The sequence below is a fragment of the Dasypus novemcinctus genome, chromosome 15 (assembly GCF_030445035.2).
Source record: "Dasypus novemcinctus isolate mDasNov1 chromosome 15, mDasNov1.1.hap2, whole genome shotgun sequence".
Taxonomy (NCBI): Eukaryota; Metazoa; Chordata; class Mammalia; order Cingulata; family Dasypodidae; genus Dasypus; species Dasypus novemcinctus.
Window position 1 is genome coordinate 102,880,261 of NC_080687.1, and position 103,302 is coordinate 102,983,562.

A 103,302-nucleotide genomic window follows, 5' to 3' on the forward strand; every position below is an offset into this window, starting at 1 on the left:
GAGGAGGCACCCCTGGGGAGGAGGCGCCCCTGGGGAGGAGGCGCCCCTGGGGAGGAGACGCCCCTTTGGGAGGAGACGCCCCTTGGGGAGGAGGCTCTCCTTGGGGAGAAGGCGCTCCTTGGGGAGGAGGTGCCCCTTGGGGAGGAGGCGCCCCCTGGGGAGGAGGCGCCCCTGGGGAGGAGACGCCCCTTTGGGAGGAGACGCCCCTTGGGGAGGAGGTGCCCCTTGGGGAGGAGGCGCTCCTTGGGGAGGAGGCGCCCCCTGGGGAGGAGGCACCCCTGGGGAGGAGGCGCCCCTGGGGAGGAGGCACCCCTGGGGAGGAGGCGCCCCTGGGGAGGAGGCGCCCCTGGGGAGGAGACGCCCCTTTGGGAGGAGACGCCCCTTGGGGAGGAGGCTCTCCTTGGGGAGGAGGCGCCCCCTGGGGAGGAGGCGCCCCCTGGGGAGAAGGCGCTCCTTGGGAAGGGACACCCCTTGGGGAGGGGAGCTGATGTCCTAGAGCCCACGGGTGGGACCTGTTCCTTGGGGAAGCTGGAGGTCTTCTCCGCCAGTGTCCTAGACAATGGCCAACCGTCCACTCCTCTGTGCTGGGGGCTTCCGTTGCTCCTGCCGCCACCGCAGAGCCTCGCCAGGCTCCGGGATCAGAGCCCACTCTCCTCCTGCCCCAGAGAGTGACCGAGCCGCTGGCCCCAACCATGCTGTGTTCTCAGATGGCCCTAGTAGGTGTTCAGTGGGTGAGAGTCTTCAGACTTGTTGGTAAGAGCACGATTAGGGAGTTGGGTTGATGGATTCAAATGTCATTTCCTTCCATTTTCTGTATTTGCTTTTGCTTCAGGGGTTCGTAGGGAGCAGTGAAACAGAAAAAGCAACCAAGAGGAAAGGGAGTTCATTCATTCACACATCAATTCATTAATTCATTCAGCAAACAGGCATTGAGAGCTAATTATTCTAGGCTGGGGAACACAAGTCTGTACCAGCCATTTGCAGGGTTTGGGGGTGAGCAGGAGAGAATAGACCCAACACAAATTGCAGCAATCCAAAATAGGGGGTAAAGTTCTTCGCAGGTTCAGAGAAAAAACTTATCACTCCCAGTTGGAAGGGGAGTAACAACTAATATTAAGAAAACAATTTCAAAGCGTTGTCACATACATTTCAGAATTTGATTCTTATAACAACAACAACAACAAAAAACCAATTCAGAATCCTCATTTGCAGATAATAGGGTTCAGGAAGAAAGTGACTTGTTTAGGTTTGCCCTGGTGGGAAGTCAGCCCTAGGGACTGAGCTTTCAGATTCTGAAGTTCCCTCCAAGTGCCAAGCAGGAAAGCTTCACGGAGGAGGCGAGCACTTGGGATGGGTATTTAAAGAAGGGTCGACTTTGACAGGCAGATAGAAGGGCAGGGCCTTCTAAGCAAATCATCAAAGCTGGGAAGCTGGAAAGTCAAAGGCATGTTGGGGAAAGGGGGAGACAATCTATTGGCGGAAGCATAAGCTTTGTGTAGGAGAGCCAGAAAAAAGAAAAGTGTACTGCACTGGGGCCACATCACTTTCTACCTTAACCACCAGACTGAGGAGTTTAGAAATGATTTGTCAGATAATGGTAAAGGGGGAGAGGTATATGGATCGGATCAAGGGGAAAAGTCAGAAAATCTGGGGAAGGGATTCCAGCCATTGTGAAGAGGATGGATATTTTAGTTTCCCAGGCTGCTCAAGCAAATACCGACAATGGGAATTTACTGGCACATAGCTTTGAGGCTAGGAGATGTCCAAGATGAAGACTTCATCAAGGTGACGCTCTCTTCCCAAAGACTGGCGTTTTGGTGCTGGTCTTTGGTCCTGGGCGCCTCTGTCACAGGGCAAATCACATGGCGGCCTCTCCTGGGCTCTCCTTCTCTTCTGGGTTCCACTGACGTTCAGCTTCTGGCTTCCTGTGGCTCTTTCTGTCTGTCTGCATTTTGTTCTGCTTGTGGACTTCAGCAGTAGGATTAAGACCCATCCTGATTTAGGTGGGCCACCCCTTAATGGAAGTAACCTCAAAAAGAGTCCTATTTTTAAAAAAAAAGTCCTTCTCGCACTGGGTTCACACCCACAGGAATGGGTTACGTTTGAGAACACGTTCTTCTGGGGTACGTACAGCTTCAAACCGCCACAGTGGAAGAGAAGGGAGCCCGTGGGAGGCATTATGGTAGTCTTACGGGTGGCCAGAGAAGAATTCAGGAAATCCTGAGGGGTGAACGAACACCGTGGCAGGGTGCAGGAATGGAGGTGGGGGCAGGAAGCCAAGATGGTTCCTGACTTTGCGTGGAGGCCCTGCGGGAATGGTCACGCCTTGACGGCATCTGGAAATTTGCAGACAGAAGCTGTCTCGGTGGGAACACAATGAACTCCTTTACCCATCTGTATGTTGCTGCCTGGCAAAATCCCCAACGCCTTGGGAAGGTGGATAATGAGCCAGAGGATGAGGGTTTGACTGGGCCCCCCTTCCTTCCTGCCTCTCTTCTGGTCCCCCCTTCTTCCCCAGTCCCCGCTCCCCTGATGAAGATAACACTTGGCGGATGATGCACACTCAAACAATGTCTGGAAAATAAGACCGTTTACAAGAAGAGTTGCCAGGAGAAGTTTCAAAGCAAGGGCAAAGACCAGAGTGAGGCCAGGGGGTAGCCGATAGTTGCCAGCAATGAGAAGCACCAAATGTGAGTCATGGGAGGTGGTGGTGATTTCCTAGAGATCAAGAGTGCCAAGGTCTGGTGGGTCATAAATGATAGAAACCTAGTGGAGTTAGCATGTGGAGAGAACTGGGGACCAGGGCACCAGACTTGTGGATGTTGGCATGACCAGGGGATAACAGTAAAAGGAAAAATGACCAAGGTGGACCTGGGCAAGAGGGGTTCCAGCTCTGGGCCCTGCCCTTTAGGGGACCTCACTTTCACTATCTTCTGGTGCACCCCTTCACCCCCATCGGGAAAGGTGTCCACAGTGCCAAGGGGTCTTGATCACCAGGACCTGTGCCTCCAGACCATTTGCTCCCAGGGGCATGTCATGCCACTTCTGGGTGCACGCCGAGGTCTAAGCAATGGCCCAGGGCACCTCTTGAGGCCAGTAGGAGGACGCAGATAGAGCATGAGGGTGAGTGGGCAGGACTTGAACGTTCTGGTCCATTCAGTGTGGGACAGATCCAGAACACAGAAGAGAAGAGGAACAAACAGCAAGATGCAGGTGGGGTCCAGCCCTCCTTGAGTTGCCACCTTCTGAAGGCAGAAGTCTGAGAATTCAAGAAATTCAAATTCGATCCCAGACTTCTAAGATTGTTGAGGAGGTACGTTTGTTAGTGTAGGAGGTTGGAATATATTTTATTTAAGTCTGTCAGCTTGATGTATAACTTCTAAATATTTAGACCTATGATTGGTAGACCCCCACTTAAACTCCTGCTCTGAGCGCCTCTAAAGTTAGAGGTCAGGAAGCAGATGTGACTCAAGTGATTGAGCTCCCGCCTGCCTCATGGGAGGTCCCTGCTTCGGTTCCCGGTGCCTCCTGGAGAAGATGAGCAAGACAGCAAGCTGGTGTGACGGGCAGGTGTGGCGAGCTGACGCAACAAGAACAAGGTGATGCAACAAAGGAGACACAAAGGAAAGACAATGCACAACAAAAGTAGGGAGCTGAGGTGGCTCAAACAATTGAGTGCCTCTCTTCCACATGGGAGGCCCCAGGTGTGGTTCCCGGTGCCTCCTAAAGAGAAGATGAACAGACAGCAAGTGTAAACAATGGGGGGGGGGGGGGGGAGGATAAAGAAATCAAATAAATCTTAATTTTTTTTTAAGATTTTATTTATTTCTCTCCCCTTCTCCCCCTTGTCTGTTCTCTGTGCCCATTCGCTGTGTGTTCTTCTGTATCTGCTTGCATTCATGCCATGCAGCACTGGGAAACTGTGTTGCTTTGTTTTGTTGCATCATCTTGCTGTGTAAGCTCTCCATGTGTGAGGCACCACTCCTGGGTGGGCTGTGGTTTTTTCACACAGAGCTGCTCTCCTTGCGGGTCAACTCCGTGTGTGTGGGGCTCCCCTGTGCGGGGGCCACCCCTGTATGGTACGGCACTCCTTGCGTACATCAGTACTGCGTGTGGGCCAGCTCACCACATGGTCAGGAGGTCCTGGGTATCAAACCCTGGACCCTCCATATGGTAGGTGAATGCTCTATCAGGTGAGCCACAACTGCTTCCCTATAAATAAAATAAATCTTAAAAAAAAGTTAGACGTCTTGGGAATGGATGTGGCTCAAGCAGTTGGGTGCCTGCCTCCCACATGGGAGGTCCTGGGTTCAGTTTCCAGTGCCTCCTAAAGAAGACAAGCAGGTGGAACTAGCTGATGCAATGAGCTGATGAACGAGCAGGCACCACGAGAAGGAAGTAAGTGTGTCTCAAGTGGGTCGGCACTCACCTCCCACATGGGAGGTCCCAGATTGTGTTCCTAATGCCTCCTAAGGAAGACAAGTGGACACAACAAGCAATGAGCAGACACAAGGAGCAGACAGATGAGAGAGCCATTTCAGGGAGGGGAAAATGATTTTTTTAGAAAGTTAGGGGTCCCCTGCTGAGGGCTGTGAGCTTCTTTCCCCTTTCTTAATCCCCACCACACTTTTCGAGTGATTATTTCTTCTATTGCCCATCTTCCCTGATAGACATACAGCTGTGTGGGAGCAGGAACCAGGCTGTCTTGTCTACGAGGGAATCCTAGCACTAGTACAATGACTAACACACAGTAAGTGCTGGCCAAACATGCCTAAAACTCCAAAACGAGTGATGAAAGATTTACGCATTTGAAGGCATAAATCTTGATGGTAAAAGGGGATAAGGTGACCTGAAAAAAAAATACCTTGCTTAATTTTAACAGAGATTGAGCAACAGTCTGGAAGTTTCTCTCCCTCCTCTCCCAGGGAGTCAGGAAGAGTGACAAACATGCAGCCTCTCTCTCCTGAAGAACCAGAGTTGAGGTGGCAGGGCGGGCCATCCTGGCCAAGCTCTGGGTCCCCTACGGCAGGGGTGGGGTCAGGAGCCTCGGTCGCGCAGAGCGCTTCAGCCCTCCCTGGGTGGCGCGAGTCGCGAGTCGGGCTGCTCTGCTGTGATTCATCACCTTCGCCTAAAGATGCATCCTGACTTATCTGCACACTTGCACACTGAAGAACACAACGTCTTGATTAACTTGCTGAAGGCACGTCGCAAAAATCACAGCATTCCAAAAATTTTTTGGTCATTGCAATTATCTTGATCGGGAGATGAGAAATGCTTAAAGAATGAATATGTGGCAAAGAGAACCAAGAGCATGGAACACGGCGATGCCGTGTGAAAGAGACTTTTTTTTTTTTTAACTCTGCAGAGGAATCTGAAAAATAAATTATATTTTCACTGCATGCCTTGGCTGAGAGACCTAAAGATTCTTGTTGATAGCTGAAAAATCCCATTCGGTCTCTGTGATACTTTGACTAGACAGTGTGATCCATTTTTGAACCCTGGAATAACACAGGGACCCTAGACTTCCTATCTCTCTCTCCTACTAACAGACCCAACATCTAACATGTTCCTTCCCTTTGTTTTCAGCCAGTTCACCTCTAAGTAACTTATCTCCCTCAATGAAATAATGTATTTTTTAAAAAAGAGCCAGAGTTGAAGCAGTCTGTTCATGCCGAGTCCTCGATTTTTGCTGGTGTTGTTTTGTCTTTCTTTCAAATGGATGGTTGGACCAGAATTAGATGTGACGGACTGGGGGCCTGGTGTTCCAAGGTGACCCGACACTAAAGTACGTGAAGAAAGAAAATCTTTAAAACTGAAGGGAGAAAAAACCCCCAGCTCTTTGGTTTCTCTTGAAAAAGAGACCCTCTGTCAACACTGGGCCACATTTCCGGAGCCTTTAAATGGGGACCCCCGCCCAGAAAACGAGTGCCCTGGACACAGCTGCCAGCCCCATCAGCCCCTGCCCGGCCACTGAAGGCCTGAGCTCCCCGCCTCTTGACCTCCGGCTACGGAGGGCCCCTCGGCGGCCCCTTCTTTGGCTAATGCCTTCGTGGTTATATTTCTACCGAATGACCTCAGCTCGTCTGAGCTGCATGCCCTCTGTCGTCGCAGGCCTGCTTAGAAACGCCAGGCATGCTGAACCTGACTTACTTCACACACCATCAGGTCAACTGAAGCCCGCCCCGCCCCGGAAGGCAGCGTTCGAGGCGCGCCCTCAGCCCAAGTCCTCTCGAGGCGCCCTCGGCTCACCCCAAGAGGAGGTGCAGCGCGGGGGAGCCCGAGCGTGAGACTGGGGTGGGCGCGGGGGCCGGGAGGCCTCAGGGGCTCAGAACTGGGGACTAGCCGCAGAGCGGGGGGGTGGCAGAACGGGATTTGGGAGGAGATGAGGCAGTCCGGGGGCGCTGGAGCGCTCTGGCGTGCTCAAAGAGTAATTACCGAGTGGCCACGGAACGCCAACCCCGTGCCTGCGCCCCTCGAGCTCCGCGCGGGCGCGGGAAGGCAGGTGGCGCACAGATCGACGCACCTGCCGCACTCGTCCCCGCGCCCGCTGCAGGCGGACGGGAGGGCCCCGCACCACGCGAGCACAGCGCGGCGCCGGCGGGCACAGGTGCGGCCCCGGAGGCCAGCACGCGCCGAGGCTCGGGCTCCTCCGCCCGGGAAGCCCCGCCCACCCGGGCCGCAAGGCGCCTCTCGGGGAGGCCCCGCCTCCCGCCCCGCCCACCGCCCCGCCCACAGGCGGCCTCGGGGCGGGGCCTCGCGCCCAGGCGCGCGCAGGCCTCCCGGCATGCCCCTCGTTCTCTCCGGGGCGCTCCCCCCGCCCCCCGCCGCAGCCGGGCATGCCGGGAACTGTAGTTCCCGCTCGGCGCTCGCCCCCGCGGGCCGGGAGAGGCCGCCACGCCCGGCTCCCTCGCTGGCGCGTGCCTCGCAGCCCGCAGGGGTGCCGCGGAGGCCGTGCTGGGGGGTGGGGGGCACCCCGAGCCCGGCCGGGCGCCGCCGCCGTTCCCGCGCCCACACCCCGCCGCCCCTCCCTCCCGGCGCGCGCCGGCCCCGCCCGCCGGCCGCGGCTCCCCCGGCGCTGCTGCCCCCTCGCGCCCGGCGGCGTCGCGGAGCGCGCCCCGCCCCCACCCCGCGCCGCCGCCGCCGCAGGAGGAGCCGCCGCCGGAGCCGCGCGCAGCCATGGCCGAGAACCCGGGCTTGGAGAACCACCGCATCAAGAGCTTCAAGAACAAGGGCCGCGATGTGGAGGTGAGCGCGCCCCGGGCGGCGGCGGCGGCGGGAGGCCCGGGCCGCGGGCGCCCTCGAGCCGCCGGCGGGAGGGCCCGGCGCGCGGGCGCGGGCGCGGCCTGCTGTGGGCGCCGAGGGCCGCGGGCCCGGCGCGGGCGCCTCCCGCCGGCTGCCCGCGGAGGGGGTGGGCCCGCGGGGCGCTGCGGAGGGGGGGGGCGGGAGGCGCCCGCGCCGGGCCGGCCTCCGAGGCTGCGTGCCGGCCGCGGAGGGACAATAGTGCCCGTCCATTGTGCGGAGGCGTGCAGGAGAGGGCGGCTCCCACCTCCCCGGCAGGACCCCTCGCTTGGCCTGTCGGAGCGGGCTGTGCGGACGGGCATGCGTTCTTCAAGCTTTGCTGCAATAAATGGGACGCACAGGTTCGTCCGGCCTGGTGTGCGTCCCTCGCCCTGAGTAGGTAGGCTTTCCAAGTGGTTGCAAAACTGTAAACATTCGTCGTGGTCAGTTCGTTGCTGCTCAGCGCGTTGCCATTGTCTCGTTAAGGTGACATTAGCAGGTGCTATTTGCGAACTCGGCGTGTCGAGCAGCGCTAGAGGTCTCTCTGCAGCTACCGAAGCAGGGAAGTATAATGCACAAACTTCCTGGACTCGGACCTCTCGATTTGCGAGGGCATGAACGGTTTTAAGTGCACAGCCTCTTTTTCTAATACTAGGAGATACGACCTGCAGTTCTGTCATTCGTGGCCACTGTGGTTATGAAGTGTGCATTTCATCCTGGTTGAAAGAGGGAAGATGGTAGGGGAAAATAGACCATTCCATGTTCTGTTTTGTAGAGAAACGTACAAAACCCAGGTCATTTTTTTTTTTTCAGAGCTACAAAATTAAGTATTAATTGGAAAAAACCTAGGGAAATATATGTGGAATTTCCAGTTTGCATGAGACAAGGAAAGGTCATCTGTCTCTGTCCTGGTCGTGATTAAATTTCCTTTGTGAGAAATACATCTGACTGAAAGTGAAATCTGGAACTAGCGACAACACATCGCTTGCTCCTGTTGATCCACTTGATGACCGGAGTTAATTTTGAACTTTTTCTATCAATACTTTTTCTTGGTGCCTACCCCTATTATAAAGCAAAATCCAGTAGTTTGAAAAATACTCACATTGTTTGTACAGAAGAATGACTAATATTCATTCTTGCTTCTCTTTGCTATTGGTAGAGGTTTTACCTTATTATTTGCTTCTTTATTGTGTTCTGGGAGCTTAGTGATACCTAGCTAGGACTCCTGCACATAATAGATGAACAAAAAATATTTGCCAATGATCAGAACGTAGCGAGTGATTTGTAGAAGAATGGTTGACAAGCTCTCTAGCCTGAAAATACTGGTCACAGCAACCTGACATTTCCCAGGATACGTGAGGCATGAAATGGTGGACAGGCACTGTACTAAGAGCTTGATGATGCCTCATTTAATCTTGCAACAACTTTAAAAGTTAGGTATAGTGGTGTCCCCACTTTACACGAGAAAAGTACCGTGGATGGGGAAATGCAGGGTGTTTACAGAAGTGGAGCAGTGGGTCTGAGCATCAGGCCCTGATTGGCACTGGGAGTCCAACCACTTTTCCAGCCAACATGGCACTAGGTCCTGGAGATACAAAATGGGGTGAAATTAGCCAGGACCTTCAAAGAGTTTACAAGTGGGACAGATAGAAAAGTAAACCGGTGATTGTAATGCAGTGTATCAGTAAGTGTTCTGATCTAGGTACAGTGGCAATGCATAAGAAGACCCTGACTTAAAGCTGAAGGGTCAGAGGATCTGTTCCAGTTGATTCCTAAGGCGTGAATCGGAGTGAGCCAGTAATGAAGGATGAAAGAAAGTTGGCCAGGCAGGGCACTGGAAGAGGGGTACAGGAAAGAAAGGGACATTCCAGACTTAGGGAACAGTAGTTGAGGAGTCCAGAGAGAATGTAGGCAGATGGCTAAGGCTTGGGGAGAGAAGGGAGTGCTAGAGATGTGGCTGAAGGATGAACCGGGGTCAAGTCTGATCAAGTGCCAGTATTGTGGATGTTGGCATAATTAAGACTAGACCCACATATCTAGCTTAGTTGCATCCATTAGAAACGGTCTTACCTTAGAAACTTATATTGCAAATTAGCTTCGGGACTGAGCAGTTGTCTGCTTAGGCTGCTGCAGAACAGTGAGAATCACTTTGGTATCATTCCTACACTTTCACCTACAGGATAGACAAAGTATCCAACATTTATAACTAGCTGTTACACATATAAGGTGCTAGGTGCAAGAATTAAAGGAATACTTTCTAATGAAAATAAAAGTACAGAATTGTGCCGGGGGGGGGGGGGGGGGGGGAGGGGCGGATTGTGAGTGGGGAGAGAGTGGAGGAGAAAAATCATTTCATAGTTAGTTCAGAATGACTTCATAGTCAAGAGAGGTCCTTGGAGAAAGGGCCAAGGTTGGTGAATCCACCAGGCACATGAGAAGTTGGTTGATAAAGATCTGGGTGAAAAAGAAGAGATTAGAATAGGGAGTAAAGAGTTGCAGATGGTCTGTGGTGGGCTGAGAAGAATCTGTCTTGTGGCTAAGAGCTGTTTGGAAGCTTTCTCTTGATTGGGAGCTCTGATGGAATTTACTTCAGAGCAGTGTTAGAAGGTATAACATGGTTAGAGCAGTGGAAAAGACCGTCTGGCAGTAAAATCTAGAATTAATTCTTGGAAGACTAGTGCTGTTATCTAGTCTGAAAGGAGGAATTTTCAAAAAAAAACCAGGACTGGAGATGGTTGCTCCTCTTCCTCTTCCTTCTTCTTTAAGTATAAAGCTCACAGAAGACAAAGGGATAAAGTGTATCTAAACGTTTCCAGATTGAGATTGGGGAGGGAGTAATTATCACCAGTAACAATTTGGAGCTTGGGCAGGGGAATGAGTTTTGTAGCTAAAACTAGGCAATATGTAGTGAAAAGGAAACTTAATTTAACCTGTAATGTGTTTCAAAACCTGACCTTTTCAAATAAGGCATTGAATCTGGATCTTTTTTCCTCTGTTAAAAAATATTTAAAAATTTTCAGACATACTTATAGGAAAGTACACAAAACAGAACTGTTCTGTTTACTGAATACCTATAAAGCAGGCATGCAGATAACTGTCACCCAGGGCAGCTTTTCTGTTTTTTGCTCCTGTGTATCTCAAGGATGTGACATTTTCATCAGTAATATAATGGATAATAATTGTTTTTAAAATCTTTACATTTATCGAGTGTTTACAATGTAACAGCATTGAAGTACTTTGGCGGGATGATTTATTTAATCTTCATAACCCTAAGAAGTAGATATATTGTTATTCTGGTTTGCTGCTGAAAAATTTGAGGCTTACAATTAACTCTTAAGTAACTAGTGTTAAGTCGTAGGGTGGTAGGTGGCTAACTCTTAAGTAACTAGCCCTAAGACATAGGGTGATAACTGGCAGAACTGGACTTCAGTGGAAGCAGTATGGCACTAACGCCAGAATTCTTGGTCCAAGTCACCACCAGTGGAGGCTGACTCTTGAAGCAGGTCTGAAAGTTAGTTGATGGGGAGAAATATTTCGGAAATCTTGATTTTATCACAGAAATTCCTAATTCAGTACTTAAAAACCTTGCTATTATGGGGTTGAAGAAAATTTTAATGCTGTTTATGATTTGATATGCTTTTTTTTTTTTTACTTTTTCTTTTACTCTTGCATAGTTTCTTTCTTATTAGCAAGGAGCTAGATGGTTGGTTTTGCCAAATAATGAGAAACCAAACACTCAGGCTTAACAAACTTTCTTCTTTAGTTTCTGACACAAGGGATAATATATACATTCTCTCACTTGAAAATTCAACCAGCATTTCCAAACTTGCTTCTCTCCCTCCGGAAGGTAAGTGGTACTTCCTGATTGTCCAAACTTAAAAAACTTTCTCCTTGACTCCCTTTTCTTCCCTCCCTTTGCCCCTATGTATTGCTCAGTCATCTGAAGATTTGTACCTTTGTCACAGTCTTATTCCCCACTGCTGCTGTTCTTTGCCCTTATCATTCTCACTAGCCTGCGTGGTTTTCCTAACTCCAATATCTTCCCTCCTCATGTTATCTTGGGCATTGATCTTTCTAAAATAGGAATCTTTTCATGTTACTTTTGTGTTTAAGATTCTTTCTCAGGCAGCGGACTTGGCCTAGTGGTTAGGGCGTCCGTCTACCACATGGGAGGCCATGGTTCAAACCCCGGGCCTCCTTGACCCGTGTGGAGCTGGCCCATGCAAAGTGCTGATGCGCTCAAGGAGTGCCGCGCCACGCAGCGGTGTCCCCCGCATAGGGGAGCCCCACGCGCAAGGAGTGCACCCCATAAGGAGAGTCGCCTAGCGCGAAAGAAAGCGCAGCCTGTCCAGGAATGGTGCTGCACACACGGAGAGCTGACACAAGAAGATGACGCAACAAAAAGAAACACAGATTCCCATGCTCCTGACAACAACAGAAACGGAGTAAGAAGACGCAGCAAATAGACACAGAGAACAGACAACCGGGGTGGGGGGGGAGGGGAGAGAAATAAATAAATCTTAAAAAAAATTCTTTCTTATCTTCCCCTTGTCTTCAGGATAAAATTAAAAGTCCTTAGCATGCCTTCCTTAACGCCACGTAAGGCCCCACTTTTTCTACCTCATCTGCCACTTTTCCTTCTGGTCTTCTCTGTGCTAACCGTGATAAAGTCCTTTTGATGGTGAAGTGTTCATCTCCATGCCTTTGTACATGTTAATCTATGTGTCTGGCTTTTTGTTGATTGGGGCTCACTTTGGCAAACTCTTTGCTCAGACTCTTCATATCTCTGGAACACCAAGTTTACAATTCTGCCACTCCATGTCATTCTGGTTCAAAAAAGCCCTTCAAAACGTCCCCGTGCTAGGGACGGATTAGTCAGGACCTTTCCTGACTAATAACATACTTGGTGCTCTCAGTCCCTGCTCTTTTCCTCTTCTCCCTCTGATCCTCTCCTAAGTGAATTTTCCTTCAGCCATCTGGGATAGACAACACGTTCTATGTGTGTGGCTGTTACGGTATATGGGCTTTGTCAGGGAGATCTGTGGGCTGTGACTGGTCATTCAGTGACCAATACGTAACATTTAGTAGGTTCTCTTTCAGAAGAGAGACTAGATAATATATCTGAAAATGCTCAGCCTTTTGGACGTGAAAGGTGTAGTATTATTTTAAGATGTGACTTATTTCTTTGGTGTTGCCTCCACGGCCTTGGTACTGTTGCCTGACCCTCCATGGTGGTCTCCTCTGCAACAGTATAGTTCTGTAATGTGAACTAACTCGTTTGATAAGTAAAGGGTTGATGTTAGCTAATGCAAAATTCACACTGGTTCTTACCTGGTTTTTTACCCTCCATTAGTGTTTTAGCACTCCTGAGCAACAGCCATGGAACACAAACAGAGCAAGCTCAGAGTGCCTGCACATCACCCATACACCCTGTATTCTGTCTGCCTCTTGGCTCAGTTTAGCCATATACTCTACCTTAAATGTGCTTTTTGCCCCAGCCATTTTGGTGTGTTTCTTCCCCCTTCCTCCCTAATTTTACAGAATGTGAAATTTTTCAGGAATTTATGTGACACAAAGTGGAAACACTGTAATGATCTTTTCCTGAATTCACTAACAGGGCATATACTCTTTCTTGGTCCTTCTACCTCATTGATTGCTCTTTCTTAGTCTGTTTTGCCAACCCTTCTTCCTATCTATTGAGTGCACATATGCCTTGGGGTTCTGTCAGTGATTCTCTTTTCTGTAGATGGTTTTTCTGGCCCACATCAATAGCTCCCTTAGTTTTAACCACTGTTTCGGGGTGGGGGACTTAAATCTGTTGGAATCATTTCTGAAAATAATTCACAGGAGCATCCTATCAGCTTTTCAAGTTCAAAGCGTTCAAAACCATGTTCCGCCTTTGTTTTTCTTATTTCTGTTTATGGCATCATCACCCTCGCTGTGACCTGAACTTGAAACTTGAGAGGCTGCTTGGACTCCTTCCTCATCATCTACTTTCGGTCATATGCCAGTCATGTAGCTTGAATCTCTGTGCTGTTTCTGGAATCAGGGCCTACCCCTCTATTCCACCGCCACCAGCCTGCTTTGGCCTTAACGCCTATCACCTCACCGTTTAAAAATTACCCTTAAAGTGGTGTTCACGAGATTTTTCAGTGAGCCTGATGCCTGTTTATTTCTCCAGCTTTACCACCCCCCCACCACATGCCCCTTTAAGCTCTAGCAGCACTGAACTTCTTACACGCTTGTACATAATCTGAAATCCGTCTTCCCTTCCTTGCCAATGCTATTTCTATTCTCAGGGCTACTCTGCTTGTTGCCTGGAATATCCTCCCCTGCCTCCTGTTGCCAGCTGATTACTTCCCCTTTTAAGTACTCCAGTCTGGGTGTAGCTCCTCTGAGGTCTTTCTGAACCCCCCTTGTCCTTTCAGACTGAGCTAGCTAGGTACCTTGCTTGCTCCTGGAAAAATACGAGCGTACCTTCATCACTTCACTTACGTCGGTGTGCTTCATTAGGTTCTGTTTCTCCTCCTAGATAGCGAGTCTTTGAGGTCATGGGCTGTCGATCCCCATTGCCCCCTGCTGTCTACAGTGGCTGGAACTGAGTAAGCACTAGAATGTTCCTTGACTCAGTACTCCCATACCAGGCACCACTGGCACAGTAACGTTCCGAGAGTATATTTTTGATGTAATTCCTTTGTCACCATTACCAGCACATGTCAGATTGGACTAAGGATGAGTGATGAAGTGGTTTGAACCTTAACTTAAATAGAACCTTTCAAAGCAGTGAACTTATTTATTTTTTTAGGAGATACCAGGGCTTGAACCCAGGACCTTCTACATGGGAAGCAGGTGCTCAACCACTGAGCTACTTCTGCTCCCCGAGAGTATATTTTTGAACAGAAGCTCTTAATTTTGTAGGTCCCTTCCTGCTGTTTCCCAGATTAAGTCCAGATTTTTTATTATGACGGATAAAGTTTTGGAAGATTGACATAGGCATAGTAGAATACTTTTTAAAATTTACTTATTTTTTTGTCATGAAACATTTCTAATGTACAGGAATGTAGAGAGAATTATATAATTAACCCCATATTCACATCAATTACATTTAATAACAATTTGCTGTATTTATTTCATCTTTTATTGATCTATATGTAATAGACATCATGGTATTTTACTTTAAGTACTTCAGGCTATGTCTCTAAAAAATGAAAATGCTTTCTTACATAAATATTACAGCACTCTAACCCAGTAATTTCTTAATAACATCTGATACTAATAAACATTTAAATTTCCTCAGTTCCTTAATTTTTTACTTTTTGCATTTTGTTTATTAGATTCATACGTATATAAGGTCCACTGACCACATTCGGTTATTTTTCTTGAGTTTCCTTATTCTAGAACAGGCTCCCCCACCACCACCATTTTTAAAATGCCATTAATTTGTTGAAGAAACCAGGTCATTTTTCATTATGGTAGGGTGACCACATGAAGGTACCATTTTTGCGGGTCAGAAAGCCAAATATCAGCAATTTTATGTGGTTCAATCTAATAGAGTGTCATAATTACTAGAGTTGCCTGATTGCTTTCTTGTGGTGTTGCTTAACTTGTTTCTCCTACTCCATTACTTCCTCTCATCCCATCATCCTCCAACCCCACCATCCTCTGGATTTCCTGCAAAGTGGAAGTCAGATTTATTTTTTATTTTATCTTTTATGAAATTTTTCCTTTTTAAACATTTATAAATTCATTCCCTCCCTTGTTGTTTGTGCTCCCTGTCTGCTCCCTGTGTCCATTCACTGCATGCTCTCTGTGTCTGCTTGTCTTCTCTTTAGGAGGCTCTGGGAACCAAACCTATGTAGGAGAGAGGCGCTCAATCACTTGAGCCACCTCAGCTCCCTGCTTTGTTGTCTCTCATTGTCTTTCCTCTTTGTGTCTCCTTGTTGCGTCAGCTCACTGCACCTGCCCATTTTGCCAACTTGCAGTCTTGCTCATCTTCTCCAGGAGGCACCAGGAACCGAACTGGGGAGCCCAATAGCTTGAGCCATATCCGCTTCCCTGGAAGTTAGATTTAAAGATATGATTAGCTTCAGGTTAAGCACTTTTGATTAAAAATACTTCATTTTCAAGTCTCTGTTCCTTTACCTTGGAGATAAAGGAATACTTAAAGTATAAAGAGATTATGGTTATCCTTTCTTGCAGTTTTACTCTTGAGAAAAATTTTGCCACAGCCTAGGATACTAGCATTAACAGGTGATACATGGTAAAAGAAATCATGACTCTATTTACTTGGTATTAGTCATTCTGAAATTTTGTGTTTCATAGGTTGTGAAGTTTGTTTACATACCAAATTTTCTTTTCTTTGAAATGTCAGTCTATCTGAAAATGTCCTTTATACTTCTCTGCCTTTTTTAAAAAGAATATAATTTCATTATTTCCTTGATTCTTGAAAGTCATCTTATGCATAAGGATATTGGTTCTTGCTTGTAGATAAGTGATTCCTTTTGGTACTTAGATGTCAAATTGTTGCTCTTCATTTTTATGCTTGTGGATTTTCTGCTCTTCATAATTTGTTTTTCTCCTGCCCTCCCCTTGTTTTTAGTCTGTCAGCTTTCTCTTTGATACTGTCAGCATGTTTATCTGTAATAGCCTCTCTTCCCTTTTGATTTGACGCTTCACCAAGACTAGTGATTTGGAAAACAGATTTATTAAATATTTATTTAGCATTTACAACGTACCAGTCAGGCATTGTTGGCAAAGATTTTAAATATGAATTAAATTGTCTCTGCTCTACAGAAGTCCATTCTAGTGGGAGAGACTGACATCTAAGCACACACTTAGTACATAGCATGACAATGTGTGCATAATTTGTGGAGTACCGTGAGAGCAGGAAGAAAGGGAATGCTAACTCTGCCTGGGGAACTCGAGTAAGGTACACTGGTCATCATACTTGAGGTAGGTCTGGAAGGAGGAGTAGGACTTTGCCAAGGCAGAAAGAAGGATGGTGTCAAGGAATCGTAAAGGTGTGGCACGTTCTGGCAGCAGTTGATATGGTAGTTTGATGTCCATTCCCCCTTTTGGAAGCAGCATTCTGATTTGACTGTTGGAACCTACTCTTCTGCTATTGGAGATCTTTTGGTGGGATTTTTAAACTAGGTCCTGCTGCCTTCTTTGGTTAATTATGGTGTCTCTCCCTTTGTTTTCTTTAAGATTTATTTTATTTCTTTCTTTCCCCTTCTCCCCACCCCAGTTGTCTGTTCTCTGCTGCGTGTTCTTGTTTTTGTCGGCTTCTGTTGTCAGTGGCACGGGAATCTGTGTTTCTTTTTGTTGCGTCATCTTGTTGTGTCAGCTCTCTGTGTGTGCAACGCCATTCCTGGGCAGCCTGCACTTTCTTTCGCGCTGGGCGGCTCTCCTTATGGGGCACACTCCTTGTGCGTGGGGCTCCCCTATACGGGGGACACCCCTGCGTGGCAGGGCACTCCTTGCACGCATCAGCACTGCGCATGGACCAGCTCCATACGGGTCAGGGAGGCCTGGGGTTTGAACCGCGGACCTCCCATGTGGTAGACGGACGCCCTAGCCACTGGGCCAAGTCCGCCGCCTCTCCCTTTTCTGATGAACCAAATTAGACTGATCAGATGCTGTCCCTGGAATTTAAATCTTTGGTGAGCTGACACTGGAACCTGATTCAATTATCCTTGCAGCACTGAGGAAACCATCCATTAATTCCTGCTACCTGGATCTGTGGAGTTGTGTTCCTCCCTGTTGTTTTATAGGCCTGGTTCTTCACCTTTTCCTTTGACCCTGTGAACTGCTCTGTATTCATCCAATAAATTTTCTCCCCACACTGTCCCCCTTTTTTTCTTTCATTGATTGGAGTCAATTTCTGTTGTTTGCACCATAACTCTAAGGTTATCACCTATTCTGGTTTGTCCTGGGACTGAGGGAGTTCCCAGGATGGAGGACTGTATTAGTCAGTCAAAGGGGTGCTGATGCAGAATACCAGAACTTTTTTGGCTTTTATAAAGGATATTTATTTGGGGTAGAAGCTTACAGTCACAAGACCCAGAGAGTCCAACTCAAGGTACCGTAAGAGGTACTTTCTCACCCAGAGTCTTTTGCCACGTGTTGACACAAGGTGGTGGACGAGTCTGTAAAGGTTCAGTCTTCCTTCTCCTCCCAAGGCTCCATGGTCCCAGCTTCTTCTATTGTCACCTGCTGTGCTGGCAGGGACAAGTCTTATCTCTCGCCTAGGACTTGTTTCTCTCCAGGCTCAGCTGCTCTGCTCTTTCCACAAGGCCAGCTGTAAACTGTCAGGCAAACAGCTCTCTCTTCCCAGGGCCTCTGCCATGTCTAATGGAGCCTTCTCCCTTTCCTCAAGTATCTGCTTCTCTGTGTGTTTACTTCCCGGGCTCCAGGATCAGAACTAGGCAGCTGTCTCCTCTCCATGTCATTTTCCTGCTGACATGACCCAGTCAAAGCCTTAATCATTGTTTAATCAAAAGTGAAACCTCTGAATGTAATACCATGAAATATGCCCAGAGGAACAGAATAGTTTACAAACACAATCCATTATTTGTTTTTGGAATTCATAAATAATACCAAACTGCTACAAGGGCTTTCAGTGTTCAAACCAGGAAAGTACCAGGCAAACCTTAACAAGTTGGTCTCTCTAACTGAAACAGGTTGGAAGTAAAGATAATGAGTTTTGGCAGCCAACTGTTGTTCACATGGAATTATTCGATACACAGTTGAAAGTGACAGGTATGGAACTAGCTTACTTCAGTTATTTCATTCAGCAGTTCAAATTCTGGACTAAATGTGAGGGATAGACTGATGAAAATAATGATAGCCAACAATTATTGAGCCTTTAGTACATACTAGGCACTCTGCTCATAAGAATAATCCTAAATAATCCTCTCAAAGTTTCCATAATACAGTTGAAGATGAGTTAAGTAATTCACTTAACTAGGAAGGAGCAGAACTGGCATTCAGTCCCAGATTTCCAGCTATAAACCCATTTCCTTAATAATTATTTTGCTTGTACCTCAGGGTCCTTTCTCAAGGAACACATAGATTAGTATGGAGATGATATAAAAGTGAATACTTAGTATGATGGCATTGGTTACATAGGGAGAGAATCCCCTGATTCGGCCTGGATGAGTCAGAGAAGGCTTTGTGAAGATGATTGTGCTTAAGCTGAAACTAGAATAATGAGTTATTTGTAGTAAATCTTTGGTGGGTGTGGAAGTAAGAGGCAGCATGATATATTTTGGGGAACTCAGGTAATTCAGTATTTCTTATGGGTCGAGTGATAGGAAAATTGGATAACATAGGCAGGGGCCAAATTGTGAAAAGCTTTTCCTATGGGAAAAATTTTAGGTAGGGATGTGGGTTTTGTGCATTTAGAACGATTGCTTTGGTAGCACCGTAGAAGATTGATTGGTGAGTGTGAGAAGAGGGTTTTGGAAGAATAGCTAAAAAACTTCCAGTGGTCTCTGAGAGATGAATGGTCTTAAGAGTACTGACATTAGTGTTGAAAGGCAGGAAAGTTATTAGAACTATTCCTGAATTTTGATACAGTTTTATCTTCTATAACATAGGTTGATACGCCTTTTCTGCAAAGGGTCATAGTTTTTTAAAAGCTTATATATTTTAGACTTTGAGGACCATGGGATCTATGTTGCAACTACTCAGTTGGGCTGAGCACCAAAACAGCCATAGACTATTAACTGTAAATTAAGTAATTTGCAATTAAATTTACAAAATCAGGTGTACGGTTGGATTTGATTCACAATCCATAATTTCCTACCCGTTTTAATGTAGCTGGTGGTGAAGATTTGGAAAATAGTTGGAGCAATGATTAAAGTATCTTAGAGGATAATATAGATAAGAGTTTCTACGGATAAGAAAAGATCAGGGGGAAAGAACCCTGAGGAACCACATCATTTAGGGAACTAGGTGAAAGAGCCAATGAAGACTGAATCTGTAGAAGCAAAGTGATATATCAGAACTTTAGTGGGGGCAGAGTTTCCTGAAAGAGGGCCAATAGTTGCACTAGCAAGTGCTCGAGACAGAGAGAAGTGTGATAAGGAACTGAAATAAGCCATTCATTGTATCTGGCAATTAAGGGCCTGTGAGAGTGAAAAATTGGGAGAGTGATTGAGATTGGAAGGTAGATTATGATAGGTTATGGAGTAAGTAGCTGTTGAGAAAGTAGAACAAGTCATTAGGAACTCACTTGAAATTTTTGGTAGTCATGAGGAGAGACCACAGAATAGCTTGTGAAGGAAGTAAGGTTCCTTTTAGGAGGCTTTTTGTTTCTGATTTATTTAGAAGGGTGAGATTGCCTACTCTTGGTGAGGTAAATTGAAAAAAAAAAACTAAAGCGAATGAGGTTTAAGGGCCTGGCTAGCAAAGGAATAAATGACTGAGCCTAGGGTAAGTGGGAAGTTGTTTAGGGAGGTGAAGTAAGAAATGTAAGTTGTAATAAGATTTTGAAGGGATCTCTGCTTGAAAGAACTTGTACAGAAAGAAGTAAGGATGTGCTACAGTAGGGCAGGGAAATTAAAAAAGAATATGCTTGATGAGCTCTGTTTTTTTTAAGAAAGTTATCCCTAGAGAATGAAGGGTCTAAGAGTGGTAATGCTTGAAGAAAAGGTATTAATTTTGGGGGAAATGCAAAATAAGACCTAGGTAGGAGTGAAGGTTCAGTTGAGATAAAATACTCTTGATATTTTAGTAATCGTTGGGACAGAGTTTCAGTTGATTGTATCAGATTCAGCTATAAATGCATTCTGGATTATAGTTAGAATTGTTAGTTAAACCAAATTCAAGGTATAAAAGTCACATTCAATTGAAAGAGTAGAAACATTTGAAATTCTTTAAGTCCAACTCCTCTTTTTCACGGATGTGGAAAGAGAGGGCACAGAGAAATAATGACATTGTCTGCTCACCTGGTGGTTACCTGGTTTTCTAATTCCAGTGCTTGTATAAATTAATACAATATACAAAACAAAAGCTGTGTATTAGAAAATTTCCAGGGGAGCAGTTGTGGCTCAAGCGATTAGGTTCCCACCTACCACATGAGAGGTCCCCGTGGGTGCCTCCTGGAGGAGGCAAGCTGGCACAGCTAGATGGCACAACAAAGAGACACAAAGAGGAAATACAGTAAGATACAGCAAACCACAGAGCCTGAGTGCCTCTCTCCCGCATGGGACATCCCAGGTTCGGTTTCTGGTGCCTCCTAAAGAGAGGAGGAGCAGACACAGAGCAGCACACAGCAAATGGACACAGAGCGCAGACAGCGACTGCAGGCAACAAAGAGGGGGAATAAATAAGTCAAACCTTTTTTTTTTTTTTAAAGAAAACTTTCAAACATAGTACAGTAGTTGAGAGAATAGTACATTGAACTTCTATGTGCCAATCACCTAGTTTAAATTAACCAATTGCAATTTATGGCCAGTCTTGTTTCATGTTATCCTTACTCATTTCTCCCCTTCCCTGAATTTTTAAAAAAATTTTTTATCCCCCCCCATGACTTTTTCATGCTTTCTGCTCTCTGTGTCCATTCACTGTGCGTTCTTCTGTGTCAGTATTTATTTTATTTTATTTTATTTTGTGCCTACTGCTCTTTTTGTTGTTGTTGTTGGGTCACCTTGCTGAGTCAGCTGTCCGCGTTGCTTATGGGCCGTGGTGCTCTACGGCCTCTGCAGGCTGCGCAGCACTCTGCGGTGTGTGGGCGAGCCTGCCTTCACAAGGAGGCCCTGGGACGCAAACCCAGGGCCTCCCATGTGGTAGACGGGAGCCCAACTGACTGAGCCTCAGCCGCTTCCCCCCTGGATTATTTTGTTGCAAATCCTAGATTTTCTGTTCAGCTGTCAATATTTTAGCATGTGTCTCCAAAAGATAAGGGTTTTCAATGGAAAACTTAATCCATAATGCTGTTACCCCACCAGGACAAGACAAAAAACTGAGTCTGTCATTTCATTACATACCCAGTTAGAAACACACTTCTGATAAACACATTTTTAGAGCAAAAATAACCTCATTAGTCAGTTGTTTGGTGTTGGTAGGTGACATAGAAAATTGATAAATGATTTTTAAATATTTTTATTCTTCCAACTAAGAGAGAAAAGAATAATCCTTTCCCTCACTGCTCCTCATAGGTTGATGATAACATGCATTTACTTTTTTAACTCCCAGAGATGGAGTTCACACATTCTTGCAAAATGAGTAGGCTTTGTGGAAATAAAGCCTTCTTTGTATTTGAAATATTTTGGATGACGATTTTTCTCTGAAAAAGTTATCAGATATAGAAGTGTTAGAATGATAAGGGGACAGAGTGGGACAGCAGTGAATTTGTGCTTCTGACCTTTCCTATGCAGTGAATACACCAGCTCTTCTGAATACCTTTGAGATGTTTTCAGAGTGTTAAGGTAGACACTTGCAATTTTTCTTTATTTAGATAATCAAAAAAAGAGACTGAAGGATAGAAAACATGAATATGGAGGAAAATAGCTGAATAAGCATTGAAATCAGTGGTCAGAGGGAAAAGAAAATGTGAATCTGCAAGAAAAAAGTTCAGTTGCCTGAGGAGCATGAGCATGTTGGCTAAATGGGCTGTCGATTGAAGAAATGCTTACATAGATGGTAGAGGAAAAAACTATAAACTAGGTGTGATACAGTAGTTTTTCTTTTTGGTAGACCAATATTGTTTTATTGGATTTTTATTTGTATATTTTATTAGGAGGTCCCAAAGATTGAACCCAACACCCTCGTACATGGGAAACAGGCACTCAACTGCTGAGCTACATCCGCTTCCCAGGATTTTTTTAAAATAAAAAGAATTCTTTATTTTTAAAGAAGCCTTAGATTACATAAATGTTACATTGAAAATATAGGAGATTCACTATACCTTATCCCTCCCTCCAGTGTGATACAGTATTAATCTCAGCTAGCAAGAAGTCATGTTAGTCTAGTCTTTTTGTAAATTTGAACTGATTTTGTAAACTTGAAACTATGCCCTTAAATATCATACATACTTTTCTTGGTTTTGGAATAATATATAATTAGTAACATTTATTATTGTTTTCTTTTTAGGTTGCAAATAAAATTTTTAGTAGCTCTAGCACCTGGTGTTTAAAACATTAAAGTTCTGAAAAAGTGTGTGTAGAAGAATATTTTTTCCTAGACTCTTTTGAGAACGGTGCTTGTATATAACTTAAATTTCTATGCTAACCATTTACTATTATTTAAAAATCCAATAGTTTTAAAGGGATGGAGAAGATGAAAATATAAATTGTGATTCTAAATAGAAAATTTTTCAACATTCTGGTGTATTCATACATTTTAGGATGAAAGCTTCTAAACTGGTAATTCTCAAATAGGGTCATCATACTTTTTAATGACAAAATGCAAATATACTCTTATATAATGAGAATAAGTTCTCATTGGCTGAAATCATTTGGTAGGAGTCAAAATATTTTGAAATGTTTTCCCAATTTCCTTGAGCTAATTATTACAGTTACTATCATGGACTGTGGCCGGTAGCAACATTGTGGTTTTCAGTTATACTTTGGGTTCTTGGAACATTGCTTTTGCTTGAAATAAAGGCTTTGGTAACTAACTGGATGATAAAGTTCTATAGTGGCTGGACATTTTCTTGTGTTTTCTAAATTTTGTAGGTGAGAGGCTAATATAAACATTTTTTGTATATCGCATTGAGCTTTTTAAACTTTGGAAAATTGGGATATTTGAGAGGCCTGGAGCAAAATTTATCCAGTTTTGGAATACTGCTGGATAAAGTACATGAACTATTGATTGTGATTATGTAAACGACATAGTTACTGCATGTGATGCATACCAAGTTCAGATTTAGCAAGCATTTGTGGTGCAAACTAGCTTTTTTTTGATATTGTGGAACAGAGGGAAATAAAAATGAATGAAATAAGATCCCTGCCTTGAAGAGGCAATAAATCTAGTAGAATAAATAATACAGCTACAGACAGAATGATGTAAGAAAGGTGGCTTGGGAACAGAGAGGAGAGAGAGATGAATTCCACCTTTAAAGAATTTTTGAGAAGGCTTCATAATGGAAAGGACATGAACCAAACCATACAAGATTCGTGGTTTGACCAAGGTGTGTACGTTAGCATAGCTGAAATAAACAATTTTTTTCCTTAAGCTGGTTTGTCTGTGATAGTATAGGCCGTGTGGATGAACTTCCCGCTGAAGTTTCTCTCTGTGACCCAGGCAACAAGAGTGTTAGATCGTGTTTCTCATCTGCTGTGCTGTCCCGGGGGTGGGGGCCTGGAAGCCTGGGTGGTGGAGCCCAGACAGCCTGGTTGTGTGTGCCACGATGTTAAAGAGGTTGGGAAGCACTGTTTTAGATTGCTTAATACTTTTCTTCTGTTATTGGGTTCTTTAGTATATTGTTTAGCTTTTGTCAAAGATAGCTAGAGTATTTTCATAATAAGAATGCATTGGGGGAAACGGACTTTGGCCCAGTGGTTAGGGCGTCCGTCTACCACATGGGAGGTCCGCGGTTCAAGCCCCGGGCCTCCTTGACCCGTGTGGAGCTGGCCCATGCGCAGTGCTGATGCGCGCAAGGAGTGCAATGCCACACAGGGGTGTCCCCCGCGTAGGGGAGCCCCACGCGCAAGGAGTGCACCCATAAGGAGAGCTGCCCAGCGCGAAGGAGGGAGCAGCCTGCCGAGGAATGGTGCCGCCCACACTTCCCGTGCCGCTGATGACAACAGAAGCGGACAAAGAAACAAGACGCAGCAAAAAGACACAGAAAACAGACAACCGGAGGAGGGGAGGGGAATTAAATAAATAAAAATAAATCTTTAAAAAAAAAAAAAAAGAATGCATTGGGAAATAGTGTGTTGTTTTAATTACCAGACTCTGGAGTCTTCCAATATAGTGAACATTAGCTCCTCATAGCAGGGTAGGAGGCCCAGCAGGTTTTTTACCTCTCATTTTCAGTTTCTGTGATTGTGAGCATGATGGCATTAAGGGTGGATATAATATGTTTGTGGTCATGGCCAAACTGGATATAATGTGACCATAACATCCCTCCGTCTGCTTTTCTCTTGGTAAACATGGTAGGTACTGGACCTATTTCTGAGAAGCTTTTCAGGCCCCTCCATGTACTCTATTCACAAAAGGGCAACATACTTGGGAGGAAGGGCCGTTAGGCAAATCTGCTTGGGGTAAGGATGGCCTTGAAGGGAGGAAGGTCTAGAGTACCCTTCCTCTAAGGAGCAGGAAAGGAAGAACAAAGCCAAAGAAAAACTTTGTTGTAGGATTCTGAAGCTGCAACCAGAGCTTACATGTTATCGGAGCTCCTTAGTTGTGACTGCTAGCCAGTGTCGAATTCAGGATAGAACTGTAGATTTTGGGGCTGGTGTGGCTTGAAATAAGCTTTTTTTTCATTGATTGTGTTGAAGAGCAGAAATTGGAATCCCACCTGACTTATCTCTGTATCAGGGAAGGGGACTAAGATGACTCTAGGAAGGGGATAGTTTTGGTGCTATCAACTTTCAGAATACGGTTATTCTTTTTCTTCCCGCTTAATTAGTGAGGTAAGAAATAGCTGGTGTCTAGGAATTTTTTAGGGATCTGAAGAAGAGATGTAGCACCTTTTTTTGTTCTCCTTGCTCTTCTTGCTCAATTCCTCTGCCTGACTGACTTGGTAATGTTAGTTTGGCTGTATTACAGAAAGTTACTTTTATATGAACTGCTCACTGTCTATTCCTAGTTATCACTGAAATGTATCATGAACAAGTGCAGCATTAAATAAGTGTCACGTAAACATTATCCTGAGTTTTATTTAGTTAAACACACTGTTGGAAGTTTCTTAGTTACTGACTGCTTCATGAACTTAAAATTAAGTGTAAAGGAATATTTATCAGCTGTCACAGTGTTGATAAGCTCCCTCACTTGCCACCTCCCTTTAAACAAGTACTAACTGCTTTATTTCATTTTTTGAAATTTCAACAGACCTTTCTCATATGTTTTTTGAAAAGGTACTTTTATCATATGCTTTGAAGTACTGAATATGTATATATTTTTAAACAAATCGATTTTATTGATGCATATTAAAGCTTGCATTCATCCAGAGTGTACAATCAATGGTATTTGGTATAATCACATAGTTATGCATTCATCACTTCAATCTTTTTAGAGCATTTTCATTAGTCCAGGAATAATAATAAAAAACAGACAAATTTTTCACCTCTCAATCTCACTCCATTTCCCCTGTTGTACATAGCTATTATTTCTGGCTATTCTTGCACAATTACTTATTTACTAAACAATTTTATTGAGATATATTCACATACCATATGAACTATCTAAAGTGTATAACCAGTGGCTTTTAGTAAAATCACAATGTGCATTCGTCATTACAAAAATTTTTAGAACTATTTCATTACTCCAAAAACAAACTCCACATCCCTTAGCATAAGTGCTTTTTTCATTTAAAAAATTGATTGAAATATCACTCATACATGAACATACATTAACAGTAAGTATATAGTAAAAGTTGTAAACTGACAAAACAAGCACGCATAAGATAATGAAAAGCTCTCATAACTCACCCCACCACCAGTACCTTACATTGTTGTTAAACATTTGTAATAAATTATGAAAGAACATCGTCCAAGTATTTATATTTGGTGTATTTTCCCCCAACCACTCTTAATTTTTTGTTGTTTTTCATAAACCGTACAATTTATCTAAGTGTACAACCGATAGCATATGGTATAATCAGAGTAGTGCATTCACCACTTCAATCAATATTAGAGCATTTTATTACTTAAAAAAAAAAGAAAACAAAAAACAAACCACTATCGTACTCATATGTTTGCACTAAATACAAATCATGTGGTGTGTTTTCATGATTTCTATTCATTTCCAAACATTTCCAAACAATTTTTTACCGTTTCTGCACAGATTAAACCTCAGCTTTCCATTCTCTAACTACATTTTTTCGTTCTCTGGTGACTTATATTCTACCTATTAATTCCATGAATTTGCTCATTATACTTAGTTCATAATAGCAAAATCATACAATATTTGTCCTTTTGTGCCTGGTTTGCTTCACTCAATATAATGTCTTCCAGGTTCATTCAAGTTGTCATATGCTTCACAACTTTATTTCTTCTTATAGCTGAATAATATTCCGTCGTGTGTATGTACCACAGTTTATCCATTCATCAGTTAATGGATACCTGGGTTGTTTCCATCTTTTGGCATTTGTGAATAATGTTGCTATGAACATTGGTGTGCAGATATCTGTATGTGTCACTGCTCTAAGTTTTCTGGATATATACCTAGTAGTGGTATTGCCAGGTCACATGGAAAATCTGTATCTGTAGTAGTTTGCTATAGTTATGAATTCCAGAAATAGATATTGGATTATGTTTATAATCTGGTCTGTACCTGGGTATGATTAAGTTATGATTAGGGCTTTGATTGGGCCATGTCGTTAGGGCGTTGAGTCCCTACCCCTTAGTGGGTGGAGACTCATAAATAAAAGACATGGCAAAGGACAGAGTTGAGGGTTTTTGTTTTTTTTTAAGATTTATTTTATTTATTTCTCTCCCCTTCCCCCCCATTGTCTGCTCTGTGTCCATTTGCTGTGTGTTCTTCTGTGTCTGCTTGCATTATCCGACGCCTGGAAAACTGCATCTCTTTTTTGTTGTGTCATCTTGCTGCATCAGCTCTCCAAGTGTGCGGCACCACTCCTAGGTGGGCTACACTTTTTTCACACGGAGTGGCTCTCCCTGCTGGGGACAGTCCTTGTGCGTGGGACACCCCTACGTGGGGGCGCCCCCCTGTGTCACAGCACTCCTTGCATACGGCAGCCCTGCATGTGGGCCAGCTTACCACATGGATCAGGAGGCCCTGGGAATCGAACCCTGTACTCTCCATATGGTAGACGGACGCTCTATCAGTTGAGCCACATCCACTTCCCAGTTGAGGGTTTTTGATGTTGGAGTCTGATGCTGAGGCCTTAAGCTGGAGCCCCAGGAAGTAAGCTCACTGAGGAAACAAAAGCAAGCCCCAGGAAGAGAGGAACCCTGAGCCCAGGAAGAAGCAAGCCCTGGGAAAAGAGGAACCCTGAACCCAGAGAGAAGCAAGACCCTGGAAGGGAGGAACCCAGGAAGCCTGAACCCTCCCAGGCTTCGGCAGCCATCTTGCTCCAAGAAGTGAAAATAGACCTTGGTGTGTAAGCTCCTACCCCAAATAAATACCCTTTATAAAACCCAGCCAATTTCTGTTTTTTTGCATCAGCACCCCGTTGGCTGACTATTACAATATCCAAATTCCTTAGGAACCGCAAACAGACTTCCACTGTGGGTGTACCATTCTCCATTCACACCAACAGTGGACAAGCATTCCTGTCTGTTCACATTCTTCTCTTTTAAAAAATCGTGCCCATTCTAATTGGTGTGAAATGATACCTCATTATAGTTTTGCTTTGCATTTCCCTAATATCTAGTGATATTAAATATTTTTTCATGTGTTTTTTCTCTATTTGTGTTTCTTTAGAAAAATGTCAATTCAGATCTTTTGCCCATTTTTTCATCGGGTCATTTGTCTTTTTAGTTTTAATTTGTAGCATCTCTTTATATATCATGGATATTAGGCTCTTGTCAGATGTGTGATTTCCAGATATTTTCTCCCATTGCGTAGACTGTCTTTTTACCCTCTTCACAAAGTCCTTTGAGGTGCGGAAGTGTTTAATTTAGTCATTTTTTCTCTTGTTGCTTGTGCATTAGGTGTCAGCTTTAAGAGAACCATACCTACTTTAAGATTTTGTTGAAATTTCCCTGCATTGTCTTCTAGGAGTTTCATGGTCCTGGCTTTTATGTTTAGGTCTTTGAACTATTTTGAGTTGACTCTTGTATCGGGAGTGAGATAGGGGTTCTTTTTCATTCTTTTGGTGATGGATATCCAGTCCTGGTACCATTTGTGGAAGAGACTGTTCTGTCCCAGAAAAGTCCGCTTGGTAGGCTTATCAATTAAAAAAAAAAAAAAAGTGGGCTTGGTAGGCTTATCCTCCCACTTTGCTGAACTCGTTTACTAGCTCTGATACCTTTGTTGTAGATGTTTCAGGATTTTCTAAATATAAGATCATGCCATCTGTGAATAGCAAGAGTTTTACTTGTTCATTTCCAATTTGGATGCCTTTAAGTCTGATTGCTCTAGCTAGAACTTTAGCACAATGTTGAGTAACAGTGGTGACAGTGGGCATCCTTGTCTTGTTCATGATCTTGAAGGGAAAGCTTTCAACCTTTCCCCATTGAGTACATTTTTGACTGGGATTTTCATGTGCCCTTTATTTTGTTGAGGAACCTTTTTTCTGTGCCTGTCTCTTGAAGTGCTTTTATCAAGAATGGATGCTGGATTTTGTCAAATGCCTTTTCTGCATCAATTGAGATAGTTATTTTTTTCCCTTCAGTTTGTTATTGTGTGGTATATTATGTTAATTTTCTTACATTGAATCACCCTTGAATATGAGGAATAAATCCCAGTTGATCATGGTGTATAATTCTTTTAATATGCTGTTGGAATTGATTTGTAAATATTTTGTTCAGAATTTTTGTATCTATGTTCATTAGAAAGATTGGTCTGTAATTTTTTTTTCTTGTATATCTGGCTTTGATATTAGGGTGATGTTGGCTTGATAAAATGTTGCCATATTTTCCCTCCTCTTCAGTTTTTTTTTGAAGAGTTTGAGCAGAATTGATATTAATTCTCTTAGAAATGTTTGGTAGAATTCACCTGTGAAGCCATCTGGTCCTGGACTTTTCTTTGTTAGAAGATTTTGTGTGTTTTTTTTTTTTCTCGTCTGCATCGTTTGTTTTTGCTTGTTGTTTGCGTGTTGTCTGTTAGAAGATTTTTGATGATTGACTTGATCTTTTTATTTGTGATTGGTTTGAGTTCCTGAGTTAGTATAGGTTGTTTGTGTTTCTCTAGGAATTTGTCCATTTCATTTAAGTTGTCTAATTTGTTGGCGTACAGTTTCTCATATATACTCTTATCCTTTTTATTTCTCTGGGGTCAGTTAATGTCCCCCCTCTCATTCCTAATTTTATTTATTTGCATCTTCTCTCTTTTATCCTTTCTTAGTTGAGCTAAGGGTTTCTCAGTTTTGTTGATCGTCTCAAAGAACCAGCTTTGGGTTTTGTTGATTTTGTCTAATTTTTTGTTCTCAAATTCATTTATTTCTGCTCTAATCTTTTGTTATTTCTTTCTGTTTGCTTTAGGATTGGTTTGCTGTTCTTTTTCTGTCTCCCCACTTGTTTGGTTAGTTCTTTGATTTTAGCTCTTTATTCTTTTTTTTTAATATAGGCATTTAGGTCTATAAATTTCCCTCTCAGCACTGCCTTAGCTATATCCCATAAGTTTTCTTAAGTTCTGTTCTTGTTTTCATTCATCTCAAGATATCTACTAATTTTAATTTCTTTTGAAATTTTTTCTTTGACCCATTGATTGTTTAGGAGTGAGTTATTTAACCTCCATGTATTTGTGAATTTTCCCTTTACCACCTGTTATTGATTTCCCTTAAGATCAGAGAAGGTGCGTTTGAATAATTTCAGTCTTCTTAAATTTCTTGAGAGCTGTTTTGTGGCTCAGCATGTGGTCTGTCCTGGAGAAAGATCCATGAACACTTGAGAAGAATGTATAGCCTGCTGATTTGGGATGCAGTGTTCTGTATATGTCTGTCAGATTCCTTGTTTACCTACTATCTAGTTCTGTCTGTTGTGAGTGGCGTGTTAAAGTCTCCAACGACTATGGTAGAGATGTCTCTTTCTTCTTTCAGGTTTGCTAGAGTTTGCTGTATTTATTTTGGGGCACCCTGGTTATGTATGTAGGTATTTATGACTATTATTCCTTTCCACTGAATTGTCCCTTTTATTAGTATACAATGGCCTTCTGCATATCTTATCACTTTTTTTGCATTGAAAGTCTGTTTTTTTCTGATACCATTATAGTTACCCCTGCTCTCTTTTGATTATATTTGCCTAAAATACCTTTTTCCATCCTTTCACTTTCAGCCCATTTGCCTCCTGTATCTAAGGTGAGTCTCCTGCAGACAGCATATGGTTGTTGTATGCTTTCTTATCCATTCTGTCAGCCTATGTCTTTTGATTGAGGAATTTAATCCATTAACATTCAGTGTCATTACTGTAAAGGCAGTACTTACTTCCACCATTTCATACTTTAGCTTTTATATGTCATCTTATTTTGTTCCATCTTTTTACCTTTTTGGTTACTGTTTGAGAGAGTCTTTGTAAAGACTCTCCTCCATGCCTCTCTCCCTTGTCTTTTCTTTTCTGGCTGCAGATTCCCTTCAGTGTTTGTTGCAGAGCTGGATTCTTGTTTACGAACTCTCTAGCTTCTGCTTATCTGTGAATATTTTAAACTCACTGTCATATTTGAAGGACAGTTTTGCCAGCTAAAGAATTCTCAGCTGGCAGTTGTTCTCTTTCAGTACTTTAATTATATTATACCACTGCCTTCTCACCTCCGTGGTTTCCGAAGAGAAATCCATACTAAGTGTTATTTCATGTCTGTTGTATATGATGTTTCTCTTCTCCCTTGCTGCTTTCAGGGTTTTCTCTCTATTTTGGTATTTGGTATTCTGAATATTATGTTTCTTGGGGTGGGTATGTTTGGATTTATTCTACTTGGAGTACATTCTGCTTCCTGGGCATGTATATTAATGTCTTTCATGAGGGTTGGGAAGTTTTCAGCCATTATTTCCTCATATCCTCTTTCTGCCCCCTTTCCCTTCTCTTCTACTGGAACTCCCGGAACACGTGTGTTGATGCACCTTGTGCTATCACTCCCGGAACACGTGTGTTGATGCACTTTGTGCTATCACTCCCGGAACATGTGTGTTGACGCACCTTGTGCTATCACTCAGCTCCTTGAGCCCCTGCTCAATTTTTTCCTTTCTTTTCTCTCTGTTCTTTCTTTTCCTTTTCAGCTGTTTTGTCCTCTCTGTTGCTGATTCTTTCTTCCATGATTTCAAATATGCTGTTGTGTGCCTCTTTTGTATTTCTTATCTCTTTTATTGTGTCTTTCATTCCTTTGAACATTATTATTTTTCTATCCAAGATTTCAAATTTTTCTTTGTGCTCACCCAGTGTCTTCTTAATGTCTTTCATTTCTTTAGTCATATTGTTCTTCAGCTCCTTGATTTGACTTATGAATCTTATTGATTAACTGTTTAAGTCTTGTGTCTCATCTGGAGCTTTGACTTGTTCCTTTGCCTGAGTCATAGCTCCCTTTCTCTTAGTATGACTTGTAATTTTTTGCTGATGTCTGGGCATTTGATTCTGATCCTGAGTTTACTCTGATGTTCAGTTTCTCTTGCTTGATTGAAGAATTACTGATAAGAAGCTGTTTGCTTTCACTGTTCTTTGCTTCAGGTTCAGCTTGTTCTAGATGTTTAGGATTGCACCTGTTTAACTGCTCAAACCAGGGCTAAGGACCCAGTAATGGGATGCTTCCAGATTCCAAGGGTCTTGGAGAAGGGGGCAATAAAGGCATCCAACTGCCTCTTTTATTTATTTATTATTATTTTTCCCTACTTTTTGTGTACTTTTCTGGTCTGCTAGCAGGTAACACTCTTTGACACAATTCTTAGCTCAGACCCCAGATGCTAGGGGGGAATGCATTTAGTGTAACTGCAGAGGCAATGTCCTCAGAGCATGTGAAGCCTCACAAACAGATTTTCTCAGAAGCTGTTCTTCTCCCTTCGTGAGCGGCATTTTCCCTTCCTCTCGTTCCTCAGCAGCCAGCCCAGGCATAAGGCAAGTTATCCTACCTCCAGGCTAGTTCTCAGGGCAAACAGTGTTGCAGCCCCACCTGGCCTGGTCATGTGACAGCCCTCCGAGGCAGCCGACCAAGTTTGCTGGCCAGTCTGAATTTGCTGTAGGCGGTGCCCCTCCGTCCTTTCTTTGGAAGAGGGCCTCTACAACCTCCTCAGCCTGCAGCTTCCTGCCTGGGGCCAGTGGACCCCTGCTGTTTGCTGCAAGGGTGGGGTTGAGCGCCAGGAGCTATTGCTGCAGCTTTACTCACAGGATTTTTCAAGCTGGCAGAGACTCCTTTCCTTTTGCGCCTTTCTCTTCTGGGTGGTATCTAGCATTCTTTTGGTGTCCTTAGCTCCAGAATGATCCTCCAAACAGGCTCCACCTTTCCTCCAACTATTTTCTGGGAGAAAAGTGATTACTCTGCCTCCCTAATCCTCCTGAAGTCAGTATCAACTGCTTTTTTAATTTTGTTTTTTTATGTTACCAATTGCTTTTAATAAACAGATATAATTTACACACAACAAAATACAGCCATTTAAAATGTTTAGTGTGATGCATGTTGACAAATGATTACCCTCCTGTAACCGTCACAGTCAAGATGTAGAAAATTTCCATCCCTCCAGAAAGTTCCCCCGTGTCCCCTTGTAGCGTTCTTCCCTTACCCCAGTCCCTGGCAAATGACTCATCTGCTTTCTCTTGTTAATAGGTTAGTTTGCCTTTTCTGGCATTTCATATAAATGGAATCATGTAATATGTACTCCTTTATTTCTCACTTTAAAAGAAAAGTTATTTAAAAGCAATTTTATTAAGATATTCACGTTCCATATGATCCATCCTTTGTGACTCTCCGTGTAATCACAGTGTTGTGTATTATCACCACAGTCAATTTTAGAACATTTTCACTGCTCCAAAAAGAAAACCCCCCTGTACCTTAGCAGATACCTCTCAGTTCCTCAGTCCTTCCCTGGCCCTCTTTAATCACGAATCTAATTTCTGTCTCTGTAAATTGATTTGTATTTACGTTTTATATAAATGTAATCACACAATATCTAGTACTTTGTGTCTTTCACTTAGTCCAATGTTTTATTTTTAATTATCATTACTTCTGACTTTTTTTTTGTTTAGTATATGTTTAGTATGTTTTGTGTATCCAGAGCTGTTTGTTTTTTTTTAAGAACATTTTCACCATTTCAAACAGAAACTGTACTATTTTTTAAGACTTTATTTATTTATTTATTTATTTCCTCCCTCATTTGCACTTGCTGTCTGCTCTCTGTTCCATGTGTGCTCTCTGTGTCTGCTAATCTTTTGTTTTTAGGAGCACTGGGAACCAACCTGGGACCTTCCATGGGGGAAGGAGGAGCCCAGTCACTTGTGCCACCTCCATTCCCTGCTTATTGTGTCTCATTTTATGTTGCCTCCCTTTTTTCTCTCCATGTGTCATCTTATTGTGTCATCTTGTTGCATCAGCTTACACTGCCAGCCTGTCACATCAGCACTTTCTTGCTAGTCTTTGCCAGGAGGCACCAGGAACCGAATCCTGGACCTCCCATGTGGTAGGTGGGTACCCTTCAGCTTCAGTTACATCTGCTTCCTGAGTTCATTATTAAGTCATATTCCATTATATGAATATATCACAATTTGTTTATCCATGCACCTGTTGTACATTTGAGTTGATTACAGCTTTTGGCAGATATGAGTAAAACAGCTATGAATATTTGTGTATAAGTCTGTATGTTTTCATTGTTTTGGATAAACACTTAAGGGGCCATATGGTAAGTATGTATTTAAATTTATAAGAAACTTTGGAACTCTTTTCCAAAGTGGTTGTACTGTTTAACATTACTAGTGCTCTATATTAGCATTCTTAATTTTTGCCTTTTAGTGATATCTCATTGTGGTTTTAATTTGCATTTTGCTAGTGAATAAGGATTTCTGGCATCTTTTTACATGTTTATTATAGGCCAGTCATCTTGTGTAGTGTCTGTTTAAATCTTATGCCCATTTTAAAACTTGGATTGTTTTCATCTGATTATGTTGTAAGAGTTTTAAAAATGTAATCTAGGGGATCTGGTATAGCTCAGTGGTTGAGCACCTGCTTCCTATGTAAAGGGTCCTGGGTTTCCCTGGTGCCTCCTTAAAAAAAAAACCAAAAAAACAGAATCTAGATACAAGTTCTTTATAAGATATGCATATTGTGGATATTTTCTCTTAGTCTACTTTTTGCCTTTTCGTTTTCATAACGGTGTCCTTTCACGAGCAAAATTTTAAACTTTTGAAGTCCAATTTATCTTTTTCTTTTATGAAAAATGTATTTTATTTAAAAAAATTTACCTACCTCAAGGTTTCTCCTACGTAAAGAATTTTCTCATATGTTTCCTTCTAGTATTTGTTAGTTGCCCCTTTCACATGTCGTTCTCTGCTTCATTTTGAATTAATATTAATATATACCATGAGATAAGAATTGTATTCTCCCAGCACCCTTTGAAAGAACTATCTTCTATTGAACTACTTTGGCACCTTGTTCAAAACCAGTTGATCGTATATGAGAGGGTCTATTTCTGAACTCTTTTCCATCAATCTGTCTATCCTTACCTCACTGTCTTTATTGCTGTAGATTTTTTTTTATTTTATATTTACATTTTATATAAATGGAATCATACAATATGTTACACAGTCTATTTAGTTCATAGTAGTGCAATCATATGATTTTTGTCCTTTTGTAGTCTGCTTGCTTAACTCAGCATAATGGCTTCCAGGTTCATCCAGCTATAGTTTCATAGTAAGTGTTTTGTTTTTTTTTTAAGATTTATTTTTTACTTATTTCTCTCCCCTTCCCCCCATTGTCTGCTTTCTCTGTCCATTCACTGTGTGTTCTTCTGTGTCCGCTTGCATTTTTGTCATGCAGCACCAGGAAACTGTGTCGCCTTTTTTGTTGCATCATCTTGCTGCAGCAGCTCTCCATGTGTGTGGCACCACTCCTGGGCAGGCTGCACTTTTCTCGTGCAGAGTGGCACTCCTTCCACATGGGGCACCCCTACGCAGGGGACACCCCTTTGTGGGGGACACACCTGCGTGGCATGGCACTCCTTGAGTGCAGCAGCACTGTGCATGGGCCAGCTCACCACATGTGTCAGGAGGCCCTGGATATCGAACTCTGGACCCTCCATGTGGTAGGCGGATGCTATTATCAGTTGAGGCTCAATCTCTTGCCTATAGTAAGTCTTGATATCAGCTTAAATAAATCCTCCAAATTTGTTCTTGCTTTTCAAGATTCTTTTGGCTACATAATATTTATCTGTAGAACACCCTACCCAACAACAGCAGAATACACATTCTTCTCAATTGCACATGGAACATTATACAGACTTGACCATAAGAGGCCTTAAAATTTTTTTTAAAGCATTACAATCACACAGACTATTTTCTTCTACTACAATGGAATGAAATTAGAAATTAGTAACAAAGTATTTGGGAAATTCACAAATAATGAGCAAACTAAACAGCATACTTTTAAATAACCAATAGGTCAAATAAGTCACAAAGACCTTAAAATATACCTTAATATTAGAAATGAAAACACAATTTACTGAAACCTACTGGGTGCAGCAAAAGCTGTGCTCATGGAAATTCATAGCTGTAAATATCTACATTTAAAAAGAAGACTTCATATTAGTGACCTAAGAAACCTGTAGAACCTAGGGAAAAAAAGCACAAACTAAACTTAAAGTAAGCACAAGGGAGGATATAATAAAGATTAGATAAGGAAAAATGAAATAGAGAATAGAAAAATAGAGAAAATTATTGAAATTAAAAATTGTTTCTTTGAAAAGATCAACAAAATTGACAAACTGATGGGGGAAAGAAAGAAGACTCAAATTACTAAAATAAAAAATGAAAGACATTGCTACTGATCTTAGAAAAATTAAGTTCCCTTAATGGATTTTAAGGGAAATATATGAAAAATTGTATGCCAACAAATTAGATAACCTAGGTAGAATAGAAAAATTCCAAGAAAAAACTATCAAAACTGACTCAAGAAGAATTAGAAAGTCTGAATGGACTTACCACAAGTAAAGACATTGAATCAGACATTTTAAAAATTAACCACAAAGGAAAACCCAGGACCAGATGGCTTTAGTGGTGAATTCTACCATCATTTGAAGATGAGTTAACACCAGTACTTCACAAAATTGAAGAGAACACTTTCCAACCCATTTTATCAGGCCAGTTTTACCCCGATACCAAAACCAGACTAATGTATCACAAGAAAAGAAATCTCTTATGAGTGTATACTCAGATATCCTCAATAAATTGCTAGCAAACTGAACACAGTAATGTATTAATAGGATTTTATACCATGACCGCTATATTAGTCAGCCAAAGGGGTGCTGATGCAAAGTACCAGAAATCATTTGGTTTTTATAAAGGGTATTTATTTGGGGTAGGAGCTTACAGATACCAGGCCATGAAGCATAAGTTACTTCCCTCACCAAAGTCTTTTGCCATGTGTTGGAGCAAGATGGCTGCCAAAGTCTGCCAGGGTTCTAGCTTCCTGGGTTCCTCTCTTCCCAGGGCTTGCTTCTCTCTGGGCTCAGGGTTCTTCTCTTCCCATTGCTTGCTTCTCTTTCCTCAAAACCAAGCTCCTCTGTGTGCTTATTTCCCAGGGGTCTGGGTCAAGACTCCAGCATCAGAGCTTAAGCATCAAAACTCCATCATCAAACCTCCAACATCAAAACTCCAGAATTGGAAAGTGTATGTGCCTCAAGTGATAAGGCCTCCGCCTACCATATGGAAGGACCTGGGTTTGATCCCTGGGACATCTGGTGAGAAAGAAGAGAAAGCATGCCTGTGTGGTGAGCCAGTGCCCACGCGGTGAGCCAGGTGCCCATGCAAGTGCCCATGCGAGTGCCTGTGTGGTGAGCCAGTGCCCACACAGTGGGCCAGTGCCGGTGTGAGTGAGTCACGCAGCAAGATGGTGATGCAACAGAAGAGACGAAGGGGAGAGTCAAAGCAAAGCACAGCAGAAACCAGGAACTGAGATGGCGCAATTGAGAAGGAACCTCTCTCCACATCAGAGGTCCCCAGGGTCAAATCCCAGTGAATCCTAGATGAGAAATATGAGACGAGAAGACAGAAGAGAAATAGATAACAGAAGATCGCACAGCAAATGGACACAGACAGCAAAAAAAAAGGGGGGGGGGGGAAGGGAGGGGAAAATAAATGTCTTTTAAAAAAACGAAACTAACTCCAGAATCAGCTCCAACTCTGTCCTTTACCATCTTTTTTTTAAAGATTTAGTTTTTACTTATTTCTCTCCTCTTCCCCCCACCCCGCTGTTGTCTGCTCTCTTTGTTCGTTTGCTGTGTGTTCTTCTGTGTCTGCTTCTATTCTTGTCAGCAGCACCAGGAATCTGTGTCTCTTTTTGTTGCATCATCTTGCTGCATCAACTCTCCATGTGTGCTGTCAGCTCTCCGTGTGTACGGTGCTCTTTTTGCACAGGGCAGCTCTCCTTGCAGGGCACACTCCTTGTGCATGGGGCTCCCCTATGTGGGGGATCCCCCTGCATGGCATGGCACTCTTCGCATGCATCAGCACTGTGCATGGGCCAGCTCACCACACAGGTCAGGAGGCCCTGGATTTGAACCGTGGACCTCCCATATGGTAGGCGGACACTCTATCCATTGAGCCAAATCCGCTTCCCCTTTACCATGTCTTTTATCTGTGAATCCCCACCCACCAAGGGGTGGGGACTCAATACCCTAGTAAGGTGGACCAATCAAACCCTAATCATAATTTAATCACGCCCAGGTACAGAACAGTTTACAAACATAATCCAGTATCTATTTTTGGGATTCATAACTCTATCAAATTTTTACACTCCACACTCTGAATTCCAAAAAGACATTACGGTATTTAAAAAAAAAAACTTTGGCAGTGCAAGTATAGATTCACATCACGATTAAAGAAATACAGTTTGTCTTGGGGCAAAATCCCATCTGCTGTAGACTTCTGAAACTTACAAAACAATTTATCTGCTTCCAATACACAAATGGACAAGGGGAAACATTTTCATTACAATAAGAAGAAATTGGGAGGGAAACAAGAGTTATGGGTCCAGAAAGTTCAGTAAACCTGTAGGACATCCTCCATTTGATTTCAAAATCTGAGGGTCACTCTTAAGATGATGGTTTCTTCTCCTTGGGGCCACATGGGGACCCACCCTTTCCATCGGCTTGCCCAATGGCCGTTTTCTTGGTTCCACCCTCATCAAGCATCTGGGTTTTGACCAAGCTCTAGACCTCACCTTCCAAGAACATTGGGGTGATTGCCACACCTCACCCAATCTTTGGGTTACTCTTAGCCCCCCTAGTACAGTGAGGTGAAGATAGTACCTCCCTAACCTTTGACATGCAGGCTCAACCCTCTCAGAGCAACAAGTTGACAACCTGGCCTTCCCTAATCCATGGGGGACAGGCACACCCTTCTCAGACCTATAAGGCGCTGACCTTTACCACCCTAATCCTTGAGGAATGTGTTCTACCCTCCCTGTACCCTGGGGCAGCAGCAACACTGTTCCCAAACATCCCAGTGGGAACATCCACCTACTTCAACCGCTGGTGCAAACTCACCCTCTCTGTACACATGGGTGGGGTTCCTCTCTTGGACAAAGGCATGTCTTAATTCCAGATCTCAGCTTCCGTGGTTTTCCTCTTAAAGCTGTTTCTCCTTCAGTCTCTCCTTTCCATGTCCCTTTAATCCAAGCTGATAGTGGTTTTGTTCATATAGCTCCCTCAAAACACTCGTTGGTTTAGCATGCAAGAAACAGGGGTCCAAGCCCTCAGACGGTAAGACTTTCCGCAAGTCTTTTCCAGATGACTGCATCTTCAATCCTGATTTACAAGTTCCAAGTTTAGTTAAGTCATTAAGTAGGGTACTATCTTCTGGGAGCTTGATTTCCAGAGGCTTGGAATTTCCAGAATCTGATTCTCTTTTCTTTGTCCCCAACAGTTCAGTCCTCAGCATATCTCTCTAGTCTAGCATTTTGCTATAAGCTGCAAGGAGAAGCCAAGCCACATTCTCCAAGTTTACTTTAGAAAGTTCTTCAGCTGAATGCCCAGGCTTGCCATTTTCAAATTGTCCCTTCCATAAAACACCAGGAGTCAATCTTGCTATGTTCTCTGCAACTTAAAACATGGATCGTCTTTTCTCCAGTTTCCAGTAATAGTTTCATCATTTACTTCTAGGGCATCATAAAAAGTCTCTTTAGCATCCGTATTGCTATCAACAGTCTCTTCAAAACGATCTAGGCCTTTTCCATCAAGCATTTCACAATTCCTCCAAAAAATATCCCTTACCCATTTATAAAACTGTTCCAGCATTTCGGTAATTGCAAAAACACTTCCCCATGCCTTGGTACCAAATTCTGTATTAGTCAGCCAAAGGAGTGCTGATACAAAATACCAGAAATTGGTTGGTTTGTATAGAAGGTTTTCATTTGGGGTAGGAGCTTACAGATAACAGGCCATAAAGTATAAGTTACTTCCCTCACCAAAGTTTTCTGCCACGGTTGGAGCAAGAGGGCTGCCAAAGCCTGCCAGGGTTTAGGCTTCCTGGTTTCCTCTCTTCCCAAGGCTCGCTTCTCTTTCCTCAAAACCAAGCTCCTCTGTGTGTTTACTTTCTGGGGCTCCAAGTCAAGGCTCCAGCATCAAGACCCCAGCCTCAAACCTCCAACTCTGTCCTTTGCCATGTCTTTTACCTGTGAGTCCCCACCCGGCAGAGGTCAGGGATTCCACAACACCCTACTAGCATGGCCCAATCAAAGCCTGGTCGTAATTTAATCACACCCAGGTACAGAGCAGTTTACACACATAATCCCGTATCTACTTTTGAAATTCATAACTATGTCAAACTGCTACAACCACGTTTGATTTGTCCCAGGAATGCAAAGTTGTTTCAACATGTGAAAATCAGTCAACATAGTACATTCTGTTAGAATAAAGGACAAAAATTAACATGAACATCTTAATAGACTCAGAAGTAGCATTTTTTTAAATTATATTTTTTATTTATTTTTAAAAGATACTTAGATTACATAAAATGTTGCATTAAAAAAATAAGGAATTCCCATATGCTCGACTCCCCACACCTCCCACTTTTCCCCACATTAACAGCTTCTTTCATTAGTGTGGTATATTCATTGCAATTGATGAACACATTTTGGGGCATTGTCACTAAGCATGGATTATAGTTTACATTGTAGTTTACACTCTCTCCCACTCCATTCTATAGTTTATGGCAGAATATATAATGGCCTGTATCTGTCTTTGTAATGTCATTCAGAACAATTCTAAGTCTTGAAAATGCCCCCGTATTACACCTCTTTTTCCCTCTCCCTGACCGCAGAAGTAGCATTTGACAAAACTCCAACACCCTTTCTTGATAAAAACACTCCAACTAGGACATAGAGGAGAACTTCCTAAATCCTATCTAAGTGTCCATGAAAACATCATGGCTAACATATTAATGATGAAAGACTGAAAATTTTCCCTCCAAGATTAAAAACAAGGCAAAGATGTCCATTTTTTCTATTTCTTATCAACATTGTATTGGATAGTCTAGCCAGAACAATTAGGCAAGACAAATAAGCAATAGGCATCTGTAGCAGTTTGATGTTATTGACGAATTCCAAAAAGAAATAGTGGATTTTATTTGTAAACTAATCTTTTCCTCTGGGCATATTAGGTAATATTGGATTCATAGGTTTACTTGATTCAATAATGATGTAAACCTCTTGGGCCAGTAGTATATTGGGTCCCCATTCTTTGTTGGGTGGCGACTCAGGTAAAAGGCATGGCGAAAGACAGAGTTGAGGGTTTTGATGTTGGAGTTTTGATGTTGGAGTTTGATGCCGAAGCCTTAAGCTGGAGCCCCAGGAAGTAAGCACACAGAGGAAAGAGAAGCAAGCCCCAGGAAGGGAGCAACCCAGGAAACCTGAACCTTCGTGGACGTCGGCAGCTGTCTTGCTCCAACACTTGAAAATAGACCTTGGTGAAGGAAGTAACTTATGCTTTATGGCCTGATATCTGTAAGCCTCTACCCCAAATGAAAACCCTTTATACAAACCAACAAATTTTTGATATTTTGTATCAGCACCCTTTGGCTGACTAATACACCATCCAAATTGGAAAATAAGTTAAACCAAGGAAGTGGACTTTGCTCAATGGATAGAGCATCTGCCTACGACGTGGGAGATCCATGGTTCAAATCCAGGGCCTCCTGATCCGTGTGGAGCTGGCCCATGTGCAGTGCTGATGCACGCAAGAAGTGCCGTGCCACGCAGGGGTATCCCCCGTGTAGGGGAGCCCCATGCACAAGGAGTGCGCCCCATAAGGAGAGCCGCCCAGCGTGAAAGAAAGTGCAGCCTGCCCAAGAATGGCGCCGCACACATGGAGAGCTGACACAACAAAATGACGCTGCAAAAAGAAACACAGATTCCCGGTGTCGCTGACAAGAATGCAGGCAGACACAGAAGAACACACAGCAAATGGACACAGAGAACAGACAACTGGGGTGGCGGGGAAGGGGAGAGAAATAAATAAAAAATAAATCTTAAAAAAAAAATTGTAGTAAGAAAAAAGTTAAACCAAATCTGTTTGCAGATGACTTGATCTTGTATATAGAAAATACTAAGGAACTCACTAAAAAACTAATAGTAAAATGATTCATCAAAGTTGGAAGATAGAAGATCATTATACAAAAATGAGTTTTATTTCTATTTGTACCAATAAAATTTGGAAATGAAATTAAACCAATTCCATTTATATAGTATAAAAATACTTAGGAATAAACTTAACAAAAAAAATTGTGTATGCTTAGAACTACAAAGCATTGTTGACAGGAATTAAAGAAAATCTAAATAAATTGAAGACATCTTATGTTCATGAATTGGAAGACTTAATATCGTAACAGCACATTCCCTATCAAAATCCCAGCTGTGTTGTTTTGGCAGAAACTAACAAGCTGATCCTAAAATTCGTATTCCATTTCAAGAGACCCCAAATAGCCAAAACAATCTTGAAAAAGAGGAATGAAATTGGAGGATTCACACTTCACAATTTCAAAATTTACTACAAAGCTACAGTAATTACGACTTTGTGGTATTGGCATAAGGATAGACATAGAGACCAATGGAATAGAATTGAAAGTCCAGAAACAAACTCTTATCCTTTATGGTTCAGTTAATTTTTTGACGAGGGTACCAAGACAGCTCAACAGGGATAAAATAGTATTTTCAATAAATGGTGCTGGGACAAATGGATATCCACATACAAAAGAATATTGAGCTGTTACCTCACACCATATATAAATATTAACTCAAATAGATCAAAGACCTAAATGTAAGAGTTAAAACTATAAAACTCAGAAGAAATCATAGGTGTTTTTCCTTATAACTTCAAATTAGGGAATAGTTTCTTAGATATGACACAACAAACACAACAGATAACCAAAGAAAATAGAGGTAAATGAAGCGTCACCACAATTAGAAATGTTTTTGTTTCCAAAGACTATCAAGAAAGTGAGAAGCAATCCATAGAATGGGAGAAAATATTTTCAAATCATGTATCTGATAAATATCTAGTATCCAGTAAAGAACTATTTACAACTAAAATAAAAAAGACAATTCAATTAAAAACTGAGCAGAGAATTAAGGGAAATGCAAATCAAAACCACAGTGACTTTCCATTGTTCTTTGAATAACAGATCCTTTATATATGTGGCTTACAAGGTCGTTAAGTCTCTAGGCGCTCCTGTCCCACCCCTTGGTGCTTTTTCTCTCCATTACTGCATTTACTGTCTTTGATTCAGCTGCACTTGCGTCTTTTACTCCTTTGAGCTCCCTGTGGTGCCCCCGCTTGGTACCTTCTCAAGGGTTATGGCTGACTGAGAAGTATGTATGTAGCTCCCCAACCCTACCCCAGAGCCTAGGGTTTAATTTCTGTCCCCAGCGGGAACAGGCAGTTATTTCCATACTTTGAACAACTCTGTGGCTTTCCTTCTTAGGTTTAGTTTTACCAGCTCTTCCCACCCCCTCTCAAATTTTATGAGTTCAAAAAATTTTTTTTTTGTTATAGCCAGGATCCATTTGTAATAGAAGAGATGACCTCTTAGAGTGTGATGTCTTCCAGAAGGGCATATCCTATTTTGGTTATTAAGAAGATGTGTTATTTGAAAGATAAACACAATACCATTATCACACCTCCATCACCAAAAAAAAAAAAAAAAAAGAAAAAAGAATAAGCAAAACACACACAACCCCTAAAATAATTCCTTTTAAACCATCAAATATCCAGCTATCCAAATTTCCAACTGTCTCAAATTTTTATTTTTAAAGTTTCTTAGGATCAGTATCTGTGGTGGCTTGAAGTCAAAGATCCCAGAAAAATATGTTTTTAGTCTTAATCCATTCCTGTGGTTGTGAACCTATTAGAGGACTTATGATGAGGTGACTTAAGTAGGTGTGGCTTACCTGAATCAGGATGGGTCTTTTTTTTTTTTTAAGATTTATTTTATTTATTCCCCCCCCCCCACCAAACTCTCTGTTCTTTGTGTCCATGCGCTGTGCGTTCTTCTGTGTCTGCTTGTATTCTCATTAGGCAGCTCTGGAAACCAATCCTGGGACCTTCCGGAGTGGGAGGTGATCTTTCTCTTTCGCCACCTCAGCTCCCTGTTCTGCTATGTCTTCTCATTGTCTCTCCTCTGTATCTCTTGTTGCGTCATCCTGCCCCGCCAGCTCTCTGCATCAGCCGGCACACCTGTGTGGGGTGGCGCTCCCACGGGGGCCAGCTTGCCTTCATCAGGAGGCCCTGAGCATTGAACCCTGGACCTCCTGTATGTAGACGGGAGCCCTACTGTTAGATCCACATCTGTTTCCCAGGATGGGTCTTAACCCTGTTACTGGAGGCCTGATAGAGAAAGAAGGTCACAGAGACAGAAGCCACAGGAGCAGCTAAAAACTGGGAGTCAGTGGAACCTACAAGTGAGAGAAGACACCTCCATGTACATTGCCATGTGATGAAAAAGTCAACCTTAAAAATTGCTAGGCAGCCAGGAGATACCAACCCCAGGTCAATTGAGTCCCTACTATGTGCATTACTAAAACTTGTAAACTCTTCTTCCACTTCCCCCCATTATCTGATCTGAACTTTTTTTTTCAGTTTTGAAAAATTGAACTTTTAAGGTAGAGATCCATACGTAGTTTTCAACATAATATAGAAAAATCCAGTGTTCCTTCACCCAGTTTCCCCCATTGGCAGCATCTTGCAAAACTATAGTATACTATTCATATTTTATGTAGTTAAGATATACAACATTTCCATTATCACAAAGATCTCTCCTGTTGCCCTTTTGTGGCCATACCCACTTCCCTCTCAGCCCTGGCTTCACGCCCTCCTTAACCTCTGGCAAACCACTGATCTGTTCTGCATTTCTAAAATGTTATTTTAAAATGTTTTGTAAATGGAATCATAGGGTATGCAGGTTTTTTTTTTTTTTTTTTTTTTTTTTTTTAAAGATTTATTTATTTATTTAATTTCCCCCCCTCCCCTGGTTGTCTGTTCTTGGTGTCTGTTTGCTGCGTCTTGTTTCTTTGTCCGCTTCTGTTGTTGTCAGCGGCACGGGAAGTGTGGGCGGCGCCATTCCTGGACAGGCTGCACTTCCTTTTCACGCTGGGCGGCTTTCCTCACGGGCACACTCCTTGCGCGTGGGGCTCCCCCACGCGGGGGACACCCTTGCGTGGCACGGCACTCCTAGCGCGCATCAGCACTGCGCATGGCCAGCTCCACACGGGTCAAGGAGGCCCGGGGTTTGAACCGCGGACCTCCCATATGGTAGACGGACGCCCTAACCACTGGGCCAAAGTCCGTTTCCCGAGGGTATGCAGGTTTTTATGGTTGGATTTTTCACTTATCTTAATTCTTAGGATTAATTCAAGTTATCGATAGTTGTATTGATAGTTCATTCCTTTTTATTGCTAACTAGTATTTCCTGATCTAGATATATGACAGTTTGTTTAAGCATTCATCTATTGAAGGGCATCTGGTCTGTTTCCAAATTTGGGCTGAATATAGCTTAAATAAACACTAGGGTACAGGTTTTGTTTGAACATAAGTTTTTTGTTTCACTGGGATATATTCCCAGGAGTGCAATTGCTGGGTTGTATGGGTTTAGTTTTTTAAGATACTACCAACCTCTTTTCTGGATGGCTCTGCTGTTTCCCACCAGCAATGTATGAACGATTGTTTTTCCATATCCTTGTCAGCATTTGGTGTTGTCATTTTTTAATTTTAACCTTTCTGATAGATGTGATAGCTCATTGTGGTTTAATTTTTGTTGTTGTTGTTTGTTTGTTTTTTAGGTACTGGGGCCAGGATTGAACCTAGGACCTCGTATGTGGTATGCTAGCATTCAGTCATTTGAGCTATACCAGCTCCCATTATTGTGGTTTAATTTTAATTTGCATCTCCCTAATAATTAATGATAGGGAGCTGATGTAGCTCAGTGGCTGAGTGCCTGCTTCCCCATGTACAGGGTCCCAGGTTCAATCCCCATTACCTATCCCCACCCCCCCACCCCCCAAAAAAAGATGTTGGATATCTTTTCATGTGTTTTCACCATCTGTATATATTCTTTGAATATTATATTTCTTTTGCCCATTTTCTAATTGAACTGGGTTTTTTTGTTTACTTTACTGTTGAGCTTTGAGAGTTCTTTGTATTTTTTAGGTACTAGTCCTTTATTGGATATATGGTTTGAAAATGTTTTCTTCTAGTCTCTAGCTTGTCTTTTTTTTGTTAATATTTATTTTATTTATTCTCACCCCCCTCATTGCTTGTGCTCACTGGCTGCTCATCTTCTTTTTAGGAGGCACTGAGAACTTAACCCAGAACCTTCCATATGGCTGGCAGATGCCCAGTCACTTGAGCCACCTCCACTCCCCTCTAGCTTTTCTTTTATCCTCTTTACATGGGTTTTCCCACAGTAAACATTTTTAATTTTGATGAGGTCTAGATTTACCAATTTTCCTTTTATGGTTTTAGTTTTGAGCTTCAAGTGTAAGAACTCTTTGCCTAGCCCTGGGTACTGAAGATCATCCCACTTTTAACAGTCTTACAGGTTTTTGTTTTACATGTAAGTCTATGATTCATTTTGAATTAATTTTTTTGTATAAGGTGTGAGGTTTAAGTCAAGGTTCATATTTTTGTTTATCAGTTTCTATTTGCTACAACACCATTTGTTGAAAAAGTTTCCTTTATTGAATTGCTTTTGCACCTTTGTCAAAATCAATTGAACATATTTGCGTAGATCTGGTTTTGGGTTCTTTTTATTCTATTCCATCGACCTATTTGAATATCTTTCTACCAGTACCACACACTGTTTATTACTGTAGCTGTCTAATAAATCTTGAAAACAAGTAGACTGCTTCCTTCCAATTTTTCTTTAGTTCTTCTAATTCTTTTGGCTTTCCATATAAATTTCAGAATCTTTTTGTATCTACAAAAAAGGTTACTGGGATTTTTAGAGGAATTGCATTAAACCTGTGTATCAAAAAAGTTTGGGGAGAATTCACATCCTTGCCGAGTTGAGTCTGCAAATCCATGAACACAATATGTCTCTCCATTTATTTAGATCTTTGATTTCTTTCATTAGCATTATATAGTGTTCAGTATACAAGTCCTGTATATGTACTGTTAGATTCACGCCTAAGCATTTAGTTTTTTAAAAGATATAAATGCTAGTATATTTTAAATTTTGGTGTCCATGTGGTCAAGGCTAGTAACAGAAATACCATTATTTTTGTAATTTTATCTTGTGTCCTGTGACCTTATTGAACTTATTTATTACATCTAGGAGTTTTTTTAGTGGACTTCTTGGAAATTTCTATGTAGAAATCATGCTACCTGCAAATAGGACAATTTCTTCCTTTCTCATATGTATGCCTTTTGTTTCTTTTTCTTGTCTTATAGCATGGGCAAGAAATAACATTATGTTGAATAAAAGTAGTGAGAAAATACATCCTTGCCTGGTTCCCAGATCTTTGGGGGGGGGGAGGATGGGAAGGAGTGTATTCTGTCTTTGCCCATTAAATTTTATGTTAGCTATAGGTTTTTCATAGGTGTAATTTTCCAGTTGAGGAAGTTCCCCTCTATTCCTAATTTTTCTGAGTTTTTTTTTATCATGAAATGGGTGTTGTATTTTGTCAAATGCTTTTACTGCATCAGTTGATATGATTGTTGATTTTCTTCTTTGGCCATTTAATATGGTGGATTACATTAGTTGCTTTTCAAAAACTGAGTGAGCTTTGCATTCCTGTAATAAAGCCCACACTGTCTGGTATACATTTATTTCTATATTTTGCTGAATTATATTTGATAATATTTTGCTAAGGATTTTTATGTTTATATTCAAGAGGAATATTGGTGTGTAGTTCTTTTTATAAAAACTATCTTTTCTGGTTTGGGTATCAGGGTAATATTAGTTGTCTGAAATGAATTGGAAGCATTCTGCGTGTTTTCTGAAAGAGAGTGAGTAGAATTGGTATTAGGTCTTTAAACATTTGCAGATTCTCCAGTAAAACCATCTGAGCTTGGAGGTTGAGGATACGGAGGGTTAAATTATGAATTAAACTTATTTAATAGTTACAGTGCTATTAAATTTATGTATTTCACAGAGTGTGTTGTAAGTTGTAGTTTGTGCTTTTTAGGAAATTTGCCCATTTTGCCTAAATTATCACAATTGTTTGTAACACTCCCTTATTCTTTTGGTGTCTACAAGATCTGTAATTTCTAGGGTCTTGAACTGGGAGCTTTGATTATTAGTTTAAGAGTTTTTCTTTTCTACTCAGCATTTAGTGTTAGAGATTTCCCTCTCAGCACCGCTTTAACCTCTTCTCTCTGTTCTACGCCCAGTAATAAATGTGAAGTAATACCTTCTATCTCTGGTTAATAGTTATAAGGCATTGAGTATGCTTATTCTATATATTTATATACCGTTCCCATCTCAAGCCCCATTTTTGTATCTATACAGTCAGAGAGCATGTAGCAGTTATGCACCATATTCTGTCCCTTACAATGATCATTCAGTTATCACTTTACACTAATAAATTGAGTGATAACCACCACCTTATATTAATATCTCTCCAAGTCATATTGGTTGGGTGATCCCCATTCTCTTATTAGATTCTTCTGGAAGGGCTCATGGGAGAACAGTAGTCCTTGAGTTCCATTATAATAGTTGGTCTGCCATCTTTACAATCTAAATTTAGTGTTTTGGACCAAATGTAAAAATTTAGGCTCCTATTGTCATCTCTTAGGTAGTTTACACTTTTTGTTCCATTATTTTCTGGCATAAAATGTGCTGTCAGAGTTGATGGCTATATGATTTTCTTTACCTTATAAACCACTAGATTTTTTGCCTTATGTCCAGAGGCATTTTTAATTTTTCTTTTTTCCCTTCCTTTCCTGTCTTCATTTTCCTACTACTTTTCCTTTCTCTTTTCCCCTGTCCTTTTTTTTTTGCAACTGATTAGTTTGACTACTGTATGTTTCATTTTTGGTTTTTCTGTGTTTCCTAGCTACTTTTTGTACTCTTTCAGTATTCTTTTCAAGTCCCCTTATTTTAGGATTTTTTCCTTCTTCAGTTAAATTTTTAGATATTTGTTGTATGTCACTGCTTTGGTTATATTTTTTTAGGACTCCCTATTATATGTGTTTAGGATCTTCTTTGCTTATCTTTATTGTTTCTTTCATGCCGATAGTTTTCACCTTCATTTCTTTTTCATTTAATTTTTGTCTTCACACATTGTTTTTCTTTAAAATTTTCTTTTGTGTTAATTGGTTCTTATGGTGTTTCTTGGTTAGGTTTCTTTCTGAAATAATTTTCCTTTCATTCCTAATTCTTTCCTGATTCCTAACACCTCATTTCTGGGTTTTCTAATTCTGATTTATAATGTTCTTTCACATTTTCCATAGTTTCTAGGATAAAATCCCATCTGTTTTGTGGGTATATCTTTTTGGCAGGCTTTCAGTGTCAACATTCTGCTTCTTATCTCCCATTTCTTATAGCATGACATTCTACCACAGTCCTTTTCTGTTGTTCATTTCATGATAGGTTTTCCTGAACTTTTAAGAAGGTAGCTTTCTAGCGTTACCACTCCAGAGCTCCTTGGGTTGTTTTTGCGGTGATTTTTTTTTTTTTTTAAGCCTGCTGTTTTCTGAGATCTGACTCTGTTTCCCTTCCCCACTTTTATCTTTATCTTCTCTTTCCCTGATTGTGCCTGTCTTGCTTACTTGGATTCCACTCCCACTAATTTATTTTCAGCATAGAGCTTTGTCCAGGAAGAGGACTTCAGCTCCTTGTTTTTGAGTCTAGCACCAACATACTTTATAACCTTGACATGTGCAGAAGATTCCTTCCATTTGCAAAGGTTGTTCTTAAATTGTGTTTCCAGACTCTCCAGTTATTTGTGATTTGGGGGTTTGCCTATTCTCAGGTCCTTCAGTTGTCCTGTTAGACCTGCCCTTCTTTCTTTTTCATACATGCTGATACCAGGAGAGTTTTGTAGTTGGTGTTTTATCCAGACCTTACTTGTATTTGAGGGTTCATGGGGAGACCTTGTCATCAACAACATTCTTGTTGTAGATATGTTGGTGGGGTTCGGTAGCTACTGGTGACTCTTTTGTGGGGCAGGCGATTCTAAGAGATTAAAACATTCTTTGAGATTTTATTCAAGAGAATGACAGACAATACAGGTGTGTATTTACAAGAAAACCCTCTGGCTGCTGTGTGGAAAATTCATCTGGTGGATATTATGAAACTAATTAGGAGGCTGTTGTAGTGGTCTAGGTGAGTGACGGTAGCTAGATCTAGAATAGTGGCAATAGAATTAGGAGGTTTGAACCTATAGATTTGGGTGACTTCATGGATGTTGGGGGGTGAGAGAGTGAGTAGCCATGAGCGATTTCCCAGTATTGGGGCTCTTGCAGCATTTGATGGTTGTACTGTTTCCTATATGGGAAATATTCATGAAAGAATAGATGATGTTTTTGGAAGAATATGGGATAGCTCAGAATGAATAGGAACACTGGAGAACCTAGGATATATAGACTTTACCCACTATCCTGGCCATGTGCATCTTTTGGAATCTAATGTTATTCTTCTGTTTTTATTTTTGTTTTTAGGAGGTACTGAGGATTGAACTCAGAACCTCGTGCATGGGAAGCAGGCACTCACCCACTTGAGCTATATCCACTCCCCATCTAATGTGCTTTTTTCTTTTCTTTCCACCTTGCTCAATTTATTCTGAGTTAAGAGAAAGAGAATTTTCTTCGCATGGTTTGGTTCTCATGTCCTACTATGAGAATGCAAGATGGTAGGAAAGGGGAATGGATCCTATGCAGCTAAGCCACACTTCTAATGTGCCACAAAATTAACCAGTGTATGTTCACTAAAATAGATAGGACTTTTGGCTTTGTTTTAACCTTTATATCATCATTCAAAGTCTAAAACTCATCAGTCCTTAATCCTTAAGATTAAATTTACTTCTAAAAATTTTTTTCAATCTTAAATGCCTGAGAACTTTATTAGAAAAATCAGTGTTTATGCATATATGTAATTTTTCTTTTTCATTTTAGACAATGAGAAGACACAGAAATGAAGTGACAGTTGAACTGCGGAAGGTAAGTGTGATTTTTGCATGTTTAAAAATGTAATTAGAAGTGTAGCTCAGTGGTTGAGCATGCACTTCACATGTACAAGGTCCCAGGTTCAATCCCCAGTACCTCCTTGAAAAAAATGTGAATAAAAATATATTAGAAGGTTTTTTCAGATGTTAAAGTTCTGAAGAACTTGAATAATGAAAATACTATGGCAAATTAGAACTTATCTAAAACCATATGGCATAAAAATACATCATTAAGCAGTTTATAATCATATGTACTCATAATTATAAAAGCCACCATTTATTGAGGTGTTACTAGGCACTGTCTGAAGTACTTTACAAATATTAAGATTTTTGCACCATCTGAGGTTAGATATTCTTTCCTTTTTTTCTTAATATCTTAATATCCTTATTTTTTGGGCTCTGTGCTAGACAGGATTCCTCCCTTCAATCCCATGTAAAAGTTATACATGTTTTAGATATTTTAGAAAAATAAATAAAAGTAGAAAAACCTTATATTTTACCAATTGAATGCAGCTACAATTAAAATTTATTGTATTCCAGTATTTTTGGAGGACTTTAGAGTTATCTTCATCAGATTATGGTTTCATGTGAGCAGATTTTTTTTTATAGAAATATTTAAATTGCCAATCAAGAAAATATACATAATGAATTCTGCCTCAAAATATGCACATTTTAAAAACAGATTTGACTGTAGACTCATTGTGATTATAGTGGAAAAAACTATGTATCACTGATGTGAAGGCAGTGGCCACTGGAGGTTCTGAGGGCAACGAGAGGGAAAAACAGGTATAATACAGGGACGTTTTCAGGACTTGGAAATTGTCCTAAATGACATTGCAGCAACAGATACAGGCTATTATGTGTCTTGTCATAACTTACAAAATTGTGCAGGAAAGAGTGTGAACTACAATGTAAACTGTAATGCATACTTAATGGCAGTGCTCCAAATTGTGTTCAATTGCAGTGGTCGTACCACACTAATGAGGGATGTTTTTAATGTAGGAAAGTGTGGGGAGCAGTACATGTGGGAATCCCTTATATTTTTTATGTAACATTTATGTAATCTAAGTATCTTTTTAAAAAATGAAATAAAAACTAATTAAGATATTGTTTTCACAGTTCATTAAGTGAGTTCTGTTTTAACTTTGACTGTAAGTCAATATAAGTACATAGCAGTGAATAATGCATGTATTTTACAGTTTTCAAAACTAAAAAAAATAGATTTGAAATTTATTTCCAAATCATATTTTTGTTGTAGGAGGTTTTCCCTTATTCCTATGTAATTCATTCTCTGCCTATAGTAAATTCCTTGAAGTTTTATGACTTACCAGTAATGTTTGCCAAAAGCTCATTTTAAATCTGTGCACATGATCTTTGTGAGAAATTTACGTATTTATTTATTCAATTAAGCATCACTATTTGAGCAGCTATCTCGTGGAGTTGGATTATATAAGTATAAATAATCACAACCAAATCTATCTTTACAAGTCATGATTCATGTTATTGAAGAAAAATAGAGAGCTATGAAAGTTAATGAGGTGAGGTGTTTTTTAAGTTGGGGATTCAAAGGTGATTTGTCTGAAGAAATAACGTTCAGTTGAAACTTGAAGGATAAATTGGAATTAGCTTATCTTTTCTAAATACGTTTTGAATTTCTGCCTGACACTGATGTCATGCTCATGGTATAGTATTATAGTTCCTGGAATCCATTCTCCTGTACCCTTACTTTCCAGTTTTTATTAAATTTGAAAAAATACTGGCTAATTCTATTGTCTTTCAACTCTTCATTATTTTTTAAAGATTTATTTTATTTATTCCCCCCTCCTCCTGTTGTCTGCTCTCTCTATCCATTCATTGTGTGTTCCTCTGTGCCTGCTTATATTCTCATTAGGCAGCTCCAGAAACCGATCCTGGGACCTTCCGGAATGGGAGAGAGGCGATTACTCTCTTGCACCACCTCAGCTACCCTGTTCCGCTCTGTCTTCTTCTTTTCCCCCCTCTCTATCTCTTGAGTCATCTTGCCATGCGAGCTCTCTGCGTTGGCTGGCACTCCTGAACACTGTGGCTTTTCCCGCCCGAGGCGGCATTCCCACGCAGGGCAGCTCTCCTATGCAGGGCCACATTCCCACATGGTCAGGCACTCCACGTGGACCAGCTCACTGTGTGGGCCAGTGTGCCCTCACCAGGTGGCCCTGGGCATCGAACCTGGACCTCCTCTATTGAAGCCCGGAGCCCTGCGTAGGAGAGCTGCTGTATCCTTTTGTGTCTGGCTTTTTCTCTTTAGTAGAGGCAACAAGAGTAAACTGGAATTAAGTAATTATTAGTTTACTGTCATTTGTTTATATTACATCATCTATTCCCAGATGTAGGCCTTTGTTCTCTCTTAACAAAGAGATAAACAGAATATATCAAAACTCACTTGGGGTGTGGGGGGGGACTCACTGGGAATGGGGAGTAGCTGTAGCTCAGTGATTGAATGCCTGCTTCCCATGTACGAGGTCCCATGCTAGATCCCCAGTACCTCCTAAAAAAAAGAAAGAAAGTTCAGACAAGGAGAAATAGATATTTGTATCTCCATAGCAAATCAATTAGTTTTTACTGCATAATAAACCACCCAAAACTATGTGACTTAAAACAGTAGCTGTTTTATGGGAAGCAGATGTGGCTCAAGCAATTGGGCTCCTATCTACCATATAAGAAGTCCAGGATTCGATATTCAGGGCCTCCTGGTGAAGGCGAGCTGACCCGTGCAAAGTGCTCACTTGGGCAGAGTACTGCCCCATGCAGGAATGCTGCCCCGCACAGAAGTGCTGGCCGGTGTGGAGAGTTGGCGCAACAAGATGACACAACAAAAAGGCACGAGGAGAGATAAGAAGTGATAATAAGCAGACCAGGCTCAAGAGAGTGATCACTTCTCTCCCACCCCGGAAGGTCCCAGGGTCAGTTCCTGGAGCTGCCTAATGAGAATCCAAGCAGCCACAGAAGAACACACAGCAAATAGACACAGAGAGTAGACAATGGAGGGAGGGGGAAGAAATAAATATATCTTTAAAAAAAAAAAAACAACTAACTCTTATTCACCTCAAAATTCTGTGGGTTGGCGGAGTGGTTCCTCTGGTCTGGACCGTGTCCGCTCATCACCTCTGTGCTCCCTCAGTTATCTCTGGTCAGTGTTCGGTTGGGTAGTGACTGATGATGGTCTTGGGCGGTCTCATTCAAGTTCTGGCTGCTAGTTATTGAACCTGACCTTAGTTGTCCTCCACACAGCCCCACGCTACCTCAGTGTAACTCACATGACGGTTTCAGGATTGCAAGGCCAGCAAGAGAGGGCATGTCCCAGTCTGTAAGCACTTTTTAAAATGTTTGTTTATTTCCCCCCCCCCCTTTGTCTGCTCTCTGTGGCCATTCACTGTGTGTTCCTCTGTGTCCACTTATATTGTCAGCAGCACTGGGAATCTGTGTCTCATTCTTTGTTGCGTCATCTTGCTGCGTCAGCTCTCCATGTGTGCGGCCCCACTCCTGGGCAGGCTGCACTTTGTTTCGTGCAGGGCAGCTCTCCTTACAGGGCGCACTCCTTGCACATGGGGCTCAGGGAACACCCCTGCGTGGCAGGGCACTCCTTGTGCGCATCAGCACTGTGCTTGGGCCAGCTTACCACACAGATCAGGAGGCCCTGGGTTTGAACCCGGTACCTCCCATGTGGTAGATGGACGCTCTAACCATTGAGCTAAATCTGCTTCCCTGTAAGCACTTTTCAAGTCTGCTTGCTTAATGTCCTATTGCCAAAGGAAATCACATAGTCAAGTCTGGAACCAATGTGGGAGGAGAATTATTGCCATTTTTGTAAACAATCTACCACAGTTTGAATGTGAACGACTTTATGCCAATAAATTTGAATCCTTAGATGAAGTGGATGATTTCTTAGGGAAAACATAATTTACCTAGTTCACTCAAGAACAAGTGAAAAACCTGAGTCCCATCTAAAAACTGTTAAGGAAATTATATCAATAGCTAAAAATTCAACCTCTCCTATATCCCTGAAAAAGTAAAGACAATCTTAGAGGTGGAATTCCAGCAAATTTTCAAATAACAGATAATTTCAGCCTTTTTAAATGGTTGAAGAGGACTTAAAGAGAGTCAACTCATTTTATGAGACAAGTAAAACTGTGACACCAAAAACCATTATTGAGTTGTAAAAAGAAATTAAATTCTGATACGGGTAACAGCATAGATGAATTTTGAAGACATCCTGTTGATTGAAATAAGCCAGACACAAAAGGGCAAATATTGTGTAGTTATCAGTGATAGGAAATAATGCAAATAAGCAAATTCAGAGTCAGAAACTAGAATATAGGTTACCAGGGGCAGGGATCGGGAATGGAGAGTTAAGTTATACAGATTTTCTATTTGGCTTGATGGAAAAGTTTTGGTAATTGATGGTGGTGATGGTAGCACAACATTGTGAATGTAATTATCAACACTGGATTATATATTCGAATGTGGTTAAAAGGAGGAAATTTTAGGTTGCATATATACTACTAGAATAAAACAGTTTTTAAAAATGACTCTGCAACATAAACAGGGAACCCTAACGTAAACCATGGATTGTAGTTAGTAGTACTATTACATTAATGTTCTTTAATCAGTTGTAACAGAGATACCACTCAGTTGCAAGGTGTTAATAGTCGGCGGGGGGGGGGGGGGGGGATTGATATATGGGAACTCTGTATTTTCTGCATGATTTTTATGTAAACCTTCAACTTCTAACAACAACAATAATAATAAACAGAATGTAGACTATATGGGAAAACAGCTTATAAAAGCCTGTTTCACCTCTAAACATAGGTGAAAAAAGTCCTAAGTAAAATATTAGTAAATTGAAACCAGTGATGAATTAAAAAATTTTTCCAAGAAGGGTTTATCTGAGGACTTGCAAAGATGGTTTAACTTTAGAAAATCTATTAATTTGCCACATTTACAGCTGGAAGGGGAAACTACATCTATTTCATAGATATAAAAGAAGCACAATTTGATGAAAGTAGGAACCTATTCATGTTTTTAAAAGAAAAGAAGAATAAAAAACACCAATCGTTGTCAGTTTGGAATAAGAATAAAACTTTCCTTATCAGAGTGTGTTGGTCTACCAAAACAGAACAGCAAACATCGATATAATGGTGAAATGCTCTTCTGAAGTACTTGGGGTGAAGAGGAATGGAGAGAGTAAGATTCCCTTAAGAAGCTTGACTGTTCATGTTCTGGAAGAGTTAGGGAGAAACAGTGAAAACAAATTTGGGATCATTGTTAGAGAAATAATTTTTGGTATATATGTCAATAGATAAACTTTGTTGAAACTTTTAAAATTCCAAAAGATTTTAAAAATTACCATATAATGTAATAGATTTAAAAGTTAATAATAATAGCAAACCACAAAGTATAATGTATACATTATTTTAAAATTTGAAATAATCCCTAACTTGTAGAGAAGTTACAAGAATAGTAAAAATATGCTTGCATACCACCTTGACTTAGCACTCAAGCTTCCTCAGTTGTTAGCATTTTTCCATATTTGCCTTTCTAATTTATATGTGTGTGTATCTATATATTTTTTTCCTGGACCAGTTAAGTTGCAGGCGTCATTCCCCATTACCCTTAACACACCATTTTGTATTTGCTAAAAAGACACTTGCCCATGTATATTTGTCAAATTTACATAGATAAAATTCTACTGTCTAAACCATAGACCCAACACACATATGTCCATTTGTTTCCACAAATGTTCTTTGTAGGATCAGGATCATCAGACGTTGCATTTAATTGTCATGTTTCTTTCTTCCTTTGTTTCTTCCTCCCTTCCTTCCCTCCCCTCTACTCTCCTCCCCTCTACTCCCCTTCCCTCCCCTTTCCTCCCCTCTACTCCCCTCCCCTCCACTTCCCTCCCCTCCACTTCCCTCCCCTCCACTCCCCTCCCCTCCCCTCCACTCCCCTTCTCTTCCCCTCCTCCCCCTCCCCATCCCCTTCTCCCTGTCTCTCTCCCTCCCTCCTTTAATCTGGAACAGTCCCTCGGTCTTTCTTTATCTTTCATGACTACATTTTTTGAGGAGTACGGGTCAGTGTTTCTGTAGAATGGTGGACTTAGATTTGTCTTGATTTCCTCAAGTTGTTAGAAATTTGTACAGAAGTGATGTTGTTCCCTCAGTGCATCGGACCAAAAAACAAGCACTTTACTGGTGGTAATAAAATAGCCTTTGTCACTTGATTAAGATGGTGTCTGCCAAGTTTTCCCACTGTAAATTAATAAATATTTTGTGGGGATGCAGGTGACACTAAGTAAATATCAATGCACAGATTTTTAATATTTGTTAGATGCTTTAATTTAAAAGTAATTTAGAATTGATCATTGAATAGTTACACAATAACTAAGTATGCTCTGATAGAAGTTGGTATACTAATGATTAGCATGCATATAAGCATCAGTTTAAACATACTTGTGCATACACAAAAAAACAAATGTCATGCATACAAGCCATTTAGCTTCAGATACAGATATATATCTAGTTTTAAGTTTTCACTTGGCCTGAATTTTAACATCATTAATGACTCCTAAATAACTTTTTGTTAAAATCAAACACTTCTGTAAATATTAAATTGAAGACTAGATAGAATACTCTTTATAATTTCAACTTGAAAAGATTTTATAAATCATTTAACCATTTCTTTGATCTTATTTATTATGATTTAATCCTATATTACATTATAAAGCAAATGAAATTATTTATCGAGTTAAATATTATGTGAAATGGCCATGTTACCATTGAAATTGCATAAAATGTAGAAACATGTTTGTTAGTAGAAAATACTTGTGTTTTTTTTTTTTTCAGATTTCTTTATCTCTCCCCACCCCCTCGTTGTTTGCACTTGCTGTCCGCTGGTCTTCTTGGTTTCTTTAGGAGGCACCGGGACCCGGACCTCCAGTGTGGGAAGGAGGTGCCTCATTGCTTAAGCCACTTCCGCTGTCTGCTGTGTTGTGTCACTTGTTATGTTGTTCCTTTTGTGTCTCTTGTTGCATCGTTGTGTTGCGCCAGCTTTCTGTCCTGCTTGTCCTTTTCTAGGAGGCACCAGGAACCTCTGCTCCCTGCTTTGTTATGTCGCTCATTTTGGATTCTTGTATCTCTTGTTACATCACCTTGTGTCAGCTTGCTGCGCCTGTGTGTTTCCCCAGCTCACTGTCTTCCTTAGGAGGCACCAGGAACCGAACCACAGACTTCCCATATGGTAGGTGGGAGGCAATCACTTGAGTCACATCCACTTCCCAAGAATACTTGTTTTTAAAAGCCAGATGGCGAGAGTTTAAAATCTCACATCCTGCACCAGTGCCCACCCTGCACAAAGAAACACCACACAAACCTTAACATTTGAGCACTGGCTCCCATTAAACTGGCTTCTTAATAACTTGCTTCAGGTAACCATTAGCAATAAGTAGATGAAATATGGAAACATATTTGTTAGACTGACAGTCATATTGTAACCCAAATTAAAATTCTTCACTAAAGAAGGCAATATTGGTCAAAACAGTCTGTGCTTAAAAACTTGTGTGTGTGTATGTGTGTGTTAATTTTGTTACCAAAGCCAGAATGTATCCTTATCATTGCCTTGCAGTATACACAGCTAATTTATATTATTGTTATGTACAGATTCAGTATTTGTTTTACAGTTCTTTTTTATTTATTTATTTATTCACTTACCCCCACCCCCTTGTTGTTTTTGTGCTCAGTCTGCTTTCTCTGTCCATTTGCTGTGTGTTCTGTGTCTGCCTGTATTTCTCTTTAGGCAGCACTGGGAACCAATCCGGGGACATTCCAGAGTAGGAGAGAGGCACTCAATCTCTTGCGCCACTTCAGCTCCCTGGTCTGCTGCGTCTCTTACTGTCTCTCCTCTGTGTTTCTTTTTTTTTGTTGCATCATGTTGCTGCACCAGCTCTCCATGCAGGCCAGCACTCCTGTGAGGGCCAGCACACTGCACGGGTCAGCACACCACATGGGCCAGCTCACCGCATGGGCCAGCTTCTCTTCACCAGGAGGCCCTGGGAGACAAACCCTGGACCTCCTATGTGGAGATGGAAGCCCAATCGCTTGAGACACATCAGCTTCCCTACAGTTACCTTTAATGACTATTTCATTAACAGCTGCTTTCCTGATTTCTTAACCATTCATTGATTGCCTTTCAGAACAAAAGAGATGAACACTTATTGAAAAAGAGAAATGTTCCCCAAGAAGAAAGTTTAGAAGATTCAGATGTTGATGCTGATTTTAAAGCAGTAAGTTACCTCATTCTTATAAACTTCTTTAAAATAATTTTTATAGTAACCAGGAGAACTTCATTTTTAATGTAAGACCAACTTTACAATGATAATTTAGGTATGTTAACTCTAACTTTAGCACATAGACTAATGAATTAAATTTGCTAATAAACTTTTTGCTGAACTATCTTTTTTTCTTTTTAAGCAAAATGTAACACTAGAAGCTATATTGCAGGTATGTTATTAAATTATTATTCTTATTTTAAAGTGTTTTGGAAAAAAATTTTTTTGATTTCTGATTTTACGTTTGGTGTTACAGAATGCCACAAGTGATAACCCCGTGGTCCAGCTGAGTGCTGTCCAGGCTGCAAGGTAAATGCTTATCTGCCGAGAGAGGGGGTTGTGTCATATCTAGAGTGCCTTAGCTGCTAGTTTAGAGCTAGTGCATGGTTATTTCTATTCATAGTTTGGACATTATAGCAATTAATTTGTTATATTTCTTGTTCTAGAAAGCTATTATCCAGTGACAGAAATCCACCAATTGATGATCTAATAAAATCTGGGATTTTACCAATTCTAGTCAAATGTCTGGAAAGGGATGATAAGTAAGTATTGATTTGATTCATTCAGTTTTTTGCAGTTGACATACAATTTAGGAATATTATTTAACCAATGGGTTCAATTCATTTTTGCATTTATTTTTTCTTATATAATTTTATTATTCTGTGATCATACAGCAGATCTGAAATGCTTCATGATGTATGTGTATATTTTCTAGGAAAATTTTAGCTTCTGTTTGTTTATTGCCTGTTCTAACTTATCCCAAATAGTCTTTATTTGCTAGTTTCTTTCATTAGTAATATTCAGAAGCAACCCAAATGGCGATTGAGTCTGTCTTTGCTTACAATTCTATATATAGACTAACCTAATGCCTGAGCCACCATGAATGGTGTCCAGCACTGAGCGGCTCTTTCCTAACTTGGCCATGCTCCGGCTGATAACTGTTCTTCTGCCTAGTCTTTCACAGAACTTGAGTCACGATTAGTTGTCCAACATCATGCTTTGTATTTGTGGTAACTTAGAAATAAGCCGGCAGGTTATACTTATAGAAGAGAAGGGAATTACACCACTTTGTATCCTTTGATGACTTGGCCCCATTTCTATTTGTGTTTAGAGATTTCTCAGTGGTATATCTTAAACCTCATCAATGTGGGTTAACTGGAGAGAATGTAAGTTTACAAAATACATGAAAGCAAACGCATTTTGTTTGGAGTCATTAAAAAGTCTTGGTAATGGATGGTGGTGATACTAGCACAATATTGTGAATGTAATACCACTGAAGGGTACACTTAAAAATGGTTAAAATGGGAAAATTTGTAATCTATATGTGTTACCGCAATTTAAGAAAGAATAAAAGAAACAGTTAGACTGATAACTTGGGATGTTTTGCCACGTGCTGTCTAAGAGATTTTCAATTGACTAGATAAGAATAGTGCTATATAAATGTTGGCACTGAAGGGTTTTTTAGCATTTAAAATATTTCCTTCTGCTTTCATTGTGTACCACTCCCTCCACATCCCCCTCTCAAAGACCCTCCATACTTTTATTTCTCTCCCCTTCCCCCTGCCCCCATTGTCTGCTCTCTGTGGCCATTTGCTGTGTGTTCTGCTGTGTTCGCTTGTATTCTTGTCAGCAGCTCCCAGAATCTGTGTCGCATTTTGTTGCGTCATCTTGCTGCGTCAGCTCTCTGTGTGTGCAGCATCCCTCTTGGGCAGGCTGCGCTTTTCTTCATGCGGGGCGTCTCTCCTTGCACTTGGGCACTTGGAGCTTCCCTGTGTGGCACAGCACTCCTCGCGCGCCTCAGCACTGCACATGGGCCAGCTCACCACATGGGTCAGGAGGCCCTGGGTTTGAACCCTGAACCTCCTATGTGGAAGGTGGATGCTCTTAATCAGTTGAGCCACATCCGCTTCCCCCTTCGTACTTTTTTTATACTATCATGAGTATTTCCTATAACACAGTTTATTCAAGTAGAGGTAGTTTTTATTTCAGTCTTCTTAAAAATAAATTTAATCCTACCGCTACCTTTAGAGCTCCTTTTTTGTTCTTAGTTCGCTTTTCTTTCTTCTTCCTTTTTTTTTCCTCCCCCTTTACTTTACCGTCCTTTGGCATGGACTCATTTGTATGGATGTGTCTGAAACATAATGTGCATACAGAAAAGTATGCTAAAATATAGACAGTTCAGTGGATACTTGTAAAACACAGACCTATGTAACCACCACTCATGGCAAAAATAGGAAATTGTCAGGGTTTTGGGTCTGACTCTCTGGGTTTGTCATTGTAAGTTGTGTTACACTGTAAGACTTTGGAGCCAAATAGACTCTGCTTTAAATCCAGGATTTGCTATTGACCAATGCCCAAGTGGCTTTGGATGGGTCACTGAGCCTCAGATTCTTCATCTATAAAAATTAGGTGGTTGTGAGGAGTAGAGGTAATATATACGAAGCATTTTACACTATCAAGCTTATGAACAAGTGTCCATTTATAGTTTATTGATTATACTTGTTATTCTTTCTATACCTTCTCTTGGTTACATGACATGTTGAAAGTCTTTCTTTGGCTTTGTAGTTCTATTTTTCACATTTTTCTCTTTTTTCATTTAAGGCTTCCATTTCCAGTTTTTTGCCAAACAACCTAGACCAACATAATAACTCTTTTCTTCCGCCAATCTGGGACAATATAGGCAATCTGATATTTTCTGTCTTACTCTCCTTTTTCTTGTCCCCTGCCACTGATACACTTCTGTTCCCTGCTTTCTGCTGAAATTCATCAAGGTGTTCCTATCTGCTACTCCTTTTTCTCATCTGCTCCATCCTTTAAATCTGTATGTGGAGTTTATTTTCCATGCCTACTGCTTGCTGTATCTTTCACATTGATTCTCCTTGAAACCTTTTCCTCCTCCGATATCTTTAACCTTTTGATGCTAACATCCTGGCTCTCATTTTTGGCTTACCTTGGGTTTTGCTCACAGCCACTTCCTCCCACCTTGGTATTCTCCTTAAGGGAATTTCTATTCTTTCAGCTATCTGTGTATTAGTCAGCCAAAGCGGTGCTGATGCAAAATACCAGAAATTGGTTGGTTTTTATAAAGGGTATTTATTTGGGGTAGGAGTGTACAGATACCAGGCCATAAAGTTACTTCCCTCACCAAAGTCTATTTCCATGTGTAGGAGCAAGATGACTGCCAACATCTATGGAGGGTTCAGGCTTCCTGGGTTCCTCCCTTCCAGGGTCTTGCTTCTTCCTGGGCTCAGGGTTCCTCCCTTCCTGGGGCTTGCTTCTCTTTCCTTTGTGTGCTTACTTCCCAAGGCTTCAGCATCAAACGCCAACATCAAAAACCCTAATTCTGTCCTTTGCCATGCCTTTTATCTGTGAGTCCCCATCCACCAAGGGGTGGGAACTCAATGCCCTAATGATGTGGCCCAATTAAAGCCCCAGTCACGCCTAGGCACAGACCAGATTACAAACATAATCCAGTACCTGTTTTTGGAATTCATAACCATATCAAACTGCTACACTATGCTACCTCAACGTAGATAATTCCTGAATATCTTTTAACAGGTCTCTCCAAAATTAGCCTTTAATCTTTATTATACCTTTCAGCATTCCATTGCCTCCAATATTAATTTTTTTAATCCCCTTTTCAAAACCATTAGTTGCACCCCATACTTATGTATGTCTATAGAATAAATTTTAAATTCTGAAACCTGGAATTGGAGACACTCTTTCCCCCTCCTCACAAACACACACATACTCACTTAGATAACCTGTCTTTCAGTTTCATCCCATTATATTTTTGCATATCTCCTTGACTTTAGTTCCCTTGGTCTGTTTTCTTGTCAATCCATAAATATCATAGTCATTCCACCTATCAGTGCCTTGCTTTTTCTATCCGTCTTTCAGAAACTAACTCAGTTTTAACTTTCTTTGTTAGGTCTTCCATCAGTAATCCAAATTTTTTAATCTCATAATTTCAGCAAAATTAAACAGCCTCATCATATCTCCAGTATGAAAAGTAGATATTATAGTGAAATCAGATGGGGTCTCTGCTTTAAGGCCAACCTAAAGGCTTAGCAATAATTCAAGTTAGGTGACGAGGGTCTAAAATAACACAGTACTATTAGAGGTAATGGCATAAATGTAAAAATTATTTAGGAGGTAAAATTGGCATGACTTACAGATTAGATGTGGTGTCTCAGAGAGAAAGGAGCCAAGGAAAATAATGTCTGGCTAAGTGTTACCACTATCAGTGGAGATAAAGAAGCAAGTTTATAGTGGCTAGTGGCTTTGGGAGCCAGTCTCCAGATGGAGCTATCCAGCAGTTAATTAGAAACCCAAGGGGAAGTTCAGGGACAAGGTAAGGGATAGTCATATCTGAGGTTCATCAGTATAAATAGTAGTTATGTCTCTGAAAAGATGTTTGTTTTTTTACAGTCCTTCTTTACAGTTTGAAGCTGCTTGGGCGCTAACTAATATAGCATCAGGAACTTCTGCACAGACTCAAGCTGTTGTGCAGTCTAGTAAGTATATTAACTCCCTTACTCTCTGGATATATATATTTTTTAATGATGGTGAGGAAATGGAATTTTGTAGCAAAGACTGAATTTGATCTTGTAGCATTTTTTAACTGGTGAATTTCATAATTTGCTTTGGGCTACATACCGTTTCCTAATACTAGGTGTATTATTCATCCAAAGGGGTGCTGATGCAAAATACCAGAAATCAGCTGGTTTTTATAAAGGGTTTTTATTTGCGGTAGAAGCTTACAGTTACGAGGCCGTAGAGCATAAGTTACTTCCCTTGCCACACTATTGCCACATACTAGAGCAGGATGGCTGCCGACATCTGCATGTGTGTTTGTGCTTCCTGGGTTCCTCTCTTCCCAGGGCTTGCCTCTCTCTGGGCTCAGCTGCTCATTCTCTGGTCTGTGCAGCTGCAAACTATCAGGTGAATGGCTCATCTTTCTTCCCAGGGCCTTCTCTCTTTACTCACAACCAAGTGCCTCTGTGTGCTTACTTCCCCAGGCTCCAGCTCAAAAAACCTCCACCCTACTTTCTCTGTAGTGCAGTTTCTCTGTGAGTCCCCTCCCACCAAGGGGGTGGGGACTGAACATCATTATGATGTTGCCCATTCAAAGCCTTAATCATTATTTAATCAAGTAAAAGTAAAATCTCTGAAGCCAGTACACTCTAATATGCCCACAGGAAAAGACCAGTTTACAAACATAGTCCAGTATTTCTTTTTGGAATTCATCAGTAATATCAAATTGCTATACTAGGTTTTAAATTTCTGTCTCTAATACCACCAAATTACTAAGTGGCATATGCTTTTTCGCTTTTTTTTTTTTTTTTCTCTTTTCACTTTTGCTTGCCTCAAGCTCAAGAGGAGGCCAACTCTTATTGCTGTGTTATCCAAACTGACAAAAGCACTTTGAAAAGAATTAAATGCCATCTGGTTGTTGCCAAGTACACTGTTTCTTAAGTATGGGAGACTTAGCTGACTTAAGGTGGTACTCAAGATAATTTTAAGTAATACATGATGTAACAATAAAGTTACATTGAATCATGTAGTAAGAATTTACCTCAGTTTTTTTCAGCTATTTCAGTACTGTCTTCCAAGTTAGATGTTAGTTGTAAACAAAAGGGAACAGGCCTTCGACTAGTGCTTTCAAAGAGAGGCTAGTAGGTACTATTAAGTAACTCTTTTGTTCTCATTTTGTGTATCTTTTGGTCATCTTCTATTCATGGTAAGTAATACTGGCCATCTTTTTACAGAAGTGATAAATAAAATTAGCTAAGTTAAAAATGTGAGTCATTTGGAACCCTTATATGTTGCTGGTGGGAACTGTAAAATGGTACAGCCACTTTGGAAAACAGTTTAAATGTAGTTACCATATGACCTAGCAATTCCACTACTAGCTATTTACCCAGGAAACAAGAATACATATGTCCATACAAAGATTTATGCACACATGTTCACAGCAGCATTATTCATATTAGTCAAATATTGAAAATAACCCAAATGTTCATTAGAGGATGTCAAAAAACAAAACGTGGCATAACCTTCCAGTGAAACCTTTCCAACCACAAAAAGGAATCAAGTACTGATAACATGCAGCAACATGGGTGAACCTCAAAAACATCATGCTAAATGAAAGGCCCCAGACAGAAAAAAACACATACTGTATGATTCCATTTATAAGAAATGTCCCGAATAGGCAAATCCATAGAAACAGAAAGTAGATTGGTGGTTACCAGTAAGGGCAGGAGCAGGTAATGGGGCTGCTAAGAGATACAGGACTTCTTTTGGGGGTGATGGAAATGGGCTAAAATTAGATTGTGGTGATTGCTGGATAATATAAGTACTAAATACTAAAAACCATGGGTATGTATTATTTAAATGGGAATTGTATATGTAAATTATGGTTCAGTAAAACTGTTAAAAGTGAGTCAATTTGAAAAATAATAAATAATACAGTGCACAGGTACAGCAAAAAATCTTAAAAGTAGTACCTAATTGATTGAAATATAAGAAAAAGTGATTTAGCTTATTCGTAGTTTCCTACCAGGAAATGGGTATGGTACCATTGTTTTAGGATTTGGGGAGATGGTTAACATAAGTTATGTAAAGTATAAGGATTATAATAATAAATTATTTAAAATATAAGGTAGACTTCATATGGGATTAATCAGTTCTCTGAGAAAATCCCATTTCAGGGATGGGGATTATATTGACTGAAATATTATATTTGAGGATACATGTTTGGGATAGAGGCTGCTCTTTTATGTATCATAGGTAAGATTTAATGCTGCTGTTTTTTTTTAGTTAATATAATCGTAAATTTAGATACTGTCAATTACTGTGTTACTCACATGTTAAGGGAAAATACTGAAATTGATTCAATTTTAGGGTAAAGGGTATTTGCCACATTTATTCATTTAGTGAACTGTAATTGGGCAATTACAGTATGCCAGGCTCTGTGATTTTATCAACTTAGGCTCAGATCTATATGCTCTTCAACTTTTTGCCAGTTTAAATATTATTTTTTTATATTATAGATGCAGTACCTCTTTTTCTAAGACTTCTCCATTCACCACATCAGAATGTTTGTGAACAAGCAGTATGGGCTTTGGGAAATATCATAGGTAAGTTGCAGGTTTGAGAAAGACTCCAGTTAAGAATCTTAATTAACTTTTTTCCTACATTGGCATAGCCATTACATACTATGTTTCCTCTAAATTTAATGTGGGTTGACTATCTTCTTGCCTCACAAAATACTAACTTAAGGTGGTAACTCTTTGACAAGAATAATACAATTTGCTATCAGGATGGGTAGGTTAAATTTTGTTCCCCAATTCAGAATCTGGAGAAGCAGTAATTCTTGATGCCCTTGACTTATGGTGAGGAAACATAGAACATCAGTGTCCCAACATGAGCCATTGCATACATTTCAGACTATCTCATCTTGAATGTAATTTTTTTTTTTAAATACAATTTTCATTTCTGTAGGTGATGGTCCTCAATGTAGAGATTATGTCATATCACTGGGAGTTGTCAAACCTCTTCTGTCCTTCATCAATCCTTCCATTCCCATCACCTTCCTTCGGAACGTCACATGGGTCATTGTCAATCTCTGCAGGAATAAGGACCCCCCACCGCCTATGGAGACAGTTCAGGAGGTAAATGAAGAATTGTAAAGGCCAGATGGTATATTTTCCCTATGTTTATGCTTTAGGTTTTCATGCACAGGGAATAAAATAATGCATATAATGATTTCATTGCAGGTATGAGATTTTCAAAGTAAAGTGCCATATTTATATATTTTTTGAGCATCTCGTAGCACCTGAAAGAATGTCACTCCATTCCTAATTCTTATTTTTAATGACTTTTTATGAAAAGAAATGTTACTAAAACTTGAAACAAAAATACAAATGGAGGATTTTTTGAAAGAAATTTGCTTTATTACTGAACTGCATTGTTGATTTAACACATACTGAAAAAGTGAAGGACTGTTAAAGATGAAACTATAGTATACTTATAGGTAAATGTTCTTGAGTGAGTTTGCATTAAGTCCATTGGGGATCTCGCTTGATGTCTGACAAAATTAGTGGTCTTAAAAGTGGCTTACTTTGTGTTAAATCTATTGATTAAAGCAAAGTAAAAACTTTCCATTTACATCTAATTCGTAAATGGACCTGAGTATATTGTTTATGAAAATCCTGTGTAACCTCTATTCATTTAACCATATAGAGAAATGTTGGGTATATATTTTTGTAATTGGCAACTTTAGCCAGCTTCTTCTACCTTTCGTTGTTACTGAAAGGATTTTTAGTGTGATTTCTACCCACCCCCATTCTCCCCTCCTTCAGTTTTTTAAAAGGATCTGTAAGGCCTAAATTCAAGAAACAGAGCTTTATACAACCAGATGGATTAGCTGTAATTTTCTTGACTAAGTCTGAAGTGAAAAACTTTAATTGGAATCAAGTAATTTATTTTTAAAAATTATTTTTACTTTGAGAAGGTAAGTGAAATGTTTGCAGTTTTTAAAATTAGCTTTTTTTAAATAGCTATGCTGCTAATACTTGCATCTCCATTCTTTCCACTTGACATAGGTCATAAAGAAGTTTCTTGAAAACAAATTTTTTTTCATTAAGGTACATTAAACTCTGTCAAATTTATTTGGATGATTTAATTGTATATCTGAAATATGCTTTGGGATTTTCAGAGTGATCTTATCAAATTTTCATTTTCCTAATAAAGGAGATTTAAACAAGTTTAAAATTGTATTTCCAGTCCTACAAACTTCCTTTTGAGTAGCAATTGTTTATTTTTACAAAGTTAAAATCAACTTGTATTATTTATCATTTATCTTCTTTCCTTAGATTTTGCCCGCATTATGTGTCCTCATATATCATACAGACATAAATGTAAGTAAAACAAAACTTAGATTTGGGATTTTGCTCTTTTTGGGGACTGGACGGGTTCTTTAAATCATTAGGCTTTAAATAAATGCAGCATATATTTTATCAACATTTCAAGCTTCTACAATGTATAAGTATTCAAAAATAGGATTAACCTCCTTAAAAAGGGGAGCGGGTGGTAGTGGCTGTAGCTCAAGTTGTTGAGTGCCTGCTTCCCATACATGAGGTCCCAGGTTGGGTCCCCAGCACCTCCTAAAAACACACAAACGTAAAACCAGCTCTCACTGGGGAGCAGATGTAGCTCAGTGGTTGAGTGCCTGCTTCTCTTGTATGAGGCCCTGGGTTTGTTCCCCAGTATCTCCTAAAAATAAAAGGGATTAAGGTTAGATTATATTTATAGCTTAAATCATCTAAACAGCAGAAATGCTAACTTACAGAAGAACTATCACAAATGTGGTTTATTTATCTGTATCATTAGTGGTGTTTAATATTAGTAGTAGTATTATATTTGTAAAATGGTTAAAACCTTAACAAAGCACCTTTATTTCGTTTGATCCTTACAACAGGTAGGCAGGGATTGTTGTCCCCGTCTTACAGAATAAGAAGAAACTGAGCCTCAGGGGAGAGCTGCGTGATTTATCCGAGGGTGCAGCGCTAGTGGGGTTAGAACTGGTATTTAAGCGGAGGTCTCTAGCGAATATCCTGGGCACTTCCCACTAAACCCTACTGCCTCCCAGGTGACGACCTTTTGAGGTGCAGTAGTGGATGGAAAAGCATTTCTAGACAATTCTTTCAGTGACCATATTTTGGCATAATGTTTAATTTTATACTATTTAGGCAATCTGGAATCCTCCTAAATGCAGCAAGGCAAATGTTATTCTTCCATGGAATAAAATGTTGGATAAATTTCAGTGAATGGAGTGTTGGCATAGCTTTTATTGTTCCAACCCATTCTTTTTCTGATTTGTTGTATGTTAAAAATTGAATCACATTTTTCTAGCTCATTTTAGGATGTTAAGCTCTTAGGATGGAATATTTTAAAGATAACTGAAGTCACTTTGTGAAATGTCATAAAAACTAAGTAAAAGATGCTTATATACTATACTATTTCAAAATGGTTATAAAGTACCTTAACATAAATCATTAAAGTAAATTTCTTGAAAGAAGGAAGTAAAATTATGCAAAAAAAATTTAGTTGTTGCTGCTGAGTGCTAAGTTTAGTTCCAAGTTTTCTAACAGCCAAGATTAAAAGAAAAATAAGCAAAATAACTGATATGTTCATCAGGACATTGTAGAATTATAGGCAAATCAAAGCTTCCCCCATCTGTTGGTTGTGTTTATACGAAAGTAGTGAAATTAAATTGATAAAGTACTGTGGTTATAGGTATATTTGTCCAGTTTGGCAAACAGTCACAGTTCTACACAAGTCAGAAGTATGCCATGAGCTGTGGACTCAAAGAAAACAGAGACCCTGCCTTCTAAGACCTTGCCATTGAGAACAGGTGAAGACGGGCAGGAATGAACACTTCTCAAGAACTCACTGTAATGAATCTCTTACTGTAGTTTCCTTTTATCTGATAAGCACCTTTATAAGTCTAATCCTGTTTTACAAATAAGGAAATTGAAACTCAATTAAGTTAATTAACTGGCTCAGGTCAGACAGTGGATAAGAGCCATAGCTGAGAAGTGAAGCCAGGTCTAAGGTCTATGCTCTTTCCTTCCACAATCCCACAAATATATAATAAGTGTAGAAACAGACAAGCAAAACAAGCATATTGGAGGAATGAGCGAAGTGCTAGATTATGGGAGCAGAGATCACTCTGTCTGGTAAATCAGAACGCTTCACTGAAGAAGTAACATTTGAGATGATCATTGTAAGGAGGAAGTTGGTAGTGGAAGTGGTGACAAAAATGGTGAGGCACGGTATGGAGCACTTTCCATGTGTTAACTTATTTAATCCTTAGAACAATTCTCTGTGACTGATAGCATCACATCCATTTCACAGATGAGGTAAAAGAGGCTCACAGTGTTAATTAACTTGGCTAAGGTCATACAACTAGAATGAGCAGGATTTTTGTCAAGTTGAAAAAGTCATTTCAGGAGCATGAGGAAAGGTATTAAAGACTCAAGACAATATATGGGGGAAGCGGATTTGGCTCAACTGATAGAGCGCCTGCCTACCACATGGGAGGTCCAGGGTTCAAACCAAAGGGCCTCCTGACCCACGTGGTGAGCTGGCCCACGTGCAGTGCTGATGCGCGCAAGGAGTGCCCTGCCATGCAGGGGTGTCCCGCACATAGGGGAGTCCCACGCAAAAGGAGTGTGCCCCGTATGGAGAGTCACCCTGTGTGAAGAAAGCAGAGCCTGTCCAGGAGTGGCACCACACACATGGAGAGCTCATGCAGCAAGATGATACAATAAAAAGAGACAGATTCCTGGTGCCACTGACAAGAATACAAGCAGACACAGAAGAACACACAGCAAATGGACACAGAGAGCAGACAATGGGGGGAAGGGGGGTGGAAGGGGAGAAAAATAAATAAAAATAAATCTTAAAAAAAAAAAGAAAATATATGAAGGGTTTCGAGAGTACAGATATTTAATAATCCCCTTCATTTGCCATGGAATTAAGTTACTGGGTTTTTGAATCCTGTATTAAGGATTTAGGGGCTTTTTCTTTCAACCAGTGCAGAATCATTAAAGATTTTTACATAGAGGAGTGATAACATTCACAACTGTTACGGGCGGATGACTTAGGAAAGGTCTGGAGATTGTGGAGTGGGGAAAGTTTGTAGGTAGACCTATTTATCATAGTAGGTCTAAGGAAGTTGATAAAGGTCTGATCTAGAAAAAATAAATAGAGGAATGGTTAGGAGAGGGAATTTTTGAGATTTGACATGAAGTGAGTGAACTTGGAGGGGAAAGAATCCAAGAGGAGAATAAAAAATACATGGAGGGTACTTATGCCATGAACCGTCAGCAGTGATAAGGCAGAAGGATGAGGCTTTTCGAGAAAGATGATGGACTTATTGTATGATAGACATGTTGAACTTCATTTACCTGTTGTTACTTCCTGGCATTATTTCCAAGAAGCAAAAGACAATACACATTTTGGGACTTAATAGTATGTAAGGTAATGATAAAACCATCCGCATTGAGTTAAAGTGCATAGGGGAGGCTGTATTTCAGAGATAAGGTCAAGAATTAAATGCTAAACAATGCCCTGCATTTGAGCAGTGGCAGCTGGAGAACCAGCAAAGGAGTTTTTAAAGCCAGAGAGAGAGAGAAGCATACATTGTGAAAGGAAAAGTGGGGAAAATAAAAAGGTAGAGATTTGTATGTTTTAGATCATACAGTGTCAAGAGCCACTTACCCTTTTTAAGTAGGTGACAGGTAGCTGAAGAATTTTGGTTAAATTTTTATTTTGGGGTAATAGATTTTAGGGAACTGGACTTGGGAAGACAGATTGGTGATGGTTTGGATGAGAAAAAATTAGGGCCAGTACTAAAGCCCAAGGTATTGGGAATAAAATGGCACGGGGAGACTTTAGAAAAGTTTAGATGCTGACCTTTGCTGGATTTGATATGAGTGGTGAGAGAAGAGAAGCAAGGATAATACCAAGTTTTAAACTTGAGATTTAGGGTAGGACACAACAGAACACACTAGAATGGCTGTAGCGAGAGGTATAAAACAACAGTGGCAAATAAGAAAACTGGAGAAGAAATTGGTCTGGAGAGTGGGTTTTGGGCTTTACTATGCCTATGGGCTGTTAGAAGGAACGCCTGAGTATTGACGCTGACCCTGAGGACTTTGGGGGCAATCTAGACTGATCCATGTCAGTCCAGTTGGGCTCTTTAAAGCTGATATAGTGGGAGCCATTCTGTAGCATTTAGTTCATCTGTCCTTCTTGAAGCTGTTTACCCATGTCTTGACCTGCCTAGACAATTCTGAGTGTCACCTAACATTTGATACATACCTAAATTATTTTATTGCTGATACAAGCGAAGTTAGTTAGTTGTAGCAAATAGATTGTATTCTGAAACTTGATTATTGGTGACCCTTAGTGATAATTGTGTCGGGGATCCCCAAGACCACCCTCAGCTTTGATGATTTGCTAGAAGGACTTGGAGAACTTGGAAAGCTACTTTATTCACAGCTACTTTTTTTTCTTTTCCATTAAAAATTTTTTATTGAAGTATGCCATTTATACATGAACATACACAAACAATAAATGTATAGTAAAAGTTGCAAACTTACAAAAGAAAAATGCATAACCTCATACAGGGCTCCTGTACGTCACCCCACCACCAACACCTTGCATTGTTGTAAAGAATTTGTTACAGATTATGAAAGAGTATCATCGGATTATTACTATTAACCATAGTCCATAACTCATGTTTGGTGTATTTTCCCCCAGTCCACCCTATTATTTGTTGTTGCTGTTCATAAACCATACGGTTTACCTAAAATATACAATCAGTGGTATTTGGTATAATTCACAGAGTTGTGCATTGATCACTTCAGTTAATATTAGAGCATTTTCATTACTCAAAAAAAAAAACCACTCTCATACCCATATGTAAGCAGTACTAATTAAAAATCCTATGATGTGATTTCACCATTTCTGTTCATTTCCAAATGTTTACAAACAACTTTTTACCAATTCTGCACGGATTAAATCTCAGCTTTCCATTCTCTAACCACATTCTGTTCTTGGTGACTTATATTCTCGCTATTAAATCCATGATTTTGCTCATTATATTTAGTTCATAATAGCGAAGTCATACAATATTTGTTCTTTTGTGCCTTGCTTGTTACACTCAATGTAATGTCCTCCAGCTTCATCCACATTGTCATATGCGTTGCAACTTCATTTCTTCTTGGAGCTGAATAATAGTCCATCATATGTATATACCACATTTTGTTTATCCATTCTTTGGTTGGTGGTCACCTGGGTTGTTTCCATCTTTTGGCAATGGTGAATAATGTTATGAACATCTGTGTACAGATGTCTGTTTGTGTACCTGCTCTCAGATCTTCTGGGCACATATCTAATAGCGGTACTGCCAGGTCATGTGGCAGATCCATATCCATCTTCCTTAGGAACCACCAAACAGTTCTCCACAGTGGCCGCACCATTCTTCATTCCCACCGCGAGTGAATGAGTGTTCCTCTCCCACACTTGTAGCTGTCTGTTTTGTTTTGTTTATTAATAATGGACATTCTAGTAGGTATGAAATGATCTCATTGAGGCTTTGATTTCCATTTCTCTAATAGTCACAGCTACATTTTATTACAGCAAAAGGATACAGATTAAAATTGGCAAAGGCAAAAGATACATAGGGCAAAGTCCACAAGAGATCAGGAGTGAGCTTCCACTTGTCCTCTCCCAGTGGAGTTGTATGGACAGCGCTGAATTCTCCCAGCAGCCACGTCTAACAACGCTTTTGAAGTATTGCCACCCAGGGAAGCCCATCTGAGCTGTGGTGTCCAGGGGATTCTTAGGGGTCAATCATGTAGGCATGGTGTGACTGTATGCCTAATCTTAGCAACTCAGTCTCCAGACCCTCCTCGCTCCCCTCCCCCAATTTCAACTTACACAGCGTGGCCCAGGGTCCCAGGTAAAGAAAAATAGGCTGTCATCGTCAATCGCATTGTTAGCAAAAACTCTCTGGCATTATCCAGGCTTTTGGGTTTACAGAGAGACTCAGGCAGAATAATCCAAGGAGCCAGAAGTTGCCTCCCAGCAGCTAGCCATGGCCAGTCCTTTCTTTGGAATTAGCAGAGTTAATAAGTACCCCAAGCCTGCTGAGTTAACCCTTTGCTACATGCGAGGATGTTATAAAGGGTATATATTTGGGGTAGGAGCTTAGAGATACCAGGCCATAAAGCATAAGTTACTTCCCTCACCAAAGTCTATTTCCACATGTTGGAGCAGCATGGCTGCCAACATCTGCCAGGGTTCAGGCTTCCTGGGTTCCTCTCTTCCCAGGTCTTGTTTCTTTCTGGGCTCAGGTTTCCTCTCTTCCTGGGCTTGCTTCTCTTTCCTCTCTAAGCTTACTTCCTGGGACTCCAGCTTAAGACTTCAGCATCAAACCCTAAGCCCTAACCATAACCCATCAAACTCCAACATCAAAACTCCAATATTAAGAACTCTCAACTCGGGAAGTGGATTTGGCCCAATGGATAGGGCGTCAGCCTACCACATGGAAGGTCCACGGTTCAAACCCAGGGCCTCCTGACACATGTGATAAGCTGGCCCACATGCAGTACTGATGTGTGCAAGGCGTGCTGTGCCACGCAGGGGTGTTCCCCACATCGGGGAGCCCCACGTGCAAGGAGTGTGCCCCATAAGGATTGCCGCTCAGTGTGAAAGAAGTGCAGCCTGCCCAGAAATGGCTCTGCACACATGGAGAGCAAACTTTTTTATTTTTATATGGTCAAACTTAGCAGTCTTTTCTGGATTTTATCTATTTATTTATTCTTGATTTTATCTGTTTATTTTATCATGTTAATCTTTGCATAAATTTCTGTTTTCTTGAGTACTTTATCAGAAATGGGTAATGAATTTTTCATTGTCTGGATATAATCATATGATTTTCCCCCTTAAATTTATTAATATGAATTATATTAATAGTGATCCTAATATTGAACCATTTTTCTATTCCTTGAATAATCTCACTTGGTTATGGTGTATAATTTCCTTAATGTGGTTTGGATTCCTATTTACTAATATTTTATTTAGAATTTTTGCATTATTAGTCACCTAAATAGTAGTGGTCTGCAGTTTTATTTTTTGTGCTTTGTTAAGTTGTAGTTACTAATGTTATGCTTTACTGCTTTAGTGAAGTTTAGATATTCATGTTATGGGACCTTCATTTTCCGTGCTCTGGGGCAATTTACAGCATTGGGACCATCTGATCTTTGAAGATTTGATAGACACGAAACCTTTTGGGTCTTGATACTTTTTATATGGTTTTAGTTTCTTATTTTCTCTATTTTTGCTATGGAAATTGGTTTGTTTAAGCTCCCTATCTCTATTGGAGTCAATTTTTGTAAACAGTTGTTTTAGGAGATTATTCATTTAATCTGGTCTTTCACCTTTCTTTGCATATAAGTTCGTAGAGTATCTCTCTGTGATTTTATTTTTTTAATTTACTGTTTCAAGGTTATTTTTGCCATCATTTCTTATTTGTGTTCCTTCTCCTCCTTTATGACTAAGTTAGCTAAGAGTATTTCTTTGTAATTTTTTTCAAAGAATCAGAATTTTTATTAATTAGATCTACAGTTTTTCTGTTCTTTACCTCATTAATTTCTCCTTTTGTATTTATCATTTCTTTCCTCTTGCTTTCTTTTAGATTTGCTCTGTTTTTTTAGGTTTTGAATTGGGATTTATTTATTTCCATTATTTTAATTTTGTAGTATATATTTTTAAGGCTATGAATTTTCCTTTGGTACTGCTTTGAATATGTCTCATAGATTCTGATTTGTGTTGTTTTCATTATAATTTAGAAATTTTATAGTTTTGTTTTATATTAACTCTTTCATCCAAGAGTTGTTTAATGTAAGACTTAAATTTCCAAGTAGGGAAGTTTTTTGGTTTTTATTAATGTCTAGAGTTTTTTCTTTTTCCCTTGTAATAGTTCTGTTGGATTTTTCTTTAATGGAATTTACTGATGTTTTCTTTGGACTTGATATATGGTTCTTGTGTTCCATATGCAAATTATATTATCCATTTTCAGGGTATAAAAGTTTAGTATATACTCATAAGAGCTATATCCTGATTTTTTTATTGACCTCCCTTGTATATACTATTCTTAGACTGTTTTAATTTTTTCTCTTGTATCTTTTTGTTGCTGCTTTAAAGTGGTGATTGGTTGGAGAGTTATTTGGTGTTTAGATGTTATTACTGTTGCGTCTTCATTGTAAATTGTGGCTTTTGGCTTTATAAAGAGCCCTTCTTTGTCCTTTTAAATGTTATTTAGTCTAATTCCTACTGGTCTCATAACAGGATTGTGAGCCCTGCTTTCAAATTATTGTCATTTACTTAACATACCTTTGCTCATCCCTTTATTTTTAGCCTTTCTGGATTACTTTGCTTTAGGTGTGTGTCTTATATACATTATAGAATTGGCTTTTGTTTTGTGAGCCAGTTTGAAAATCTTTTTCTGGTTATAGGTGAGTTAAGCCCATTCACATATATTGATATGTTATTAGGTTGGTGCAAAAGGAATTGCAGTTTCAGACTTTGACTTTTAAATCATTATAACTAGGTTCAAACACATCTTTATTAATCAAAATAGGAACCATTACAATCAACACATTTTTGACGATGAGAAGTAAGGTTTTTTTTATCCCTGTAGTGTAAAAATCCATGTTTCGGGATTCGATAAACTCTTGGAAAGCATTTTTTGCCTCCTGGTTGTGGAAGTGTTTTCCCTGCAAAAAGTTGTCAAGATGCTTGAAGAAGTGGAAGTCGGTTGGCGACTGATCAGGTGAATATGGTGGATGAGTTGTAGTCCAGTTCGTTCAACTTTTGAAGTGTTGGTTGTGCGACATGTGGTCAGGCGTTGTTGTGGCAAGAATTGGGCCCTTTCTGTTGACCAATACTGGCTGCAGGCATTGCAGTTTTCAGTGCATCTCATCCATTTGCTGAACTTACCTTCTCAGATGTAACGGTTTCGCCAGGGAACAGAAAGCTGTAGTGGGTCAGATGGTCAGCAGACCACCAAGCAGTGAGCATGTTTTTGGTGCTAGTTTGGCTTTGGGAAGTGCTTTGGAGCTTCTTGTCGTCCAGTCAGTGGGATGGTTGTCACCAGTTGTTGCATAAAATCCACTTTTTGTCTCATGTCACAATCCGATGGAGAAATGGCTCGTTGTTGTGTAGAATAAGAGAAGATGACACTTCAAAATGATGATTTTTTAAAATTTTTCATTCAGCTCCTGAGGCATGCATTTATGGAACTTTTTCACCTTTCAAATTTGCTTCAAAGGCAGAACAGCCCTAGAATGAGTTCATTGACAACTTTTCCTGTAATTGTAAGAGGATCAGCTTCAATGATTGCTCTCGGTTGTTGTCAGCTTCCGATGGCTGGCCACTACGCTTCTCATCTTCAAGACTCTCGCTCCTTTGCAGAACTTCTTGAACCACTGCACTGTACTTTCATTAGCAGTTCCTGGCCAAATGTGTTCTTAATGTTGTGACTTGTCTCCGCTACTTTTTGACCCATTTCGAAATCAAATAAGAAAATTGCTCGAATTTGCTTTTTGTCTAACATTATTTCCATAGTCTGTAATAAATATAAAATAAACAGGAAGTAATCATTAGCAAAAAACATAAAGCAAGTAATGGACATAAAAATGATGTGTGACAACCACATTTATTTAAGAATACATTCCAATATCAAATGGCATATTTCAGCAATGCAAAACTGCAATTATTTTTGCACCAACCTAATAGTTTCAATTCTTTCATATTATTTTGTGTTACAATTTCTGTGTGTTTTATTTTCTACTTAGTGTGCTTTCTTTCTTTTCTCTTTTTTTTTTAAAGTTCTTTTGATATTTAAGAAGATTTGTCTTTTTTTTATACCTTTTGTAATGTTCTTTCCTTTTTTACTATCTGGTTTGATAGTCTTAAATGGTGTTTTTTTACTCATGTCATTTACCTGTGCAACAATCAATGAATTTAATCCATTTTCTATTTTCTCTCACTCTTTTCCTCCCATATTTGAATCTTTAGGTTAATGTGTTTTGTCATGCTTGAAAAACTTTCCTGTCATTATTTCTTCAAAAAAATTTTTCAGCTCTTCCTCTCTTTCTGGTACCTCTGTGACATAAATATTAGATCTTTTTTTATTGCCCTGGAAGTCCCTGAAATTTTGTTTCTTTTCAGTCTTATTAGTCTCCGTTGTTCGGCTTCAACGATTACTGTTGATCTATCTTTGAGTTCACTGATTTTTTCCCCTCTCGTCTTCATTCTGCTAGTGAGTCCTTCCAGTTAGTTTTCAATTTCAGTTACTCTATTTTTTCAGTTTTAAAATTTCCTTTTGGTTCTCTATGTGTTTATGTTCCCATTAAGCAGTCATTCCCCATTCTCCCTTGCCCCCAACCCTGGTAACCTCTAATCTACCTTCTGTTCTTGTGAATTTGCTCTTTCTAGATATTTCATGGAAGTGGAATTATACAGTATTTGTTCTTTTCTGTCTGGCTTATTTCACTTAGCGTAATGTTTTCAGGGTTCATCCATGTTGTAGTATGTATTGGACTTCATTCCATTGTGTGTATATACCATGTTTTGCTTATCATTGATATGTTGGTGGACATTTGGGCTGTTTCCATCTTTTGGCTATTGTAAGTAATTGTGCTGTGAACATGAATGTATAAATATATCTGAGTTCTATTTGCAACTTTTTTCGGTGTATACCTAGGAGAGGAATTTCTGGTTATATGGTAATTCTGTTTTAACATCTTGAACTGCCAAACTATTTTCCACAGGAGCTGTGCCATTTCACATTCTTACCAGCAATGTACGAGGGCTCCAATTTCCCCACATCATCACCAACACTTGTTATTTTCTATTTTCTTAATAATAGCCATCCTGGTGGGTGTGAAGTGGTATCTCATTGTGGGTTTTTTTTTTTCCGCAGTCAAACAATTTTAATCAAACTAGTGGTAAGCAGTAAAAGTACAATTACATGAAAAGACCATATCATGTTTAAACAATTGTTCATTGTCTTTACTTGCAAGGTGTTGAAGGTGGGACCCACTCCTGAATTTTCTTTCTAGTGGTGGAATAAGGTACATATTGTTCTGGAGTGCAGCTCACGTTGAATTTATGGTTTGCCCAAATGAATTTATGAGCAGTAGGTGATTTTGTTGTTGGGGGATCATCAGTCATGCAGGAAACCCATGACCCCATTCACGGGACATCATGCTTCCATCTACATCCCAGAATGTTTTTGCCATTCATTTCAGTAGTATAAGTAACCCATTGGTGATGACCAAAAAGCTGCTTGTTGTTTTCATAGTATTTGTTTCCATATTTGTCTTGCCCAGCTAATTTACTAACCCTGACATCATTTGCCCTGGAGAACCCTGGGAGATAGCTGCAGAGACCACCGTCGCCCCAGAGTTCCTGCAGCAGTGCTTCAGGATCTGTGCTGACTTCATCTTTCTCCACTCATTGTGGTTTTGATTTTCCTTTCTTTAGTGGCCAGTGATGTTGAACATCTTGTCATATGCTTTTTGAGCGTTTATCTTCTTTGGAGAAATGTCTATTCTAGTCCTTAACCCAATTTAATTCGGTTGTCTTTCTGTTGTTGAGTTGTAAGTGTTCTTTATATATTCTGGATATTAAACCTCTATCAGATAAGTGATTTGCAAATACTTTCCACCATTCTGTAGATTTTCTTTTCACTTTCTTGATAATGTCCTTTGATGCACAAAAGTTTTAAATGCTTATTAAGTCTGTTTTATCTACTTTTTCTTTTGTTGCTCATGCTTTTGGTGTCATAGTAAAGACTCCATTGACAAATAAAAGTCATTAAGATTTTCCCCTATGTTTTCTTTGAGGCATTTCATGTTTTAGCTTTAAATGTAAGCCATTGATCTATTTTGAGTTAACTTTAGTGTATGGTGTAAGGTCAGGATCTTTTGGGAGCATTTTATGATAGTACAGTAAATACATGGGCTTTGTGGGCCATATAGCCTCTGTCACACTACTGTCTTTTTAAAGCAAGAAGGCAGCCAGGGTCAATATGTAAATGAATGGGTGTGGCTGTGCTGCAATAACATTTTATTTACCAAAACAGGCAGAGCCAAATTTGTCCCACCATGTATAGTTTGCCAATCCCTGCACTAGCAGAGTTCTATAAAAAAAGCTTGTGAATACATTACTGTCTTAGTTCTTTTATCTATAACTATTTTTCTATGGTCTTGATACTTCATGCTGACTTTCCTCAAGTTTCTACTGTATATTATTTTATTTATTTATTTTTTTTTAAGATTTATTTTTTTTATTTAATTCCCCTCCCCTCCCCTCCCCCGGTTGTCTGTTTTCTGTGTCTTTTTGCTGCGTCTTGTTTCTTTGTCCGCTTCTGTTGTCGTCAGCGGCACGGGAAGTGTGGGCGGCGCCATTCCTCGGCAGGCTGCTCCCTCCTTCGCGCTGGGCGGCTCTCCTTATGGGTGCACTCCTTGCGCGTGGGGCTCCCCTACGCGGGGGACACCCCTGTGTGGCACGGCACTCCTTGCGTGCATCAGCACTGCGCATGGGCCAGCTCCACACGGGTCAAGGAGGCCCGGGGCTTGAACCGCGGACCTCCCATGTGGTAGACGGACGCCCTAACCACTGGGCCAAAGTCCGTTTCCCTGTATATTATTTTTAAAAAGTGATGCCAAGGGAGAGAACTTCTGGGAAGATGGCAGAGTAGGGAGCTGCAGAGCTTACTCCTTTTCCAAAAACAGCTAGTGGACAGGCAGAAACTGTCCAAAACTATGGTTCTGGCTCTCTGGAGACCAGGGGAGTATACTGTGCAGCATCCACAGGGAAGAGCAGGACAAAAGACTGAGAAGCTCTAGTGAAAGACCAAGTAACTGCTTGGCCACTGCTGTTGGCACGCAGCCCCTACACTGGAGGCAAGCAGCTTTGGGTCAGTTCAGTTTCTGCCTGGTGGAGTAGGAGGTCCACAAAAGTCCTCCTCCCCAAGAAATGGAGAGGACACAACCAAGTACTAATCCAGCTGTTGGCCAGTAAATTTGGACCACTGGATCCTAGTACTTTTGCCTGTCCTGGACAGGTGCTGCCTTATGTTTGTGACCCACGTCAGACCAGAGCCAGCACAGGGCTGGCAAGAAGCTACCTTCTGAAGGCTATGGGGAAGAGGTTACTGTAGCAGTTTGATATTATTGATGAATTCCAAAAAGAAATATTGGATTATGTTTGTAGTCTGATCTGTACCTGGGCATGATTGAGTTATGAAAAGGCATGGCAAAGAACAGAGTTGAGAGTTTTCTGATGTTGGAGTTTTGATGTTAGAGTTTGATGCTGAAACCTTAAGCTGGAGCCCCGGGAAGTCAGCACACAGAGGAAAGAGAAGCCAGCACCAGAAAGGAAGGAACCTTGAACCCAGAGAAAAGCAAGCCCCAGGAACGTAGGAACCCAGGAAGCCTGAGCCCTTGCAGACATCAGCAGCCATCTTGCTCCAGATAGACTTTGGTGAGGGAAGTAACTTATGCTTTATGGCCTGATATCCGTAAGCTCCTACTCCAAATAAATACCCTTTATAAAAACCAACCCATTTCTGGTATTTTGCATCAGCACCACTTTGGCTGACTAATACAGTTGCCAAAGAGCACCATCTGTTGGGCAGACCAGGAAAGTGCAGCCTCAAGTAGAAAAAAAGACTTTTTGGCATCTTTCTTGATCCTCTCCCCAGGAGCCTTTGAAATTGGTCTTCGCCCCCGGGTGGGTCCCTGATCTTGTTTTGGCTGAGAAATACTGACAAACCAAGTATCAAAGAAAATTCTTAACACAAAAACAATCAACAACAAAAATCATCTGACAAGACCAGAATAAACTCATCAAGATAATCAGATGTCAGATATCAGCAAAAACTTAAAAGCCATATGCCAAGAAACAGGAAAATATGGTCCAATCAAGAGAACATATTAAAAGTCAGTAGAGGTACAGAATTTATAACAACTAATCAAAGATGTTTGTACAAATCTGAATTCAAGGAGATGATTGAAAATATGGCTAAAGAGATAAAGGATAATAACACACTAGTGGGCATAAAGAATTTGAAAGCATGCAAAGAAAATAGCATCTTATGGTAATGAAGGACACAAAAGATGAGATTAAAATACATAAGCATATAACAACAGATTTGAACAGGCAGAAGAAAGGATCAGTGAACTAGAAGATAGCACATCTGAAATCAAGCAGAAAGAAAAAGATTGAGCAAGATCTCAGGGAATTGATGCCAGCATGAAGTGCAAAATATGTCATGGGTATCCCAGAAGGAGAAGAGAAGGGAAAGGGGGCTGAAAGAATATTTCAGGAAATAATAGTTGAAAACTTCTGTACACTTATGAAAGACATAAATATTTTTGTACAAGAAGTACAACATACTCTGAACATAATAAATCCTAATAGACAGCTCTAAATCTCAGACTAACCAGACTGTCAAATGCCAGAGATAAAGAGAGAATTCTGAAAACAGCAAGAGAAAAACAACCCATCACATACAAGGGAACAGCAATATGGTAAAGTGCCAATTTCTCATTAGAAACCATGTAGCTGATAAGGCAATGGTATGAAATATTTAAGATACCTAAAGAGAAAAACTGCCAGCCAAGAATTCTTTATCCTGCAAAACTTTTAAAAAATGAGGGAGCGGGAAGTGGATGTGGCTCAAGTAGTTGGGCGTCCACCTACCACATAGGAGGTCCCGGATTCAGTTCCTGGTGCCTCCTAAAAAGAGAAGACAAGCACAAAACAAACAGACATGGAGAGTGGACAGCGAGCACAAACAATGGAGGGGGAGAGGGTTTAAGTAAATAAAATCTTTACAAAAACAGTTATCCTTTAAAAAAAAAAAAGAGTCCAAGATATTCACAGATTAAACAGAAACTGAAAGAGTTCATTAACAAAAGACCTACCCTACAAAAAATACTAAGGAGAGTTCTGCTGGTTAAAAGAGAAGCTTGGAGGAGAGTGTAGAAAGGAATTTTATCAGTAAAGGTAACTAATAGGGTAAAAAGAGAGGCAAAAATAAGATATGGCATATAAAAGTTAAAAGATAAAATGGTTGAGGTAAGTACTGCCTTTACCATAATAGTGAATATACTAATGGATTAAACTGATGTTAGACTTTAAATGTAAAAACGTTACAAGAGAAGGACACTAATATTAATAAAAGGGGCAATCCATCAAGAAGAAATAATAATCATAAATATTTATTCACCTAACCAGTGCCCCAGAATACACGAGGCAAACATTGGCAAAACTGAAGGAATTGATGGACATCTCTACAATATTAGTTGAAGACTTCATTACACCACTCTCATCAATAGATAGAACATTAGACAGTAGATAACAAGGAAACAGAGAACTTGAATAATGTGATAAATGAGCTAGACCTAACAGAGCATTATACCCCCAAATAGTAAGCTATACATTATTCTCAGGTGCTCATGGATATGTGTCAACAAATTTTAAAAGAGTGAAATTATACAAAGCACTTTCTGATCATAATGGAATGAAGCTGGAAATCAGTAATAGGTGGAGAATGGAAAAATTCACAAATATATGGAGGTTAAATAATACACTCAAACAATCAGTGGGTCAAAGAGGACATTGCAAAAGAAATCAATAAGTCTCTCAAAACCTACAGAAACAAGAACACAACATATGAAAACTCATGGGATACAGTGAAGGCAGTGTGGAGAAGGAAATTTATAGCCCTAATCACCTATATTACAAAGGAAGAAAGAGCTAAAATCAAAGACCTAACTGCACACTTGGAGGAATTTGAAAAAGAAGGGCAAACTAATCCCAAGCCAGCAGAAGGAAAGAAATAACAAAGATTAGAGCAGAAAGAAATAACATTGAGAATACAAGAATAGAATTAACAAAACCTAAAGTTGGTTCTTCAAGCTCAATAAAAATGACAAACCCTTACATAGACTGGCAAAGATAAGAGAGAAGATGCAAATAAGTTAAATCAGAAATGAGACAGAGTACACTACTACTGAATCCACAGAAATAGAAAGGATCATAGGAGGAAAGTATGAACAACTATTTTAACTAGACAACTTTGATGAAGTAGATGACTTCCTAGAAACACATAAGCAACTTATACCTATAGAAGAGCTCAGCAAACCAATCACATGTAAAGAGATTGAATCAGTCATCAAAAACCTCCCCAAAATGAAAAGCCTGGGACCAGATGCCTTCACAGGTGAATTCTACCCATCATTCAAAGAAGAATTAACATCAGTCCTGAACTTTTCCAAAAACTTGAAGAGGAGAGGATACTACTTAACTTATTCTACAAAGCCAACACCCCGTAATACCAAAGCCAGATAAGGATATTACAAGAAAGGAAAATTGCAACCCAGTCTCTTCTAATGAATATAGAAGGAAAAGTCCTCAACAGAATACTGCAAAGCAAACCCAGTAGCACATTAAAAGACTCATACACCACGATCAAGTGGATTTTATTCCAGGTATGCAAGGGTGGTTCAACACAAAATCAATGTAATACACCGTGTTAACAAATTGATGGGGAGAACAAACAACATGATCATCTTGATTGGTTCAGAAAAGGCATTTGAGAAAATCCAGCTTCCTTTTTTAATAAAAACACTTCAAAAGATAGGAAAAAGGAAGCTGATGTAGCTCAGTGGTTGAGTTGCTGCTTCCCGTGTACAAGGTCCTGGGTTCAAGCCCCAGTACCACCTAAAAAAAAAAAGGAAAAGGAAAAGAAGGAAACTTCCTGGACATAGTAACAGTGCTAATATATGTATGTGATAGCGATTGAAAGGAAGTTTAGGGTCATGTGTGTCAGTAGAAAGAAAGCTATAGATTAAAACATGGGAATGTATAGCATAGACAATTGAAGACAATGACTGCAGTTAATAGTACAAATATGAAAATGTTCTTCAACTAGACCAAGTGTACATCACTGTTACAGGGTGTTAATAGGGTAGTATATGAGAAAAAAAAACCTAATGCAAACTGTGGACTAGAGTTAACAGTAATACTTCGGTCAGTTGTAACCAAGGTACTAACACCAGTGCTAAGAGTCAGTAATGGGGTGTTGTAATAGGTATGGGGTTTTTCTTTTTGGAGCAACGACAAGCACAGCTCTGTGATTATAGTTAGTGCCATTCTTTGTACACTTTGGATGGATTGTAGAGTGTGGAAGTAAAAGAGATTTTTTTAAACAATGTGATGCCTGCCTAATTTTCTTACCTTTACGGGTGATTTGATCATTTTGCCTGGAGTCCCGGAGGAATTTTTCTTTATCTTTAAAGGGCGGTAGTTTTGCTAGGATATATTATCTCCAAGGCCTTCACTCCCCTCTCCTCTTTTCCTCACAGTCTCTTCAGAGAGACTCTAAAATCTCATACAGGCCTGGGGAAGTTAAAAGTTGGGATTTAAGGTTTTTCTCTTACAGGTAGTTTGAAATTTGTAGTATGCTTTGACTCCTGCTAATGCTGAGGGTTTGGCTCTTCTTGGGTGTTTCTCACCCTCTTATTTATCTACATGTGTTTTCTGAAGGATATGTAGGGGGATTTGAATTTAGGTGGCTGATATTGTTTTAGGACAGGAGGATGTTTTTAATTTAGACGCCCTACCAGGAAACATCTATGGATTTCCCATGGGATGGGACCAGTACTTTCCTCTGTGAAGACAAAAAGGAAAGCCACCAACAAATTCTGACCTTGAATCAATCACAGAACCTCTGAGCCTGTGTGGGTGTGTTTTAATCTGCAAAATTAGGATTGGGATGGGCATGGGACATGGTTCGTAATCTTGGTGGGGGACGTGTTTATCTGTTCAGTAGTTTGAGAAATTAATTGTATTACCAAACCTTTGAAAACTTCTTGAGTTAAATAAATGATCTTTTGGTCTCTTCTAGACTTGAAGCAGCATGGGATATTGGCCTCATTGTGTATATAAAATGTTTCTTGTTATACTTACCCAGTTTGTGGGTATTTGGGGGTCAGGGAGAATTACTTTTATGCCTGTTTTTAAATTCACCTGTTTGATACATAAATGCATATAAATCAGGGTAGAAGTTGTCCCAGACTTGTCTCACTTTGAGGAGAGTGATCCAAGGTAGCCATCGAGAGAAAGGTGCCCCCTACCTATTAGATTGATTGGGGGGCAGATTTTTTTTTTTAAGGTATTGGGAGTCAGAGATTTAACCCAGGACCTTTATGTGGGAAACTGGTGCTCGACCACTGAGCCACATCTGCTTCCCAGAATTTGTGTTTTCATTTGTTTTGCTTGTTGTTCATTTTTGTTTTTTCAGGAGACAGCAGAAACTGACCCTGGGACCTCCCATGTGGGAGGCAGGAGCGCAGTAGCTTGAGCCCCATCTGGGAAGCAGATATTTTTGCTGCCAAGCTCATTTTTCTACCACTGCTCCTGAGGTGTGTTGTATATTTTAAACATTCAAACAAATATATGAACTCATTACTCATTTTTACTTCCTGTAGATTCTTGTAGACACTGTTTGGGCTCTGTCCTACCTGACCGATGGAGGTAATGAACAGATACAGATGGTCATTGATTCAGGGGTTGTGCCATTTCTTGTGCCCCTTCTGAGCCACCAGGAAGTGAAAGTTCAAGTAAGTATTTAAATTTTTTTCTTACCTGAGTAGCATTGTGTTTGCTATAACCATTTAACCTGTCTGACCAAGCTTCAAATTTGTGTCTTAGTGCATATCTTTGAGATTTTTCCTGCTATTTCCCTGAACCCAATTTTGTTGATTTCTAGATCGTTGTCTCACCTAGATTCTTGGCTATTTCAGACCCTTACAGCCAACTGTTCTTGACCTCTTAGAATCCCTTCTGGCATTCTGCCCTCATTTCAACCAGACAAAAGTGAAACATGTTGTCTCCCACAAACCTTGCTCTTCTTTTATATGCCCATAGTCTACGCTGGAAATCTCGTTCTCTCCTCCCTTTCTTTGCTATTGCAAATATTGTCACTTCTTATATAGCTTTCAAAGCTGTCTTTTCCCCGTGTCTCTAGAGCTGCTTTGCACAGAGATAACCTTTAGGACTCAACATATATCCTGAGAAACTTTCTTACATCTTCCCCCAGAGAGCCTAAGACTGTTTTGTTTCTGTATCACACATTTCTAATTTTATAACTTGCTGCCTTATTGTAACTGCTGACTTCTCTGTTAAGCTCCTTGGGTTCAGGATGCCTTGAGGGCCTAGTGCCCTTTCACGTCTGTCCTCTACACCTGCCACACGTGGGCACTCAGGAGCTGGCGAGTGCCTGTGACTCAGTATTAGTGTACACAGGAGCCCAGCCCAGCTCTGACAGCTCTCTCTTTTAGCTTTGTATTATGGAAAATTTCAGACATACGCAAATGCAGAAAGAATGAACCTCCGTGTACCAGTCACTCAACTTCAAATCACCAATATCTGCCATTCTTTTGTCATCTATACCTTTACTCTTTAGTTGTTTATTTTTTAATATTTTAAAGCCACCCAGGGTATATGAAGAGGTGTTACAAGTCAACAATAAAAAGACAAATGACCCAATTTAAAAATGGACAAAAACTTGAATAGACATTTGTCCAAAGAGGAAATATAAATGGCAAAAAAGCACATGAAGAAATGCTCAACATCACTAATGATTAGGGAAAGGCAAATCAAAACTACAATGAGATATCATTTCACACCTATCAGAATGGCCACTATTAAAAAGACAGAGAATTACAAGTGTTGGAGAGGACGTGGAGAGATAGGCACACTTATCCACCGTTGGTAGGAATGCAGAGTGGTCCAGCTACTGTGGTGGACTGAAGAAGTTGAATATAGAATATGCACTGCTGGCTGTATGCCCACAAGGACTGAGAGCAGTACACGAACAGGCATCTGCAGACCTGTGTTCAGAGCAGCATTATGCCTGATTGCCAAAAGTTGGAAACAACCCAGATGTTTGGATAAACAAACTGGTCTCTTCACACGATGGAATATTATGCAGCTGTAAGAAGAAATGAAGTCGTCAAGCATATGACAACGTGGATAAACCTGGAGGACATTATGTTGAGTGAAGCAAGCCAGACACAAAAGGACAAATACCATATGATTGTAGTATTATGAACCAAATATATTGTGTCATATACTGTATGATTAAAAAAAAATTTATAGGTATCAATACAAAAAAAAATTTTTTTAAAGCCAGTTCCAGTCAGATCTCTCTCCTTTTATGCTCCTCATTTTTTATTCTGTCTTCATATTGTACTTTCTAGCTTTTATCCCTGAATTTCAAAACTGATTTCTGCCCATGACAAAGTTTTCACCTCATTTAAATCGAGAACATGCAGGACAATGCAGGGTAGTTGTGCATTTGTGTATTCACACCTACACGAGTGTACACATGTCAGTGTGAGTCTGCCAGCTGTCCTTTTTTGGAGTGGAACGTCTTTTATTCTGACATTGTCTATAGTGGCTTTTTTTAGTCTGCAAGATCCCAAAGTCTATCAGAACATTTTTTAAAATAATACATGACATGTGTGATTCTTTCACATTACAAAGTGCTTTTACATCTCTTATATTTAGAATATGTTTATTGTAAAACAGTCCTCAAATATAAATTAAGTAACTTAAAGAGCATCTAACTAGAAAGTAACTAAGAACCAAGAATCTTCATTCATTCATTCAGGAAACATTTAATGAGCACCTACTATGTGCCAGGCACAGTGCTTTGTAAGAAGGCTACGCATGCAAATGTGAAATGGTTTCTGTCCTTGTAGAGCTTCAGACCTGTCTAGGTCCAACACAGAGAAACCAGTGTTTCTAGTTCAGTGTTTTGTGTCATTATAAAGGTAGGGTGCTAAGGAAATCTGGAAGAGACATCTAAGACAGACTTAACTCCTACGGCTCCAAGTTTGTAATCCCACTGCACAGAAAAACAGCCGTGAACTTACTTTTAACCAACATTCTAAAGGCAGAATAAAGTGCATTAACACTGATGAATAATAAAACTGGGTGGGTTTGAGGGGATAAAATTTTAGTAATATAGAGATGTTGAAAATGGACCTTCAGAGATTTTTATGTTTTTGTTTGTTTTTAAATATTTTTTACTACAGGTTTTCACATAATTTTTCCATGAAGTATTTTTCATAAGTGACGATTGTTTAAAAGTCTGAGTTGTTCCCCATTTTGCTTAATGCTTTGTATGTTGATTTAAGTGTTCATCATTCACCCCTGATGTTTGTAGGGTCAGTTTCATTCTCAGCAAATAACTGAACTTACAGAAAACATTCCCTTCCGCAGACAGCAGCCCTCAGGGCGGTGGGCAACATAGTGACTGGCACTGACGAGCAGACCCAGGCCGTGCTCAACTGCGACGTCCTGTCCCACTTCCCAAATCTCCTGTCGCACCCCAAGGAGAAGATCAATAAGGTAAGGCACATAATGTCCTCGTCAATGTATTTCTTTTTCCTTGGAAATATCAGTTAGCTGTCCCCTTGTTTCTTTGTTTATTTGTTGATGGTGGTTTTCTTTGAAACCAGTGCATTTAAGAGGGGAACTGCCTCAAGTCACCTCTGCCTTTTTTTTAAATTGCTTCTTTTAAATGCTGCCCTGATCATCTCAGAATAAAAAATATTTTTAGATTACCTCTGTTTTTATTTAAATAGCAGTAGCAACAGCCAGTAAATTAGTAGCCACTGATTCTGCATGCATACAAAATCTGCCCTTAACTGGCTGGGATCTTTCATAAACAAATAGAAGGATCATAATTTAATCTCCATGCGGAAATTAGTTTGGACATAAAAAGTACCTAATGAAAGGATCATAAGAAATAGTTCTTTTTAAGATTTCAGGCTTTAGATACAAAGTTATTATCTATTTTATAGTATGTATATATTTTCTCCTCATGCAGAAAAAATGCTTTTGTGTATATACAGAATGGTAGATTTTCAGATAAAAGACTCCTGTGTATATAATACTTTTTTTCCAAGAGGAAGAAGGGACAGTTGAGATACACAATGGTAAATCAGAAAAAGAATATGCTGAAAATAAAGACTGGGAACCATTGGATTGCAGGAATTATGTGATTGATCCAGCAGACTTTCCGGAACACATTGCTTTGGGGAAGAGCATTAGTCATTTGCTGTCCTTTAAAAAACAGATCATATCATTCTCCTACTTTTTTATCCCTGTGCTTTTAGGGTAGAATGTAAATCCCTTTGTGCGATAAACAGTCTTCATTATCTGGCCCCTGTTCTTTCCAGCCTCAGGTCATCTTCTCTCATACTCCTTATTTAAAGTTCTCTGCATGGACATTTTCAGTCACACGTTTGTGACTGAGTTCTTCCACTTTTTCAGTGTTCCATCACCACCATCTAGCATAGTGACAGTCATAAAAGTTCTGGTCAAATATTAGTTGAATGCAGTTTTATCTGCCTGAAATGCCACTGTTCCCCAAACCCAGCAGAATCCATCATTTCCTCTTCTGTGTTGAAACTAAAAATAGTCACTTAGCCTGTAATGTGACAGTTGGATTCTTATAGAAAAGTATATTTTCAAAAATTGCGTTTTATTGACACATGTTCCAATGAAAGGAAAGAGAAGCTAGAGACTTTCAGGATCTGGGCCAGATGTTTTTACTGCAGAAAATTCAGTAATATAGGTGTTTTTAGAGCAAAATACACTCCATAATTGTAAACTAAAAATATTTAATTATTCTTATAACTGAAACTTAACTGTTTCATTTGCCAATTATTTAGCACTTATATTGTTGTAGAGGTCGAGAGAGGTTCAATTATTTGCGTATAGAAAGGCCAGGACTCAGGAATAATTTGGGGAAGGAAAAAGGATTTATTTATGACCGGCTTGGAGCTTTTCATTCAGAATCCGAGCCCTGAACAAGATTTTTGAGTTCTTTTTATACAGGGGAAGGGCCAAATGGTTCTTTGTTTCAGTGTTCAATAGCTAGAATTAACATATATCTTCCACATCTAGGTAAACTTTTAGCATGGACTTCATACATTCTAGATAAGCTTTTAGCACATTTGGTTTGCATTTTCCCTGAATATTTAAAGTTTGTAGAGTTTGCATTGCTAAACTGTTTCTCCGGGACTGGAGTTGTTGTCATGGTTACCAAGGGCAGGGCTGCAGCTCTCACTGTCCCATACGCACAGTTCAGGACACATACAGCTCAGGTTATCTACGAAGAGATGAACAGCCTCCCACCCATAGCCCACATCAGTATTACTGTTTTACAGTTTGTTTACATGTTGTTCCTACCGTAGTTTTAAGATTCCTAAGGGATGTTGTTTATATTCTTCATGCCTCGTATATTGTAGGTGTTGAATAAATGTTTATTGTGTGAATTAATTAATGTATGATAATAATAATTGGGGTTTTGAGTGCTTAGGTGTCAGAATTGCGCTCAGAGTACTTTTGCTTCTTTTTGCTCAATCTTCACAACATTCCTTGAGGTGTTACTAGTCTTCATTTTGTATTCTGTATTTATTCCTCTAGTGTATTAAAATTATCTCACCAGGGAGCAGGTGTAGCTCAGTGGATGAGCGCCTGCTTCCCATGTACAAGGTCCTTCCTGGGTTCAGTCCCCAGTACCTCCTTAAAAAGAAGTTCATCCTGCTGTATTACAGCTCCTTTATAAAAATCTTTCTTTTTTCTGTAGATTTGTTTCTGTGTACATTTTTAGCAAATTTTTATTTTGAGCCACTTTTCTTGAAGGTAATTTTAAAATAAGGGACCTATTAGTTGGAAAGAAAAGAGATATAAGTGTTGGGAGAGGGTTTAGACTATACAGGAGGCAGAACTGTGTGGGACAGTGAGAAGTTCCATAAGCTTGTTTTTTTTCCCAACCAGTTTTATTGGTACATATTAATGAAGCATACAGTTCATCCAAAGTTTACAATCACTGGTATGTGGTATAACCACATAGTTGTGCGGTTATCACTTCAACATTATTAGAGAATTTTCATTATTTCAACAATAATAAATTTTTTTTAAGGTTTGTTTTGTTTTTTGTTTTTGTTTTTCCAAATTCTACTCGATTTATTCATTAAAAAATATATATTACATTAAAAAAATATGAGGTCCCCATTCGCCCCCACCGCCCCCACCCCACCACTCCCCCCACAATAACACTCTCCCCCATCTTCATGTCACATCCATTGCGTCTGGTGAGTACATCTCCGGGCTAAAAAACCCAGACAAACAAACAAGAAAATTCTTCCCCTCTCAATCCCTGTTTCCCCTGCTGTACCAATAGACTTCAAATGCCAGTGTCCTGGGGGAAAGAAGAAGAGCTTAGACAGATGCCGCCTCGGCTTTAGCAGACAGTTACTTCTGAAGATTTCCACCCTGAGCATTTGTGTTATTTCCATCTCTTGAGCCATCAGGAGACCCTGGAGATAGAAGTTACTAACTTGTTTCTTTTTCCCTTCAACATTTTAGTTTGGAAATTTTCAAACCTACAAAAAATTTTTAAGAATAGTATAGGGAACAGCTGTATACTCTAAACGCAGATTCACCAACTGTTAACCTTTTACCACAATTGGATAACAAAATAAATTTACAGTTAACTTTCAATTGTGGAAAAGGAAGATATGTCACTAAAATTATGTCTTAGATTTAATCTTCCATTAAATATACCAGGCTTTTACAATTATGGTATTGACACAAAATCCACTATAGCTGTAGTACTATTTGTTAAATCCACGCTTCTGAGACTTGATAGTAGCAAGTTAGTTGTCATTATACCCTTTCGAAACTCTCAGTTTTGGAATACCTGACCATATTTATCTTCAGATCCCCAAGTTAATGGAAAGAAAAGTTGGATGTTAGAGAACTTGGTATTTTCTTCTACCAGAGAAACAAGTATCACAATAATTTGTACACCCAGAAAAGATATGTCATGGTCATGTTTCTCTTATGAAATTAAAATATTAGAAATACTTCACTTAGTGTTTCTTTATTTGGAATTATATTTGTGACTTATAAATCCTCTAGGGGTAAAACAATATTTACATTATATAGATCCATCCTGGGCTAGTTAGATGTTTGATTTCTATGGAATGATTGAATGACTGTATCTTGTGAGTTTTTCAAAATAAAACCATTCACCTTTATTAGATATAGTTTTAATAAAGTGGGAGGAAACTCAGTCATATTTATTTCTGTCATCTCTCTCTTAGAGGAAGCTAATGCACAGAAATGTAAGCTCCATGAGCAAAGACTTTTTGTCTTTGTTTTTGTTCACTGCTGTATCACCAATGCTATAATAGTGCCTACCTTATAGTAGGTTTAAATACTATTGAATGAAAAAATGCCAGGTTTAAGGGGGCCCAAATATTACGAACTGCAGTTTCCTTACAATTTTTTTTTAAGGGTATACTGGGGATTGAACCCAGGGCCTCATGCATGGGAAGCAGGTGCTCAACCACTGAGCTACATCTGCTCCCCTGCAGCTTTTTTTAAATGGGAGATTCAGTATATAGCCTAATTACTTTTTAGATGCAGTCTCCTTAATGCAACTCAAGTGATTTTATTATTGCATATATAAAATAAGTTAAAATAAAACATATAAAGGCATTTAAGATGGAATTTTCCAAATAAAGGTACACTGTATTTTTTTATGTTTGGTCAATTATAGGAAGCAGTTTGGTTCCTTTCCAACATAACAGCAGGCAACCAACAACAAGTTCAAGCTGTAATAGATGCTGGATTAATCCCTATGATTATTCATCAGCTTGCTAAGGTTAGTCATGAGTTTATTGTGTCTTTTAACATATTACATTCAAGACTTTTTGGACAATGGATTCATTTGTGATTTCTTTTTTAACCTGAAGGGGGACTTTGGAACACAGAAAGAAGCTGCTTGGGCAATTAGCAACTTAACGATCAGTGGCAGAAAAGATCAGGTGAGCTTGAAAAAACTAACTCAGGATTGTTAATACTGGAAAGTATATGGCTTGTACATGTTTAGGAGTTGCTAGTTGTTTCTAAGCTCTGTACTCTGTTATTTGAGGGAAAAGATAATTATATAAATAAAAATACTTCTCTTTTGTCCTCTAGGTTGAATACCTTGTGCAGCAGAATGTAATACCACCATTCTGCAATTTACTCTCAGTGAAAGATTCTCAAGTTGTTCAGGTGGTTCTAGATGGTCTGAAAAACATTCTGATAATGGCTGGTGATGAAGCAAGCACAATAGCTGAAATAATAGAAGAATGTGGAGGTAAGAGTCGATTGAAAGAAGGAAAATGGTTGAGCATTGGAACTCTGAAACATTAATTCCTTTAAAAACAACTTATTAAAAAATATAAACTGTTAGGGTATATTGCCGTTAAATCATCCAATTATGTTGCTGTTTTTTAATTCTGTCAGTATTCTAAGAATTTTCCGGAAAATATTAGTCCATTCTGGTTCTGAAAGTTACTCAGTAACCTTCACACAGATTCACATTACTCCTCTGGAAACACTGATGCGCCTCTTGAGGTCAGAATGTCTGAGAGTGAGAGCAAATTAAACCTTTGAGTACCTCTTAGAACTTGCTTTGTTTAACCCAGCATTTCTCAAACTCTCTGACAGTGAAACTTTTTTTACAACTTCTGTCTCTTATCACATGATTCTGTAACCCTGCTTTGGGAAATGCTGCTTATATTATTGGAAAGGGTTCGTGATTTCTGAGTTATCTAGATGTGTTCTTTTCCTCCACCCCTGACTTGTAATGGTTCTAATGATTTACCACAACCGATTGCTGAAGTGATTACTACAGAAGTTACTTTGAAATTTCTTGAGAAAGAACTATGATTTGAAATACCACATCATTATTTTTCTGGTAATGGCATATAAAGCATATACTTTAAAATTCTATTTCTGGGGAGTGGATGTGGCTCAAGCAGTTGAGTGCCTGCCTCCCACATGGGAGGTCCTGGGTTCCGTTCCCGGTGCCTCCTGGAAAACAAAAAACAAACAAACAAAAAACAAATGATAAAACCAACTCAGGAATGCTGATGGGCTCAGTGTTTTTTCATGCTGGCTTCCGACATACGTGGTCCTGTGATCAATCCCTGGCCCCTGGTAATCTCAAAAATTAAGTTCTGTTTTTAAAGGTACCTGTTCAATACGTGCTAAACCTTAAATGAATTTACCATAATGTCACATTTTATTTTTTACATTTTATCGGCTTTTTCCGATGATTAAACTAAACTATCAGGTTTATTTTTTCAAGAGAAAACAAATGCAGTAACATCATAGAATATTCACACTGGAAAGGTTTTCTTAAGAAGAAATGATCCCAGAGATGTTAGGGAGCCTTGTTCAAAGTCACGTAAGTAGTTAGCAATAGAAGTACAATTTAAATCCAATTCTTCTTACTATTAATCCACTGCTCCTTCTGGTTTTAAGATGTGTTGCTTTTTAAAGATAATTTGAAATTAACATTGGAACCCGGTTCGTAATAACTTAACTCAGAAAGAAGTTTGAGTGGCCTACAGAATTGTTACTCCTCAGCTTTTTGTCTATGAAGATGCTTTTGTCTAGGGGAGTAGTATTTTTATAAGAATGCATGTTTACTTAGTATTTTACAATTTAAAAAGCATTTACAGCCATTATCTTTGACACCTATTTTCCCTGTTTCCATATTTCTATATAAAGAAAAAAAAATACAGCTTTTTCAAGATAACCTAGCCAAAAGGACATTTCAAGGAAGAATATTGGTTATTAAGGGTTTAAATATACAGACTTGTGCTTCTGATGCATGGAATATAAATATATTGAAAATATAAATGAAGGCATTCTGTGATTACAATTCTAAAAATTTGTTTTACGGGTTCATTGCAGCTATAGGATACATTACCCTATTCATTTTTTTTTTCAAGATTTATTTTTTATTTCTCCCCCCTTCCCCCTGTTGTCTGCTTTCTGTGCCCATTCGCTTTGTGTTCTTCTATGACCACTTCTATCCTTATCAGTGGCACTGGGAATCTGTGTTTCTTTTGTTGCATCATCTTGCTGTGTCAGCTCTCCGTGTGTGCAGTGCCATTCCTGGGCAGGCTGCACTTTCTTTCACGCTGGGCGTCTTTCCTTATGGGGTGCACTCCTTGCACGTGGGGCTTCCTGGTGCAGGGACACCCTGTGGCAGGGCACTCCTTGCACGCATCAGCACTGCGCATGGGCCAGCTCCACCCAGGTCAAGGAGGCCCGGGGTTTGAACCACAGACGCCCTATTCATTGGGCCAAGTCTGCTTCCCACCCTATTCATTTTTTAAAAACAATTTTTTCAAAATTTAAAGTTTTATCTTCTGTTAATATTAATAATTAGTGAGCTTCTTAAAACTTACTCTTATAGCCATATAAAAGTAATAGCATTTGAAAAACAGAAACACACGAACATGTATGACAGTGGGACGTGCGAAGCAGCCCGGGCACCTGGGTCCCAGCTCTGTCGCTAGCTGGCCAGTTCCAGGTCCCTTCCACCTCCGCCACAGCCGCCTCGTCTGCGAAGTGGGGTGCTGAGGGGTTTTAGACCGCCCGTCTCAGCGCCCAGCGCGCCTCAAGGGCTTCTGAGGAGGAAGAGGTTAGTGGCATGCCCTTCCTCCAACCAGTTTACCTGTGTTTTGTTAGAAAAATCATCATCTTTCGGAGGCAAGGAGGTGTTTCCCCGAGTCCTTTATGACTTGCCATGACTAAAATGAGAATAGTTCCAATTAGTATCTGCTTAATGCTTTTGATTATTTTATTTTTACCAGGTTTGGAAAAAATTGAAGTTTTACAGCAGCATGAAAATGAAGACATATATAAACTAGCATTTGAAATCATAGATCAGTATTTCTCTGGTGATGATGTAAGTATATATTAAAATATGGTATGTCTGCATGTAAATTAAAACTGCTGTACATAATATACATTTACTAAGCATTTTACTTTTATCATTAGTATGAGTAAGTTTACTCTTTCTATGAGATACTCGAGAAGTGGCATTTTTCCAGTTAATTTTTAAAAATCTAAATTAAAAAATTAATGATCATTCTCCATCAGTTTTCTTTATTATATCTGAAACTTAATTATAGGCAAAATTATGCAAATAGTTCTTGTCGCATTTGTAATCTGTCATTTGGAAAGACCTACTAATTATAGAAATGGTATATTTTCAGATGGGTTAAATAAATAAGGGTACAACACCATAAGGGGCAATTCTGTGTGTGTTAAGTTCAATTTTAAATTGTTACACTTCTTAATAAAATTATTACTGGTTTACCTAAATATTTTTAGGTGATTAAAGCATTCATAGAAAATCCTCTCTCCTAAGAAGTAAAAAAAAAAAAGAATTCTACTTGCACCATTGTGTCGTATCTATAATAAGAATTTTTCCCCTTTTTAAAATAGATCGATGAAGATCCTAGCCTCATTCCTGAAGCAACACAAGGAGGTACTTACAATTTTGACCCAACAGCCAACCTTCAAACAAAAGAATTTAATTTTTAAGTTGAGTCGAGTGCAGCGTCTTTCCCACATTCTATATGAAGCACCACCAGATGGCTACCAAATGACAAGAACAACCGCAACAACAAAAGGCTCCAAAACACACATGCCTCTTCGTTTTGATGCTTCTAAAGCAAGCCATGTCTCAGTCACTTTGCAGTTGCCAAAAGTCACTCTCACATGGACTGTAAATGCATCTGCATGATTTCCTAAACTGTTTTAGAATTTCCCTTAATCTCAACCACCCACTTTCTCCCTGTCCCTGGTGCCACGTGCTGACAGCTGCGTCGACAGGTGGAAGTTCCACGGCGGTGGTGTGTCTTGCTCACTGATGCTCCCTTGGAGAACGGCGCACGGTGGGTCAGGACGCTGGCGTGGCACACCCACGTGGCAGAAGACTTCAGAGAGGTGCGGTCTGGCCTGAGCCGCCGTCAGTGTCCTCCACAAACATATTTTCATACTCTCTATGTGGAAGATTAGATTTTAAAGTACAAGCCAAATGACTTTCATTGGTGGGACTGACACACAAAAAAGTAACTTAATGAAAAGAAACTCAGTTATTGATTAAACGGATAAGTTTAAAAAACTGTCCTTCATCTACCAGTAATTGATGTGGTTATTATCTGCCTCAGAAGCCAGGGTTGGAGGAAGAACTTTAGATATGGATGGTAATGCTTTCGCCATTATACCTAATTTTTGAGAGCAACAAGCCCTGTTTGACCACTCACTCCAGCCTGTGTGTTCCTGCTGTTGAAGTAATCAAATGCTGTGCATGGTATTTTACCTGAGCTGCAACCTGTTACGGACTTGAACTTCTGTTTAAGTTGAAAGCAAGAGTCCCTGACTATAAAGGAAAAAAAAAAATACAAAGGTCTAAAACACCCATTGATGATGTTTAAAAAAAAAAATCTTGCTTTCAGCTTTCAGGAGTTAATATTTTTTGTTTTAAATCGATAATTGGATATGGTTGATTTATATTGGGTTTAAACTGTGGAGCTTTCATGTTTACTGTAATTTAGTCTTAAAATATTTTTTACTTAGTAACCAGTGCTTTTGATAATGTGGTTGGCAACAAACCAGCAACTCTTTAGAAGTGTCATGAAACTTCATTCTTTGAGTATTGGAAAAGTTCATTCAAATCCTACTCTAAAAGCATATTCACATTTTAAAGTATTCCGACAAGGATCTGTGTAGAGGAATAATCTGCAGTTGTTTAACATAAACCTGATTTGCAGTGATCTTTAAATAATTCTGCAAAATCTGATGTTACTATGTAAAGTCATTGCTTTTGGTAGATTGTTTGACCCAATTATTAATGAAAGAATATGGATTTGAACGTTTTTAAACCGAACAATTTATGCTGTCACAAAAAAATGGTTTTGTTGCTGTTGTTTACTGGGTGTAATTTCCCAATGCATTGGTGTGAAGGGATAGAAAATCTAAACTAACTTAGTATCAGATGGGGGTGTATTTCCTGTGATGAAGATGAGACAGATGCCGTCAGAGCTTTGTGAATCAGCTGGGGTTTTTTCACTGATAAGCAAAACATAGCAGGTGTGCATTCATTAAAAATATATGTATCTGCCAAGGTGGAGCCACTTTAAAGAGTGAGTTTTGTCTTGTATCTAAAGTGGATACAAGCGTATGTTTAAACTGCAAGATTTTTACTTGCTAGAGAATCTGTTTTAATATAGTGGTTTGGCCTCTGATTATTTATAGGTTTTATAAATTTTAGAATCAATTTCTCTTTAAGGTGGCTCAGATTTTTCAACTCTTGTGCACATAAAATTGAGTTGAAGTTCATTGTGCCTTTTTTTCTTTATCCAAATTTTGAGTTAAAGCTTCATATGGTAACTGCATCCTATTCAGACACTATAGTCTAAATTTTTGAAAGTGTGTGGTATTCACTAAAAGTAGGAATAACAAAGTCAAAACTAATTAAGGTCACAAACTTTGGTGAAACCCTTAAAGTCCAAATCTTAATATTGTGAATTGTACCCCTTCCAGTTTAGTTTCTTCTGGACTCTCCATACTTAATGACGGTTACCTTTAAAATTTTGCACACATTGAGATTAAAATTGGGCCTCTATTGTGATATTCATCTTTCCTTATGCGTTCTAAGTGCAAACGGACATTTTTAAGCGAACATCAGCATCAAATGGTGTAGACCGATGTATGCATTTGCTTGGTTCAGTTTGTTGTGACCTTATCAGTTTTGAATTGGAATTGCACCATTTCATAGATAAAAGAAACTATATTGCTGCACTTTTAAGTTTTCAAAACAGTGTTTAAAAATTGCATTGTTTTTATTTTTTATTTTTAAACTCAGTTAAAAAAAAGACTAAAACGTTCTTTCAAAAGAGGCATCTAAATGTGTTCCTAATTTTGTATATGGGCTTAGGTTTTGTAACCAATAAAAAAAAAAAGCTGCTATCAAATACGATAAAACATTGAAGAATTTATTTCAAGAAAAAGAACTTAATTGCTTAGTTTTGTTTTCTGTATGGTTCATTTTAAATGTGGAATTATTTTTCAGATCTCAGCCACCATGGAAATGAATCCTGTACTGCCCTTTCAATGTATCTTACTCTCTCTTCTCCCACTATAGCAAACCAGGATGGCCGATAACAAGACTGCCTTTAAGAGTATCTTGTCACAAAAGAATAAGTAGTGTGTAGCCTCACATTTAAATACTGTGCCCTAAAGAAAAGCCATTTATCTGAGAAAAATGTGGTTATGACTTTTCATGAAACAAAAAATCAAGCAAACCATTCACGTAACCTGTTCTAATCCTGGAAAACATGTAGTTATGGAAGATAGTAATTAAGAGTCTTAGCCTTAGATAGAAGTTGTGGTTCTAAATGAAATCCTAAGTTACTTAAAGAACAAAGGAGGAGTCAAGTTTTTGAGTAGACAAATAGTTTTACTTTTGTATAATGCCACTTCAGATTATTTTTGAAAGAAGTTGGTGTATAAGTAAATAAATGTGATAGTGCTCCTATATAATCTTGCCCTAATTTCCTTCAGAAGTGTCATCCTTTTCAGGGAATTGACTAGTTATTGCTAAAGAGATTGCATTCATGAATGTCAGTTGTCTTGAGTGATGGTTATAAATTTTTTAACCCTAGTTGAGCTGAGAAACTGTCATTAATTCTGTTTTGGGAAAGGAAGAATTATTTCTGTATATTATACCATGATTATTAAGGCGTATAACTCAAGGAATGCTCTATGTGACCTTCTGCTCATTTGTCTGAACTTCAAGAAGAACTCTTTTTCATATAAATGTTGTACTTGACTAGTTAGCTGAAAGATAATACTTGGATGTTGCTCAAAAAGTCCTACATTTATATCAAGAGAAAGTGCTTGGGAGAGGGGACATGGGAATGTAACTTACTCACATCCCTGTCCTCTTTATTTTCCCATGAACTCCTTTAACCAACTTTGGCCTAAGTCAGGGTTTCTCAGACCCGCTGCGCTGACACCTTAGGCAGGATCAGTCTTGCTGGGGAGGCTGTGTCCTGTGCTTTGTGGGGAGTTCAGCAGCATTCCAGGCCGCCCCCCTGAGTGCCTTCTCGCCCCAGCCGTGAGGAGGAAAATGTGTGCAGACATTGGCAGACGTCCCTGGGGAGCGGTGTGGCAAGACCCTTATCGAGAGCCTGAGTCAGTCCCTCTAGAAAGCTCCAATCAAGCAGCCTAAATCATGACTTTCTGTTGTGTGAACAATAACACGTTTTCTTCAGATGTGTAGGATAAAAGAGGTGACAAAAATGTGTCTTTGTTCTCAGTTTTAGGAGAAATTAGAGCCAAACCTACCCTCATTCCCAAATCCCCATCTGAGGGATCCGTTGGTAGTTCTGAGTCCCATCTACTGGACATGACTTGAGGGTAGAAACGAGAATCTATTCTGTGACTGAAAAAACAGCAGCGTGTGAAATAATCCAGTGTGCTGATTGCCCACAATCTACTTGACACTGCCCTGTAGCAGTGTTTTTCAAAGATTTCTAGTTAAAGATCCTGAAGTTCTCTGGAAAAAGCCTAGGTTGGACCAGAAAATGATAGTATAGTCTGAAATACTTTTAAAAGCACCATGAAAGATCCACCCCACCTTCAAGAAACTCACAAATCTAGGTGGGAGAATAAAAAAAGCATGTTATTTGTGTGTGTGCGCACGTGTGCGCATGTATTTTTAATTTAATGGATGGCTTATTAACGAATACTGAAAATTATAAGGCAACATAAAATTACCACTGTGTCATGCAGTGAAAACTAAATACCAGTTTGAAGAGTGGGAGAACTAGTCACATTTATGAATAGCTTAAGGCAGTAAACTAAGGACTGTGGGGGCCACAGCAGTAGAGAGAGGCTCTTCCTGGAACTGTTCTTTTTCTCTAGCAAAAGTTTTAATCCATTAAATGCAGATAGATGAGAACAAAATTCAAAGAAGGGGAAATACTTTAGCAAGTGTTCATGATTTAGATCTCTTTGGCCTACGCACAGGATACTAGGTGTTCAGTAAATATTTATGGAAACTGATGAACAGCAGGGCAGCGGCAGCTGGCCTGTGATCGAGTATTCCCTGGGGGAAGCACTGCAACCATGTTCCTCTTCCCTGACAAGCTGCCATCCACCTCGAGTAATTCTTTTTTCTTAAGCTCCAGTAGCCAGGATTACAGGCCCCTGTGCCCAGAAATGTAGAAAGCCACAGATAAACCTGGGACATCGTCACGGGACCACAGTGTTATGTGATGGTAAGTACAACAGTTTTATTGTAATACAAATCTTAAGTGTTAACAAAGTGAAACACATTTTTGCATAACGTTTTAAAGATAAAAGTAGGTTTCCTAGGCAGGCGGTGCTACCAAGCTATTCTGTATAGGAGTCTGAAAAGTTGGAGTGAGTGGTGAGCATCCACTCCAAGTGGTCCTATCCTGCTGTTGGATAGCTTTAGTTATCACAGAGTGATATTGAACTCCTGTCATCTCTCAAATAACCATAAGTTTATTTACTTTTATTGGAAGTAGACTTCTTACTGCTTCCAGAAAGCAGAAGAGCCAGAGCCCTTTGTCAGTGCCCTTCCTCAGCCTGAACCTTCTTGCACGGTGGTCCTGGACCTGGCTCCTGCCAGCTTGGTGCACTCCACAGACCCCAAGAATCAAGTGTGCGACGTGACTCATTTGAGGGTGCATTCCATTACCTGGGCACTTATTATTTTAATGTCCTTCATATTAGATTTGCAATCAAGTAAAAAGCTCCCTTTCACATCAGCTATCTTTGATCCAGTGCTTAGGCAGATTTGCTTTCAAGCCTAAAAGAAGCCTTTATAAATTTCATACTACTGATTTTATCCCAGTTTTCCTCATAATAAAATCAGATTCTTTTCTGTGTCCTCAGTTTTTTATAAATAGGGAGCAGTTGAAGCAATTGGGCTCCTGCCTACCATATAAGAGGTCCAGGGTTTGATTCCCAGAGCCTCCGGTTGAAGGGAAGCTGGCCTGTGTGGTGAGCTGGCCCACGCAGAGTGCTGCCCCGCGCAGGTGTGCTGGTGCAGCAAGATGACACAACAAAAAGAGACACAGAGGAGAGACAATAAGAGATGCAGCCAACGAGGTTGTTGATGTGGTGCAAGAGATTGAGCACCTCTTTCTCACACTGGAAGGTCCCGGGATCGGTTCCCAGTGCCACCTAAAGAGAAGACAAGCAGACACAGAAGAACAAACAGCAAATGGACACAGAAAGCAGACAAGTGGGAAAACAAGGATGGGAGTTAAGTCTGTAAATAGGATATGGGTGTAGCTCAGTGATTGAGTGCCTGCTTCCCATGTATGAGGTCTTGTTCGATCCTTGTACAAAGAAATAAATACTAACTTGGACAAATAAATAAATGCTAACTAACTTGGGCTAAGCCTCCAGAAACATTCAGATATTTATGGAGCATCCTACTCCATTCC

The 103,302-nt window shown here is 39.9% G+C and overlaps 1 protein-coding gene across 1 annotated transcript; it reads left to right on the forward strand.

Annotated features, from left to right (window-relative positions):
- The first annotated feature begins 7,062 nt into the window (after positions 1-7,062).
- On the forward strand, positions 7,063-99,802 carry KPNA3 (karyopherin subunit alpha 3). The gene is made up of 17 exons (XM_058276785.2): positions 7,063-7,245; positions 50,807-50,851; positions 59,081-59,170; positions 59,358-59,387; positions 59,472-59,524; positions 59,662-59,757; positions 63,647-63,732; positions 66,271-66,357; positions 66,722-66,891; positions 68,095-68,139; positions 86,365-86,496; positions 89,165-89,293; positions 93,522-93,626; positions 93,718-93,789; positions 93,944-94,106; positions 96,622-96,716; positions 97,259-99,802. The coding sequence occupies exons 1-17, from the start codon at positions 7,177-7,179 to the stop codon at positions 97,355-97,357; spliced, it is 1,566 nt and encodes a 521-aa protein (XP_058132768.1). The 5' UTR covers positions 7,063-7,176; the 3' UTR covers positions 97,358-99,802.
- Positions 99,803-103,302: the final 3,500 nt, after the last annotated feature.

What these genes read in the sequence shown, in the direction of transcription:
- KPNA3 (XM_058276785.2), top strand. Translation starts at nt 7,177, where the DNA reads ATGGCCGAGAACCCGGGCTTGGAGAACCACCGCATCAAGAGCTTCAAG. An exon ending in CACTAGAAGCTATATTGCAG is followed by an intron (nt 59,388 to 59,471) that starts GTATGTTATTAA and finishes TTGGTGTTACAG; the next exon opens with AATGCCACAAGTGATAACCC. An exon ending in TATATCATACAGACATAAAT is followed by an intron (nt 68,140 to 86,364) that starts GTAAGTAAAACA and finishes TACTTCCTGTAG; the next exon opens with ATTCTTGTAGACACTGTTTG.